This window comes from Emys orbicularis, chromosome 2 (genome assembly GCF_028017835.1).
Source record: "Emys orbicularis isolate rEmyOrb1 chromosome 2, rEmyOrb1.hap1, whole genome shotgun sequence".
Lineage (NCBI taxonomy): Eukaryota > Metazoa > Chordata > Testudines > Emydidae > Emys > Emys orbicularis.
In genome coordinates, this window is record NC_088684.1 from 207,851,759 (window position 1) to 207,995,937 (window position 144,179).

Below are 144,179 nucleotides of genomic sequence, written 5' to 3' on the forward strand. Positions count from 1 at the left end.
CCTGTGTGACCCAAGAACTGCCTGCCTCCCTTCCCACCCCCAGCCCCTGTGTGATTGGGGTTGCTGCTCACCCAGGAACTGCCTGCCTCCCTTCCATGTGAGGCTGGGGTCGTTTCCCCTCTGAGCCCTGCCTGCAACTCCCTCCCCCGTGCAAAGCTGGGATTACTGCTCGCCTGAGCCCTGCCTGCAGCCCCCTGTGCAAGGCTGGGACAGCTGCTCACTCAAGCCCTTCCTACCACCCCCTCCCCCCCCCAAGTGAAGTTGGGGGTCACAGCTGGCCCAGGCCCTGCCTGCAGCTTCCAGCGTGAGGGTGGGGTCACTGCTTGTCTGTGCCCTTCCTGCCGTGCCCCCTGTGAGGCTGGGGGCGCAGCTTGCCTAAGCCAGTCCAATCCCCCTCTCCCCTGCGCGAGGCTGGGGTCACTGCTTGCCTGAGCCCTGCCTGCAAACCCCCCCCCCCAAAGTGAGGTTGGAGGTTGCTGATCATCCAAACCCAGCTTGTCCCCACTTCCCCCCCCCCCCCCCCCCCGTGAACCTGGAGTGGCAATAGATTTTGTGTCTAGATCAAAGCCCTGTGTACTCCACAGCAAACTGGACCAGAATGCTGAGGCAGTGGCCCTGGATCCTGCAGCCTTCTTGGGTTCTGCAGGTTCTTTTGCAGTGGTTTCAGTTATATTATTTTAAAATTAGGTTTCTATGAATTAAATATGAAAATGACTAATACAATCAGTACGATACTCACTGTGTTATATATTTTGGTACTCAATTCAATCTACATTATATGCTGTCCACACATTGTCATTGTGCTGCAGATTTCTAGAGCGATGATAGATACATCCATCATAGAAGTTGTCAGGGGGAAGATGGAGGTTTTAGTGGTTGATAGGGAAAGTGTGCGAGGCAGTTTGGGGTTGAGGATTAATGTTAGCTAGATGCTTCACTCAAATGACCAGCAGTTATACAGTTAATACCTTTCCAAGTTATTTTCTCAGGCTGGGTGAATGTACAGGAAGACAGTGCAACATCAGTTTACTTGGTTCATGTTTCCAAGATTTTCTTCACAACTATGAGGGCTCAACTGTTTTTTGAAATGACAGCTTACAATCTGGCGTCTAATACTGTGCCAAAGGATAGAATTTACTACAGGCCTTTTGCCTATGACCACAGAACAGCACAATACATGGCACCCTCATCGAGATAACCCCTTAAAATGGTTTCCTTTCAGGACAGTCCATGCACTGCAAAAATATATAGAATGCCCTGCTGCAAATGACAGCTGTTTCATTCTGTTTTTGTAAAGCCTTAGATGCTTTAAAGTGTTTGTTGTAGGAAGAAGTCACAACTATTTTTTTTAAAAAGTCCACAGTTGTCAGTCTTCCTTCAATCTCTTCATTCTGCTATGTCATTACTGAAAATTTTGGACCGATTTCTTCAGCTGGCAAAAGAAAAATAAGTCTTAGTCCTTAAGTAACTAAAAACTAGTAATCAACTAACAACTAGTTTCTAAATAACTAAACAGTCTTAGTCTTTAAATATCTGGTATAAAGGAACACAATACTTTAAATGAAATCGTTAATTGCTTGTTTGGTTCTGTAAGCCAGGGGCTTCATTCTTGGAAGTGATTCCGTGATTCTGCTTTACCACTATAAATCAGGGATAACTCCTGTGTGTAAAACTGGTATGAGAGTAGGGTTGCCTACTTTCTAATCGCATAAAACCGAACACCCTTGTCCCGACCTGGCTCCGCATGGCTCCCGGAAGCGGCGACATGTCCCTCTGAACGCCCCTTCTCTGAGTCCCCACCCCCTGCTCACTCCATCCCTCCTCCCTCTGTCACTTGCTCTCCCCCACACTCACTCACTCGCTCATTTTTACTGGGCTGGGGTATAGGGTTGGGGTACAGGAGGAGGTGAAAGCTCTGGCTGGGGGGTGCAGGCACTGGGATGGGGCCAGAAATGAGGGGTTCAGGGTACAGGAGAGGGCTCTGGGCTGGGACAGGGCATTGGAGTGTGTGTGGGGGGTGAGGTCCCCAGCTGGGGGTGTGGATGAGGGGCTTGGGGTGCAGGAGGGGTGCATGCTGCCACCGTGCACTGGCGCCGCCCCTGCAGCTCCCATTGGCTGCAGTTCCCAGCCAATGGGAGCTGAGGAGCTGGCACATAGGGTAGGGGCAGTGCATGAAGCCTCCCTGGCTGCCCCTGCGCTTTGGAGCCAGAGGGACATGTCGCCGCTTCCGGGAGCCATGCGGAGCCAGGTCGGGAGCCTGCCAACTGGACTTTTAATGGCCCGGTCAGTGTCCGAAAACCGGACACCTGGCAACCCTAAAAGTGAGAAGAATGAAATCCACTGATTTTACTGAGGCTTACATGAAGGTAATGCAGAATTTGGCTCTAGCTATTTGCTTAAGAGAAGGTCCAGCCCTAAAGATTTGGGTCCATATTCTTAAGTGGAAAAGTGAAAGACCATGGCCCATCTGACTTTTTAGCTAGACCACTTTCTAGTTAATCTCTTTTACTAAGTTTTTGTATCTTGAACAATAAAGAAAAAAATCTGTTTCTTATTGATGGTGAAACTGTAAAAGCAGATCAGTCAAAAAGGTGAGCATTTTCACTTTTACACAAAACCGGTGAAACCCTAAATTCACTAATTTATTTGGGCATAAGCTTTTGTGGGTAAAAAACCACTTCTTCAGATGCATCATAATGCTTATGCCCAAAGAAATCAGTTAGTCTTTAAGGTGCCACCGGACTCCTCGTTGTTTTTGTGGATACAGACTAACACGGCTACCCCTCTGATACCTAAATTCATTCCTTTGGCTGTCCATGTAAACTAGTTGAAGTTGTTTTGCAGGCTAATGCTACTTGTTCATTTCACACAGTTTGGTATAGATCTCAACCAGGGCCGGCTCTGGCTTTTTTGCCGCCCCAGGCAAAAAAGCCTCCGCCCGCCCCCCCCCGCGAGGGGGGGGGGTGGCGAGCCCCAGCAGGGGCTCCGCTCTCCCGCCGGGGGGAGGGCGGCCGGAGCCCCGGGGCGAGGGTGGCGAGCCCCGGCGGGGGCTCCGCTCTCCCCCCGGCGGCCGGGGGCAGGGGGCCGGGGGGGAGGGCGGCGAGCCCCGGCGGGGGCTCCGCTCTCCCCCCGGCGGCCGGGGGGAGGGCGGCCGGAGGGGAGGGAGGAGGGCCCGGCGGGGGCTCGGCTCTCCCCCCCCCCCCCCCGGCGACCAGAGCGCCGGGGGCAGGGGGGCGAGCCCCGGCGGGGGCAGGGCGGCGAGCCCCGGCGGGGGCTCGGCTCTCCCCCCGGCGGCCAGAGCGCCGGGGGCAGGGCGGCGAGAGGGCGGCGAGCCCCGGCGGGGGCTCGGCTCTCCCCCCCCCCGGTGGCCAGAGCGCCGGGGGCAGGGCGGCGAGCCCCGGCGGGGGCTCGGCTCTCCCCCCGGCGGCCAGAGCGCCGGGGGCAGGGCGGTGAGCCCCGGCGGGGGCTCGGCTCTCCCCCCGGCGGCCAGAGCGCCGGGGGCAGGGCGGGAGGGGGGGGGAGGGCGGCCAGAGCGCCGGGGGGAGGGCGGCGAGCCCGGGGGGAGGGCGCCGGGGGGGGAGGGCGGCCAGAGCGCCGGGGGGAGGGCGGCGAGCCCGGCTGTGGCCCCGCTCTCCCCGGCGGCCCGAGCGCCGCGCCGCGCCGCCCCCCTCCAGGTGCCGCCCCAAGCACCAGCTTGGTTGCCTGGTGCCTGGAGCCGGCCCTGATCTCAACCAATCACACTCGGAGTTCTAGACTGACAAGGCATTGCTGATACCACCAGCCACATAATAATACTGCCCTCATTACCATGAGTAACCGCTGCAGTTAATTTTGAGAATGCTACCCCACCCTTTGTCTGCCCTATCTATTTAGATTGGAAGGTATTTAGAGCAGAAACTATAGCTTGGTAGGTGTATGTATAACACCTAGCACAAAGGGGCCCTTGGTTGGGCCTCTAGCCACTACTGTAATAAAAACAATAGTAATCTTGTGTCAGCATGTTCTGACATTGGAATACGCAAGCAACCAGAATAAAATGAATTCTTACACTCTGTAGAAAAGCCTTAAAGTCATTTTTTGGCTGGGGAGGACCTTTTATTTCCTTTTTACTGGTGTGGAGTTCCTGTGGGTCTAGCTCCGCTGTTGCCATAGCAGGAAACTGTATCTCTGGTGTTCCTGGCATTGAGGCTGATGGGAATGTTTCACTTCTGCTCAGGCGCCTTGGAACTACCGTTTCTGAGCACCCAGCTCTAGGATGTGTAGTGTCAGCGGCATCTGGAGCAACTTGTTTATTCTGGACATTTCTTTCTTCCCTCCAATCAGGGAGTCCAAGCTCTGAAAACAGATGGGATTGTTCTCCTAGTAATTGGTCCAGCTGTGGCAGAGAAAATAGGGAAGACATGCATATTGTAGTAATAAAAAATTATAAAAGGTATCAGACAGTGATACACAGGAGAGGTTATGAAGCATGCCCACTTCTTATTGTTGGTCAAAAAAACAAAGTATAATTTGGCAGCTGATATGCTGCCGTGAAAAGAATTCAGTAATAAATTTCAATCCCATTTTCACGTTTCAGTAACATAAATTTCAATCCCATTTTACTGTGATTGACTGACACAGTTGCCTTAGGCCTGGTCTACACTAGGGGGGGGATCGACCTAAGATACACAACTTCAGCTACGAGAATAGCGTAGCTGAAGTCGATGTATCTTAGTTCGACTTACCTCCCGTCCTCACGGGATTGACTGCCGCTGCTCCCCCGTCGACTCCGCTTCCGCCTCTCACCGCGGTGGGGTTCCGGAGTTGACGGCAGAGCGATCCCCAATAGATCGATCACTACCCGCCGATCTGGCGGGTAGTGAAGACGTACCCTAAGTACAACCCCCCAAGCAGACCTCTGTGGATGTGTGCGGCAGCCCTGGATTGAAAAGGGTGTATTGTAACAATTTGTGGCCCAGATTCACCAGTGCACCATGCACTGTGTGTCATGCAGGCACTGCAAAATGAATGGCTTCAATCTGGAAATGGCTAATGAAGAATTCCTGTGGTGGAGGAGAAAGCTGGTGGAGATGTTGGGGCAGGCACAGAGTGCTGCTTTGTCAATTCAACTGTTCTTCCTCAGCTACTGTAAGTGACACTAAAACCAGGCAGAGCAGCCCTGGGGAGATACAACTCTGGTGGCCATCTCCCTACTCTGCACCAAATGAAGATGGGGCTTCCTTCTTCCCTGTCCCCAATTTGAGTTGTGTTTTAGGGCTTATCCACACAGGGGAAAATGACAAGCACAACTATAACACAATAAGTAAGCCGCTACAGCTATGCTGGAGTTACTCCCCATGGGAACACTAGTCCAGCACAAAAGTGACTTTATCAGAGTAAATATTCCAAAATAAAGTCACTTTTATCATTACTGAGCTCTAGCAATGCCAGTTAATTTCCCTGCATAGATAAGTACTTAGGGAGGCAACATAGGCTAGGAAGGAAGGATAGTTCAGTGGTTAGGGCATTAACTAGTGACTTGGGAAAACAAAGTTCAGTCCCCAGGTCTGTCAGAGACTTCTTGTGTTACCTTGGGCAAATCACTTAAGATGAGATTCACAAAGGTATTTAAGTGCCTAACTCCCATTGAAATCAATGGGCATTAGATGCTGAATACCTTTGTGAATTCTACCCCTAATCTCTCTGTGCCTCAGTTTCCCATAGGGTCAATAGATTGGTGTAGGAAGGGAACTGGTAGTGGGGAATTCCCAGATGAAGCTCAGCATCATCCATGCCTGAAAAGCTATTGGACTATGTGGCCTGAGCCAAGTGTTAGACAGGGAACGCTGGTGCGGAAACTGCCAGGATCTTGGAAAAGGTCTGAACTTATTCAAGGCGTGGTGCCAAAGAAGGAGGTGCTGGGGATTGTGAGGGTGTGTGGGGCTTGAAAAGAAATGGGAAGTAAACCCAGAGCTCCAATGGTCTCTACCCAGGCCAGGCATTGAATGAAAGAATGGCATTGGCTATCTTGGGGCCTTTGTCCATTATACCCCAAGGGAATAAATATGTGCTTCTAGTGGCTGACTGTTTTTCAAAGTGTGCAGAAACATATCCCCTTCCTGATCAGAAAGCTCCGACAGTAGCATTTGTCAAGAGGTTTGTGTGCTACCATAGACACATGCCTCAGCCCCTGCATGCTGATCAGGGAAGAAATGTTGAATTCCCTTTGTTCGAAGAGGTGTGTGACCTTTGGGAGATCCAAAAAACCTGCACTACACCTTATCACCCCTAATCTGATAGGTTAGTTCCATGATTCAACCACGTGTGTGTTGGTATGCTGCCCTCTCTGATTCAAAACAATCAAAGAGAGTGATATGAGCTTGTCCCCTACATTAGGATGGCCTAGTGGAGCACTGTCCAGTCATCTACAGGATATACACCCTATATGGTGTTATTTGGTGGAAGATCTGCCTGCCTGTTGAATGCATATCTGGGGTACATGTTTTGGAAGAGTTAGAACATTAGCATACTGGGTCAAACCAATGGTTCACCTAGCCCTATATCCGGTCTCCAACAGAGGCCACTACCAGAGGTTCAGGGGAAGTGTACACAACAGGACAATTTTGGAGAAATCCAGCAGGCTTCCCCTCCGGGTTTTTGACAGTCAGAGGTTTGGAGTCACCTCAAGTATGGGGTTGCAGCCCCAACCATCTTTGGCTAATAGCCATTGATGGACTTATCCTCCATTACCTATCTAGTTCTTTTTTAAACCCAGTTATACTTTTGGCCATCACAACATCCTATGGCAATGAGTTCCACAGGCTAATTGTGCATTTCCTCTTGTTTGTATTATATCTGCTGCCTATTAATTTTATCAGGTGACCCCTGGTTTTTGTATTGTGGGAAATACAATATTCTCTATTCACTTTTTCCACACCATTCATGATTGTATTGACTTTTTTATCATATCCCCCCCCCCCCATGCCCTTAGTCATCTCTTTTCTAAGCTGAACAGCCCTGATCTTTTTAGTCTCTCCTTGTATGGAAGCTGTTCCATATCCTTGAACATCTTTGTTGCCCTTCTCTAAATCTTTTCCAGTTCCTCTATATCCTTTTTTGAGATGGGGAGACCAGAGCTGAGCACAGTATTCAGGGTGTGGGAGCACCATGGATTTATATAGGGGGATTATGATACTCTCTGTCTTATTTTCTCTCTCTTTCCTAATCGTTCCTAACATGGTTAGCCTTTTTGACTGCTGTTGCACATTGAGCTGAAGTTTTAGGAGAAAACAAGTTTAGCAATCCATCCAGCTATGTCACACAGGTAGCAGGATACTTGAGTTCTGTGAGTCAAGCTGCTAAGAGGAATCAGGCTACGGCCACACAAAGACGGAAAGAATACTATGATGTCTGGGTCACCAGAGAGGTGTATGAGCTAAGCGAGTCAGTGTGGGTATGAGACCAGGAAGGGGCAGGGTCCAAAATTATGCAGAAAGCTTAATGGTCCCTTTTACAGGCATCAGGAAATTGTCTGGGGTGCTACGTGGATAAACTTTTGTTGCAGATTGCAACCAGTTGAAGCCCTCTGTGAATTGAGGGCAGGGACATTGAGCCCACACAGGAGCCCTCGGTGACCACCCAACCTCAGGCAAAATACTCTCAGGAGTGCTGTATTGCAGCTCCCCTGCAGTTCCTACATACAAGGAATGTTCCTGTGTCAGAAAGCCTAGAGTGAAGATGGGGATCATGAGCAAACACTTGAGGTGGTGTCAGGGTAGGGCTCAGCAGGGGGCCATTCCGAAGACTCACCCCTGCCACCAGTCTCAGCAGGGCCGGCTCCAGGCACCAGCCTGGCAAGCAGGTGCTTGGGGCGGCCACGGCGGAGAGGGGTGGCACGTCCAGGTATTCGGCGGCAATTCGGCGGACGGTCCCTCACTCCCGCTGGGAGCAAAGGACCTCCCGCCGAATTGCCGCCGCAGATCGCGATCGCGGCTTTTTTTTTTTTGGCTGCTTGGGGCGGCCAAAACCCTGGAGCCGGCCCTGAGTCTCAGAATCCCAGGGCAGACTGCAGCAGGTGCACAGACTGGCTTAAGGACTATTTGAAGTAGCTTCAGCAGGATGCGGAGGCACATCATCTTAGAAGGTGGGCGTGCAGGGTAATGTAATAAGCCAGCAGATGGCACCTAAATGTGAACAGCTACGTTATGGGAGTCAACGGCCTAGAGGTGCAAGAAACTGGAGGATTCCATGACTGTGGGGAGGAGCTGGAGGGACTTGCCATCCTGACAGTAGCATGTGTTTTGGGGGTGGGGGAGAGAGTTCTGTGGGAGGAAGAAGGACTGTGTTGCCCTGGGCGCGGTGTGAATGAGCCCAAGAACAGGACTGTCAGAGACGGCTAGACTGGGACGGCGATGAGCACTGGGGACTTAGGGTCGCACGTATCCTGAGGGCAAGGGAAGGCTGAGTAGCCATGGAGCAGCAAATCCCACCAGGACAGAGGCCCAGACTGAGCAGCCACTTCTCCCGGCCTAATTAAATGGTCTCAGAACTCCGTGTGCACTTGGGTGTTTTTGTGGCAGGGGTTTCCAGATCCAGGTCTGTGCCTGACCTGAAGAGAAACAGGTGCAGACATGCTACCTTCAGACATCTACCAGATCCTGTGTCCAGCATAGAGAAGGGGGTGGGTGGGTTGGTACAATGCTTTATAGCAGCAACTGTTGCTTAATGGGGATGACAATTATACTTAATGGGGATACCCTTCAAATAATTTAGGAGCACTTAAATCTTTTTGGGGTTTTAATCTCATGCTGGCTCTAGTTACTGCTCAAACAACAGCTTTCAGTCGCTCCATAGCTACGATACGTTTTCTGTGTACATCAACTGTTTCACTACTGACTGCTCCTGGCCGTTGTTTTACTTCTTTCATATTAACTGCAGACAATGGGTATCCAAGCCAGGTGAATCCTTACTGCACCTACCAGCCATGTTAATTTTTACAGGCTCTTATCAGCCTTCAGTAATTGAAAATTTCTGCACTGTGAAGTTAGTATCAAATTGGTTGTTTTGTGCGTACGCTTACATGACTGTAAGTCATGCAGCAATTCTATAACTACAGTGGTTGATTTGGAGGAAAGTTGATGACATTTTTGGTTATAAAATCACAAATGGCAAGAAACAAGTGATCAGTTGGAGATCTGACAAAATATAAAGTTCTCTCTTTCCAAAGAGAAAACTTTTGCTTTGCATCTGACAGCAGTTTATTAATAAAATACCTACTGGATTTAACATTTTTTAGATTTTGAAAGAGCAACAGTGTGGCCAACACCACTAGTGATGTTGAGTGTATCCAGGGTCTGGTTTTCAGAAGGTTGGACCTCAGAATTTTCTGAAAATCAAAGCCCGTTAAGGAGTCATAAACTGGGCACCTAAAAACTGAAGCACCTGGAATCACTAGTCCCTTTTTGAAAATCTTGGCCCAAGGTTGTACCAGATGACACAATTTAACCTTGTTGGTTTGGTCACATGTTCAACTGACAGCAAATGCATGTGGAATCCACAAACGGCAACCACTAACTGTGACATTGCACCAGTAAAGGCAATAGGATAAAGAGTCTTTAAACTAGATTCCTTTTTCCTATGTTTCACAAGAATAGCTGCTTATACAACGTACCATCAGAATTCCCTCCCTAGCCTGGCGAGATCGATCATTCAGCTGGAATTCCAGTTCAGAAACCTCACGACGAACAGCTTGACGTAAGACCTGCAGTTGTCTTTTTTCCTCCCTGTAGTAGACAACAGAAGAAAAACAATCAGGTGAATAGTGATGCTCTGCAAAGCATCCATTTCTCATTCATGCCATTAATGCGGTGTTGTTTCAGACATAGCACCACAAAACATTCTACAGTCTAAATAATAACCTAACAGTACTAGCATCAGTTAGTTCCTTTACTGCATTGCACTATGCAGGCCACAGAACTCTGAATAAACTGAATTCATGTGTGTGTCACACACCCAACTGTATAGTCCTCCCTTTTTCTTTTAACCTTTCCCTATATTAATTCATAAGGAATAACCATTCAGTCATACAAAAATAGTCCTGGGCACTAGTTCTCACTGCAGACAACCCAACTAAACAGATTTGGAGCCAGCCATTTTGAGTTATGACATTACAAAAAAACAAAAACAAAACAACCGAACAAAAAAAGACATACCTTCCCCCCCTCCACACTTCAAAGTGCTCTTCATTCAAAAATGTCTTGTTTGATTAACTGCTACCTTTCCTCAAACTACCCTCCTCTGCCAAGGGACTGCACATGAAAAATTTCATCCAGAAACAAGTTTTATTAGAAGGAAAGACTTATTTTTTAAAATTAGGTGTATAATGGAGACTGTTTTACAATCTTGATGATGGTGTTACTGCTATGATTCTAATACAGTGCTTCCTTTGGTTATGGCCCAATCTGTATAATGCCCTCATCATCAAACCCCACCTTCCCCCCAGAAACCCCCACCTATGTTCATCTGGAAAGCTGAGGACAAAATAAATGAGATCTATTGCAAATTATGCCTGTATTTCCATAGTATTTTAAGTCATTTAAAACTAAAATAGACCATATTTTTAATTCTAATGTTTCTGAACATTGAAATTAATGGAGACAAGTCATACTTTTCTATGGACACAATTACATAAAAAGTCCTTTTCACTTGCAGGGTGGGCACACGACATGCACAATACCCATGATGGCACCTTCATGATTGGGGATGTCATACTCATGAGGAATCCCAGCCATTGAGTCTGAGAAGTATCAAAGAGAGTGTTGGCACATATTATAAATTCCTTATGTACACCTAATCTTAATGCAGCATAAACTGTTTATAACATACACTGCCATGATCAAGTTTAGAAAATATTGGTTGGATAAAAGGATAGTAATAAAGTGATGAACAACTGAATGCTGACTTCTGTGTTATACGGTAAAAATGTTAAGTCTGAGTGTTGGCACATACAGCAAGATGCTCTGCACACGCAGTCAGGGTCCAAAATGTTGCTTTTTTAATGACCATAATATGTGTATTTCTGTAGTGATATAATTACCTTCCTTCATCTGACATAGCACTGGAAAAAAGATCATGTTGCTCTACCAGGTGCTGCTCGATCTCATCTAGCTTCTCCCGGAAACTCTGGCAAGAACTCTTCATAGCTTCTATTTCATGGATTGTGCACTACGAAGAAGAACAAGAAGAGTGACTATTTCATTACTTTCCTTTTAATATTTGTTATACTGACAGCTCAGGAGGCAGCAGTCCTATTCTCATCAATAGAACAGGTACATCATAAGCAGGCTTGTCAGACATTAGTAGGTACAAGCTTCCAGATGACTTCTGAAGAATATAAATGTCGTATTTAGTTATCAGCTCTTCTTTCTTAAGTCACATAGGCCTCCCCTGAAGTCAATGGAAATTTTGCCCTTGTCTTCAAGGGAGACAGGATTTTGCCCATAGTTTTGACACAATGGGTCAAATTCTGAGCTTAGTTACACTTAAGTAAATCGTTAGCATTGAATAGAGTTGCCCTGGATTATCATCAGCATCACTGAATGAAGAAGTTTGCTCCATGTGTCTGATTTGAAAGACAGGTTGAGCACTGTACCTCTAGAACCATCATCACATTTTCTTGACCCACCATTTGTAGACGTTAACGTTTAGCTGACTTTTACATTACTAGTGGAGGCAAAAGGATTAGTAAACTTGAAAAAGAGGATCAGATATTGATAAGAATAAAAATAGCAACTGCAATTGCACTAGCTAGGATAAAATTTCAAAGGCTATACAATTCTTTTGGGATTCGAGCTGGCACTATGACATATATAGTTCAGTTCTCTCTGTGCCAAAAAGTCTGCAAACATCACAATTCCCACAGATCTGTTCATTTGCTCAAAACTATTCAAATAATGTGTTATACAAATATATTTCAGCCTATAGATTGCTCATCAACTGTCCTTGGCAAATATTGCTTTGAGTATCCATTATTAACTATTTGAAATTTGAGCTGTTTTCACAGGACACAAGATTTCTGTCCCCAGACTGGATGAGTGTAAGTCTTGGAATCAGGTTTCCAGGACAAATTCAAAGTTTGCTTTTTGCAGAGTTTGCAATATTTGTTCATAAGTCAATGTTTTGGGGAACATTCCTGACAGTAACATTGCTTGATAGAATATACAAACACGGCCAAAGCACATTTATTTATAAAGGATATAAACTCTCCTACTTCATGGCAAAAAAGTCAATCACTAACTGACAGGAGTTAGAAAGAAATTTCTATGGGCAGGTTATTCCCTAATCGTCCACTCCAGGTTCTCTCTTGCACAAGGTATTGGTTTGAATGAACTGTCTTTCTCTAATATGGCAATTCATATGTTTGTATTCTTGAACATTCAAATAAATATTTGGAAATAATGTCTGCAGTGTTTCATGTCTACTGTGGTCATTGATTGGTATTGAGAAGTAATTTCCCCGTAGCATAGTATTTCTCTGGGGACTTTACATTTTCCCATTAAGACTCTAGCATGGGCCTCAGTTAGAAACGGGATTCTAGACGAATTGTTTAGATCAGTTATACATTTGAATAAATAATCAATGGATCACTGGCCTGTTCTGCTTTGGAGGTTCCTGCACATCAAGATGTTATAGAACGGTCTAGCCACAAGGGTAAAGCTTGTCTGTGCATGAGACAGAGCTTTCTCAAGGGCTGGTTCAAGGTTGTGGAACCAACTCCCATGGGATCTCCGAACTACCTCAAACCTCACAATTTTCCATGCCAAGATCAAGGTGTATTTCTCCTACCTGGATTTTGCTAATATAAAGACATAGCATGTCATATGTTAAAAATGTAATTTCCCCCTCTAGGGAGAGGATGAGAGAAAGAAATAAAGAAAGAACCAGACATGAAAAATGTTGGTCATGTCCCCTAATTCACTGCTGGAGATCACTCAAGTACCTTAGTGATGGATATGGTATAAGAACATGAATAGACTAGAATGATATGACCACTTTGGAAAACCTAACCAAAACAATTTTTTTAAAGTTGTGTTAATCAGCAACTGAGCCTCCAAAAGGTATGGAAATAAAGTGTTTCTGTTGGGAAATAATTTCCTTGTACAGGAAAATGTCATACCCAGATGAATAAAATATAAACATGCAAATTCAATATAATCTGATGGCTATTTGCTCTTTCAGTGTTTTAACACTGACTTCTGTCAAGAACAATGTTGCAGTTAATATAGATTTTGATTACTTTCAGGATTTTCTCTTGTTCTAGCAAATGTTTGATGCTTAAATCCCTTGACAGGCTGGACTAAAGATTATGGACCAAATCCTGTCATGTGGAATAAAGCCTACATACACAGGATTTTCTCCATATGAAGAAGTGAGGAGCAGAATCTTCAACCTTGTGCAGTGGAGCAATACCCACAATTCTAAGACACAGGATGTAGCAGCAGATGCAACCTGCTGCTGCTCTCCCTTTAACTCCCCAAGATTTTAGGCCAGTAAAGCCTCAGACCCACTGACTACACACCAGCATACCAAATGCTTTCCAATTTAGATGGGCATGGAGTTCCACTGTACATAAAACTAGGAATGTTTTCTGACCCCCCTACATGGGCTTTCCTACACGTCCCTTACACCCAACACACAATCACAGCTTTCCCAGTTGTTTGGGTCCTTCTGTGATGCAGGGGCTGGATTTCACATGATTAACCCCAGACAAGTGCCAGATTTAACACATCTTTGCTTAAACAACAGAGCTTGAACAATAGTGTAGTGTGCAGTCAATGCCTGCAGTATCCTCAGTCTCAGATTACTGAAAAAGCATCACTGTTAATCCTTCACCACCATCAGACGAGTGATAAAATAAGTTGGACAATGTAAATTCAGCTGTAATGTACTAAAACACTGACATCTTGTGGCAATTGAGAGACATCTCTCAAAATTCATAGCACTTCAGCAAATAGTTTAAAGAAAAGCCCCCATAGCATTGATATAGTCAATAACATGAAATTCATCAGTTTCACTTCATAGGGGTTAATCTAACTGTTTTCTGCACTTTGACCCACTTGTGTTTACAACAGTCCCAAGTTTCACTTTGAGTTTCAGGTTCAAAGAAAGAAAGGAAGAAACTCATTTGAAACCATCAAGTTTCCATAGTTTCAACACAAAATCAGGAGAAACACTCACATTCCTCATGGTGCAGAAATATCCATTGGCCCAGCTTTTCTCAGAAGCATTGTGAGCTTTCCGACAATCCTAGCAGGGCCTGTTTATGGGGGCGTAGGGCAAAATCTGAAATGGAGGCCCCCCAACCCTTCTAAAAAGCCTGACAATCACCCCTTGGCACATGAGCCCCTACACCCAGCCCTCTCCCAGGAGCCTCAGCCCTCCAGGGAGCTCTCCTGCCATCCCCCCCAGGAGCCCCTGCCTCCCCAGCCCACTCCTTATCTTACTCCTCCCTGCTGGTGAGACTTGCCTGTTGGGTCCATCCTGCTTCCCAGCCAGTCCTCACTGCTGAGAGAGCCACCATGGTTTTGGTAGCCAGCTGATGAACACCTGGCATGTGGCACATTGCATGCAGGGTCCAGTTCACCTATAGTGGCACTGCAAGCCTGTGTACCAGATCTCAGCAACACTCACTCAATTTTGTCCCAGCTGTCCCCCACCCTCTGTCATGACCAAGGGGCGGCTGGGCCAAACCTGAGCGGTGCTGCAACCCTGAGTGCCAGGTTGCAATGTTTACCTACAGTTTACCCCAGCTGCTCTGCATCATATTGTTCCATGGATTTGGGGTGCCTCTCAAACAAGTGAGGCCCTCCATCCCCCGGGTGACCCTGAATCCTCAGTTTTGAGTTTGTAACAAAGTCAAAACCTGGTGACTTTTTGTAGTTTCAGTTCTTGTTGCAAACATGTCACATGGTTCCGACAGCAAACACAGCTTTAGGTTGGCTAAGGGTATGTCTACACAATTAAACACCTGCAGCTGACCATGTCAGCTGACTTGGGCTCGTGGGGCTCAGGCTATCCGGCTGTTTAATTATAGTATAGACATTTAGACTCGGGCTCTGGGACCCTGTGAGTCAGCTGACCTGGGTCAGCCACGGGTGTTTAATTGTAGTGTAGATATATCCTAAAATGTTCCCTATTCTACCTGGGTCAGATTTTCTGAGATACTGGGCACTCCCCATCCACTGACTTCAATCAGAGTTTTGGCTGCTCAGCCCTTCTGAAAATCAGGGGTATACGGTATCAGATCAATTTTATTGAAATCATTGAGTCTATTCATGGGATGATTGGGTCATATGTGATTTCATTCTTATTTACTAAGTATATAGCAGCATGTATATATACCAAAAGGAGGGCATTCTGCAGCTTCAGACATAAAGTGGTTAAGCTGTATAAGTTCACAGAAAACCATAAAGTTTCCCTTTGGTTTCAAACACTGGCTGACCTTGTATTACTACATAAATTTGCAAAAAGAACAGGAGTACTTGTGGCACCTTAGAGACTAACAAATTTATTAGAGCATAAGCTTTCGTGGGCTACAGCCCACTTCTTCGGATGCATATAGAATGGAACATATATTGAGGAGATATATATACACACATACAGAGAGCATGAACAGGTGGGAGTTGTCTTACCAACTCTGAGAGGCCAATTAAGTAAGGCCTCTCAGAGTTGGTAAGACAACTCCCACCTGTTCATGCTCTCTGTATGTGTGTATATATATATCTCCTCAATATATGTTCCATTCTATATGCATCCGAAGAAGTGGGCTGTAGCCCACGAAAGCTTATGCTCTAATAAATTTGTTAGTCTCTAAGGTGCCACAAGTACTCCTGTTCTTTTTGCGGATACAGACTAACACGGCTGCTACTCTGAAACCTACATAAATTTGACTTGTTTTTCTACAAACCTTTCCCTCCCTTTAGCCATTTCTAATTTTTTTTTTTTGCCATGAATAAGGGCCCTGATAAAATAAAGATACAGGGCCAAAGTGAGGTGAGTCTGAACTAGTGTAACTTATGGCATCTGCTGGCCCCTTCAGTGTGGAAATCACAACTACTTAGGCTCTTTTTTGGGACTCAAACTCACTTGGCCAAATGCAGAGTGGTGCATAAGAGGGTACAATTTACATATTGATAGGTAGGTGTGAGTTTAAGCAAGGCTGAGTGGGTTTGAGAGCGTGTAAGGCCGTTTTTGTACTGGTATAACTATTTCATTTAGGGGTGTGACTTTTTTTTTTTTTTTAACTGAAACAGTTATGCTGGTACAGCTCCTAGTGTGGATGCAGTTATATTGATATAAAACTGCCTTGTACCAGTGCAGTTTATTCCCTTGCCTGGTTGGGAATAAAGCTATATCAGTATAAGCACTGTATAACTGCAGCCATATTGGGGAGGGGGAGGTTGTACTGCTTTATATATACTGGTGTAGTTTAAAGCAATACAACTTTTTATGTAGAGAAGCCCTAAGGGAATCCAGATTGGTAGAATTTATACACTGAAGAGAATGGAAGAAGCAGCAAGTAACAGCAGCTCATTCTCACCTCTGAATTTGACCTGTATAAACCTTAGTCCTCCAGCTCATCTTGGTCAGTTGTTAACCTAGCAGGTACCATTTAAACACTCTCAGCATTAAGAGACGTAGTCTAACACAACCTAATTTGAGTCAAAGTATATTTCTGACATTCCTCCAATTTGTCCAGGACGGACTGTCCCTTCTTCCTATCTGTTTCCTAAACTACATTCCTGACACTTTCTCTGCAACACTGAACAGCGCTTGAGTGGATCTTGAAAAAACTAACACCCCAGGAGTTTACTCTCAATGCGCCAGATTCTATGTATTATTTCAGCAAGAAACATACTTACTGGAGAAATACTCCTCACTGCTGTATCCTGCAGGAGCTCTAACGTTTTCAAAAGCTGTAACTCTACGGTGCTGTGATTTGAACAACAGGCCCTAAGATGTTCGGAGGAAGCAGTGAAGGGAAAGGCCCACTGAAAGCAGCAATGATGGCAGCAGACACAATGACAGCTGTGACCGCACTGGGCAGACTGGGCACCCAATGTTTCATGGTAGGATGATCTGTATTTCCCATGAAGCCCAGTGTCTAGGGAGACTGATTTTGTGAGATGACCACGTCTACAGAATGGAGGGAGAAGATTTGGGTCAGGCCACCGATTTCTTGTTTTTATTCCAATTGTGTCAGTTTGAATCGAAGCTTCTCTTGTCTCCTTTAGACTTTCCTTCAAAATACCCAGTTCTGAAGTAATTACTGGCTCACCCTCAGAGCATTGGGACCCTATGGATTTAATTTCTAAAGACTGGCCTTTGCCAAGGCCTTCACTCAGGGAAACTTTTTGCACAGTGGACACCAGCCTTGAAGACATCTGAACAGTAACAGACTTGCAGGGATTAGTGTGTATTTCAGCGTTTTGGACAGAATCATTCTTCTCCATTTTGTTGGCTTCTGATATTTTACCCAAACAGCAAGTCTCTGTGCTTTCCTGGGAACTAAATTCAGATCTGCAGTAAGCAGAAAAATTAGCCACTTGTAAAGAACTGCTTGAAATAACCTTGCTTTCATTTTGTACTTGTGAGACCTGCCATTGGGTCTCTGGTGTCCCTGTTTCACAAGAGCGGCTTATACTGTGTATATCAATGTCTGGTTTGCAAAACTGCTGACCACTTGTGGCCTTGGTGACTGGAACCAGGGTATCAACTTTACTGAAAATCTCCTTATCACATTGCTTTCCTTTTACATGTCCTGTAATACCTTCCTGGATATTTTCCTTAAGTACTTTCCCAGCATCCTCCTCAGTCAAAGGTCCCTCTCTTGCCTCTTGTTTGGCATAGCCTCCACTGCCAGTGAAGTCAATGGGAGTTGTGCCATTCTCTTCAGCGTGAGATGGAGCTGGAGTTTTGGGTACTGAACCAAAGTATAAATGACAGTCAGGTTCTGGGGTGACAATATCTCTCACATCCTGATTACCAGCCTGAAAACATGGAGTTTGCTGTTGTATGCAGCTCTCCTCTTTCTCCAATTGCCCTCTTCCAATTTTAATCTCCTGCTTATTCGCATTGTACACCATTTCTTTGACAAAACCCTCTGATTGATCACTGAAGACTTGATGTAGACCATCTTCCACAGTTAGTGAGAGGGCGGTCTCTTCCCTGTGGTCCTTGTGTTCTCTATCTGGACTAGACACCCTTGGAATGTTCTTGCAATCTGCAGTGGAGGTGTTAGCAACAGGGCCCTTTGGCTTTTGATGAAAATCCTGGTGTGACACAGCGAGAGCTGTTCTATGTGGCAGAGCTACTTTTCGGTCATGGGTATCACAGCTGAGGTTCAGGTGTCCTGGAAAAGGTGGATTCTGCAAGGAAAATGAGAGGACACTAAGAATATAATATTGCAAAGCCATGGACTAGTTTGATGAGATGGATAATGGGACTTTATCTTGAAGAATTTTTAAATACAAAAGGAACTCTTTTGTTTGGTACGTGGTTAAGGGCCGATTGTGGTCAGTTGGTCCCTGGGTGGTCAGGAGAGCAGAATGAGGTTTCTCCTCCTAAATGTTGTACCAATTTCACACAAAAGCCTTGTTTTCACTGGGGAAAAAAAGGTGTGTTCATAATTCAAGTTAACATTCTTGTGAAAACAAGGTGATCTGTAGTTTTCATATGAGTTAGCAGGCTGAGCAAAAGACTAGACACTTCATTGTGAAGACAAGACCAACAGGGCCAATCAAATTTTCAACCCTTGCCCCTCACACCTACGGAGGTCTGCACTATATGGGCCTGATTCACAGCTCATTGACGTAAATAAAAAGACTTTTGTTGACTTCACTGAGCTTTGGCGCAGGGAGTAATGTCACTTTCCACCCGCTATTTTGAATTCTCATTAGAAGTTCTAGTTACATCTTACTGCAAGTCTTTGAATATAGGGGATTTGGAAACCTCAAATTGTGCTACTGCCTAGATAACATTATGCTGAGAGATGCTAATGGCTGCCATTAAGGAGCTTTTTGATCCAAAAACAAACTTGTTAAAGACAGGTGTGCCAAGCACTCATTTTCAGGCTCAGTGGCTCCTTTATCTGCAAGCAATGGAGGCTACTGTTCAGTGCACTAGGCCACATGGCAGGTCAGAACTAAGTTGTATGGACAGTGGGTCTTCCTTGGATACAAACAGAGGAGCTAGAATATTGATTGCAGCTGAGTGTAGGCTGGAGGCAGAAAGCAAGAGAAGCTGTTGCAAATGTGGCCCTAAGGGGATGCAGAGAGACAGAGCTTCATGGGCTATGAGCTTGATGGAGATTCACATTGAGCTATTTCTGAGCGAGCAGATGGCCTGCTGTTTCTACTGTGTTCAGGGAAGACTTTCTGTAGATCTTTTGTAAATAAACTAGATTACACCAAAGAATATACCTGACTCACATCATCTCTTCCCAACAGATACAACCCAGCAAAGCCCTAAATGTTGGCTGACCACTTGAGCCAAAGTGGCAACAATACAATACAGTAAGATAGGATATAAGTAGCCAAAGTGGAATAGTTCTACAAGGTATAATTTTGGACCTTGCATAGTATTCCACTGGGGTAGAAAGGTTTTTTTTGCCTATGAAAATCTCCCTTTTTTCCCCACAGGGAATCTCAGGGAAATTCCATCCCCCTGTATTGCTTTTAACCTGATAACTTTTGGGTATTAGTTTTGCTCAAACTTTTCATTAATCTCATTGAAGAATATCAGCAGCTCTTTACTTGTAAAGGTAAGGGCTCCGGTGGTTCCTCCAGAAATCCACTGCTGTCAGACTGGCAGCTGTTTGTTCTTGTCACCAGCACTTCTGCAGGGAGAAAAGTAGGGGAGAGAAGAAAGAGATTCAAACAGCAAGCCAGGATAAAAATCAGTAAATGCTTCCCACTAGATCCTACAGTGGGTGGACTTTAAATGTTCGTCCCTGTGCTAAGTATATTCCTGGTCCTAGGGTTATTGCTCCGAATCCGATTATATATCTACAACTAGAATGAACTACAAAGTGAGCCCAGCGTAGCTGTAAATACCAGGGCAGGCATCAATTTAACAACAGGTATAATCACCACCTGTAAGTTCCATTTTACATATGTGTAAAACAAATGTCATCATCTGAACACTCGACATAAACCAATGTAAATAGTCAATAAACCACTTGTCCTATTGCTTTGTTATTTCACTTGCTAAAATTGTTGACTTTTGACTGTCTCAAATGTGAAATTGCAGAACTACTAACTGTAGTCTGTAACCTATCATTTAAATCAGCTTCTGTATCAGATGACTGGAGGATAGCTAATGTGACACCAATTTTTAAACAGGGCTCCAGAGGTGATCCTGGCAATTACAGGCCTGTAAGACTGACTTTAGTACTGGGCAAACTGGTTGAAACTATAATAAAGAACAATATTGTCAGACATATAGATGAACATAATTTGTTGAGGAAGAATCAACATGATTTTAGTAAAGGGAAATCATGCCTCACCAATCTACTAGAATTCTTTGAGGGGGTCAACAAGCAGGTGGACCAAGGGGATCCAGTGGATATAGTGTACTTAGATTTTCAGAAAGCCTTTGACAAGGTCCCTCACCAAAGGCTCTTATGCAAAGTAAGCTGCCACAGGATAAGAGGGAAGGTGCTCTCATGGATTGGTAACTGGTTAAGATAGGAAACAAAGGGAAGGTATAAATGGTCAGTTTTCAGAGTGGAGAGAGATAAATACTGGTGCCCCCCAGGGGTCTGTTCTGGGACCAGTCCATATTCATAAATGATCTGGAAAAAGGGGTAAACAGTGAGATAACAAAATTTGCAGATGATACAAAATTACTAAAGATAGTTAAGACCCAGGCAGACTGCGAAGAGCTACAAAAGGATCTCTCAAAACTGGGTGACTGGGCAACAAAATGGCAGATGAAATTTAATGTTGATCGATGTAAAGTAATGCACATTGAAAAGCATAATCCCAACTATACATATAAAATGATGGGGTCTAAATTAGCTGTTACCACTCAAGAAAGAGATCTTGGAGTCATTGTGGATAGTTCTCTGAAAACATCCACTCAATATGCAGCGGCAGTCAAAAAAGCGAACAGAATGCTGGGAATAATTAAGAAAGGGATAGATAATAGGATAGAAAATATCATGTTGCCTCTATATAAATCCGTGGTACACCCACATCTTGAATACTGTGTGCAGATATGATCGCCCCATCTCAAAAAAGATATATTGGAATTGGAAAAGGTTCAGAAAAGGGCAACAAAAATTTTTAGGGGTATGGAACGGCTTCCGTATGAGGAGAGATTAATAAGACTGGGACTTTTCAGCTTGGAAAAGAGACGGCTAAGGGGAGATGATTGAGGTCTATAAAATCATGACTGGTATAGAGAAAGTAGATAAGGAAGTGTTGTTTACTACTTCTCAAAACACAAAAACTAGGGGTCAGCAACTGAAATTAATCGGCAGAAGGTTTAAAACAAATAAAAGGAAGTATTTTTTTACACAACGCACAGTCAACCTGTGGAACTCCTTGCCAGAGGATGTTGTGAAGGCCAAAACCGTAACAGGGTTCAAAAAAGAACTAGATAAATTCATGGAGGATAGGTCCATCAAAGGCTATTAGCCAGGATGGGCAGGAATGGTGTCCCTAGCCTCTGTTTGCCAGAAGCTGGGAATGAGTGAAAGGGGACGGATCACTTGATGATTACCTGTTCTGTTAATTCCCTCTGGGACACCTGGCACTGGCCACTGTCGGAAGACAGGATACTGGGCTAGATGGACCCTTGGTCTGACCCAGTAGGGTCATTCTTATGTTCTTATTCTTAGGTCAAAGTAGGATTGCATGCCAAGGCAGAATGGGGTTCCCAGGAGTGGAGTCATTCTGGACTTACTCCAGGCAACAATTTGGCTCCAGCCCAGCCTCCCAACAGCTACATAATCCTCCCTTCTGTCTAACACACCACTTCCCACAACCTGTGGAAATCAACCATTTTCATCCCATTGCATGTGAAGCTAGTTACCTAAGGGTTAATTCACTGTCCCAAAAGACAGGACAAGAACAATCAATAGACATTTGTGTGCATTAAGAAACATAAAAAGCAGAAACACAAAAGGATGCTTTTACCCAATAGCCTACAATGAAATGTGTTACATATATTCCATTTTGACGCTTGAATTAATAAAGGGTGGAAAACATTTGTAAATGAAGGCAATTGTAAAATCAAGACCAGACCATTGGTTAAATATTACAAATTCATAAACTGTAGTATTGTCAATGTGCTTGTCACCAGCACATAAACTGTCAATTCAGCAATTGTTGCCTCATTTTTTATGGGAATTGTCGGCTTGTATCCTGCAAATCAATAATTTGCATCAAGATTGCTCCAAAATTTCTGTTTTATGCGTGGTCTCAAAATCACAGTTCAATTTCTCCCATGAGAAAAATATTCCACCACATCTCTAAACTTTTATTTCAAGGTGTTTCAATTACCCTTTGCACCTTAGCCAGCTGCTGCTGACAATGTATCCTGCTGTCCTACATCCATTCACATTTATCAATAAAGAAACAAAAGCAGAGCATAATTTTTAAATGTAGTAATTTTTCCGTTGTTGTATTCCCAATCTGCATTAGACTCAAACTGATGTCCTATATGAGAAAGATTCCACATCTCAGATAGGGTCAGTCTACTGTAAGTTTGGAAATTCACACTGCTGTTAGAAGAATGTATTAGTTCGTGTTACCTGTATTTGTTTGGGAGTGGTGGTGATTAAGATGTTTATTCTTCTGCTGTTGCATGTGGGTTTTATAGGCAACTCATTGCTATTGGGAGTTACATGGAGGAATCTTCTGAAAATTAATAGAAGACTAGACCTTTTAGCCCCCCCCCCCCCGCCATCTACCAAGTTTGTTGTAACCATGTCATCACACTCTTGTATGACCCAATTTCCAACAGATTGCATTGAGTTGCATCCACACAGCACTTTTCCACAACACAGCCATCAAATACTCAATCATGTTTGCACATCACCACTTACTATGCTACTTACCCTTGTTTGTATCCATGAAAAATCTAAAAGTCCCTGAAAGGCATGCACACAAAATGAACCAGCCAGATGTGAAGCATCTTAATGCACAAGAGGAGGATAGAAGATTGGTTGAGCTGTCTACAGATCAAAGTACAGCATTACAACCTAGCTACAGAAAGACAACGATGTGCCTCCCTAGACTGTAGGCAAGGGTTACACATGCCTAGCTGCCATGATTTTCAACAATGTATTAACTATGTTGGATGTGGAGACAGAGCCAACCACGTCACTAAGTGGTTACAAACTGTAATATAGACAAAGTATTAATGTCCATTTTGTGTTCAGATTCCGTCTTCTACTGTTTTGTAGTTTATTTAAATAAAAACTCTTTAGGACTGTGGTTTGAAAGCACCCATGGCTTGTTTAGGACAGAATGGGCACGGGGAGGAAAGAACTGCATGTTCAGGTAAGGTTACATCAAATCACTGAAGTGACAATGACATACTTATTGCAGAAGTTCTATAAGTAAAGACAGAAAATTTTGAAAAGATGAGACTTTCTCTCTTGTCGGTCAGCTTCTCAGGTTTTTTCTTTGCTTTTATTCAGGCCAATATCTCTTTTTCTTCAGTGAGAGTCTGCCTATGACAAGACTACGTAAAATCTGAATATGAAACTCAGGGTACGGGCTCAAGGTGAGGACGGACTTTTTTCCAAACCATTTTAACTTACACATCGTGCATTTGGGAGAACTGGGACGCATTACTGTTTTGGGGAAGAGGGATTGCTTTGCAGTCTGTGGGCTTGGTAAAAGGTGAAAAAAGTTAGAATCATAGAACCATAGGGCTAGAAGGGACTGCAAGGGTCACCTCAGCCAAGATGCAGGATTTGTTGTGTCTAAAAACCATTCAAGACAGATAACTATACAGCCTCCTTTTGAAAACTTCCAGTGAAGGAACTTCCATGACTTCCCTAGGTGGTCTGTTCCATTGTCCTACTGTTCTTACAGTTTTTCCTTAGATTTAATCTAAATTTGTTGTGCCGTAGTTTGAACCCATTGCCTCTTGTACCACCCTCTGTGGCAAGAGAACAAACTTTTCTCCATCTTTCTTATGGCAGCCTTTCAGGTATTTGAAGACTGCTATCATGTCCCCCCTCAATCTCCTCTTTTCCAAACTAAACATACCCAGTTCCTTCAGCCTTTGCTCGCATGGCTGCATTCCATCCCTTTAATCATCTTTGTCACTCACCTCTGGATCCTTTCCTGTTTCTCTACATCCTTTCTATACCTTGGTGACCAAAATTTGACACAATACTCCTGCTCAGGCCTAACCAGTATCGAGTAGAGTGGTACTATCACCTCCCGTGACTTGCAGGCTATGCTTCTGTTAATGTAACCTAAAATTGCATTTGCTTTAAGTAGCTATTATGAGGTAGCTGACTCCATGTGAAACATCACTTAGCACTTACTGTAGACATAGTTTAACACCTTTACACTTGAGTGAGCAGTTGGAGGGCATCCACCCTTTGGTCCCTGTACTGTGGGTCAACTCTAGGCGTATGCACCACTTCAATTCCACTTCAACCTTCAAAACAGGGCTGATAAGTGAGCCCTCAGTTGAGGATATGCCTTATGCTGGCTCTCTGCACAGCAGTGGATTTTACTTCCTATGAACACTGTGGTAACTAACTTTCTTGCCAATGATAACTGTAAAAGTATTTAGTGGCTACCACTGTAAGCAAGCTGTTAGCGTTTCAATAAATTCTCCTTTATCATATATAATAATGCTGGCCTACACTAGGACACTGACACTTTGATAGCCCCTTAAATCAGAATTACTCAGTACACCAGGTTTCTCTCAAGCATACAGATTGAGTATTCAAGATAGTTTGGCCCACTCCACATTAGCAGCTAAACTTTCTCAACAATGGTTGAAGGTCACCCAAAGGGCACAAGTTGTTGCTGGCAATGGTCATTCTCCTAGGGCTGGGCTACACTAAAGCTGTAAGTTGACCTAAGTTATGCTACTTCAGTTAGATAAGTTACGTAACTGAAGTCAACGTAACTTAGGTCGATTTACACTGGTGTCAACACCGCACTGTGTTGATGGCACATGCTCTCCCGCCGACTTATCTGTACTCTAGCTCCCTGCGGAGCATAAGGTGTCAATAAGAGAGTGCTCTGCCATCGACTTAGCTTGTCTTCACCAGACCCATTAAAATCGACACCGCTGCATCAGTTGCAGCAGTGGCGATTTAGGCATAAGTATAGACAAGCCCCTAGTGTACAGAGACTCCCAAACCTGCAGAGATTTTCAGCATGTATGCAGAGCTTAAAGGGGAGCTAAAGTGTGTTTCGAAGAGGAGCTCGAGAGGAGACCTTTTCTGAGTTATGAATTAACAATTACAACTCAGAGAATTGTGCAGAGAACACATCTGGCCATGGTAGAAAGGGGAACTCTGAAAATTTCCCCCAAAGATGCTAGAAAGCCTTGGCTCTTAGCCTTGCTGTGATAGCTCAGATTAGGATGGTTTTGCTCTTAAATCCCATTTCTGTTCTGCAAGAGTTGTAAATAAAAGTAGATTAGGATAATTTATTAATCCTGTGACTGCTCCACACCTATTTAGTCTCCCATAAGAAAGACTGCTTTCCAGGTCCCAAAGCTCATTAACCACTCAGAGCTACTTTATCAGTTTAATTCAGTCCAATAGTTTCATAAAGAGACTTAATCTCCCCATTTTGGGGGGTGCAGTGGATACAGTACTTTCCAAATTCAGCAATCTCCAGCACATAAGGTTAGGGCAAACAGACTGTTTGAAATTATTGTGTCTGTATGTTTACTCCTAATGGAGGAGTACTGTTTTGTGGTTAAAATACACGACCGGGCTCCAGTTCTGAGTTCAGCTGCAAGTTCTGTCACTGGTTCTCTGTTGACCTTATGCAAGACACTTAACCTCTTTGTGACCTGGTTTCTAATCTGAAAAACCGAGTGAATATTTAACGTACCTCAAACGGATGTTGTGTTTAATAATGCAAATAATGCTGGGTGAATGCAGCAAAAAAGTATCCAGTACTATTCACATGAATTTTAAAATAAATTCGCTTAGGCCATGATCACACCTCGTTTGTCTTTCATGAGCATTTGAATACTTAAGATTTATTGGCACAAATATTCATAATTTTCAAAGCTGGATGAATGGGTATTTGAAGAAATTGAATTTTAAATTCACACGTGTAAAAATGCACATCAAAGTGCTCACCTGCTCATCCAGTCACAAAAGAGAAACAATATGAGGTGACTTATCTGCCCAACAACAAGTAAGCAATGTGGCTCAAATTGTAAATGTGTGATAAACCCACACAGAGTACATTTTTCTAAAAAATATCCAGCACATATATTTGAATAATAAATATATTCCGAGAAACAGAGATCATGGATATTTTGTAAGGGGGGAAAAAAGGCTGAAGGAGTCATTCTGAATTATTCACTCAGCTGTATTTGTAAGGCACTTTGCAGTCTTTCACACAAAACTCTCAAGGTCTTTGCATAATTATAAATCATGACTTTCTCCTCCTTTAGGCCCGATTCAGCAGGATACTTAAGCATATGCCTAACTCTAAGCAGTGAGTAGTCCCAGTGCAACTATGGTAAGCTACCACTGTGATGAGAGTCAGGTCTCCTGCAGCTATTACATGGTGGTGGTGGATCTTGAATGGAAACATTTGATTACAGATTGGATGTTCTCGTTTCTAAAAATGTATATATAAAAAACCAAACAAGCATGAAAACAAATTAGAGTGACTTGTAAAAAATCAGAGCTCAGGTTTTAAATTGACTTTTGGTGCCTAACTTAGGCACTTAAATCCATATATAGGTCACTTTTATTAAGAAGCCTATCTTCAAAGGTGCCAAATATCAAAACTCTAACAGAAGAAATTGGGCATAGACACTGACTCCATGGGTGCTCTGGGGCTGGAGCACCCACGGGGAAAAATGGTGGGTGCTGAGCACCCACTGGCAGCCCCCTGATCAGCTCCCCCCCCACCCCCAGCGCCTCCCGCCTGCCACGATCAGCTGTTTTGCGGCGTTCAGGAGGCTCTGGGGGGAGGGTGAGGGGGTAGGAGCAAGAACATGGCGCGCTCGGGGGAGGGGGATGGAACTGGGTGGGAAGAGGTGGGGCAGGGGTGGAGAGGGGGTGGGGAGAGGTGGGGCGGGGTGGGGCCTTGGGGGATGGGGTGGAGTGGGGGTGGGGCCTAGGGGTTGAGCACCCTCTAGCACTTTGGAAAATCAGCACCTGCCTGCTGTGCTTGGGGCAGCAAAAAAGCTAGAGCCGCTCCTGTCCACTGGCAACTGTTAGAGGATGTGTTAGAAGTATGCGCAGAGCAACAAACGCATTTGGAAAGAGGGTGGTCATCTTATTTGTGCACATATATTCCACAACAGCCTTTGGAGTTGATCCTGCTGAAATGTATCTCGAAAGGGCTTTCAATTCATCACCTAAATCACTCGCATCAATATTGCGCATGTCATCATGTGTCAACACTGTCTCTAGTGCCCTGCATTGCTGGAGTAGGTCTTCTTCAGGTGTAGTGAGGAGTTTTGGAATATCATACAACATCCCAAATATACTGCTGTGCTCCTTGAGCTGCATGAAATGTTCTTCAACTGACTGTATTGCACAATCTAGCACTTGGTTAAAGAATTCAACTTTGAATTGTTGTTTGGGGTCTCTTATGGGATTATCCCGTGCCTCGTAATCAAAATGTCTTCTTCTTTGGTGACTCTTGTATTCTTGAATGGGTGGGAAAATAGCTTCAGTGTGAAGTTCCTCTGCCAACTTCTGTGCACTCTTCAGAAAGTTTTGAAATCCCTCATCTGACCAGTAAGACTGTAGGTATGACTTTGCTTTGTCCAGTTGTTCCATTGCTCCACATATAACAAGGTCAGCACCTTGGAGTCTCTTGCTTACAACATTTATTTCAAACAATATGTCATGCCACAACACTAAGCCACACAGAAATTTGAAGTTATGTATGTTTCTGGTGATTCCATTTCCCTCTGCCACTGTTCTCCCATGAACAGTTCCTGTCATAGCATTATCCTCCATAATGGCAACTATGGCATCATGTATCTTCCCAATTTGACGTTTGATAGGCTTTATCGCCTCCACTCGACTTTCCCATCGTGTGGCACTCAGTGGTTTCAGTGTCAGAGAGGATGTTCCCAGATGTTGCTTCAAAATTTGCCATCGATGAGTTGATGCAGAGAAAAATACATAGATGCTTTGAATTACATTAAAAAATTCAGCAGCCTCACTAGAAACTGATGCTGCATCACTGACCACCGACTTCAATGAATGAGAACTGCATGGGACAAAAACAGCTTGAGGGTTTAACTCTTGGATCGGTGTCTGCACTCCTCTGTTCTTTCCTCTCTTGTTGGCACCATTATCGTAGCCCTGACCTCTTATGTCAGCCAGGGCCAGCTCCAGGCACCAGCGCAGCAAGCAGGTGCTTGGGGCGGCCAGGGGGAAGGGGTGGCACGTCCGGCTCTTCAGCGGCGGGTCCCTCGGTCCCTCTCGGAGGGAAGGACCTGCCGCCGAAGTGCTGCCGAAGAAGAAAGCGGCGCGGTGGAGCTGCCGCCGATCGCGATCGCAGCTTTCCCCCCCCCCCCGCCGCTTGTGGTGGCAAAAACCCTGGAGCAGGCCCTGATGTCAGCTATAGCAATTCCCATATCTTCCAGCTTTTTAAGAAGCATATTTGTCATACCAGCTCCTGTAGTATCATCAATGTCAATAAATTCTGGAAAATGCTCTCTGACAGTCACTATTGTAGGGACATTTTCACTAGGTTCTGTTGTTGTTACAAAACGCACCATTAAAAAGTCATTTGTTCCATATGGCTGATGTCAGGTGTGCAGTCCAGAATAACAGAGTAATATCTTGCTGACTTCAGGTCTGCCACAATCTTTTGTTTGACTTTTGTTGCCAGTAATTGTATGATCTTATTTTGAATTGTTTTTCCAAGGTAGTGGTGTGTGTACATTTCTTGGGTGGTGACTCTTCTTAGATGCTCCTGGAGTACAGCATCAAACTCAGCCATCAGCTCCACAATTTTAAGGAAGTTTCCACTGTTTGGCACATACAGCTGATCTGAAGTGCCACGCAGGGCTAGGTTTTGGGTAGCAAGCATTCTCACAATGGCAATGAGCCTTTTCAGAACATTTTGCCAGTAAAGAGATTCTGATGCAATCTTCTCTTGATGCTGATCATCTATGGTGGCCTTTAACCTTAGTCTCATCTCAAGCTCTTTCCACCTATGGAATGCTCTCTGGTGATTTGTTGCCTTCTCATAGCATGCCAGATTTCTAGCCAGATTTTTCCAGTCCTTTGTTCCTGTAGAACCCAATGTGGCTGGAACATTAGAGGGAAGAGTTTGCAACAAACACAGTATGCAGTATTCTGGATTTTTGAGTACATAAGCCATGGCCTCTCCACTTTGTCACCATTGGGGATTTCATGCCAGTAATGTGTTGGATGGAAACTTCTATTTTAATTGGCTTTGGCGAACATGAAGTTTTTCACTTGCTGTGGCCCATGCAGTACAAAGAAGTCCCTCAGGCTACTGCTCAAGTAGGTCCACAGTCCTGGATCATCTAGACTTAAGGAACTAAACTCAGCAGCAGCTGTTTCTTGCGCCTCCACCACACTCTTCTCTGCTCTATACTTTTCTTCAGGAATGTGCATGGTTACATCCATTTGAGATGGAGATATGGATGCTGCAGTAGCTGCCAGGTCACCTGCACTCTGACTAACTGGAAGATCAGGCTTCTCCTCACCACTCACATCCTCACTGGGGCCGGAAGGCTCATCGTGAACATTTATGTCTATGTATCTCAGGAGCGCTCCTTCCTGCTTAGATAGAAAAGCTTCTTTTGCTTTCTTTCTTTTTCTGAATGCTGCCCCAGAGGGGCGTTTTCTTCTTTCACTCATGACTACTGTTCTGTACCAGCTATAGTGGCTCTCAACACTCAATTGAAGGGGACAAATAAGCAGGCTGGTAGCAGGGCCTGAGTGAGGGAAGATATCAGCGTCTTAAGGGCCTAACTGGCTCCTACTACTTCAGTTGACTGCCTGTTCTCCTCAAGCGGGTTCAGGGAAGCAGCAGGAAACAGGAAGCTCCCTGAGAAGCTGGTGTTAATCAGTCCAGGCTCCTGGGGGTGCTAGAGAGGAACATAAGAGGCTCCTCCTCTCTCTCCCTGCAGCTCCTGCTGCTTTCGGTTATTCCCTCTCACCTTTTCTCCTGCCTGCCTGTTATGCCTCTTGTGCCCTCCTTCCTCCAGCACAACACTCCACCATCTCTGTGCATCTAGAGCAGAGAGAATACATATGCACCAGCAGCAGACACAATTTTCTACACAGTCTGGAACCTGAGGCGGTCACCTCAGTTCGCCTCATGGTAAGGCCAGCCCTGCAGGTATGTGACCAAAATGTCTTGCGCTAACCTGTGCTGCACATCTGCAGGGCAGCTCCACATCACTGCCAAAATTGGGGAGTGCAAAACTGCCACAATTGCACATTCTGCCTTTATTCTAAAGGGCTGTTTTTCAGCTGTTCTGATTACCAATATCCATGCCATGCACACTTAGTATCACTGAAATACAAAACAGCATGTTTATGATTCAAATATATTTTCTGAAGCATTTAAAAACTTTATTTTCCCCACTGCAGAAGTAAAAATGTACAGGTCAGATGGTGCTAGCAAATCTTTGTTTATATTTACTTTTTAAATAGAAACAATATGAGGCCCAATTCTACAACCCTCTCTCATGTTTATAGTCTGTCGCCTTCTAGGAATGCCCATTTCAATGGAATTTCTCATTGGAGTAAGGGCTGCCCAACTAGGCGCATCGCCATATGACTAGACCTGACAAACAGAACAACATGCAGCAGCATAGGAGAATGATCACCAGGTGGCAGCAGCAGACAAACCATAACTTCAATTTTCAGTGCTGGAATAAACTACAGTTTTCATTAATGCCCTCCCACTGATCTTTGTTTTAAACAAAACTATAGTAGAAGTTAGAAAAATCTTCTTATCTGAAACCCACATTATAGGAAACTGGGTTATGTGCCCCACGATGCATTAGTTATATCTTATTCAAAATGCAGGTTAGCTAAATAAATTCCATGTCCTCTGTTCCATTTGGATTAAGTGAGATTCTTGTTTAAATTAGCATACACAGTATTACAGAATCATAGGGTTAGAAGGGACCACAAGGGTCATCTAGTCTAACTCCCTGCCAAGATGCAGGATTTGTTGTGTCTAAAAATCATCCAAGTCAGATGGCTGTCCAGTCTCCTTCTGAAAACCTCCAGTGAAGGAGCTTCCACTCCCTAGGCAGTCTGTTCCATTGTCCTACTATTTTTACAGTTAGGAAGTTTTTCCCGAGATTTAATCTAAATCTGCTATGCTGTAGTTGTCTCTTGTCCTTCCCTTTGTGGCAAGAGAGAACAACTTTTCTCCATCTTTTTTATGGCAGCCTTTCAAATATTTGAAGACTGCTAACATGTCCCCCCTCAATTTCCTCTTTTCCAAACTACCCAGTTCCTTCAGCCTTTGCTCACATGGTTTGCAATCCATCCCTTTTATCATCTTTGTCACTTGCTTCTGTATCCTTCCCATTATCTCTACATCCTTTCTATGCATTGGTGACCAAAACTGGACACAGTACTCCAGCTGAGGCATAAGCAGCTCTGGACAGAGCAGTACTGTCACCTCCTGTGACTTGCAGCTATGCCTCTGTTAATGCAACTTAAAATTGCATTTGCTTTTTTTGCAACAGCATTGCACTGTTAACTCATGTTGAAGTTGTGATCCACCACATATTACCGGTAACATACAAAATCCTGTACCAAACACAATTATTATTATTATTTATTTGCATTTTGGTAATGCGTAGGAGCCCTAGTCATAGGCAAGAACCCCGTTGAGCTAGGGGCTGTACAAACACAGAGCAAAGAGACAGTTCCTGCCCCCAGAGAGCTTATAACAAGAACAGAAAACTTCAAGGCACCCAGGGTCCCCAGAGATGTTGCTGTATAATTATTCTACTTTTACCAAAGAAGAACCCTCTTACCCTCCTTCTCAAATAGTCTGGCCTGTTTTTCTTTCTGTAATCACAGATAACACTGATACATCTAAGATGTGATGTACATTTTCAGTTATATGGTGCCTATATTGTAGATAATTGTGCAATTCTCTCCTGTTTTCTGCCTCCCACTGTACATGCTATTATTTATTATCACATGTTTTTATAAGGCACGCATCACTGTGGTATAGGGGCACGCTTCACATAACTTGAAAAGGAACAAAATGTATTTAGTTATTTTGATTTAAAAGTGATTATCCCAGGCTCTAAGCATTTCATAAGATTAAATCACGCAGAATAAAAATAAATGTATAAAACATCCTCTAAACTAGCCATGTAACAACCACAGAATAACTAGCACATCACCATAGCCCTCAGCCTTCAACCTATTCCCACCCAAAACACCTGAGAAATTAGGCGCTTGGCATCATGTTCCTCATGAGCCCTATGCTTTAGAAAATAGTGAAGAGCACATGCTTTCATAGCTCACATTTAGTAGAAAGCCTTGGTGAGGAGCAGAACCGGGTGAAAAATTTCTCTAGAACAACTTTTAAAATGAAGAAAATTCTGTTTTCTATAAAAAACAAATGAACGTATTCCTTTGTGTGTTTTCCAACCCCCCTAGAATTGGAGAAGAAAATTTTAGATGAAAATGGAAAAAATGTTGTTTAATTAAAAATTTTGATGGGGGAAAAATATTTCTCAACAATCTCTAGTGAACAAAATGTTGCAACTTACTAGAAAGGCCAGAACTGAGTTCTGCAAACTTCAGAGGTGGGGGTTCTTTACTGAGAATGCCTCATCTTTGGCTCCAGCAGCCACACCCTAAAGGCAATTGGGTCAGAGTGAGAGCGAGAGAGTATTGTCTTTAAGGTATCAGGGGTTGGGGTCATTTTAGGTGTGATGATGCTGCCCAACACTTTGAATTTCACACATTTTCACTGGGAATAATCCAGGGCACAGGTGTGATATGCTCTGACAACCAATCTCACTCAGAGGGTAGGCAGCTGCTTTCTGCACTAGTCAGAGCTTCTGAGTGGCTTTCTTGCTTAGTCATAAACAGACTGCATTGGCAAGTCTAGAAATAATGAAGGTGTGAATGAGCAATGTGAGATCTGCCTTTTAGAGGAAAGGGCATAATATTTTAGTCAGTGATGCATGATCAGAATTATTTCTAGCCATTGATACAATTTGGGAGTCTAAGAGAAGTGATTAATCTAGCTAAACCCTGAGATTACAGCCCACTTTGGCAATGGTCTTTTATCCTCCTTCAATTGATGGAACAGCTTCAGACTTTGCCAGGTCCTCCCAGTATTTTTCCTTGCCAGCCAGCATCACCTCCATCTTATTAGTGATTGAGCTTCAGCCAATTGGCTTTAATCCATCTTCCAATCCCTGCCAAACTTCAGGAGAGCCTGGTGATGGCTATGTCTGGTTCTGATGAAAATGAGATGTAGAGCTAAGTGTCATCAGCATACAGATGACATTGCAGATATTATTTCACAATCTCCCCAAGTGGCAACTGCATAGAGACATGAATAAAAAGAAATGACAGGACTGAACTCCTGTGGGATTCAACAGCCGAGTGCCCTGATGAAGGAGGAGGAGTCACTCAGCACCATCCTATAGAATCACCCCAAATAGAATGAAAATTCCCCCCTTCCCTGCCAGGTCCAGTAACACTCTCTGCTAAATGGTATCAAAAACCTCTGAAAGGTCAGCATGGATGTCTTGACGTGAAGTTCATCAGCCAATGCTATTAGCTCTGTTTCCATGCTATAGTCCAGCCAGAAGCCTGACTAGAAGGGGATTTAAGGACTTCAGGATATCAGATTTTGGATTAGACCCATCATGGCCTTCTCAGTGATCTCAGCCAGAAAGAAAAGGCTCAGGACATGAATGGGGCTCATAGGCATTACCACTGTACAGATAAGTAACAATATTGGTGTCCATTTTTTTAAGTATGTTTGACCACAATTTGTTTGCAACTTCCCTGCAGCTTTCCCTCTCTGAGGGAGGGATTAGGTCCAAATCACAATAGCTTACAATAGCTTAAAAACCTCTAACTAGAATACTGCATAAGACTCATTTGGAGGGTGACACAGCATAGTAAATCCTTGTTCCTTGACCCAGTATCCACTTTGACCTTAGCTCCACAGAGGTTGTTCTGAATCTGTTGGGACTTCTCTGTGAAGAACTTAAGTTCCTCAGAGCAGAAAGAAGCCACCCAGAAGAGTTCCACTGTTCAGCATTTCCACAGCGGTCATCACAGATGACAGGAAAGCCCACCTATCTCCCACAACAGCTATAGCAAAGTAACAGTAGTATAGAAAATATTTGGGACCAAGTCACCCCGTTACGCCATACTTACGCAGATATAATTCCACTGAAGTTAAGGGAATTACACCAATGTAAAACCCATGTAGCAGAGTGGAAAATCAGCCCCCTTTAGGTCACAGGCAACGAGATCCATCACTGGATTTCCACCAGCAATGCTCTAATTTCCCTCTCTCTCACCCCATTTGTTGGAGGTCATTATTACACTAAGGTGACCTGTCAGGACTGTTCAGAAAGTGGGGACAATTAAGGACTACAGTGTAAATGGTTACAGTGTGACAGTTCTAGTGGTAACCAGGACAGTGAATTACCTTGCTACCCCCTTCCGCTGGCGAGAAGGAATCTTTCTTATGGTAGCTGGCTCTATGTTGTTACTATTTTGCTAAACATTAAAAATGATGAGAGGCAACAGGAATATCCTGATGCTAGAAGAAACATGGAAATAAATGTGGATTCCTTTCCCGTACTCGTGGTGGCATGGAGCAATCAATGCCATGCACGTTACAATGAAGAATAAACAGGATTCACACTGTTGGAACGCAGTCAATTAAGAAAAATACTGATTGCATTCTGGAAATATTCCCATGGTGCCACACTGTATGTGGAGTTGGTGGGTAGGAGGAGTGAAGGTGTGATAATTAAAAGAATTGCTACTTGATAAGTCACAGGAGCTAATGTGTTAGCTTAGCATGCTGGGAAGCTAGAATGTTCCCAGCTGCTGCGAAGACGGAGTATAGTTTGATCCCTGGCACCATTAGTTGGGACAAGATGAATCACGAATGCTCTAATAGTGAGTTTCCATGTCACAGTGTGCCAGATGGAGGTGGTTACTTCTCTGATTGATTGCCTCTTGGGCTACAAAGAGGTTTTCCAGCAGGCTAATGCCTTTATGTTGGCACACAACCTTCAGGGATCAGCAGGTCCTTCTTTGGTCAATACCACATTGGAATCCTTGCATAGCAATAGTGTGGCTCCCCTAATGGGGAAAGGCATTGAGGAGTAAAGAAGAAAGAAGTGGGAGTGAATGAATACAATATTGTACAAAAATAAACCTCAGTTCCCTTGCATCCATAATAGACGTTGTTGCAAATGAATCTTCAGACACGTGCTGAGTTAACGGGCATGAACAACACCGAAACATCCTTTAGTTAAACCCAATACTTTACAAAGGCTAATTGAAAACGGAAAGAACGATGGGGGGTAGAGAGAGAGAGAACAGCTCTATTGTCAAGTATCGAATATGAAATCCCTGCAACAGATGAGTTTACATGCAAGCCTGCACCTCATCAGGACAAAGATACAGTGGAGTTATTTCCCTCAGAACACAACAGCACCAGTCCCTTGCACTGCCCAGCCAGCTTTCTCAACTGTGAGCTTTAGAATATAAACAGCCAATAAGTAAGAGCAATAACTATAGCTTCCTGCTGGGAGCTAACTCTGCCTGTCATGCATTTGCTGGGTCCTAATACAGGACAGTGAATAAAGCTTCATTACAGAACAATGGAGTTAGCTGCCAGAGCCTACAGATTTGAATAAACAACAAATAAGCAACATCTGCTCCAGCATATGTGTATGGTTAAAAAAAAAAGGCACAAAATAAAAGAATTTGTAAATGCCAAAAGCAACACTAAACTGCCAGTGCTACTGTAGAGCGAATTTTTAATTGCACATGCATACAGGCAGGCTGTGGGTATTAGTCTCACATATGTCTGGTTGCTGCCAACCTGGGAGTATAGATGAATTTAATTAAATAAGGATTATCCCTTCTCCCCAGTACAATTACTTATTTATAACAATGATAAAATTGCCTAATAAAAAATTGTATTTTTTTTTTTTAAAAACAGAGCTAGAAAACACTGTTTTCCTTGTAAGTCATTCAGGGATGTTTGGGGGTTTGAGTGTCTTTTAAAATTAAGTCTCAGCATTCTGCCAGAAGAGAAAAGAAGAAGAAAAAAAGCCTTATCATAAAGCCTGCTGCATTTAAACAGCCAAAATCTACATTATGGAGAAATATAAAGAAGGCGCGCAGCAGACAGGGAATTGGCTTTCATGGGGAGTGTAGAAAATTAAGCAATTGGACTAAAATTGAGGCCAGGCTACAGAACCAAGGGAAAAGTCCATTTAGGGCAAGTACTTCAATAAGTCACCCATTTCTAATATGCTCCATTTATGCAAAATACTCTGTTGCTAGTTAGCCCTACTTCTTCAGCACCTAGCACTACATCCAGAGGTAATGGAGTGGAACAGCTTCCATTCCATCCCTATTTTCAGATGCTTGTAACTTACGTTTCTTACAATAGATCCTGCTGGCCAACTGAGAAAGAGGTCCCATTGTGCTAGTTACTGTACAAACACAGTAACAGACAGTCCCTGCCCCCAAAGAGATTACAGTCTACATTAGCATTCACTTTTGGGGCTAATGTTTTCCATAATTAGGTTCCTATTTGGAAAAGCACTTCAGCATGTGGCTTTAACCATGTGCTTAAGTCTATCCCTGTCCTGGAATGCACTTAAGGACATACTTAACTTTAAATACATGTTTAAGTTCATCACTATTCAATTTAAGTTAAGCATATACTTAAGTGCTTTGCTGAATTGGGGCCTTAAGGTTAGATCCACAAAGGGGACTTAGATTCAGTGGTACAATGTTCTAGGTACTTTGCCCCCAGTGGAATCCACAGTTCCGAGTTAGGTACCTAAATACATTAGAGGATCTGGCCCTACATTGTCTTCTTTGAAATTAAGACAAGTATCAATAATACCATAACAACAGAGAAAAACCAGAATTTAAATCACATGCTGAAATAACATTTTGGAACTACACCTTGTGTCACAGACATTAGTACAGGTGTAGGCAACCTATGGCACGTGTGCTGAAGGCGGCACACGAGCTGATTTTCAGTGGCACTCACACTGCCTGGGTCCTGGCCACCGGTCTGGGGGGGCTCTACATTTTAATTTAATTTTAAATGAAGCTTCTTAAACATTTTAAAAACCTTATTTACTTTACATACAACAATAGTTTAGTTATATATTATAGACTTATAGAAAGAGACCTTCTAAAAATGTTAAAATGTATTACTGGCACGCGAAACCTTAAATTAGAGTGAATAAATGAAGACTCTGCACACTGCTTCTGAAAGGTTGCCGACTCCTGCTTAGTATAATACTTGTACTATTTACTTATATGATATTGGTTGGCCATTTAACTGGATGACAAAGCACTGCTGTCAGTATAGGCAAAGTAATCACATTCTACATACTGTACCATGAAATCTCGACTAAGACTATGCTTATTTCTGTGTTTTAGGCCAGAATGCAGGGTACCTGTACCATGAAATCTCGACTAAGACCATGCTTATTTCTGTGTTTTAGGCCAGAATGCAGGGTACCTAGTGAGAACAGTATAATTATGTGATCTGCAGAAATTAATACTACAGTAATTCACTGGAGCTGGACAAATAGTAGGAAACTATGAAGGATACTATGAAGGAAACTATTCCCATCTATTTGTGAGCATTTTAGCAAATCCTGAATTGGTTTGGCTGTGGTCACTCTCTGTGAATACTTGTGCAAATGAGGTTTTCTTTGCACAAATGTTGGGGAATGACTATTCTTTGTGTGAATACCAGTATGACGATTATTTGTGCATTGGTGTGGGAGCATGTCTCTATTTATAAAGATTCAGTTGTCATTCAGGAAGCAGAAACAAAACAATACCATGTAACTGAGGTGATTAATACACCATGAATAGCAAACAGGAGGACCTTATCCAAAGCCCAGTGAAGTCAATGGGAGTATGTCTACACTGCAATAAAAACACCCGTTGCTGGCCTGTGTCAGCTGACTAGGGCTCACAGGCCTTGGCCTGCGGGGTTGTTTAATTAGCGGTTAGACATTTAGGCTCAGGCTGGCCATTGGAGAGTCCCAGAGTCCAGGCTCCATCCTGAACCTGAATGTCTACACTGCAATTTTTTAGCCCCACAAGCTCTGGTCAGCTGACACGGGCCATTGCGGGTGTTTTATTGCAGTGTCGGCATACCCTTGAGAGTCTTTCCATTAATATCAATGGGCTTTGGATCAGGCCCATCGTGAACAGCCAAAGACAGGACCAAAACAAACAATCCGTAAGCTGAAATACACCCACATACAGTGTTTATTGAACGATTACGTATAACTAACACACCATTCAAACAAAAACCTGCTCACAGATCATTTGGAAACAGAAAGAAAGAAAGGCTGTCGGATATATTATTCACTGCAAATAGTTTGATCAGCTCTAGCATTTACTAAGTGAAGCTTATGCACTTGGGGTGAACTCCTGGCCTCACTGCAGTCAACGAGACTTGTGCTATTGACTACACTGCCACCAAGATGTCACCCTTGGAGATGTCAACTCTTGGGTAAATCAATGGGATGTACAGATGATTTGCATCTATGGATATCAGGCCACTTATTTATGTGACTAAATATGGATTTACATTTAAATCATCAATATCATTCTATTACGATATGGTAAGGCCCACCAGGATTTCTCCCTTTATTCCTTGCTGTCTGTTCCTTGCCACTCTCAAGCTCAATAATGACTCTCCCTTGCTCTGGAGTTTGTCACTGCTGCTTTAAATACAACTAGAGGGAGGAACCCTGCTAGACATTCCCTGTTCTGGAGGCTGAACAGCCTGCTTCTCCAATACTTCCCATCCATCTCTCTAGCAGGAAAAACTCAGGACTCAAACTCAGGAACTCCCACAGGATGTCAAGACACACTTCCACTTTACGTCGGTCCAGCAGTTTGTGCTTTAACCCTTTAAGCACTTAACACAGGCCCCAGCCTGGCAATGAGTTGTGTATGAGCAGACCTCTAGGCACACACACACACAGCCCCTTTGACTTGGTGTGCATACTTGCAAGTCACATTATTTTATTACGTGGAATGCTCATTTGGTTGGCACATTTATAGTTGTGCATCCAAACTGCATAGATGGTAGGAACAGCTAGAGAATGCATTCTGCAAGAGATGAGAAATTAGAAAAAATACACAGCAAAATTAATTTCTTTTTAAAGCTACATTTTTTCTTAATACCTACCTGAAGTGCTGTCATGAAGATTTCCCCCTGGAGTTTCATCCTCAAAGCTCTGGATCTGAGACAGAAAAATAACAAACAAAAGCAAAACCAGCTTATTTATTATTACAAGTGTATTTCCCCTTTTAGAATTAAGAATTTCCAACTGAAATATTGTTAAGTCTTCTTTTGGTGGCTCTTGTTTTTATTACTGTTTAGTATTTTAAGCCAGGATCTAGTCCTGGTCACCCTCCAACTCCCATATTTAACTGTCAATGCACAAAGGCCCCCTACACCTATACTATACATTCAAGCTCTTGCCACTGAACTGGCTCCAACAAATGCCCCTCAGAAAATGTGCCTTTATTAGCATAAATCAGACTATGGGGCGCAATTCTTGCAATGAGGTGTAAGGAAGGGCAGGATTTTGCTCAGAGAATGTATTTAGAGAAGCACCCAAACCTCCCGTATAGGGATTGGTGCCTCCATTGTGCTAGATGCTCTTCAAAACGTATGCGGCTAGTTCGGCCCTTTTAATCCACTGTGCTGAACCACACCGCCTCAGAGAGGTACAATAGTGTTTCATGTGTTTCTCTCCAAGCTGGGATGGGGGAGGACAGCACCATGACCCCAGCCTTGCAGTCAGGGCTTAGCATTTTTCTTAGCCACTGTAGGACATATAGGTAAATGTAGGCTGGGACAAAAATCTTGTAGCAAAAGAAAAACTTGAAACAGGATTCGGATGAACGAGCCTCCTCTCCATGGATCCAGAATCCCACCTCCCCAAGATGACCCTTGAAAGTGGAAACCTTCCTTAATCTGCTGCCATCTTCTACGGAGGAGGCATGCCATCTCTCTCTCTCAAATTCCAAATGTCTGTAGTGGGTTGCTGGCTGTTTCCTCTCCCCATTTCCTTGGTTCTTCAGGGAGACCCTAATTGTTGGCCTCCTTCCCCTATCCTTAGTCTTTGGGTGGCTGGAAAGATAAGCCTGCTCCTCTGTGCATCCTATTAGAATTGCCAGTATGGGGCAGTAGCCTTTCTGGACCTCTTTCTGCAGCAATGGGACCAGACACACTCCAGCTGATCCCACTGTTGCAACTGCACACTGTTCTTATATAAGACTAGGATTGACAAACATTCCAGGTTATGCTGCACCACACTGACCCTGATCTGCTTCCCATTGCTCCTAAAATGTATTGACAGCAGAACATCAGGGACTAGAGCCATGCCATGGAATGTGGATCAGAGGACAAGCTATTGCTTTGAATGAGCTTGTTTTTAGGACACAGAGCTTAAGGAACAACTGCTGGAAAGCACGTTGGCATTTTATACTACAGTACTTGTTGACACCATTGATTTTTTTTGTGAAACATCTGTGCCAAATTTTTTGACAGTAGTTTTAACCTAAATTGAAAATCTTAAACAGTCTATAACACACAGAGAAAGGGGTCTGGCTTCTCTCCCTGGTGCGGGGATATGATGTTTGAAAACATTATACTTTAGCTCTCATCCTGGACCAGAGAAGCCAGATCTACACTTGTATTTACCATCTGTACATGCACATTGTCCTTATACAGTACACTGAAATCTGCCTTACCTCTTCCATTTCAAATGAATCTGGAGGCTTGCCCTTTAGACCAGACACCCTTCTGAGTGTGTGGGTCAAGAGCAAATTGGACTCTTTCCTTGGTCTGTCTTTGACAGCCATCTCCGATGCAGAAGGAAGCTGGGGCTGCTTTATAGGTATATATGAATAAACCTGAGATTTCCCGGTTGGAGCCTGTGGCAGCTGTGATAATGTCAGTGCATCATGCTCAGTGGAAGAATGTTCCTCTGTCAGACCCACCAAGGTATTATTTTCAGAAAAGCCTGTCCTGATTGCTGTGCGCCGGTCCATCTCAGCATAGGTGGGAGACTGTTCTTCTCTATCCTTGAATGACTCTGAATTTCCAGAAGCCCGAGCGCTCCTTTGCAGTATTGTTGCCTGTCTAGAAGCTTTTCTCAGAAGATGACCTAGCCTTCTCCGCTTGGCTCGTGTGGCCTCGGCTTTGTTCCTCTCAATGTCCGTCATGCTCTTTTCTTCCCCATTACTCTCCTCTGATTTCTGTTCCTGGGTGTTAACACCATTCAGCAAAGAGGAGAAGGCACTAGTCACATGATCCAAGACTTCCAGTTGTCGAAAACGCCCTTGAGTTTGATGGAAAGGGATGAAAAGACCCATTGTTAAAACAGAAAAGAATAATGTGGTCATGACCTAAACTAACGCTATCAGGTTACACACAGTTGTCAAGGTGGTTCAGCCTTTCCCCTCTGCTTTTCTTCAGAGAGGCTGGGAATTCTTCAAATAACAGGCTGCTTTGGGAAATGCATGCTAGGGCTTCTCCAGATCCCTTTATTATGGATTCTTTTTTATCCATATTTTAAAGGCCAAATTTTGAAGAGTGGTTTCCAAAGTTCTGCAACCAAAATTTGCAGGGCGTACAGAGAGAGATGCATGAATATGGCTTTGGGAGCCTAACTTGAGACTCAAAGATTCAGCAAAGAATTTAAACGTGCTTAAACTGAACTTTAAAGAGCGTGTTTCTGAGCTACACTATGGGCCCTATACTCCATGCTGGCAGTTAACATGGACTTAAAAGGCCCTTAGTGTAAATGAGAATCACTCCCTAAATGTTTTGTTGAAAAGGGATGGATTTAGGTGCTTAAAGATAAACATGTGCTTAAGTGCTTTGCTAAATTGGGGCCATGCATGTTACATGTATGTGAATTAAGATGAATTGTATATTTGAAACAATTGACTACCTTCTGGAGCATAATTAATTTTAAAACTTTTCACTGTTAATGAACACATTAAGGGCCTGATCCAAAGTTCACTGAAGTCAACCAGTCTTTCCATTGACTTCAAATGGGTTTAGGATCAGGGTTATAATTGCTTGATTGTGCAACTCTTAAATCAGGTAGTACTTATAGAAACAGTTTCATTGAGTTCATTGGATCTACTTGTGTTAATACTACTCAGCATAAGTAAGCACTGCAGAATCAAGCCTCAAGTTCTCAAATACCATAAGCCAGATCTGATTCCAGTATTAAGACTGAATAGCGATTTGTACTATGAGTCACCCCACTGAGCTCAATTGGTCCACTCAGAGTACGGTGCTACTCACTGTGAATAAAGGTATCAGATCAGTTCTCAAATATTTACAGTTGGCTGTCATCCAAGACTTCTGTACATGTATAAACCCTTTAGCTGGTAGTGATTAAGTACTGTAATTTATTTCAATAAATAGTTCACTGTATTAACCAATACAACCCCTAAAGGCTCTGTTCTTGTTTTCAGAGCAACAGAAAACAAGCAGTGCATTGTCCTCCACAGACACAGCAGAATGCACACACAGAAGTTTCATACGGTTCCCACAGCTTGTTAAGCTTATTAAGTCTCTGTAATTTGCTGGCGAATATTATTCCACAGCATAACAGCTGAAGGGAAATGTTTTAATTTTTCATCTGTTTTACAAAAAAAAAAAAAATAATAATAACCAAAGAATTTTGGAGTTTTCCATTATTGTAAAATGTTGTCAGGTTATTGATAAAAGGAGCTACAACACATCTGCCTGTATATTGTGCCCCAAACCCTTCCTGAGGCAATGAAAATGTCAAAAGGGCTCCTGATTCCTTGAGAAATTCACTAAGGAGAATAGATGGCAAAGTTCTAACGTTCTTGGCTTCCGGTTCTCCTAGTGAGCAGCCAAATGTATTGCATATATTCTGCGTGCAGACTGTTCACTGATGATTAGACAACAAGGGGATATTTAACATGGATCTGAGCTGGGCCTGTGCATGGGGACCAGTATCATGACATATAATTCCTGACTGTTACCATTTCTCTCTAAGACTCATGTTTTTCCAAACACTGCCTGATTTTTAACTTCAGAGGAGGATTTTGCCATCCCAAAGTCTTTTTAAGGACGATGACAAAGCTCTCACTAGCTCTGGTTAAGAACTAGTAATTGGATCTACCAGTAAACAGAGTACAGAGTGGTATTTTGTGATATAAAGGTTTTATTGGCATGAGTTTGGGATGATGGTATGAGTCATTCATGGCTTTGCATATCAATGATGCCATCACATATTCCCCGAATAAAACATATATCCTCAGTATTGTACATTGTTAGGCTGTTAACCGTGTCAGGATGTAAAAATACCAACTTCTAATCTCCTCTGAATTATTAGTGACAGAATGGTCTAACGTTTCTAATTTAAATCAGAACCACGTTTTATAGTTTGATATAGATTGCAAAAGCAAAACAACATGTCAAAAACGACCTCAGTTTCTGACAGCTAATGAATGAATCAAATGATGAGGAAAAAGAGAAGCAAACAATAATTCACTAATTGTGAATGTAATCAATGCACAATCTAATCCATCCCTTGTGTAACTGCACCGATTTCAACCAAGTCACTTGAGGAACTACATCAGGCTAACATTGCTTCATTGCTTGATCCTCCCATGCAGGCCGCCCCATTGATTTCAGTGGGATCGCTCCCAGGAGTAATGTTTAAACATGTGAGTAAGATGAGCAGGTCTGAATTTAGCCCACATTACTTACAGAGCTTTTAGCTCTTTTCCTAAATACTAAGGACCCAACTCTGCCAATCCTTACTCACTCAAGTAATCCTTGCCCATGCATGCAATCCCACTGAAGACAATTAGACTACTCATGTGAATCAGGGCCTATTCACATTATAGCTGTGAGATCCGGATAACAGTACAGTTATCCTCACAGCCATTTACAACACAGCTGAAATCTGTAATATAGATGAGACTAAGTCAGGGGTAGTCATTAGGCGGACTGCGGGCCAAATCCAGACCACCAGATGCTTTTTGAATTAACCCCGAAATCTTTTTATTTACTACTTATCATTATTGTTATTGTTTTCTTATTATTTTCTCTGGAGCCTGGACCTTGACTATACCTTGACCAAGAAATGTAGACCTTGACAAAAAAATAATGGACTACCCCTGCCTTAAGGAATAGAGATGAGACACCAGAATTTGCAGTTGTGTTGTAATTGTCTCAGGATAATAATGTTGCAAACAAGCCCACTGACTCAGTTATATTGCATGTGTAATTTGGGCAGTGTCTAAGAATTTGTAAGGTCGGGTCTTAAATAGCTGAGAGGGAAAAAAAACACATTTTAGTTTATCTTTACCTAAGTCCCAAGGTAAATTGTCTAGAAGACTGTGCTATAAGGATTTCGAATCTCATAAGTGGCCATCACGGAAATGAATAAGGGGCCTTTGGCGTTTTTAGTGGTGACTGGAAATTTTCCAACAAAATGTTTTTTAAATGGAACATGCGGTTTCTGCAAAAATATTTCCATTAAAAAAAAATTAAGCAAAATCTAAATTTTTCTTTACCCTTTTGAAAATCAAAATGAAATATTTAATTTTGGTTCATGTCATCTTGGTTTGTCGAACTGAAATGCTTCATTTCAGATCAGCTCTACAATGATGCACTGCAGTCTCCCCTGATTGAACTGCTATGATGGATCATGGGAGTCATAAGACAACAGTATATCTGAGAGATGTAGTCTGGCTGGGGACTCCAGCCCATAAAAAAGAATGGGTGCATGAGGCACCCAAACTACAACTCCCATGAGGCACCACGGAAGCTCAGGAGGACACAGATGAGTGTTAAAATGAAAGGAAATTTTTTAGATTTGTGAATGTTGAAATGTTTTCTTTGGATCAAATTAGGCCTGTTGATTAATGGCAATTAACTCACGCAATTAACTCAAAAAAAGTAATCGCGATTAAAAACATTAATTGTCATTAATCACAGTTTTAATCACAATGTTAAACAATAGAATACCAACTGAAATGTATTAAATATTTTGGATGTTTTTCTACATTTTCATATATATTGTATTCTGTGTTGTAATTGAAATCCAAGTGTATATTATTTTTATTACAAATATTTGCACTGCAAAAATGATAAACAAAAGAAATAGTATTTTTCAATTCACCTCATACAAGTATTGTAGTGCAATCTCTTTATCGTGAAAGTGCAACTTACAAATGTAGCTTTTTTTGTTACATAACTGCACTCAAAACCAAAACAATGTAAAACTTCAGAGCCTACAAGTCTACTCAATCCTACTTCTTGTTCAGCCAATTGCTAAAACAAACAAGTTAGTTTACATTTACAGGAGATAAAGGTTTAAGAATCTGAACTGCGTTCCAAAATATGAGAGGGATGAGGTATGGAGCATGCTTTCAGAAGTCTTAGAAAAACAACACTCCAATGCAGAAACTACAGAACCTGAACCATCAAAAAAGAAAATCAACCTTCTGCTGGTGGCATCTGACTCAGATAATGAAAGTGAACATGCGTCGGTCCGCATCATCAGTATGGACGCATGTCCCCTGGAATGGTGGTTGAAGCATGAAGGGACATATGAATCTTTAGTGCATTTGGCACATAAATATCTTGCAATGCTGGCTACAACAGTGCCGCGAGAATGCCTGTTCTCACTTTCAGGTGACATCGTAAACAAGAAGCGGGCAGCATTACCTCCTGCAAATGTAAACAAACTTGTTTGTCTGAACAATTGGCTGAACAAGAGGTAGGACTGAGTGGACTTGCAGGCTCTAAAATTTTACATTGTTTTATTTTTGAATGCAGGTATTTTTGTACATAATTCTACATTTATAAGTTCAACTTTCGTGATAAAGAGATTGCACTACAAGACTTGTATTAGGTGAATTGAAAAATACTATTTCTTTTGTTTTTTTACAGTGCAAATATTTGTAATAAAAATAACTATAAAGTGAGCACTGTAGACTTTGTATTCTGTGTTGTAATTGAAATCAATATATTTGAAAATGTAGAAAACATCCAATATTTTAAAAATAAATGGTATTCTATTATTGTTTAACAGTGCGATTAATCGCACGATTAATCACGATTAATTTTTTTAATTGCTTGACAGCCCTCGATCAAATATGTTGAAATGAAATGTTTTGACCTTTCTGAATCCTAATTTTTTGAACTTTCCATCTCACAAAAAAATATTGACATTAACAAATTTTGGTGTATTGTGATTTTCCCTGGGACAGAAATTCTAATATTTGAACAGCTCTAGGAATTTAAAACAAAACAGAAACTGATGATGGATCTTAACACATATGCCCTCCTTCTCTTTAAGCAACCTTTCCTCTGTTCCAGTGAGTCACACAATAAATATATTGCACTCTGGATTTTATAGTCAAAATATTAAACTATCTTTCAGGGATAGTTAGAAGAGCTTCAGAAATGCAGTATTTAACATATGCAGAATATGATACAGAATAACTTGGGGAACCTCCAGATTGATGATCCATGAGTACAAACTATAAAGTTTCTCAAATCAGACATGCACAGAGAATCAAAAAGGAGGAAGAGGAAAACAGACGGGAAATGGAGGGAGTGAGAAAGGAGAGAAATTCGACTGACACGTTTTTCTTCTTCTAAAGACTTGTGTTTTCTGGCTATTCATTCCCAGTAAAGTCCTTTCCCATCTGAGGATGACTTGAACTAGCTAGGTTTTCTAAAGAGTTCAGCTCCTATTTAGACACCACAATAAGTAGCTAGATTTTCAAAACAACTCAGCATTTTTGGTGCTTAGCTCTTATAAAAATCTGGCCATCTGTGTCACAATGGGAGCTGCTGAGCTATTCTGAAAAATCAGAGCTGAAACCTTGGCTCCATTGAAGTGAATGGGAGTTTGGCCATTGATTTAGATGGAGCCAGGATTTCACCTCTGGCTTTTATTTAGATGCCCAAAGGATTGCTGAGCTCTTGAAAATCTGGCTCAGTGACTATACAGAAAAATCAATTACTACCAATCAAACAGAAGCATCAACAAATAATAACCAACTGAGCAGCAAATGCATTTGAAAAGGTCAGATCAGCAATTAAACTGATCTAGAAACCCAGGAAAATAATAAATCTAACTTTACTGTGGAAGCCAAACCCACAGTTTGTTCTCCCACCAACAGGGAAACCCAAATAGAAAAGACTTCACTGGGAAATTAATAACTGGGAGATTTAAAAAAAACCAACAAACCCTAGAGAGACCACTCTGCCTAGTCAGACAGACAAATCTCTTCCTCCTCTGTCATCCACTCCTTTTCTCTCTTCCAAGCTAGAACTTAATCCTTTGCTCTTTCGTTCTGATCTCTTTTCCTCTTCTCCTTCACACTTTCACTTTTCTTCTCCTCCTTTAATCTGCCCTTCCTCCTCACTCACTCCTTTCACTCTCATTGATTTTCTTCTTTCCCTCTCCTCTCCTCCATCTGGGGAGTTCTCTTGCTCACACACCAATCTTGTTGATGTGTGGGTTTGCTGTAAACATTTAGATGGGCACACGGGTCTATGAAACATTTTCTGTAAGGGTAGACATTTCGGTTGCATTTCTCATTCGATAATGTACGGCTTACTTGATGAAGTTTCTGAATAGAAAGGCAGCCAACATGTATGAGCTCCTGCCGCAATGAGCATCTCATGAGCAAACTGAAGTTCTTGAGGTCATCTGGCTATCATTGTGCAGCAGACAGGAGTGGAAGTTGTGCAAGAATAAGAATTGCAGACTTGGGAAGTGTAGTCCAGATTTTAAAAAAAATGGAAGGGGTATCTGAGCAACAGGAGGAGGAAGGGAATAGTGTGATCAGTTGTGTGTAGCATATGTACTGAATAAAGTTGGTAGAAAAAAGGAGGGCAGTGTGAAAAAAATCCCCCTTTCCTTTGAAAAAATCAAAATCTGTAATTTCAAAATTTGAAAAATGTCAACCAGTTCTAATGTTGAGCCTGAAGAACAGATCCTCACTGCTCTGCTAGTGGCAGGGTGTAGTGCTGGGAGGGTGTTGGAAGAAGATGGATTGCAGTATCTTGACACCACAGAGCATTCCTAATTGCATGAGAAAGGGCAGCAAGACAAGAATGAGTTAAGATAAGTGACGTAGTGAAGTGATCTATCTACCTCTGGTATTTATGGGGCACAAAACACCAGTTACTTGAATTATACTAAGAAACATGGGTCCAGATTTTGGTAGCTTTACTCATGGTAGATACTTTAACACTTCTTCATATGTAACTCCATTGGCTTCAGTGGGACTATTATCCGAGTTATGTAGTCTTCAGCATAAATATGGGGGAATTTGTATTAGAAATTGGAACATAGAGATTACAAGGTGTGCTCATAATCCTAAAATCCTGTCTATACTAAAGAGTAATTGATTGTAAGGTCAGAAGGGAACATTATGATCATCTAGTCTGAATTCCTGCAAAAGACAAGCCTGTGAATTTCATCAAGTAATTTCTGCATCAAGACCATAACTTCAATTTGAGCTAGAACATATTTTTTAGAAAGACCCTTCAATCTTCATTTAAAGACTTCAAAATACCACATCGGTAGGTAGATTGTTGAAATCTTCTCTTCCACATCTCATCTTCCACATATGTACCTTTAGACTGTGATCAAACCACCTCTTAACCTGGTCTTTGATTAGTTACATGGATTGATCTTCTTAAGTTTCTCACTCTAAACCAGGTTTTCCAGTCCTCAAATTATTCTTATTGCTCTTTTCTGAATCCTTTCACATTTTCAATATCCTTGGAAGATAGAACAACACTAGGTGCAAATATGTTAAAACACTGATTGTCCAAATATGTGTCTCCCAGACCTATGCTTAAAAACAAAGAATCTCTAACATGGCTTTATCATGGTTCTCCTTTGGTGTAAAGAACTTGTCTGTGAAGTGCACGGTGTATTGTTGATTCTATATAAGTAATAAATGCAATTTAAAAAATAACAGCCCAGATAGCAAATTTTAACATAGTTGTAGATGATATTACATCTTAGGGCCTGTTTACCCTATAAAAACAGTTACGTTAGAAGACCTGGTTAGATACATTTAAAAAATCATAATTGTATTAACCATTTCAGGAAGAAGTTATGCTGTAAGTTTGCAGAACTGTGTTTATGTCCCCCGAATATGGTCCCAGGTCTCATTAATTTTCCCTCTCAAGGTCCTCTCCCTACCTCCACAACCCCCACTTTATTTGCTGTTGTTGCATCTCTGACGAACACTTACCATATAAATTGGGATTCTCAATGTCCATACGCTGCTTTTGAGCTTCCAGAAAGACTCGGATGTTGATTCCTTTTGCTACTGAAGCATTACTGATGAATCGAGAAGGGATTTTAGTGCAAATGTCAGGTTCTTCTGTTCCAAACCCCAAATCCAGCAGAATCTCAACTGGATCCTTTTCCCAGAGCTCCAACCATTCAGTGATGCTGTGGATAAAACAAAGACAATTCATATCACTGTCCTGACATTACCCTTCTTTTTGTTTAGTTATTACATGGTTTTGCCTTTGCTCAGAAATTCTATTTCCTTCCTCCATCTCACTCTCCCCACACTACTCCATTAGTGGTAGTTATATTCTTACAGTTCAGAGGCACATGATTTTTTCTCCCAGGGATGCATTAGACTGGAAAGATAAGGCGGATCTAGAGTACTCAGCAAGAGGAACATATGTAGAAGTTGATATTCCTATAGATTGAAATCCTCTTTCTATCCTTGATAGAATAGATAAGACAAATGCTACAGCAATTCAGCCTTCCTCACATTGCCTTACAAACATGCCTCAATTCTCACCTCTGATGTCAATGGAAAGCTTTGTATCAGGTGCCTACTAATCAGTGGAGGGCCATTTTGTTCTGATTGAAGTGAATGAGAGAACTCCCATTAACTTCAATGGGAACAGGATTGGGTGCCATGTATCTTTATTCTTTACACTCCATTTATTGGGTTTTTAATCCTCATATATTTGTCAGTCTCTAAACGGGACTAATCCCTACCGCTTTGGATTGAAAATATCTGGAAACTACTAACCTTTTCGGTGCACTAGGAAGAGAATGGGACGAGTTGAAACTGTTCCATCTTGACATAACAGGAGTTTCTGAAAACTGACGCAGAGATCTACAGGAGTTGGAAAAAGTAACAATGAAGTGTGTTTACTCTTGGGGTCCTTTGGGATGTCATTATGATTTTTTTCCAGAGTAAACATTTGCATTTTGTCTTAGTTTATAATGATACATAATATCAAGGCCGTAGAAGAAGAGCATGTATGATACTATGGCAATACACTTATTCTCAAGAACAGTATGTTACAGTAGGTGTTAGAATGTAGGTGTTAGGTACCAGTAAATGCTAATTATAAAGGTGGCAGAATGTCTCGCTTTTGACAGATGGTGAATCTTTGGGGAACCTTTAGGGAGCACAGTTTCTCTAGCCACCTACTTCTAAAGGATATAATTGCTGTTAACAAAGTTTCAGATAGAATAGGCTCACTAAGTAGCAACAGCAGAAACTACATTTCAAATTACATCTCAATTCTTTACATAGTTAAGGTTTCTGACTGTATTTGTAACGAATAATCTGGATAATAATGCTTGTTTTTAAGGAGCTATTCATTGTAGAATGAACATTCTGTAATCTGGTAGTCTTTTTCTAAGGCACAAATTTAATGCTTCTGTAATAGATGGACTTCGTTTTACTCACATGTACCTAAGGTGATTAGGTTCATTAATATAGTTATGGATGAAAAGTTGGTCCATTCTCTATCCTTCCAAGCTGCCCCACAAGATACAGCTTAAACAAGATTTAAATTTTGCTTATGTCTTGTACTAACGTACTAATGTTAAAAAAACCAAAACAACTACACCTCTACCCCGATATAACGCTGTCCTCAGGAGCAAAAAATCTTACCGTGTTATAGGTGAAACTGTGTTATATCGAACTTGCTTTGATCCGCCGTAGTGCGCAGCCCCTCCCCCTCCCAGAGCACTGCTTTACCGCGTTATATGCGAATTCGTGTTATATTGGATCACGTTATATCGGGGTAGAGGTGTATCTACAGAAAAAACTTTGTGGTTTCTTTGAAAATATTAAATATAAAATTCCTTCCTTTATATCTAATATAGCCATGCATTGTCTGAAACCTACCTCATATAGCTTTGCACAGTCATTTGCACCATTCCTGGGTTAGCCAAGGAAACTGCAAATAAGAAAATACATTTATATTTGTACTCCTAATACCTCTCAGGACAGAAATGTTGTCAAACTAGAACAAACGTAAGTTTTATTTTATTGCATGACCATGTTATTTTAGCAAAAGCAGCAAATATGTGAAAACTTTAACTTCATTGTCACACAGATGTGAGATAGGACCCCACAGAGCATGTTAGCCACTGATGATCAACCTACCTAAGCACTGAATTGGGTTCAGTGGTAAGGAAAATAGATAACATAAGAACAGCCATACTGGATCAGACCAAATGTCCATCTAGCCCAGGATACTGTCTTCCAGCAGTGGCCAATGCCAGGTGATTCAGAGGGAATGAACAGAACAGGTAATCACCAAGTGATCCATCCCCTGTTGCCCATTCCCAACTTCTGGCAAACAGAGGCTAGGGACACCATCCCTGCCCATGCTGGCTAATAGTCATTGATGGACCTATTCTCCATGAACTTATCTAGTTCTTTTTTAAACCCTGTTATAGTCTTAGCCTTCACAACATCCTCTGGCAAAGAGTTCCACAGGTTGACTGTTGAGATGTTTTTGGATGTGGTGCACCACTAACAGTATATACCAAACTCCTTATATTTATGTGGAACAATTCTTAAATGAGTTTCCTTTTTTGTTGTAAAGATTCTGATCCCCAAGCTTTGTTGAAGTTTTGATTTTCACCTGAATCAGGAGGACTAAATTTTCATAGGGATAAGAGTATCCACACAGGGGGCTATACTAGCATAACTATATCTATTTAAATTCACACTTTATCTTATACTGGTATAACTTTCCAGTGTAGACAATCTCGTAACATCAGATCCAATGCCCAGTGAAGTCAATGGAAGTCTTTCCATTGACTCTACTAGGTTTTGGATCAAATCTGTAATGTGTTTGGGGAGGAGCTAAAACAGTCACAGAGCAGCTGAAATAGTTTTTGTTAGAGAAATAGTCTGGCTATGAACTGGAAGTATTGAACACTGGTTACTGGAGTTCCAGGGTGCTACAGTTAGAAGTTATAAGCTACACTTTGTTTATACCATCTAATAACCTTGCTCACTACTGTAAATAAGTGAGATTAGGATACAGTGTGCTGTGTCAGTATAACTCATTGCTCCTCCCAACAATGAAATAACACACTCATGGATTCGAAATCTTCCTTGCTGCTTGGAAGTTGGGGCAGAATATTTTCCTGTGGTTAACAATAGATGTCGTTCTGTGGCACATGCCAATATCTTTCTACCTCTTTTCTTGAGATTTAAATATTTGCTTTCTATTAACAAAGCTTTGTCTACAAAGAAAGGAAAAAGCATCCTCATGTTCTCTACTGGATTACTTTCCTGCTCATAAATCCTAACACAAATTCTTGTGGTTTACTCGCTGCAAAGATAACCAACAAAATTATGAACAAAAAGGATGTTGGCATTCTGTAATTGCTATGGCAACATAAACCAGAACCTCTAATAGCAAACTCTGTGCTCCATTTGCACAAGAATCTGCTACTTGTCTCATGACACAACGTATACTCTTTTCCGGTTTCATGCAATCAAAAGCTGGAGATGCACTATAAAAATGCTGGGTGCCTGTCAAAGGCAAAAGAAAAAAAAATGTGGGAAGTTATTAGAACTCTTCCTTGATAGGGCTTGCCAATTTTTCCTTCTAAAAGAACTTGATGCCCTGCCAACAGAAATTTAACATTATAGTAAACTCCTCAATAGTGTGTGTTACTGGGATTGAAACAAACACATGCACCATCAATGTAAAAATACAGCACTGTGGAAGCTGCTGCTGCGTGTTAATTTGAAATGGTCGTAGCTTTCAGTGTTTTGAGTAGCCATGGAACATAACTAGTCTGTCAGCAATAGGCTTAGACACAACATAGAACCATTTATCTTTGCATCTGAGGGTACCTGCTGAGTAGACTTTCATCCATAGGTGAGCTCTCCACTTCCCTTTCCTTCTTGAGCCTTAATCAGAAGATCTCCAAACCGGCAGAGTGGGATTGTAAGGGGATATATAGAAAGAGAACCTACAAATTCTCAAACTAAGAGGCCATAAGGTAGTGTGATGGTACAGTAGGTACGCTTTCTGATCTCTAAAAATGCATTTATTCTAGACTCTGAAAACATTTCATCTGATTACTGAGCTGGAATATACTTTTGGGAAAATAATGCCCTTTAGAAATCAGTCAGAAAAAGCTTATGACAACAACACAAAACTAAAAGATTTTTCTAAGCCGACAACAGTGCTAATCGGTGCTGTGTTCACAGGCAAAGATGTACTTACATATGTGCAGTAAAGAATACATTTTGCAGGGTTAAATGTAGTATCTAATACTTGAAAGGGACTAGGACACTTTAGCAGCACAGAAGATGCTGGATATTAAGAGAAGATAAGAGGAAATTTCATTTTGAAGTTCTATACCTCTTAATTTTGAGCAAATAGGAAGTTGAGAATACCATGTTAGAATCTGAGCAGCATTATTAAGCAGTTATTTGGATCCACAGCAGGTACTCAAGATTTGAAAGCTTTGGTGGACTTACATATCTGAAAGGGAACAAGGGGTTGGATTTTTTGGCTCCCCTTCATGTTCCCCCGTCACTGACATAACCCAGAGATCTATTACCCTCAGTTAACAAGTACATTAGGAGAAATGTCACAATCAAAGCAAGAATTAAAGCAGATCAAATCAAACACCACAAAAACTCGGTGGGCCAGATTGTCCACTGGTAGAAATCTGCATAGGTATCTCCATTGACTTGAGTGGAGATACACAAGTTTACATCCACTGAGGATCTGGAGATTAAAGAGGTCTCTGCTGAGTACTAGTTTGGGAGTCTTCTGATTGAGACTCCAGAGGGAGAAGGAACAGAGAGTTTACCTATGGATGAAAGGCTCTACACAGCAGATGCAAAGACAAATGGAGAGCTGTGCCTTTTAGTATTGTACAAATGAACAATTCTTCAGAGGAACAAGACAAATGGTGAAACGTTTACTGATTATTTATTAATCATGGATGTGCTATCTGATGCAGAATATCTACCATTACTGACTAAAGTTAATCCTTTGCCCAGAGAGGCAGATGTCCCAGATTTTTTATGGTTTTACCTGCTTTTTCTCTGTCTTGTTGTAAATCTTCACTTGTAGATAAACTGTAAATATAAGATGTGTTTTTTAAAAAGAAGGAATTAAATCGCCATTAAAAGCATGATACTCAGCTGATCCTACCCTGGAGGTCCATCAGTACTACCCATCTGCATTGTTGCACTGCTTTAAAGATTCAAAGGCCAGTGTTTAAGTGGTTACTTCTTATGCAGGGAATTATGACCCATCTGAGGGAAGGGAGCAGAAGGAGACTCCACCGATTGGAAGGCAAAAGATGCACTGTCCTAGGGATGGGGGTTCCACGACCACCACTCCCAAGAGGAGGAGGAGGGTGGTGGTGGTCGGAGACTCCCTCCTCAGGGGGACTGAGTCATCTATCTACCGCCCCGACTGGGAAAACCGAGAGGTCTGCTGCTTGCCAGGAGCTAGGATACACGATGTGACGGAGAGACTGCCGAGACTCATCAAGCCCTCGGATCACTACCCCTTCCTGCTTCTCCATGTGGGCACCAATGATACTGCCAAGAATGACCTTGAGCGGATCACTGCAGACTACGTGGCTCTGGGAAGAAGGATAAAGGAGTTTGAGGCGCAAGTGGTGTTCTTGTCCATCCTCCCCGTGCAAGGAAAAGGCCTGGGTAGAGACCGTGGAAGTCAACGAATGGCTACGCAGGTGGTGTCGGAGAGAAGGCTTTGGATTCTTTGACCATGGGATGGTGTTCCGAGAAGGAGGAGTGCTAGGCAGAGACGGGCTCCACCTAACGAAGAGAGGGAAGAGCATCTTTGCCAGCAGGCTGGCTAATCTAGTGAGGAGGGCTTTAAACTAGGTTCACCGGGGGAAGGAGACCAAAGCCCTGAGGTAAGTGGGGAAATGGGATCCTGGGAGGAAGCAAGAGCAGGAGAGCGCAAGAGGGGAGGACTCCTGTCTCATACTGAGAAAGAGGGACGATCGATGAGTTATCTTAAGTGCCTATACACAAATGCAAGAAGCCTGGGAAACAAGCAGGGAGAACTGGAAGTCCTGGCACAGTCAGGGAACTATGATGCGACTGGAATAACAGAGACTTGGTGGGATAACTCACATGACTTGAGTACTGTCATGGATGGATATAAACTGTTCAGGAAGGACAGGCAGGGCAGAAAAGGTGGGGGAGTTGCGTTGTATGTAAGAGAGGAGTATGACTGCTCAGAGCTCTGGTATGAAACTGCAGAAAAACCTGAGAGTCTCTGGATAAAGTTGAGAAGTGTGAGCAACAAGGGTGATGTCGTGGTCGGAGTCTGCTATAGACCACCAGACCAGGGGATGAGGTGGACGAGGCTTTCTTCTGGCAACTAGCAGAAATTGCTAGATCGCAGGCCCTGTTTCTCATGGGAGACTTTAATCATCCTGATATCTGCTGGGAGAGCAATACAGCGGTGCACAGACAATCCAGGAAGTTTTTGGAAAGTGTAGGGGACAATTTCCTGGTGCAAGTGCTGGAGGAACCAACTAGGGGCAGAGCTTTTCTTGACCTGCTGCTCACAAACAGGGAAGAATTAGTAGGGGAAGCAAAAGTGGATGGGAACTTGGGAGGCAGTGACCATGAGATGGTCGAGTTCAGGATCCTGACACAAGGAAGAAAGGAGAGCAGCAGAATACGGACCCTGGACTTCAGAAAAGCAGACTTTGACTCCCTCAGGGAACAGATGGGCAGGATCCCCTGGGAGAATAACATGAAGGGCAAAGAGGTCCAGGAGAGCTGACTGTATTTTAAAGAATCCTTATTGCGGTTGCAGGAACAAACCATCCCGATGTGTAGAAAGAATAGTAAATATGGCAGGCGACCAGCTTGGCTAAACAGTGAAATCCTTGCTGATCTTAAACGCAAAAAAGAAGCTTACAAGAAGTGGAAGATTGGACAAATGACCAGGGAGGAGTATAAAAATATTGCTCAGGCATGCAGGAGTGAAATCAGGAAGGCCAAATCACACTTGGAGTTGCAGCTAGCAAGAGATGTTAAGAGTAACAAGAAGGGTTTCTTCAGGTATGTTAGCAACAAGAAGAAAGTCAAGGAAAGTGTGGGCCCCTTACTGAATGAGGGAGGCAACCTAGTGACCGAGGATGTGGAAAAAGCTAATGTACTCAATAATTTTTTTGCCTCTGTCTTCACGAACAAGGTCAGCTCCCAGACTGCTGCACTGGGCAACACAGTATGGGGAGAAGGTGACCAGCCCTCTGTGGAGAAAGAAGTGGTTCGGGACTATTTAGAAAAACTGGATGTGCACAAGTCCATGGGGCCGGATGCGCTGCATCCGAGGGTGCTAAAGGAGTTGGCGGATAAGATTGCAGAGCCATTAGCCATTATTTTTGAAAACTCATGGTGATCGGGGGAGGTCCCGGATGACTGGAAAAAGGCTAATGTAGTGCCCATCTTTAAAAAAGGGAAGGAGGAGGATCCGGGGAACTACAGGCCAGTCAGCCTCACCTCAGTCCCTGGAAAAATCATGGAGCAGGTCCTCAAGGAATCAATTATGAAACACTTAGAGGAGAGGAAAGTGATCAGGAACAGTCAGCATGGATTCACCAAGGGGAAGTCGTGTCTGACTAACCTAATTGCCTTCTATGATGAGATAACTGGCTCTGTGGATGAGGGGAAAGCAGTGGATGTGTTATTCCTTGACTTTAGCAAAGCTTTTGATACGGTCTCCCACAGTATTCTTGCCGCCATGTTAAAGAAGTATGGGCTGGATGAATGGACTGTAAGGTGGATAGAAAGCTGGCTAGATCGTCGGGCTCAATGGGTAGTGATCAATGGCTCCATGTCTAGTTGGCAGCCGGTTTCAAGCGGAGTGCCCCAAGGGTCGGTCCTGGGGCCGGTTTTGTTTAATATTTTTATTAATGATCTGGAGGATGGTGTGGACTGCACTCTCAGCAAGTTTGCAGATGACACTAAACTGTGAGGCGTGGTAGATACACTAGAGGGTAGGGATCAGATACAGAGGGACCTAGACAAATTAGAGGATTGGGCCAAAAGAAACCTGATGAGGTTCAACAAAGACCAGTGCAGAGTCCTGCACTTAGGACGGAAGAATCCTATGCACTGCTACAGACTAGGGAACGAACGGCTAGGTAGCAGTTCAGCAGAAAAGGACCTAGGGGTCACAGTGGACGAGAAGCTGGATATGAGTCAACAGTGTGCTCTTGTTGCCAAGAAGGCTAACGGCATTTTGGTCTGTATAAGTAGGGGCATTGCCAGCAGATCGAGGAATGTGATCGTTCCCCTTTATTCAACATTGGTGAGGCCTCATCTGGAGTACTGTGTCCAGTTTTGGGCCCCACACTACAAGAAGGATGTGGAAAAATTGGAAAGAGTCCAGCGGAGGGCAACAAAAATGATTAGGGGTCTGGAGCACATGACTTATGAGGAGAGGCTGAGGGAACTGGGATTGTTTAGTCTCCAGAAGAGAAGAATGAGGGGGGATTTGATAGCTGCTTTCAACTACCTGAGGGGGGGTTCCAAAGAGGATGGAGCTCGGCTGTTCTCAGTGATGGCAGATGACAGAACAAGGAGCAATGGTCTCAAGTTGCAGTGGGGGAGGTCTAGGTTGGATATTAGGAAACACTATTTCACTAGGAGGGTGGTGAAGCACTGGAATGTGTTACCTAGGGAGGTGGTGGAGTCTCCTTCCTTGGAGGTTTTTAAGGCCCGGCTTGACAAAGCCCTGGCTGGGATGATTTAGTTGGGAATTGGTCCTGCTTTGAGCAGGGGGTTGGACTAGATGACCTCCTGAGGTCCCTTCCAACCCTGATATTCTATGATTCTATGATTCATTAAATAGATATGGTAGGGGGATGCAGTTTCATAGAAAAGTACAGCACTAGGCATTCAATGTATATTAGAGCTGCCATGTATGTATGGTGGTGAGGAAAATGTTCCCTGTGCCCAACTTAATTTCTACTAGTACATGCCCCCTCCCCCACTCCCCAACATTCAGAGACCTTAATTAAGCACTAAGGGTCCAATCTTGCAGTCCTTGCTACAGGCAAAGCCTCTGTTTATGTCCCTGAAAATTTTGCCTAAGTAAAGCTTGCAGTTTATGGCCCTAAATCTATCAAGGACTAAAATTATGGCTTCCCCTGTGCACATGGACTAGTGAGGGAAGAGGTTGAACAAAGCCTTACCCTTTTTAGTGCACCCACACTGGAGGCAGCCATAATCTGGTTCCCACTAGATCCAATATGTGTGGTGGGGTGGTCACTAGCTTGCAATACTGTACTAAATGACCAAGTGGGGCATGGCTGGGTGGGACAGGTTGGGTGGCACAGGCCATGGTGATGGTCCTGCCCACGCTAAGCCTAGAAGGTGCTGGCATGCTTCCTACATCCTTTTATACTCATCACCATGCCTCCAGACACTGTTCCTAAGGCTGTGCCATTCCTTCTCCCTGGTGCAATTCTGCCTATGAAGAGGCAGAATGTAGTTCTAGCTACTGAAATACCGTATCCACAGTGCTATAGGCTACAACTGAGCAAAATTCAGAATTTATGTCCCATGGGAAATTCCAATATTTGTTTTCATCACAAATTGGATCAAACAGCAAAACCTTATGGAATAAAATATTCTGAAAAATGTTGATTTGGAAATGTTGAAACATTTCACTTTGCCATTTTCTGTAGAAACAAAACATTTCAACAGCCCCGAAACTGAAGTCTGATGCCTCTATTCTTTTCTATAAATCAAACTCCCTCAGCAGAGAACATCTCCCATGATCCACCCAAATCACATGACTCCCATGATGCATCACACAGTTTGGTCAGAGGGTTATCCATACTGCATTATTGAAGGTGTAGCCCCCTAAACCATATGAGAGAATGGGAAAGTGCACTACAACTCCCATGAGGCAATGCACCATAATAGGGAAACATAGTTTAATGTTGAATTGATTCAAAACAAAACATTTTGAACACACCTAAAAATCAGATATTTAGTTTTGATTTTTCCAATGGAAAATTAAAAATTTTCAGCAAAATTTCAATTTTCCTGCAGAAAATTTCAATTTTTCAGAAACTGCATTGTCTGTCAGAAAATCATCCCAATGGAAAATTCCTGGCCAGCTCTACTGTTGCTATCACTAAGTGCACAGGCATAATTCGAGGATGCAGGAAATACTTATTCAATAACATGACCAAAACTTACAAGAACCCAGAATCCAGCCAGTGGCGAATATTTTCTTCTTTAGAATCTTCTAAAAATAACAATAAAAAAAAGATATAGGGTCATTGGCTACAGTTGCTGATTGGTTTATAGCCCTTTACCATATGACTGAACTGCTTCATTTCCCAGTGCCATTAATCCCAGAATTTGCAAAAGCTATCCAGGGAAAGACTGCCAGTAATTTCATTTCAATAACTTGAGTTCTTTCTAAATGAAGTTCCATTGTGCTAGGCACTATACAAAAACATAGTAAGAGACAGTCCCTGCCCCCAAAATGGTACAATCTAAATGGAGAAGATGAATAAAAGGTAGGAGAAAGGAAGGATTATTATACCTATTTTACATATGGGGAAACTGAGGCACGGAGAGACAATTATTTAATTGCTAAAAATGCTACAATGAAAATCTGATATGTATTAATGCTTTTTTTTTTTTTTTTTTGCTTCTTGATGTTCAGATAAATCATCAGTTTAAAAAATAGCCTAGCTGTCACTACTGAGTCTTTAATTAATTAGGGGATTAGGATTAAAGTTCATTGGAAGAGTATTCCCTGGAAGTTTGTGCGCTGTCAAATGTTAGACACTGCATTCACCAAAATATAAATAAGAGATGGTCAGAAAAATACAACAAAAATAAAATTTTAACAAAACCAGAAATTGGGGTGTGGATTTGTCACTCCCCTGAGAAACATAGTTAAATTGACCTAATTTCCTAGTGTAGACCAGGCCTAAATCAGTTTAAAGCCTATTCAGTGCAACATGAATGTAAAGAAGGCCTAGGTTTGTTTTGCATCTTTTCCCACTGTGCAGGCACACTAACAGATCAGGGCCTAAAATGGAAACAACAACAAAAACAAAAAACAAACAAACAAACAAAACCCAACCCCAAAACAACACACACAGATTCAAAGAAACTCATGTTTAATACATCTTACAAATCCTGGTTGTTTCACAATATATCAACCTATAGACAGAGCTCATCCTTTAGCTCAAGTGGGAGAGGCCTGCATTTCCGCAGTGTAAGGTTTGGGGTTAACAAAATAGTTTTAAAATAGTAGATAAAACACTGATACCTCTTTTAGTCAATAAACATCAACCAACCAAAAAATACTCTGAAACAAATCAGCCTTAAAAAGTAAAAGGAGAAGTGCCAGGGACTACATGACTCCCACTATGGACTTTGCTATTCCTCTCAGTTTTACATGGAAGGGGCTCAAATCCTATGGTGATAGCTGACAGTATAAAACCTTAAAATAACTAGAAATGAAATATAGAATAGAGAAGGGATAAGACTGGGGATCGATCTAATGGGAGCAACTGGCAAATATAGCAGTCAGGCAAACTCAACAAAAATAAAAGGACTGCTTTTATTGTACATTCATATACTCCCCACTTAAGGCTCTTTGGTACTAAAAAACTGTGTGACATTCTTGTTTATAACTTGTATCACCAGAGTTATTAGGAGATAATGCAATAGTATTAATGCTTATTACTGTGTAATTGTTTCCACTGGAGTTTGCATATTGTGTACCATGGAATTATTGTAAAATGACATGATTATCTCAAGGTAGCCATGTGACTATAAGCCTGATCTTACTTCTAGTGCAGTGTGTGCCTTAGTACTCATGTCATTAGTGCAGTCACTACAATGCAAGAAAAATGCCATTATCCTCTGTCATAATAGGCTTTTAAGAATCCAGTAATGCCATTCCCAGGTCTCACCAAGCTGTGAAAGAGGAAGAGGGTTGTCTACTACAGTTGGAGTCAGAGAATCTTCATCCAGGTGAGTCCATGATGCTTTGGCAAATAACAGGATATCCCTCTTGTTCATTTCAAAGGTACTGCTGGTCCCATGACAGTAAGACTCTGAAGCCATCCCAGGGTGCAAGTTTGTGAGCTAAGAAAACAGATACAAAGAAAATCATGTTTAATACATTTAACAAATCCTGGCTGTTTTACACTATAGCAACCTATAGACAGAGCTCATCCTTTAGCTCAAGTGGGAGAGGCCTGCATTTCAGCAGTGAATTTAAGGCACTGGACTGGAATTCAGGATACCTGGGTTCAATGCCTGATTCTACCATAGACTTCCTGTATGAACTTGGGCAAGTCACTTCACCTCTCTGCGTCTCAGCTCCCTGTCTGTAATGTGGATATGTTTGAATTGGAAGGTTTTTGGGGCAGGGACTGTTTCTTACTATGTGTTTGTACAGTGTCCTGTACCATGTGTCCCTGGTCTCAGGTGGTCCTGTAGGGTGCTACTGTAATACAAATTTAAAATATCTTTGCAATGGGCATTGCAGGCACATCTTACTCTCTACCAAGCTTAGCATAGTTCAGCTGTTAACCTTCCACATTTCAGTCCAGCAAATCACCCATTAAGTCTGCAGTAAAAAAAAAAAAGTGGCCCTGACTCAACCTTCCAAGTCCTGCTGTTCAATCTGCCCACAGCGCTCCAATGCAGCAACGTTCTAACAAAGATCACTGTAGTCATGAATCACATTTTCAACAAGATTGTTTTTTCAGTGTGTGTGTGTGATGACAGATGGAGGCCAGACTGCATCAAAGATTTTAAGAGAGGAGAGAGGATTAAGCCCCGTAAGAGCAGTTTTTAAGAGCTTTTTTTATCATAAGAGACAGAGAGAAAAGGAGAGGAAGGGGAACATTGGTTAGGTTGTCTCTCCCATTTTTTAAATTAATCTGGAGATTTTTTTTCTTTGTCAATGACAACACTGGCTTGAGAAAGGCACAGTTTAGCAGGCATTGGGAAAGTCTCCCCTCCTTGCTTTGCTAAGGCACTTCATTTCTATCCACAGTCTCCCCCAGGAAATCCAATCTCTTCTCGTGCAGAGAATCTGCCCAGCAAGTGGCATAATAGCCAACAGTGGGGCAGTTTAGTGACACTTATAGTTTCAAAGCCTAAAGATCCCTTTCAAAGTTTGTTCTGTTAGAACTACACATAATAAGCCTGGAACTGAATGTAACTGAAAAGGCAGGAGCCTACCCAGCAAAGTGTCTGTAACTAGGGTGTAAAAAAATCTCTCTGTTGTCTGTCTTTTGTGGATGCTTTCAAGGTAAATGAACTGGGATTCTTAACATCCTTTGAAACCACTTTTTTTTGTTGGCTGAAGCTCATTCATGGAACATGGGCTTACATGACCTGGTCTACCCATTGAGTTCTTTCCTTTTCAAGGTGACTTGGGCACTTCCGAAAGAACTAGAGAGTGAAGTCCTCTATTTATGCAGAGAACAGGCCTAGTACAGACAGTGCCAGCGTGAGCTTCCTCATGCTGTGCTGCCAGTGTGCTCCTACCTTTTCTTGGAGGGAGTCTAGTCCATTCAGACTCCTTTTGTCCAGATTATGGCAGGCAATGGAGAGGGACATAGTGTGGGGGAAGGGAATGGAGAGAGGGAAGAAGAGAACAAAGGAAGCATTTCTCCCACACACTCACACCTTGTGCACAGTCCCAGTCCTGGCACTCTGCGAGGGAAGTAAATTAAACATTCCTAACAGCAAAAAACATTTGGCTCTGTTTCCAAGTGAAGATAATCTGGGGTAATCACACTGGGTACAGAGTGACCTCCCTCTCTCTCTACTTGGAAACATAGCAGTGTCCGGGGGGATACATGTGAGGTCTTCTCTATGTGAGCAGTTTTGGCCAACACATTGCAGGAAGACAAGGGTGAAGGACAGAGCTATGTATGCCTTTCCATCTCTGCTTACCTGCTAGGCAGGGGAAGAGGCGGAGGCAGAGAAGTGGGCATGCAGTGCCCCCTTAGCCCTATGCCTACAGGCCCAACCTCCATAGAGGCTGTGCCAGCGTATAAGGCAGGGAGATCTAACTTCTCCTTACACTCATGCAAGGCTACACAGCCTGCCTCGCTATTGAGCCCATAGTGAAGATATGGGACTACAGGAACTACTGCCTGCAAGGAAGTGGAATCTTATGCTTGTCAGGAAAAAAAATGCTGTGAAAAATGCTTGGAAAGTAGGACACACAAAGGATGTAAATCCACACCTTTTACAATGTGGAGAGGAGATCTCCTTTTTCTCACCATTTTCAGCAGAAACAGAAGGTGAGATGCTGTGACACGGAATGTCTGAGGATGAAGGACAAAAATTCAGATATAGCTTAGTTCAATGTGCCTATTTTCAAGTTTTGTATCTGGGGGCCTGATTCTCCTGCACCTTGTGTTGTCCTTTTTACCTGGGCAAAATGGGTGTAAAATACTACCAAATCCAAACTGGAGTATATTGTACCCATTTCCCCCTGGTGTAAATGACTACACAAGGTGCAGGGCAATAGAGAATCAAGCCTTATATCTGGAGATGTATATAGGTAACTCCCATTAACCTTAATTATTCTTAGCAACATTAACTTCTTTTCCATGGATAGTGAGTCATAGAATGAGTCATAGAATATCAGGGTTGGAAGGGACCTCAGGAGGTCATCTAGTCCAACCCCCTGCTCAAAGCAGGACCAATCCCCAGACAGATTTTTACCCCAGTTCCCTAAATGGCCCTCTCAAGGATTGAACTCACAACTCAAGAGCTCCTTTTGATTTCATATTAATTATAAAACATAATGATTAATCTGATAAGATACATCTTTTCAGACAAGAGTGTCCTCTTAATCACAGTTTGGGTGCCAGAGCCACTCATCATCTGTGTGTTTTAATTTAATTGATCTCCAGAAGTAAATTTAGCTCTGCAAATCTGTCGATGAAATGAATGACTGGCTAGTTTCCATGTTCTGTGTGTTTTGTTCATTTGATAAACACATTGGGAACATCTTGGAGGCTCTATTCACAAGGAAGGCAACAAGGTAGAAGTTAAAGACTCTTGTGAATGAGCTATGTACACAGGTTCTTAACTACACAAAGTAAATAAACAAACAAATAAATACATCTGAAATAAGATGTAGACAATTTATGGCAAGTTTTCAGGATGATCAGTCTCAGTTAAAGTTGCCAGCACTTAGCAACCCCATTCTCCTTGCCACTGACAATATTTAAATTATTATTTCACAAAAACAAGTTACTCTGGAACGCCTTTCATCACACCACATTCATCATGGTGTGCGATACGTACACGTTAACAAACATTTAAAGGAATTAGATAAATACTTGCCAGGTATGAAAACTAGAAATTAGTTGACAGAAACTAATTATTAATGTAAAGATCTCCAAATGGAAAAGTAATGTGCCGGAAGGGTCAGTCTCTGGAATGGATATCATTTAATGTTTTTATTAACCATCCAGAGAAAGGATAGAATTCAACAGTCATCAAATCAACTGATAACAGTAAAATGGAGAGGTTTGCATAAAACACAGCAGGACAGAAACAAACTACAGGACAAGAGCAACACAGTGGCTTGCACATAATGAAAATCAGTACTGATAAATGTAAAGCTAAGCTCCTAGGAAAGTGACATACATCACACAGATACAGATTAGAAGACAGCAGCAAGTCACAGACACTCCAGTTCAGCTAAGCACTTAAGGACAGGCTTAACTTTAAACACATTAGTAATTCCATCTCCATTCAGCAAAGCACTCGAGCATGTTCTTGGGGCCAGAATGATTTATGCATTATAAGAGCAAACTAAGCATACTGTTGCAATCCAACACCATTGTGGAAAAAGCCAATGCTATTTTCAGACATATGTGTTGGGATCGCACAACAAGTTATGTATATCCTGGGATGTGTAAGTGGAATACTATATATAGTTCTAAACTGATCACCTGCATTTAGGAAGGATTAAAAAAAAAAAGAGAAACCCCCACACAAAGATGGCCTTTGCTATTATTACTTTGAAAGTATTTATAGAATAGAATCACGGTCATCATCCTGAGTCTTCTCTCTTCTCTATATACCAATATATAGCTCCATTAGGTGAATGGAGCACAATATACATAACCTAGTAAAAAAAGAAAGAAGACACAGGATGCACAACGTCCGGAGTAGAAGGGGAGCGACATAGGTTGTAGCATGCACTTTCCTCTACCAAAGCCCTGCCAGCTCCAGGGAGATGAGCACCAGCAGTGACCAGTCCCAGGAGGGTGGGGGGTAAAAAAAGATTTCTTGCACCCTCTTTCCCCTCCCACCCCAGGCACCTGTGCAGAACTGGTCACAATCTAGCCCTAGAGACGGGATCACACTGGAATCTCAAATTCAAGCCTCCCTCTGCCAAATTTGAATTGGAAGAGGGTTTCACCTTCAAATTTCTGGATTTGAACCCACGATTACAGTTTTGGTTCATATCTAAAACTGGAAGGGATTCATTTTCTGGAACCTGTTCCCTGTTTGGAGGTGGACCAAGATGGTGGAAATCTTGTGACAACAGCCAACCTACATACACAGTGGAACAATTTTAGAAGGAGAGGCTAAGGGAGCCCCACATCAGAATATCCCTGAGGGGTGGCAGATCCTTGTTCCAATCCAGTCTCTCCCTCTGGCAGAAGGGGTATTTGAATCTGGGATCTCCCACATCCCATGTGAGTACCCTAACCACTGGGCTAAAAGTTATGAGGGACGACTCCTCCTTGTTTCCCCCAACCTCCAGGCCATTTTGTGTACGCTCGCCTTCAGGGGCCTGATCCAGTAGGTGAGCTCAGAGCACAGTGATCAGGTCTGTCCCACAAGTGAGTTAGGCATAGGAACACCTATCTTCTCCCAGTTTGTGCATCACTCTGGGATTTAGGTATCTGGATACCTGGTGTGGTCTGCAGTGCACACGCTCAGAGGCAGAAAAGTAGGTGTCTAAGGACTGTTTACTACAAAAATTTAGGCTCAGTGATTTTAGATGCCTACAAGATTCAGGGGCAGCTGAGCAGGGGCTATGAGATTCCCAGTGAGGGCCTGATTCTGTGATTTAGGCACCTAAAGCGGCAGTTAGGTAATATGTCTTTTTGTGAACCTAGCCCTCTGTGCCTCGATTTCCCCATGTATACTAAACTATTTTACAGAGACACTGTGAGGCTAAATTAATTGTTTGTTAAGCGTATTGCAATCCCTATGTGACGCTGCTGTAGAAGTGTAAAATATATACTGGGGACTAAAATAATAATAATAATAATATGAAATAATTCCATGGTATGAAATAGAAAACTTTTTAAAAATACAGCAGTTACTCAAAATGGAAAAAAAGTTCAAATAATGCCTTATTTTTATCATGATTTTGTAGATAAAAATCTGCTGTGAATTACAGGTCACAGTGAAGTCAATGGCAAAACTTCCATTGACTTCAGTAGGGCCAGGATTTCACTCCTGTTCTTATTAAAGTAGAAGTACTAGTGCAATGTAAGACAATTAATGCAGCTCTTTGTGAATGAATTCTGTGACGGAAGCTGAATCATATCATAATGTTAAATTTTAATCATAATGATTTAGCTCTTAATTGAGAAAACGAAGCATAGCAGATGATAAGAACCAACAGCACCCTCCCTCCCCAAAATTTTCCATTTGAAACACAATGTAAAACTGTACAGAGAGAAATCGTTGAATTTTAAACCTCTTTAATATTGTCACAAAAGGGAAAGTTTGAAAATTTAGCACAGAGCTCATCACTCGTGAAACTTGATACAACCTGTTAACTAGAACAACTTATACAAAAGCAACCTCCTCAAAGGTCTAGCAATTCATTCCATTTGACCAGATTCCATTGCCTTCATTAATAACATTTCTTGGTCAAACAAGTACAAGCTACAAGGCTGGGAAAAAGCTAAAGAAATCAAGGCTACAGTTCTTTTAACTGGAACGTAAACCAGAAAAATAAAAACAAAACAGCATTTTTTCCATTACATGGGAAGAACAGAAGGCATTTTGTAGTATAATAAAAACAGTTAGCTGCGATCTAACCTGTATTGCTTGCTCCAGCTGTTAATAAAATGGAATTGGTGTCTGGGTGCATCTACATCTGTGCTGTGCTACTCCCTCAAAGACTGAAAAACCAAGACACAGGAACTTGTGCTCATGGGTTGGCTCTCCAGCCCCCATTAAACTAAAAAACAAAACAAACAAACAAACAAACAAAACAAAACCAACACGAAGGGCCAAGAAAGGCTGTTTGCCAACAAGTGGTGTTTGAGTTGACAGTTAAGATGGATGATTGTTTGCTTATCCTCCCTGCCAAAGGAAAGTAGGAACAATGTCTAATCTAGGTTCTAATGATGAGAAGACTTAAAAAAAAAAAAAAATCACAGAGTGAAGGGGGGTGTGAGAGAGAACTGAGACAAATAGAAAAAGTAGAAACTGCTTTATTTGCCTTTATTTTTAAGAAATGTATTCCTGTCTCTTTAACACAGTGTGACCCTTTGGCATATGCACAAGGGGAAGGATTACACTTTACTAAGGAAGTAATGCAAACTTGTCTTCATTTGGTTACCATGGATATGGTTCTCTTTGATACAAACCCTCCCATTTGCATTGCAAACAATCACAAGCAATGAAGGACACAGAACTTGATATTCAGGATGCAGAGCACCTGAACGTCCATGTAAAAGCTCACAAGTAACAAAAGCCAGACCTGTAGACCTGCATTGGTACTTAGAATACAAAAGTTGAAATAAAGGATTTAGGTTTCAGATTCTTAAGTAACGGGTACATTTGATCGTGCTTGAGACTCTGTAACCAGCAAATGACATTTCTACTGATATCTAGTTTTGAATTGTAGTTTCAGGTTGTTGTTTTTTCCCAATTTAGTAGCTACTTGGCACCAAGTTATATAAATCATTTGATATTTTCAAAGTACTAGATTTCTACCAATACTGGAATGGAAATGAAAGTGGCAAAGTTGTATTTTTATTTTTATTATTGTTATTTGTTATTGGTATTAACATCATGCCTAGGAGCCCTAGAGACAGACCAAGACCCCAGTGTGCAAGATGCTGTACGAGCTAAAAGAATAAATGCAAAATCCCTTAAACAGAGCTACAGGGATCCAATCTGAATGCATAGTAGCAAATAGCAAAGTGAAAAACTGTGTCATTTGCCCCAAAAAGGAACGGCACATAATTGATTACTAGTAATTCTGTTTATCAACTAAAATGTAGCCATCATTATAGTCATTAAGTCCAGCACATCATTTTTATTCCATGTGATACCAGATACAAATGGTCCAATCCTGCTCCCATTGATGTAAATAGCCAAATTCCGATAGATTTCAGAAGGAGCAGAACTGGGTCCCAAATTTGTCAGTCCATGTCAGTTATTACAAGAACCTATTAAGGGTTTCTCATTTCAAAGGATCTGATACAGTTTTAAAAGGAATTTTATACAGACATTTGGCTAAAAATGCTGTTTAGTCACTTGGGGTTGGATCGTGCCGTCTTTGCACTGGGAACACAGCAGTCAGATCACCCCAAAGGAAGCAGAAAGTGAGGGGGCCTCCCTGAGTTCCCCCAATGTATAGGGGAGCACACAAACTGTTGCATCACTAATAGCTGCAGCATGATCTCCTTTGCATGGCCAGCCAGCTTTGCCAATGTAGGGTGACCAGATGTTCTGATTTTATAGGGACAGTCCCGATTTTTGGGTCTTTTTCTTATATAGGCTCCTATTACCCCCCACCCCGTGTCCTGATTTTTCACACTTGCTGTCTGGTCACCTAAATGTAGGTGGAGCAAGGAGGGCAGAGCCATGGCTGCCTAATCTCCACCCCTTCCCTGCACCATTTGAGGTACTGTCTTCCCCCAGAGGAGTAAATTAGGGCTGCAATTCTGCCCAAGCCTTACATGTGCCATGCAAGGCAGAGGAGGCGCCTCCCTCCCTCTCAGATACACCATTGGAGCCACAGAAGAGCTGTGCAGAATCTAGCCCTGGGAAAAGAACAGCTGATTCAGAATGTAAAGCAAGACTATATCACAATTATTTACTCCTGAGGGCATTCTGCACCAAAAAGTTAAAAATTCTGCACCAAAAAAAAATAAAAATTCTGTGCACAATATTTTAAAATTCTGCAAATTTTAGTTGTCAAATAAATGTGGAGGCTCCAGCATGGCATTGGGGAGCACAGGCCACTGACTGCACAGAGGTTGGAGATCACTGTGCAGCTCTCCCCTGGCACACGGACTCAGCGGTGAGGCTGCACCCAACCCTGACACAATACAAGGACTGGGCCTGTCCCAGAAACACCCCAGAGCCCTGCCCCTCTATGCCAGGTGCACCAAGTGTGGGCAGGCAGGCTCAGCAAGGCAGGGTCCAAGTGTGGGTGAATCCAGGTGTGAATTGAGAGGGTTCTGTGTGGGGCAATCTGGGTGTGGGCAGCTCAGTGGGGGATCTGGGTATGGGGGGATCTGGATGAACAGGGGCTCATTCGGGGGTTCTGGGTGCAACGGTAATGGGACTCTGCAGGGGGGTCCAGGCGAAGGTGGTTGGGGCTCAGCTAGGGGGGTCTGGGTATCGGTGGGATAGAGCTCAGCAGGAGGGTCTGGGTGTGGGGGGGTCCAGATGAGGGAGTGGTGCTTAGCGGGGTGGGGATCCAGGTGCAGCTGGTTGGGACTTGGTGGGGGTGGGATCTGGGTGGCTCATCAGGGTAGTCCAGGTGCATGGGGAATGGGGCTCATGGACAAGTACTGAGTGTGAGGGCATGAGGCTCGGTGTGAGGGTCTGTGTATGAGTGGTCTGGATGCACGGGGTTGGGTGGATGGGGGAGCAGCACCCTGCAGAAAGATCCCTCCCCCTGCAGCTGAGGAGTTATGGATGCAGGAAGCTTCCTGAAGTTGGGGGAGAAATCTGGGGGTGGGTCTGACCTGGCCCCAGATGCCGTGCAGGGGAAGAGGGAGTCCCTTCCTCCCCAGCCCAGCTGGGACTAGCAGCTGAGCCCAGTGCAGGGTAGGAGTCATCGGCCAGGTCTTCCCCAGTCCCGTTCCCTGCCCCACAGTGATTTACCTCTCCGCCTGCTGCCCTGGGCACCCGAAACATACGGCTGGGGAGGGTCGCATGACCGCTATTGTGGCTTCCCTTTGCTTCCCCATCAGAAAGTCATTTTTCTGTGGGGAAGCAAAGAAATCTGCAGGGGACATAAATTCTGTGCATGCGCAGTGGCGCAGAATTCCCCGCAGGAATAACAATTTAGGACAGATAAGGAGGACTGTTGTGTACATGTGAAACTCCTGGGGAGATTCAGGGAGGTAAAATGTAATTACCAGACTTGGAAATTGACCAGGACACGAGGCATAGACATCCTGACTTGAATAAAATGTGTCATTGGATCTTCAGTGAGCAGAAGAGGTCAGGATTCCAGTTTGATGAATATGCCAAGAGAGAATAGAACCCCTAATTCCATGCTAGGACATTAATTCCATACTGACTTGGGGCAGAGTGCCACTTACTGTATGGTGTTCTGTCTGGGAAGCTGAGCCCTCAAACACACAGTCCCCAGTACCACAACTGAATCCAGATCACCACTATCTGCATCAACTGAGTTTTCTCATCCAGCCCAGCAGGTCTGCTGAGATTTGACATGGAAAAAGCTAGAGAGGGGAGAGGAGAGAATTGCTTGGTATATAAAGAGTGGGTCTGATTCTCCGCTCACAGGAACCAGTTTTACACTAGTGTAGCTCCAGTGACTTCCGGGGATTTGCTCCCTGTTTATATTGGTGCAAGTGAGAGGAGACTCAGACCCAATATGTTTCTTCCTCCTCCCCATCCAGATATGTTTTGCTTTTCATTTTCTTCTAAACCTGGGAGCTGGCACCATGCCTAGCCCAGCATGTGTTTTTAAAACTATATTTGCAGAAAGCTAAAGTCAACTGCTATTGTATTACTGAGAAAATACGGCAAGAAAATAAGGAGCAGGAAGCTTTCCGAAAGGGTTGGGGTTTTATTGTTTGTTTTTTAGCTGACCTCTTACTTTACATTGTGGGCCCAGTTCTCAGATGTGAGCATCTACCTGGTTGCTGAAACATTCACTTTAGGGCCTGATCCAGTGAGGTGTTGAATGTCCCTCATGAGATGCTGAGTGCCATTTTCAAGAGGTGCTTGGCACCTTACAGGACCAAGACTTTCAGATACCCCAGTGCCCATTTTAGGCACCTCCCACAGCCTTAGTGATAACTCCCCCTCAGTAGGACTTTCCCTCTGCCAGGCCCTTAGGTGAGCACACAGTGTGGGGAAGAATGGGGGAAGGAATGGGCCCAAAGACCCTTCCTCCACCCTTGCGTGGCCTGACTAAAGCACAATTAGACACTGCATTCAGGGTAGTTACCCTGTTGCTACTCTTCCAAGGCACACAGCACTGCAAAGAAGACATGGCCCTCCTTTCCCTTCACACTGGCCCATAAATCAGGACAAGACAGCAGAGGAAGGCAGGCTGGACTCTATAAAGGGGTACAGCAGCAGAACAAGAGCTCCCCCTGCCTACGAAGGAGTTCCCTATTGCACAATGCTTCCCCGTTCTCCCCCAATGCAGTGCAGCAGAGCTTCCACCCCCAATGCACAGCTGGGTCTAGCAGGCATGTCTAGTCCAGTGTTTTTAGCATTCCAGGTATTCCCTCTAGCAAGGACAGGGAAGTATAGCAAATACTGAGGTAAACTTTTCAATATAGTGCAGGCAAAATTGGCAAGTGTTGACTATCGTCTGCAAAGGCAGAACCTGGCCCTCTAACATAGGTGCTTGAAAATTTATTGGGCTCATACTTTCAACTTTTCAGTTCCATTACTCCTGTCCCACAAGCAGAGTCCTTTCCTTCCTCCCCATTTTCCATTGCTATGCAATTAATCTTGAAATGCTCCCGCAGGCATCTTTTTTTTTTTTTTTTTTTTTTAAAATGGCAAATTTACCAGATGGTAGCACAAACTTTTAAAACTCTAGTAGCATGGCAAATTAGTTAAATGAAATAGTCACTCTGAGTGAATAATCCATTGAGAGAGGTTTCAGAGTGGCAGCCGTGTTAGTCTGTATCCGCAAAAAGAACAGGAGTACTTGTGGCACCTTAGAGACTAACAAATTTATTAGAGCATAAGCTTTCGTGGGCTACAACCCACTTAAATGTTTGGTTGTTTTTAATTCTGTTAGTCCTGCAGAGGCATCACTTCTATGGGAAAGGCTGTATTCTATCAGAGGGGTAGCCGTGTTAGTCTGGATCTGTAAAAAGCGACAAAGAGTCCTGTGGCACCTTATAGACTAACAGACGTATTGGAGCATAAGCTTTAATATTTAATAAAAAGCTTATGCTCCAATACTTCTGTTCGTCTATAAGGTGCCACAGGACTCTTTGTCACTGTATTCTAGTCTCTCTGAAATCGATGCACTTGCTAAATTCTACATGCAGAGAGCCATGTTCCCAACTGGTATAAATCACTGTAGTTTCATTGACTTCATTGGAGCTAAACACATTTACACCAGCTGAAGATTTGGCCTGTTATTTTTATTTTTAGTGCTGCCAGAGTCAGAAAGAACCCAATTTGACTCTCAGAGCCCAAGCTAAATTCACAGAACTGAAAAATAAAATGTAATCCAGTAAGTACAGTGAGAAACGTAGAACCCTGCAATGTCATTTTTATAGGGCTGCTTTTCAAAGTAGAACTTAATTTTAAAATATTTTTGCACTCATTAATATTTATAATAATAAACTTTTGGAAAGTATTCTATTTCCTTGCCAACGTCTATTCCCACTGCCCCATTGCATGCAAACACTGGCTTATATCTCCAGTACAAAATCAGCATTGGCTATGTGAATATAACTATTTTTGATTGGTGTCCAAAATGAATAAGGCAGGAAATGTACGCTCAGTTTCTGCCATCCTTACTCATATTGGGCCTGATTCTGATCATCTTACTCATGCACCCCAGTCCACAAGCAGCTCCACTGGCTTCAATGAGAGTATGTGGAACAAGATACTTTTCAGTCTAAGTAAGGCTATCAGAATTCAGATAAGGCTATCTGAATAAGGACTAATTATTTAGTCCTTGGACTAATCCCCTACTCCATGTGAGTAAGAGTGGCAGAATCAGATGTTAAATACTACAGTTATGTGGTAGATTTGTTCTCGTGAATATTTAACGAGCACCTTCCCTCTTCCCCCTCAGGGGTCAAACTTCTGCTCATCTTACACATGCAAAAGTCCTTTTGAGTTTAAGTGAGGAAGTAGATAGGATTTTTCCCTAAATCATTCCCAGATTATCTGAGAGACTACAGGCCTGATCCAAAGCCTATTGAAGTCAATGGAAAGCTGCCCATTGCTGTACATTTCACTGCATCAGGCCCCACATGTGCTAATGACTCTATAGAACTCTGCTGTCTGTGAATTTATATTGCAAATTCTTAGGGCAAGGATTTTATTCTGTTTTGATATGTATAGTCTAATCAACTTTGCTTACATCTTCCATATTATGGGCATCCCTCACTCAGTCAAATGTCCATTGATGTCAGTGAGAATTTGCTTGAGTGAGGACTGAATGGAAACTGAGAAAAAAATAGTACAATAGACCGGTTTGATTTAGGATTTGACCTGATATATAAAAAAGGAATAATGCATTGCTGGAGAGTCAAAAAATCTGTGTGTTTGATTACTAGCACCACGAGTTAATCACTAGGTGATGCAGTTTTCTCAGTCAAAGAGATCGGAGATAGAAACAACAATAAACAATTTCCAATAGACACAACTAATTGACAGCATATGAGATCACTAGTGAGTCAGTCTTTCCCATCACTAGTGAGTTGGTTGCACCATTAGATGCATAACACACTTTAGTGTACAAAGGATTTGGTCCTTCAAAAAGTATTTTCCTTGGCATCACCTTCAGGGCCGGCTCCAGCATTTCTGCCACCCCAAGCAAAAAAAAAAAAAAAAAAAAAAAAGCTGCGATTGGCGGCGGCAGTTCAGCGGCAGGTCCTTCGCTCCTAGAGGGAGTGAGGGACCTGCCGCCCCCGAACTGCCGCAGTGCCGCCCCAAGCACCTGCTTGTTAAGCTGGTGCCTGGAGCCGGCCCTGATCACCTTTCTGCCAGCTGTGGGATATCTATGATATATTTGTAAGACAAACATGGCTTTAATAAAGGTTAGGGGAAAGTAGTAAAACATTACTGCGAGGCTCACTCATTTTTATAGTCCTACACCAGAAAGTTATAATAGTTAAATAATATATATATATATATATATATATATATATATATATATATACATATACACACACACACAGAGAGAGAGAGAGAGAGAAATAGCCTTACCTATGTAAGTATGAAATCCAGAAACCACTTTCTAAAGCTCATCCAGAAGCAGAAAACTAACAGATAAAGCTGTCCAGTAGAATTTCCCATTTTAGCTCAACAGCTTTCACTCTTTAAAAATCTTTGACACAGCTTTAACAGTTCCTAATGGAAGAAAGGAGAAAGGACAAATATTTGCCTAATCTATGTTGACATTTTCATAATCCCCACCCATTCATTCTAAAGAGAAACCTGTTTTTCAGATACACCTTATCTGCTCCTACTGTCACACAAGTGTTCTCAGGAAGGGATGGTGTGTTCAGTGAGCTAACTAAACTGTTGAACATGCAAACTAGAGGGGGGGGGGAGAAACTGTTGTGACCTATCAATCCCTGTTCAGAATTGTCTTGAGCAGGGGGGCAGATTGAAAACAAGGAGGAATAAAGCAGGAGGTGTGCCCAGAGGCTGACTTCTGTGAGCGTGTTCTCTCAGGTGATGATGACAAGATTTTGTATAAAAGCACTGGAGTAAAAGGAAGGAAAAAGTAAAAATTGGTTTTGCAGATTTTTTAAAATCCATTCTTATATCCAGCTAGACTCTGGCAGTATCTTGCAGTGAATCTACCTCTTGGCCTTTTGGCTAAGATCAAATATAGTACCCCTTTATTATCCAATACATCCTTTGACTGGGTCTATCCTGCACATGTGGGAGGGGGAGCAGTTTAGTACACCTTTTCCACCTGTAATTTCAGTTACACTATAATCATTTATGTAGCATGTGATTATTATAAAGTATAAGAGAGGACATATTTTATACCCCCAGACAAAGCTGTGTCAAGATGGAGTTAAGTTTGATGCCATTATCAATAGTTTAGGGTAAAATACAATTACAGGGATGTTGCAATTATCTTTCCCCTCTTTTCCTCTCCCTCCAACCACAAAAATATCCAGAGTTAAGGTTAAACTTTAAAGAAACCCAGACATATTGAGCAATGGCATGGTTAGCATTTCCATTAACACTGCCCTCTTATGACACCATGCAATAACCATATGATTACTATTAAGGCATTGTAGAGTTTGTGGTCCCAAATTACATTAAACGGATTTTTAAAGGCCCATTAGGGTATTGTTGTTTTCTCTCCCTTCCTGGTCAGCAAAGTTTAAATTGTTAGGATGACCTAACTGTGCGTAAGTAAGGCCCTACTTAATTTGCGATGTTGCAGAAATTGCGGTTTCCACCGCAATTTTGACAGAGGGGGCCCCCACTCTCAGCCCCATGCAGCCGACAGTGGAAAATCACGGAAAAGTAATAATGGACTTTATTATCACAAATAATAAGGTTCATTATTACGTTTCTACAATTTTCCATGGCTTGTCCGCAACTCAGCCGCAATTTTTTGACAATCATCCCACAATTCAAGTAGGGCCTTCTGCATAACGTATTTACATGTCTATAAAGTTTATGGCTGAAAAACTTAATTTAAAATATGATTTTATTATACTTAACTCCTCAAGGAAAATCAGGATATTTATAGTATCAAGATCTTATAACCACCCTTGGCAGTATGATGACACACACACTATCTTGTCACGTATGCCCAAGAGTTTGTCTTTGAAAAATCAACACCATCTCCTAGAGGCACAAAGCTCTGTATACTCCCAAAAAGACAGTAACCTCCTGGGGAACTGTCAGCCAAGCGCTGGAGAGAGTTCATCGAGGGACAAAAAATCCTGATGCCTTCATGACACATGTAAATTACACACGGCTCTCTCAAACATCAATCAGAAGAACAAACAAGACTTTTAAAACAAACAGGCAAGCTCACAAAAACAGACCCAGCCCTTGAAAATAACAACAAAGCCAAAGCATTCAAAGCTGCTCTCATCAGACTTAAAAAAAACAAACAGCCAGACCAACGACAAAACCAGAGCACACAAACCTACTCTCAGTAATACAATATTATAAAATACATATGTGTGAACAGATATGCCATTCAAGGGCGGGGCACTACCTGCCCATCACCCATACAACCTTACACCAGGAATTTAATTGGTTCTAGTGCGGGGGATGGGAGGTTACAGGGCTCCTTACCATATAACCCACAATGCGGGGTAGGCTCTCCTCAGTCTACTCCCCAAGACTCAGCTCTCTTTGAGTCCTAGCGCACGCACGTGCACACACACACACACACACACGGGACAGAGGGTACAGCAGAGCAGGGATCTCAGCCCACGTGGGCCCAAGGTCTGACCTCAGCCAGCAAAGGCCACATAAGCACAATGCCCATCACCAAAATCCCAGGTCTTTTATCTCTTGGAACCATTCATTTTATTTTCTTAACCGCAGAAGAAACCAGCCGTGAGTTGTGACGTGTAAGCAACACAACCCCAGTGCCTCAGTTAGGCACCATGCACAGTTCTCCTTAGCCCACTGCGGCTTGCTGATGCTGCGAGAAAGGCAAAAAACTCCCTGCTCCTCTGCCAATTTTGCCTCTAGGAGAAAAAATTTCTTCCTGATCCTGTGTAGCAGGGTGGTAACCCTGCTCTGGTCCAGAGGGGGCTGTGGCTGGAGAAAGCAGCTTTTAGGCTGAGCTGATTGGGGGAAGTGGCTGCAGCTGGGGCCATGCCCCAAACAGACTCAGCTGGCCCTATAAAGGCCAGGGCAGCCAGATGCTCACCAGTCTCTCTCTGAGTGCAGAGAGAGAAGGGCCTGGCTGCAGCAAGCTAGAGATCGTGTACCTGAGTGGAGCAGGGCTGGGGACAGGCTGAAGAGCTCCAGCCTGGATAGCCCCAGGCTGCGGCCTAGCAGAAGGCCAAGAGGTACTAGGGGTTGCAGAGGGCAGCCCAGGGCTAGGCCAAGGCAGCAGGTCCAAACATTCCTTGCCAGTGATGAGTGGCCTATACTGCAGTCTGCCCCAGGGAGCAGAGGCTAGTTGGTGACTGTCAGTGGCCTAGTGCTGAGGCAAGGTGGGGATAGTGGGTGGGGGTTCCCCTGGGAGGGGAAACCTAGTGTGTGGGTACTGCCAGGGGGCAGCAGCCAGAGCAAGGGGCACCAGGGTCCTGGGAGGGACACGGGAGCTGAGAAGGACAGGTGGATCACTGGCCTGCAGAGGGTGCTCCAGAGGCTGGAGAGCTGATTCCCTGAAGCAACCAGTAGGGGGCGCCGCAGGGGTGAGTCCGGACCTTCTTACACCCCCTAAACAGGCCATCGGCTCCACAGCCTCTGCCAGGTGGGGCTCTCATTCCTAGTTCAGGTGGGTAGGGTGTGCTGCTGGAACGGAGCCAAAAGAGGCTCCATATGGCCCTGGCACTGGGCTAAATCCTGGGAGCTGGGGAATGCTGGCCAACCAGCACCCCTCTCCCCCAGTTAGCCAATGGGCGCCAGAGACTCCCATGGGAGGAGCTACCTATTGTCTCTTGGCAAGCGTCTCCCTCCCTTGCTATGGGGACTGTCCCCCTGCCCCTTTCACCACCAGCCCCATCAATTTCCCCCACCTGCTGATGTGGGTGGGAGGCATTTCTAAACCTGGCTCTGCTGCTGATTCCCTCTGTGGGCTTGGCAATCACTTTACTTCTCCGTGTCTCCATTTCACCACCTGTAAAAATAGAGTCTATAATACTTTACTTATCTTAAAAGGGTGATTTGAGGATTGGTTTGTTAATGTATTTGTAGCACTTGAAAGTGGCAATACATTATGTAAATTGTTACCTGTACCCCCCTTAAACTCAAGTCTTGTTTGTGGTGAGGCATTTTCTCCGCAATCAGAGGCCGAAAGCCCTGTGCACAATGCACCTGTGAGAAGCCACTCCGTAGGCCAGCCTTTCTGACCCAGACTCCTGCCTCTCTTCCTTTTCTACTTCATCTTAAAGGCTGAAGGTTGTTGCAACCTCTCCAGGATGGTCCGTGTGAAATTCCCAAATCACACACTAAGGCTCAAGGGTCTAATTAAAAACACTATGAAGAACAACAAGAGAAGAAGATTAGATGCAAACAAAAGAGCCTAGTCTGACAGTTTGTAAAAGCTTATGCAGATAGGTTCACCTTAAGTCTAGTTACAATGAATTTTGGGGAGGGGGGACACATAAAAGGTGCTTTTGTTGGGAATAATTTATCCTTTTCCCCTCTCTGACTCCCAGTCTTTCAAAGTATATCCCTTTGACCCTTTTCCTCAAGTAGCAGTTCACAAACACAGCCTCTGGTTTTGGAGGTTCTAAGTTCCACTGCCTCTCCAATTCCAGCTCCTGTCTGTCACGACTTTTGTGTTTCATAATCCCGTTATCCTCCTAAGCCTCTAAAATGGCCAGGATGAGTTCACCAAGTGAATTGTAGTGTTATGGTACAGGCAATCTCACCCTCAGGGTGGTATGCACAGGGAGGATTTAGGAGCTGCAATGCGAAGTGTTCCTGTGCCTAATTTTTAGATGCCCTGCCACTCACTGGAATTCACAACCAAGTTAGGTGCCCAGGCCCCTATACAATGCATGGGGAGAGTTGGCAGCAGGCTGAGCAAGGAAGCCTCTAAACTAGCGAGTAAGCGATACTAAGGACAGAGGTGTGGCCCAAGCTCTCACCCCCAAAGGAAATTAGATGTGAACACCCAGCTGCCAAAATTTAGGTTCCTTGGGGACTTTAACAGTAGAAACTTATGTGCCCAGGCACTTTAGGTGCCTACGGGGTTAAGTGGCAGCTGAGCTGGGGTTTTGTAAATGTGGTGGACTTCGGTGCCTAAAGTGGTAGCTAGGCGTCTAAGTCCCTTCATGAACCCATCCTTCGTGTTGTAGTAAAGTGATTAAATGAAAAATTCAAATTAAACCAGTGGCCACCAATAAACCAGCTTCTTCTCAGCAACTGTCTAATCCAGTCAGACGATGGGCTTAATTGCCATTTACAGTGCCAGAGTGGTGGAATGGAGCTTATTGTACATGACAATTAGGCCCTAAATTGTTGTGAAGCAATTTATGTGTCTGTTACATCCATTTGTAAGAACATTTTCCAAAGGGAGTCGACAGGCCTGCTGAAAACAAAGGAGCAGGTGACTATGAAGGAGAGAGGGGTAAAGCTCACAAAGATATAACGCTGTTGGAATCCTATAAAGATCTGACTTTCAATCTCTGCTCCCTTTTAGCCATACGAGAAAAGCATGAACAAGTACGCTGCTGAACCCTCTGCATTGTTTTTCACTGCAACACATCTAAGGCTTAGCCCCCTAGACCTGCTCATTAAGGATTTCAACTGTAGTGATCACTGAACAAAAACGAGGTCTCATCAGTTCCATCTTGAAACTCTAGAAAGGGACAGACAAATGGTATCTAGGACTCTTTAAACAGAGCCCATGCCATCGCTGACTCGCACATGGATTCGGCTGAGTGGGTGAGGTTAAAGTTAGGACGAGCCCCTCAATTAGGGCATGTTAAGTTCAGTTCTGTTATTATCCTTATTGTAAAAGCGAAGGGTAACATTTTATTACCCCTGCACTCAAAACTGAAGTGAATTTTAACCCAAAACACTGGCAAAGCAGGTTTGTCTGCTGATTACCTAGGTAGGTGTCACTAGACAAACTGTCTGCTCCCAAAGTCTTTCCTCCCAGTTTATCAATAGATGGCCAGGAGAGCTCATTCAGACTCTAGCTTACAGTAATAATGATGCAAATGCAGAGGGGACAACAGCTGGATGAGTGAGGGAAAAGGGTAGACTAGGACAAGCATTCTGGGGAGACTGGGATTGGAGGGGGAGAAAGGGAGGAGAATGGGACAGGTTGGGTCACAAGATTTGAGCTGTGAGGAAGAGGAGGCCAGGACTGCTTGGACAAGGAGACTGGGAAAGGTTGGGTAATGAGATTGGGATTTAGAGCTGGGTGGGGGACTGGGACCCAGTTGGCTGCCAGGGGCATGGGAGGAACTGAGGGAGCTGGAAGAAGGGAATGGCTGACTAGGAGACAGGGATGAGGAAATCAGTGGTCGGGACCGGGGAAGAGAGATGAGGCAGGAGGGGAGACAGATCTGACAAGGAGCTGCTTCCAGGGGGAGAACTGGAAGTAGATGGGCAAAAAGACTTGGGCAAGAAGGCACTGAATGAGGCAGGGGCATGTGAAACAAGTAGTATGTGATCATGTAATTAAAGACTATCGTAATGGATACACATGGGCAGGTGCTAAATTAAGGTGGCACAGGCATTTGGCATGCTTGACTTTGCAATCTCAATGTTCTTTTAACATTGTTTTATAAATATGTTACACACACAAAACTAACTAGACATATGACAAATCCATGTATAGTCTTCCAGTGGATGCCATTATGGATAAGAGATATTTATGGCCATTATGGGGAGGGAGCCAGGAATAAAGAGACAGAATTTAAAGCCATCAAACCCCAATCAATTCCCAGTAAACTCAGTCTATCCGACCTCTGCCACTCCTACCCACCAGCAATAAGTAGTCTCCCAGCTAGTGACCAAAACCGGAAAAAAGCCAGGTGGAATTACATTGCATCCTAAAGATTGCCAGACATGGGCTTTGATTAGAAGCAAAAGGGAATGAATTCCAGCGTGGAGAATCCTCTGCCACCCAAAGCCAGAAATCCAACCCTCGAGACGACAGATGTACACAACACACAACTACAGCAATGTGTGCACTTGTGCTGCAAAATCTCTTTCATATCAGCCTCACCATATCATCAATGACATGGGCAAACATTTAGGGACAATGGACACGATCCTGCTCACATTGACACAATGGTGCATGATCATACTAAACTCCGGGTGATACTCCCGGTTCCCTTAGGCTCCTCTCAAAACAGCTACCCCCTTCCCCGCCCAGTGCCCACCTGTCAATCTTACTTTACACAAGTTGGACAGAGTCTCATACTTGTACCTGAACAAGTGCATTGGAAAGTATAAACATTTCCAGCAAATATACTTAATAGCAGTGTTCTTGCCAACCATTGCAGCCTCCTTTCTTCATTATGGTTACAAGGAAATCTTTGTGTAAATGGAAACAAAACCACAAAGGAATGAAATCCCCCCTCCCCGACATACATTCTTTCCCTCTTCTCAAAGTAAGGTTTAAGTGGGATTAAGTGGTGCCTAGCCCATCTGCTGGCACTCTGCACAGCAGTGAATTTCACCCCAGGAGCACACAACTCCAACAGAGGTGTTTCGCACAAGCTAGGGAAGAGTTTTTGTGGGAGCCCCATGTTAAAATACTGGCAGCACAGCGGGTGCAATAACAGTTCATGCCCACTCACATTGAAGTCAATGAGAGTTTTGTTGTTGATATGACCATGAGAAAGATCAGTAGATATGGTGTTCCCTTAAACATGCAGGGCCAAATTCTGCTCTCTTACACTGGGTGCACTGAGGTAACTGAGGACAGGATTTAGGCTCTGATTCAGCAGACCACACAGTTAACATTTTTGACAAAATGTTTCCCGCCGCCCCTCATAGGAACTGAAACATCTCCCAGCAACATACTGGTTTCACACACAACTTTCATTTTCAAGGTTTCTCAAATCCAGGATGGAATTTCTGATCAAAACAGGAGAGGGAACCCACCCAACTAGCCGACAGCCTGGGGGCTGAGGCACTCACATACAATGTGGGAGACCCAGGTTCAAGTTCCTGCTCCAAATCAGGTAGAGCAAGGGCTTGCACCTGGGTGCTCCACCTCCTGCCATGGTGCCCTAGCCACCAGACTAGTGGCTATTTGGGGTGGGTGGGGCTTTCTCTGTTTTTTCACAAAAGTTTCTAAAGGTTTCAGTTTTCTTCCAATGCAGAATGAAAAGACATTTCAAAAATCTTCAGATTTTTCTCAACACAGAATTCTTGTTTTCTGGCTAGCCCTCGTGCTTAAGTATTTTGCTGGCTAGAGCTAGACCTAAGCTCGTGCTTAAAATTAAGCATGAATTGGGGCTTTAGTCTGAGAATCAGCCTGTTAAATTTTCTTGAACAACATATTTCAAGTAAAACAAACTTCCTCCCTCCTCCCTTTCAAAAATGCAAATAGGCTGGTTGCTGCATAAAGAATTTAAGGACACATACACCTTCTATACAAATAATAAATGAAAGTCCCATTGATGATGTATGGCTTTCAAGCAAAACTGTTCCTGACAGAGCTATTTCTGGAACACTATGCAAAAAACAAGAGAACATTTTTCAACTAGGCAGTCATTAATAAGGAAGGGATTTGAGAACGTGTGTGCATGTAGGCACGTTTGTGTGACTGTGCGGAAATTTACGTGGTACTGTTGAAGCTGTATTTCTCCTGTGTCCTGAATGACTTTAGCCGGAAAATGGTGATGAACGTAATTCAGAAGGGTAATATTTTACTCTTGCCACCTATGTCACAAAGAATTCTTTGTGAATCCTCTGTTCCTTCCTCCTTCCCCCCATCTCTGTTATATAGAACACAGTCTCATGACCCAGGCAAAAGAAAGAAAAAACAAATATACAGACAATGAGCCCAATCCCATTAAAGAGCACTAGATAGAGCTGGTGAGAAAATTTTCAAAGAAACTTTTTTCAATCAGAAAACAGTGGCATTTTTTAAAGGAAAATGTCAATTTCAACATTTTTCAATTAATTTTTTTTTTTTTCAGATAGAAATTTTTCATTTTGATATAATAGGCTCTCTCCCCACTGTTACTATTCTCTAACTGGCAAAAGTTGGTAAATAGGCAGAAAGTATGGAAAAGTAACTTTTCCCCCCACCACTTTCTGCCTGTTTCCTGACTTCTGTTCCTTGGAAAAGAGTGGCAAAATGTGCAGATCCTGCTAAGTGTTGGAAGTGAAGTAACACTTTCAACATGGGCAGAAGTTAAGGATCTACAAGAACACATGAGAAAGTGGAGGAAAGTCTACCTTCTTCACACCTTTTTACTGTTTAAAAGAAATGCAAATAAGTAGACGGGTATTCCCCCCTTTTTGCCTTTTCTTCCTTTTTTCCTTTCAATAGGGGGGGAAAAAAAACACAGAAAGGGGGGGGGACTCTAATTTTAAAAAACTGGGGCGGGGGTTAGAAAAATCAAAAGAGAACACTTGTAGTTGAAATAAAATTAAAAAAGTATTTCATTTAGGGATGGGGATTTGCAATGAAAGAAAATGTACCTTTTGCTTCAAAAGTCACAACAGCAATTCATAATTTTTCAATCCCAACATTTCAGACCCCCCTTCCCCCCGTAAATTTGCTGGATTTCCCTCTCCCCCCACTTTCCAACCAGTTCTAGGTGCCAGATTTTCAAAGGTAGGCACCTATCTGCATCTTCAGACATCTAAATATCTTTGAAAATCTGACCCTAGCTCTATTCCCAGCTCTGCCATTGACACACTTGTGTAACAGTCTTCCTGTGCCACAGTTAAGCTTGGTCTCTACACACAGTTTTGTGTTGGTATAACTATTTCACTTAGGGGTGTGATGTTTTTCATCAAACTAGGTATACTAGTTCAACCCATAACGTGGATACAATTATGTTGGTGTAAACAGGTGCCTTCCCATTGCATCCCTTCATGGCCTAGGCTGGCTTCACACGAACTCTGCCTCCGTTTCCCACTGAGGTTTTAAAAACAACCCCACTTACACCCAAAATTTCTAAAATTTCCCCCTCTCCAGGGTCTAATTTATTAAACAGCATCTGGCTCCCCAAAGAGCCCCAAATGCCCTCCCCCCTCAGGTTCAGGCTTTCACAGCCCTCCTTCTAGGGACTGTACTTTTCTCCTTAAGTTCAGGGCTTTCACAGACCTCCTTCTTGAAATTTGTGTTCCTCAGTCCTGGTCTCCATGGCCTGTAGACTCTCCCCAGCAAACTCAGGGGTTGCAGAGCTCCCCTTCCCAGGATGGTGTGCTTTGCTTTCAAGTCTCAGCCTCTGAACATTCCCCCCTAAAGTTCAGGTTTTTCACAGCCATCCTTCCTGGTGCTGTGTCCTGGCTGAGTTCTTCTTCCTAGCTAGCTTCAGCAGCTTCCCCTTCAGCCATTCTCTGTAGCTGGGCTTGGACAGTCTTTTGAATTCTCCCACCCAATCATCTAATCAGGCTCTTAATGCTTCCCAGGTGGGTCTGATAACCCCCCAAATCTGTCCATACTGGTTGGGAGAGAGGGGAGCCTTGCCCTGCCCATTGTACCAGGCTCCAGATCCTAGGCCCTTAAAGGAACAATGGTCTGGCATGGCCGCATACCTTCCCTCTGCCAGCCACTGACTGCTCCCTGGGACCATCTTCTTCCCTCCTAATTACTGCTTCAATTATTTTGTGCCTGTCCTCTGCCTCCCTGGACCCATGGAACAGGATAACTCACCTCTTTCACTACCCCTTTGGCCTTAAAGGGCCAGTACCCTGTTATAACCAGTATGAAGGCATATCAGTACAGCTATTTTCCCAAATTTACAGCAATCAATTGTAACAATATAAACACTGCACCTACATTCAGGGGATTGTACTGCTGGAACTATACTGGTATAGTTAAAATGGTACAACTTTCTAGTGTAGACAAAGCCTACTATGTGAAGCAGCTGCAATTGTAATGCAAGGATGTGAAGGTGACTCAGACTATGTCACTTAAGGCAGTGTGTAGAGTACATACACTGCACACTCCCAGTAGTGTAGACAGCGAGGTACAGCTTAGGAGGGTAAAGACACACGGAAATCGTAGAATATGCACCCTACATGGCTCTCTACTGGTGAGTAGGCCGTATGGTCCAGTACATCATACCAGTAAGCTATTTATAGCCGGTACGACGTACTGGAAAGACACAGGAGGAGCAGAATGTGGGGCAGCTGGACAGCCGCACGCCAGCAGCTCCTCCAGCGTGGCTGTACTGCCTCCAGCCCTTCCACCCGGCTGCGTGCCTGCGTCTCCTGTCCGGGGCCTGTCCTCCCACCGGAGGACAGGGCTGGAGGCGGTACAGCCACGCCGGAGGAGCTGCCGGCATGGGGTCGCCCAGCTGCCCCATGTTATGCTCCTTTTGCCGCTGTGGCTCCCAGGAGAGCTCTGCGGTTCAGGGCTCTCCCAGAAACTGCAGCAGCAAAAGGAGCAGAACACCCCGCCGGCAGCTCCTCTGGCACAACTTTACTGCCCCGCTCCAGCCTGTCCTCCAGCAGGACTTCTGTACAGACCCCAGACAGGACTCAGGAGACGCAGCTGCGTGGCGGGATTGGGGGTGGCACAGCCGCACCGGAGGAGCTGCCAGCGCCAGGGCCGGCTCTACCTTTTTTGCTGCCCCAAGTGGCGAAGCAAAGGAAGAAAAGAAAAAAAAAAGTGGCCGCAGCAGTGCCGCCAAAGAAGAAAAAATGAAAAAGCTGCTGCCGGACTGCTGCCGAGGAAGAAGAAATGAAAAAGCTGCCGCTGAACTGCCGCAGAAGAAGGGGGGGGGGGGAAGTCGGAGTGCCGTCCCAAGAACGGATGCGGTGCCGCCCTTTCAGATTTGCTGCCCCAGGCACCTGCTTCCTTGGCTGGTGCCTAGAGCCGACTCTGGCCAGCGCGGGGCTCGGTTGCCAATGTGTCTGAAAAAAATATTCTCTGCTGTCAGAGGGAGCTGGTTTGAAGCTCTTCTGCTGGCAATTCCCAAAGCAGGTGTGACTGCAAACTGGCTGTTGTTCCAGAGAGCAAGCCCTCCTCTTCTCTTAGCAGCCCACACAGCAGCTGTGCCGTGTCCACCCACTGGGAGCGCGGCCCCTCCCCCCAGTAATATAGGATGGATCATGGGGAGGGAAGGTGGACAGCGCAGGGCCCCGGGCTGGGGGTGGGGCAGGGGTCATGTGAAAAGTCATGTGGGGGGGGTCACGTGCCCCCCCCCCCCCTTAGCTGGTGCAGCGTGCCGGTACGAAATGAATTCTACTTGCACCATTGCTCTCTGCATGCCCATGGGGTGCCTCCCATGTCTACACTGCTATTTTCAGCAGTATAGCGTCCTGCTGCTGGAGCCTTTCCCCATTTCAGGGAAAGACTCCGGCAGTGGGGACAGGCTCTGGCAACTCCATGCTGCCAGAGTCTCCCATGCCAAAGCCTTTCACTGCCGTGAGGATACAGCCTGCTTCTCAATGCAGCTTGTAGCTATACATATCCTACATCCTGCTACCAGTGTAGGCAAGGCCTCAAGGCCATCCACCATTTTGGAAGGCAAGTTCTGGACTGCAGGGGGCAGAACAGACAGTGCTGGCTACCGATTATAGCAGCCTCTGGTTGCTGTGTTCTCTAGCGTTTAAATAAAAATAATTTCAATGGTAAATACAAATGCTCTGTGAGAACCACCATACAGTTACTTCACCTGTATAATGGGAGAATAATACCTGCTGTACTTCATAGGGAGTTGTAAGGCTTACTTAGTGTGTGTAAAGAGTTATGAGATCCTCAGAGGAAAGGCATCATGTGAGTGCCACTGTTATTCATTATGATTATATATGTTAATAAAGGAGCTGTCTTTTGTTCCTTTCAGATGAAAGCTTTAAACCTGAGGCCCTGTCTGCTCTGCTTGGGGACTAAAGATCATGTGACACTTTTTGTAAGAATAAAGTTTTGCCTGGTATCGTTGGTCAACATTTTCTATTCTTCCATCATTATGATATGTGCTGTGCTTTGGGTGATTGCCACCCTCCATCCAAAGGTGGCTGCATTTTATTATTTTCAATTTAAGGGCCCTTTAGATTCCAAAATGGTGTAAAGTGGATTAAGTATAAATAAGAATCAGGCTCTAAGACTAGAAAATGTGTTGTGGTACTGTGGAATGAAGTGCGCTATAAATTAGTAAATGTAATATAATATTATTTCATATGAAATTCATCCACTATATAGACAGTGTTACACTGATTATATTCTAACATAGCTGATCTAACTGGGCCAAAATCATCCTTGATCTAAATCCAGTGATACCAGTGCTTATTAATTATACACATAAATTAACATGCATGTGAGAGGTTATCACTGGAGTGGGAGTCATTGTTGCAGGATTTTGTTGAAAAGCTGGGATGTAATCAGCTATTTTAAAAAATTGATAAAAATATCATGAGTCAGTCTTGGACATCAGTTACAAATCAGTCTGTGTTCCAAGTGTTCTCTTTAATAACCTCCTGATTTGACTTTCGAGCAGTCAAGTTTTATCTCACACCTATTCTATCCTGTACATTTTTGGTACTAAGGACAGTTGATAGTCTACAATTTTCTGCCTCTAAAATATTCAAGCACATCATAATGGAAATATACTAAAAAAACATACACAATACATTTTGAGGCAAATATTCATGAGAAGATTTTCATGTGATTTGATACTTTATCAATTGAACAGATATGCAAAATTCCACCAGCAGAGGTCATTTTGGCCCAAGAATGAGTTAAGTAGTTTCGTGAAAGGCCTGCTTTTATCTAAGGAAACATCTTGATACACTGTTTGAATGATTTGACTATTCCATACCAAAGATAATAGCCCTGGGATGGGTGAAGAAGAATGCTAAAAAAGGGTTACTAAACTATACTTGTCTGGTCAAACAAATTCAATATGTGCTGTGAAGTATCAACAATATTCCATTGTTTATGTTGTTAGTGCATATGGCATAGTTTAGTTGTTAAGCAACCGGGACAGTCTGAATATTTGTGCTGAGAAGTTACAGTTCTCTTAAGCAAATTTGTCCATACGATAGTAAAGCATCTTATAAATCTCAGTATAAATGCAATGGTTAAATGGGATCCATCTGTGTCCCCTCTTTCCCTGGATGTTTCCAGCACCATTGTCTGCGAGTCCCTTCATAGAGGGCCAAATCCTGGCTTCCATTACATCACCTAAGTTGTGTGGGTGTCACTGATGACAGCGTTTGGCACATATACTGTATGCCTGCAGACACACAGACATAAATGTTCTTTCTCAGAAATATATTCTATTCATCCCAAGATGCCTCTGTGCAATTGATAGATACTTAGATTTATGGGAGGTTTTTCTTTACCTATTAGCTTTAGAAAAGGTGAGAATGTACATTTAAAAGGGAATCAGATATGAAAAATCCAGAAAGGACTGTAAAGTGCAGTTGCTGGATGAAGTTGGGGAAGTATAAGCAGCTGACTATAAGAAAAAAAATAGAGAAAAGCTATAGAGCCCAATAATATAGCACAAACTCATTTATCCAAACTGGATGTTGGGAGCATCAAAACTACTTGGATAAACAGAAGCTTGGGTCATAAGGGAGACGGGTAATGATTGACTCTTATAATATCACTTTGGGACACATAGATGCATTTAGGATCACAGGGAGTTTTGATTATTCAGGTTGTAGTATATAAAAATGTACTGTGCCATGATGATGTCTAAAGAGGTCTACTTTCCCCTCCCATATTTCCATTATTACAAACATCCTCAGAAGTTTGCACTGCCTAACCAAACATACCTTTATCCTCTGTATTATTATTTGTATTGTGGTAGTGCTTAGGAGTCCCTCTCACAGATCAGGACCTCACTGTGCTAGGCCCTGTACAAACACTGAATAGAAAGATGGGCCCTGCCCCAAAGAGCTTACATTCAATGGTCAACATTCAATTACACTGGTCTACAATTTTTGAGAAGTCGTCTGCTTCAGAGATAAAATGTGCTATTAATTATGTATTTTGATGTGCTGAATTCAAATATGACAATTAAAACAACGGATTGGTTACTGTTTCTAAGATATTTAAGTTTTTACATTTTATGTCTATGTATATTGTGTAGATAGTAGAGTTTTAATCATAAATTGTAAACCTAGGTCTTTTCATGTGTTTATGGTTGCTTTACATGATAATATTTCACCTGTTCTGTTTATGTAACACTTTAAAAATCAGCAAAAGGGTTATATAAATAAAATTTATTATGAAACAAAAGGCAAAAAACTATTATGTACATAGTTTAGTCCTATTCAGTGTCTACTCGGCACTTCTTGGCTCGTCTCTTGTATTCATTAAATGGAGCATCTCTTGTCACTGTCCAGCAATAGTCTGCAAGCATTGATGGGCTCCATTTGCCCTGATAGCGTTTCTCCATTGTTGCAATGTCCTGGTGAAATCACTCGCCGTGCTTGTCGCTCACTGCTCCGCAGTGCGGTGGAAAAAAATCTAGATGAGAGTGCAAAAAATATATCTTTAGTGACATGTTGCAACCAAGGCTTTTGTATGCCTTGAGGAGGTTTTCCACCAACAACCTATAGTTGTCTGCCTTGTTGTTTCCGAGAAAATTTATTGCCACTAACTGGAAGGCTTTCCATGCCGTCTTTTCCTTGTCACGCAGTGCATGGTCAAATGCATCATCTCGAAGAAGTTCACGAATCTGAGGACCAACAAAGACACCTTCCTTTATCTTAGCTTCACTTAACCTTGGAAATTTTCCATGGAGGTACTTGAAAGCTGCTTGTGTTTTGTCAATGGCCTTGACAAAGTTCTTCATCAGACCCAGCTTGATGTGTAAGGGTGGTAACAAAATCTTCCTTGATTCAACAAGTGGTGGATGCTGAACACTTTTCCTCCCAGGCTCCAATGACTGTTGGAGTGGCCAATCTTTCTTGATGTAGTGGGAATCTCTTGCACGACTATCCCAGTCGCAGAGAAAACAGCAGTACTTTGTGTATCCAGTCTGCAGACCAAGCAAGAGAGCAACAACCTTCAAATCGCCACAAAGCTGCCACTGATGTTGGTCATAGTTTATGCACCTCAAAAGCTGTTTCATGTTGTCATAGGTTTCCTTCATATGGACTGCATGACCAACTGGAATTGATGGCAAAACATTGCCATTATGCAGTAAAACAGCTTTAAGACTAGTCTTCGATGAATCAATGAACAGTCTCCACTCATCTGGATCGTGAACGATGTTGAGGGCTGCCATCACACCATCGATGTTGTTGCAGGCTACAAGATCACCTTCCATGAAGAAGACTGGGACAAGATCCTTTTGATGGTCACGGAACATGGAAACCCTAACATCACCTGCCAGGAGATTCCACTGCTGTAGTCGGGAGCCCAACAGCTCTGCCTTACTCTTGGGTAGTTCCAAATCCCTGACAAGGTCATTCAGTTCACCTTGTGTTATGAGGTGGGGTTCAGAGGAGGAGGATAGGAGAAAATGTGGGTCCTGTGACATTGATGGTTCAGGACCAGAAATTTCATCCTCTTCCTCTTCCTTGTCTGACTCAAGCGAGAATGATTCTGGTGCATCAGGAACCGGCAGTCCTTCTCTGTGGGGTACTGGGCGTATAGCTGATAGAATGTTTGGATAATGCACAGTCCACTTTTTCTTCTTTGACACACCTTTCCCAACTGGAGGCACCATGCAGAAGTAACAATTGCTGGTATGATCTGTTGGCTCTCTCCAAATCATTGGCACTGCAAAAGGCATAGATTTCCTTTTCCTGTTCAACCACTGGCGAAGATTTGTTGCACAAGTGTTGCAGCATATGTGTGGGGCCCACTTCTTGTCCTGATCTCCAATTTTGCAGCCAAAATAAAGGTGATAGGCTTTCTTAACCATAGTGGTTATACTGCGCTTTTGTGATGCAAAAGTCACTTCACCACAAACATAGCAGAAGATATCTGCACTGTTCACACAAGTACGAGGCATCTCTGCTCACTTTGGCTAAACAGAAATGTGTCCCTTTGCAAAATCAAACATTGACAAATAAGAGAGCACGACACAGTATGATTTCTAGAGCTGATATAGGGCAATTTGTTCAGCAGAGTGATGTAAGCTTCGTTATGATTGCATCATCCATGACTTCTAGGAATAACATGATGCAATTCATATCATGTTTGACGCAATACCAGCTTCAGATTGCATCATTCATTGTTTTGCCTAAAAAGCAAGTACTGTCCAAACCCAGTCATAGATTTATTCATAGATCCAGTCAAAGATGTATTTTAGTCATTTCTGGTTTAAATTGAGATCCCTTCCCTTTATAACTCACTTATCCTCCGCCATTCCCAAGTCAAGGGTCGTATATACTGACCCAATAGCATATCTTGAAAACTAGAGCCAATCAACAATTTTAAGCATCATTTTCGTTCTCAGTGACCCAGAATTAGTATAGTTTGACTACATTTATTTCAGAAGCATTTTGGCTGTAGAGCAGTGTAATCACTGAACAGCAATGAAAATTGTGGGCATAATTACTCTCATACCATGATGACCATTTACTTTTTATGACAAGGTCTCTCTGCAGAATTAATTATCAGCTTTGGGGAAATATGGGTAGCTTTTTATAGTTTGATAATTTATCAGCCTCTCTCCCACATTCCTTTGCTGGCTGGCTGCTCTAAAAGCACACAGTCAACAAGAGAGCAGCGAACAGAAATATTTTCAAGAGCAGATGGGATGTACCTTCAAAAACCAGGATTGTCCCAGTGCAACTGGGACATCTGGCAATCCTAAAAAAAAAAAAACCTAGATGAAATAAAAATTATGAGATGGAGGAGCAGAAAAATATGTCTTTGCCTTGATTAGCAGGCAATGTAATTAATCTCTTTCAATTCCCTTTTCAGTCCTTGGACTAAAATGAGGAGAAATAGGGACCTTATTGCTTTACCAAGCATTAATTATCATATAGTAATTTCAAAGCAATAAGAGTTTTAAAACTTAGAAGAAGGCATAATTCATTTATTTTTTCTTCCAAACATTTACTGTAAAGTGTCTGCCACCGTTTTAAGAAATAAAAACAACACCTTTATATCCAGAGCCCATGTAGTCTTTCCATGGATTTCAATCCACTTTGGATCAGGCTTATATGGAACAAACAAAAATACATGGCTGTTCAGAGAGAGATTGTAAAATAGCACTAGCTGCTCCTTAGTTAAACATGAAACTGGCATCGCATTCTGAGACTGATTTTCAACTGGCCCAAATCCAGCCCTCAGAAATTTCATATGCCACATCTCACCCCAGGGTAGTCCTTTTTTCTGGGAAATTTACAAAAATATAGAAAGGGAGTTTTTAAGTTGTAAAACACACAAATCAGTCACTCCAAGTCATTCATACTCCACTGACGCATCACACAATGGGAATTTCTAGAACTCTGATGTAATTGAATGTGTCCTTGGACTTTAATAATTTTGAAATATTTATTATACATATAGGATGCAATGTATACATGTAACAATCTACATCCATTATGTTTGTACAATGTTTAGCACAGTGGGGCTCTAATCCTGATTGGAGTGCTATCATAACACTGCTCTACAGCCAAAATGCTTCTGAAATAAATGTAGTCAAACTTTACTAATTCTGGGTCACTGAGAACGAAAATGATGCTTAAAATTGTTGATTGGCTCTAGTTTTCAAGATATGCTATTGGGTCAGTATATACGACCCTTGACTTGGGAATGGCGGAGGATAAGTGAGTTATAAAGGGAAGGGATCTCAATTTAAACCAGAAATGACTAAAATACATCTTTGACTGGATCTATGAATAAATCTATGACTGGGTTTGGACAGTACTTGCTTTTTAGGCAAAACAATGAATGATGCAATCTGAAGCTGGTATTGCGTCAAACATGATATGAATTGCATCATGTTATTCCTAGAAGTCATGGATGATGCAATCATAACGAAGCTTACATCACTCTGCTGAACAAATTGCCCTATATCAGCTCTAGAAATCATACTGTGTCGTGCTCTCTTATTTGTCAATGTTTGATTTTGCAAAGGGACACATTTCTGTTTAGCCAAAGTGAGCAGAGATGCCTCGTACTTGTGTGAACAGTGCAGATATCTTCTGCTATGTTTGTGGTGAAGTGACTTTTGCATCACAAAAGCGCAGTATAACCACTATGGTTAAGAAAGCCTATCACCTTTATTTTGGCTGCAAAATTGGAGATCAGGACAAGAAGTGGGCCCCACACATATGCTGCAACACTTGTGCAACAAATCTTCGCCAGTGGTTGAACAGGAAAAGGAAATCTATGCCTTTTGCAGTGCCAATGATTTGGAGAGAGCCAACAGATCATACCAGCAATTGTTACTTCTGCATGGTGCCTCCAGTTGGGAAAGGTGTGTCAAAGAAGAAAAAGTGGACTGTGCATTATCCAAACATTCTATCAGCTATACGCCCAGTACCCCACAGAGAAGGACTGCCGGTTCCTGATGCACCAGAATCATTCTCGCTTGAGTCAGACAAGGAAGAGGAAGAGGATGAAATTTCTGGTCCTGAACCATCAATGTCACAGGACCCACATTTTCTCCTATCCTCCTCCTCTGAACCCCACCTCATAACACAAGGTGAACTGAATGACCTTGTCAGGGATTTGGAACTACCCAAGAGTAAGGCAGAGCTGTTGGGCTCCCGACTACAGCAGTGGAATCTCCTGGCAGGTGATGTTAGGGTTTCCATGTTCCGTGACCATCAAAAGGATCTTGTCCCAGTCTTCTTCATGGAAGGTGATCTTGTAGCCTGCAACAACATCGATGGTGTGATGGCAGCCCTCAACATCGTTCACGATCCAGATAAGTGGAGACTGTTCATTGATTCATCGAAGATGAGTCTTAAAGCTGTTTTACTGCATAATGGCAATGTTTTGCCATCAATTCCAGTTGGTCATGCAGTCCATATGAAGGAAACCTATGACAACATGAAACAACTTTTGAGGTGCATAAACTATGACCAACATCAGTGGCAGCTTTGTGGCGATTTGAAGGTTGTTGCTCTCTTGCTTGGTCTGCAGACTGGATACACAAAGTACTGCTGTTTTCTCTGCGAATGGGATAGTCGTGCAAGAGATTCCCACTACATCAAGAAAGATTGGCCACTCCAACAGTCATTGGAGCCTGGGAGGAAAAGTGTTCAGCATCCACCACTTGTTGAATCAAGGAAGATTTTGTAACCACCCTTACACATCAAGCTGGGTCTGATGAAGAACTTTGTCAAGGCCATTGACAAAACACAAGCAGCTTTCAAGTACCTACGTGGAAAATTTCCAAGGTTAAGTGAAGCTAAGATAAAGGAAGGTGTCTTTGTTGGACCTCAGATTCGTGAACTTCTTCGAGATGATGCATTTGACCATGCACTGCGTGGCAAGGAAAAGGCGGCATGGAAAGCCTTCCAGTTAGTGGCAATAAATTTTCTCGGAAACAACAAGGCAGACAACTACAGGTTGTTTGGTGGAAAACCTCCTCAAGGCATACAAAAGCCTTGGTTGCAACATGTCACTAAAGATACATTTTTTGCACTCTCATCTAGATTTTTTTCCACCGAACTGCGGAGCAGTGAGCGACGAGCACGGCGAGCGATTTCACCAGGACATTGCAACAATGGAGAAACGCTATCAGGGCAAATGGAGCCCATCAATGCTTGCAGACTATTGCTGGATAGTGACAAGAGATGCTCCATTTAATGAATACAAGAGACAAGCCAAGAAGCGCCGAGTAGACACTGAATAGGACTAAACTATGTACATAATAGTTTTTTGCCTTTTGTTTCATAATAAATTTTATTTATATAACCCTTTTGCTGATTTTTATAGTGTTACATAAACAGGACAGGTGAAATATTATCATGTAAAGCAACCATAAACACATGAAAAGACCTAGGTTTACAATTTATGATTAAAACTCTACTATCTACACAATATACATAGACATAAAATGTAAAAACTTAAATATCTTAGAAACAGTAGCCAATCCGTTGTTTTAATTGTCATATTTGAATTCAGCACATCAAAATACATAATAAATAGCACATTTTATCTCTGAAGGAGACGACTTCTCAAAAATTGTAGACCAGTGTTACCTCTTACACGTGCACGTTTCCAAAGGGGGCTGGTAAATTTGCTCTTGCTATAGTGCATGGGTACCAATCTGTGCATGCAACATCTGCATTTGCCCAAGCAAATCACTGTCTGATTACCTGATCTGAATACATGTTTACTTGTGCAAAGGCAGGTTTGGCACACCTAATTTTTCAAGTATAAATTTAGAAGACACTTTTGAACATTGTATCTGTAAGAAGAACAGTTTTGCCTTTGTCACATGTACAGAGAGTGGACAAGATCCTCTGCTAAAATGGGAACACTTTTTGCTGAACCACTGGCAAAATTTGGCCCAAAAACCTGAGCAATCATCTCCACGCAGGGCAAATCCTCTGATAACCGGAGGGGAAGGCTGGAGGAAAGTGGGGGTGGCTGGGATGCTCCTACACTGCAATTTCAGTTCATTGAGCTGCTTCATGTCAGGGTTGCTAACTCTTGTGATATTCTGATGAATCTTGTGATATGTGGTATTTTTCTTAAAGCCCCAGCACATGTAGTCACATGAATATGTGAGAAACAAAGCTTTTATTTAAAAAAGAAAGTTTCTAATCTTCATGGTTGCAGAGAAAAGCTAGGAAAATAGACCCCTCTACGCTCAAAATCTAGAAATTATATAAAAAGAACCCAACTTTGTTATTTTTAAACCAGTCTTGTGAGTTTTTTGGGGCCAGATTTACGATTTTTGAATCCTTGGGGTTGGCAATATCATCTTGTAGGCTAGGGAACTGGCCCTACACAGAGCATCCTCAGGGTTGGGGAGTGCAAAGGTGAGCTTTATCTCACTTCTGCCTCTGCCCCCCACACCTGCCCTGTGCGGAATTCAGGATCCAGCCCACTCACTCCTATACAAGGGAGTGCATGGCTTTCTCAGTAACTGGCTCTTGGCTCTGTCACTTACTCTCTACCCACTAGGATTAACAATATTGTATTTAAAAAATAAGGGACTTTTTTCTTAGCACCCCCTGTCCCACCACTCCTCCCAATATTATTATAATTATTATCATTAACACATAAAATAATAATAATAATCCACACTCACCTACATTCACTAGGGGCATTTCTTGATGCTTTCTGCAGCACTCAGCAACTCCAGACTTTGCTGTACAGAGATGAAAAAATAAGGGACATCTCTTGCACTAAGGGACTGTTGGCAACCCAGCTACCTGCCTACACACCCTTGGTCTGACAGAAGCTGAGTTTGCTGACCTTTAGGGCCTGTTGTAAACACTCTCTTTCCCCAGACTGTCTCTGATGCGGTAGGCCTGGGGTGGGAAGGTTCCGGGTTGTGTAAGTTGGGGAATGTTTCTCTTTGTCAGCCGTATCAATGTAGGTTTTTTCATAACAGTGTGTTTTGATAATTGAATAGAATGGAATGTTCGTGTGTGTAGAGTTTGGAGGTTGCTACACCTACATAAATGAAGTACACGAGTAAACAAATATGAAACACAGCAGTTTTCACATATTATACCAAACTTCATAGCTGCATGTGGCCATTCTGAGCTTGTTCTACTGAAGGCTTAACAAGGAAATAGATTTCATTTGTGGAATTTTGTAGAGGACAAAAATGCGTGTTGTAGCTGTGAGGTAAGGTAATGTCTAGTAAGAGAGTCACTTTCATTGCAAACTATTCTCCAATGTCAGGCTTTCAGTGGTGGAATGGGGGAAAAAAAGGTACCCAAGCTGCGTATGCAAAATATGCATTCATGCATCCAATATTTATGTGGGGGAGATATGCAGCTGAGTGCACAAAATAAGTAATGGTTCCTGTTTGTATGTACAGTAACTCATTCGATCCATTCCACTGCATACTGTGCCTGCCTGCACCCACATGTGCAGTTTTAGATTCTAGGTAGATTGAAAGACCATCAGAGGAGAAACATTGTCTTTGTTCCTGTAAATCATCTACAGTTGCACATTTTGGATGCTGCATAGGTAATAATAAAATTTTGCCTGTTTTTGAAAAACCCCTCAACGCTGTGTGCTAGTGACACTCATAGCTTCCTCTAGCAATGCTAGCAATAGCCGCACTGATTCTGCCCCATAGGACCCTCAGGGACTCTTTCTGAAGGGTACAGAATCCCAGTGCATCTTTAGTTCTCAACATACACTGGGGTTTTTTTTTTTTTTAATTCTACATTTGTTCTTAGCAGAATTTAAAAGACGTGAACTAGGGTTAAAATTGCATTAGTGTAATCAGAAGAGCAGACAATGGAGCTGCACAAACAAAACTTGTTGCCCTATTTCATTTCTCATTACTTCTTACACTGAATTTGTGCTTTCTGTTAACATGCGTTTCTGTATAGTTTTGCTAGGAAAGTCATCTTCGCTTAGCAAATAGGCCCAGTTTCATCTTTCAATAACTTATTTCTCCACAAACATAGACCCAGACACATGTTTGTAACAAAACTGAAGCAAACTCTAAATTTTGAGTAGTATCATCTGCCATTGCTCCAGCTCAGAAAACCACATACAACTGGGCTTAAGTTCATCCCTATTCATGACAGCATTTAAGCACATGGTTAACTTTAAGTAGGGTGACCACATGTCCCAATTTTATAGGGACAGTCCCGATTTTTGGGTCTTTGTCTTATATAGGCTCCTATTACCTCCCACCCCCTGTCCCGATTTTTCACATTTGCTGTCTGGTCACCCTAACTTTAAGACTTGTGCTTAGATTTGGGATTGAAGCATGTGCTTAAGTACTGTCCTGAACAGAGATTCTTTCCCAAATCAGGGCAATTGTCATTATCTGGCCTACCTTTGATGCACAGAAACCATGCATAGAGTAACTACAAATTCACTCTAGAGAACAAAGATGATAAATTCAATATCCCATTAGTCTCAAGACAAATGTACATATCATTAAACATCACCGCAGTAGTGTACATCACATAAAAAGGATAAAATATGATCAAGGATACAAAGACAGTTCTGCCTCCATAATGCATTAATTCTAAGTAGTCATGGGAAAGCCAGTTCTGCTAAAATAAGAAATGGCTCAAATTTTCACCCAAAACTTGAACCAAATCTGAAAATGTACCTTCTAGGAAGCGCAAAAGATTTGGTTAATTTTTTTTTTCTGTTTTTGTTTTCATTATTTGCAGCACTTTCTGGCCGTGGCCAAGACTGGAAGGGCCAGCACTGACATGCATGCAAAAACCAACTCTTGTAGTGTTTCTGACTAAGCAAGAAACATGAAATACCAGAAACATTATCAAACTCCTCTGTGATAAGTACTGTACAGGACACTACTATAAATTCCTATAAGCTTTATTGTGCTTGAAGGCACAGTTGCATATGTTTCCCACAAGCTGAAAAGGAAGAAAGAGGAAGAAAGAGACAGATACATGATTTCTATTTTTAAATACCAAAGAGATGATGAGATATTACAGTGATGGGACCCTTCCAAGTAAAGTGGATAAGGTGGATAATGTGGGGGATGCTTCTCTTCCTGGATCCTACAGGAATTCTGGGAGGTACTGTGCTTGAAGCAAAATAGAAGAGAGTGTCTGATGCACCTGCTTTGAAGAGGATGCAATATCTGCTCCTCTCTGCACCCACCTAGTTCAACTGGCTGCACTATAGAGTGAAGTGAGTAAAGAGACAGGATAGGGCATCATGGCCCTGGTCTCTCACTGCCTTATCCTGTCCAGTCTGAAGACACTAGTGGCTAGCTGTGTCACTCACCTCCTCTAATTCTTGCACTCAGCGAAGCACAAGGAACACACTGAGAGGGGAAAGATCCTTGTGCGCTCTCCTCTGCCTTGCTCGCTGTCACCGTTCCTGGGTTAATTGCACTTCAGCCCCTCCTGGTCTCTTTGCGTGCACCCCCTTTCGGGCCTCAGACTGTCACTTCTCTGTCACACACATGATTCTCCCAATTCTGCAGTGCCGGGTGCTAACTTTGATTAGCTCATCAGACCGGACTTGCGTTCAGTACCTGCAGTTCTGTCCCCTCCGGGAGCAGTGACCAGTGGTGAACACAGCAACGAAACAGCCTTCTTACAGTAATGTATGATTTATTTAGAGCAAAGACATTTAAGAGAAAATAGGTCTTAAAACAACAAAACAGACGATATGCATGTCTAGTGTGCAAGGCATCTATCCATCTTCCACAGGTGGATCCTGATAGGTCTAAGCTTACTACAGGCATCCTAAGAAGACTGCTAAGATCTGTATTTCTTTCTTTAACTCAAAACCATTCCCCCTTTCTGCCCCCCCCGTTCAGGGGGTCATCTCTAAAAGTTGCTCAGTCTTTTTGATCACCTCCATTTTCAGAGAACAAGTCACTGTGTACAGCCCTTTGACCTCTAGGCTCCCAACCTCAGCAAAACAATGATGTGCCTTCAGGTTGGAGACTGGAAGTAAGCCATTTTCTAGTAATTGTCCTCCAAGTGTTTGTTGGGAGATTGCTTATCTAGATTCATTGCATTGCTTTCCTGCTTGTTCTCTCCCCTCACCCACCGCCCCCATTAAGCTAGATCAATACATCCATACAGAAAAGTCTAATGACTCAGTACAAATATACAGTAACTCTACCTCACTGATGAGGTCACATACAATAGTCATAAAATTATTATAGATCAGAATTCTGAGATTATGACATAGCAGCTGCACATCTACCACATACATCATTGGAAGATGGGGCACAATCCTGACCTAAGTATAGAAGACATCCTGTGTGATGAGTGATAGACACAACGCAAGAGGCTTGGAGAATCAGTACAGTTCTGAAAAGCATCCCGAAATCTGGAAGCTGAGCTAAACTTATACATACAAACCTATTTGCTCTAGAAATTGGGCCAGAAATCATGATACCTGAAAGGTAAACTAGGAAGTTTGCATTACATAGGTACTAAGTTTTATATATAATCTTCTATATCTCAGGTACTTATATGGCCTCCATTGCCACAGTATCTGAACACTTTTCAGTCTTTAATGTATTTCTCCTCACAACACCCCTGTGAGGCAAGGAAATACCATTGTCCCCCTTTTACAAATAGGCAACTGAAGCAACAAAGAAGCTAAAATGACTTGCCCAAGGTCCAACAGGAAGTCCATGCTGGAGCAGAGAATTGAAGCTGGGTTTCTCCAGTTCTAAGCTACTGCCAGAACCACTAGGTCATACTTCCTCCCCCTCTGAATAGTAGCGAATCTATCCAGATATGCAAGATGTACAGGGCCAAATTCTCAAAATGTGGCCATCCCACTTTGCAAGCACAATTTTACATAGTATGGGCCTGAACCTGCAAGGTGTTGCATACCCTGAACTCCCATTGACCTGGAGTTGAGAGTGCTCAGTACCTTACAGGAACAGCTGGCTCTTAGCATGACTGAGCTCGGTCACTGGTGCCCACACACAATAGAATTATATTCACCAAACATCACGTGCATGTTCAAACAAAGTGAATTTGACTACAAGTGAGTTTTACTCAGGTACACTCCAGCAGTGATACGGGCAAGTGAGGATGTGCAAACATAGTGCGTGCTTCTGAATTCAACACACAATGCTGGACATGCAATGTAAATATTTTTCCCTAGTGGTATTGCCAATATTTGAACTATTGTGCTTTTGTTCACTGGCGATTCTAAATATAAAATATAAGTAAATAAAACAAAGAATTATGCTGACATAGAGGAACACAACCCTGCTATTCCTGAAGAGAAGAAATATTTCTCTGCCACCGTTTCTTGATTCCTTGTTGCAGTTCTTTTCATTTTCTTTACTTTGAAATTGAGGTCAGATTGGATGGTCCCTCACAATGGTCCCTTCTGGCATTAAATTCTGTGAAATTGGAGCAGGCCTGGGTCACCTTTTTTTATTTGTTTTTTTTTTTACTCTGGATGTTTTTTTCTCTACCTGGTCAGATTTTCAATTGTATCCTTCATGCCAAGGGGAACACAAATAAATTAATTACTGCCGACTACAATGTAGTCAGTAACACCCAAAAGTACTCAGCACACTGGATGACATTTAAATCAACATGGAGAGAACCTTTGGGAGCTTGAGGGTTGCAAGCCTCTTTGGATATTTTGCAGGTAGACAGAACTAGTTCTAGGCCTGGGCTCCATTTGAAATTTAGGTCGACATAAACCAAAAAACCTTTAACCAAAAAAGTTGAATTTTTATTCTATTTTATTTTTACATAAAAAGCTGCATTTTTCACTGGTTTCCTGCCTTCCCTGGGAAAAAAACAGAACATTTCAACCAAAATGATCATCTTCGTTTTGGCAAAAACCCACGTTTTGTCAAAAAACAGTTTCAATGGAAATGTTTTGACCAGATCTAATTTAGATATTAAAATTAACTTTATTTTCCATGCTTCCACCTTTTCAGTTCTCAATTATGCCACAGAATTTTGTGCTGACAAAGAATAACTGAGGCTAGGTCTACGCTAAGAGCAAGTTGCCCATCTAGCCATATCAGTGTATTATACCAACAAAGCATTCCTACTGTGGACACGGCTTTTTCTCACTTTGCTGGCATAGCTTATTCTAGTCCTCCTGAGCAAAATAAGCTATCCCAATAAAAACACAGTTTTACCAGTAAAGCTGTAGCTATATTGGGGGCTTTCCCTGCAGAGCTATATCGGTCACAAATCACACCTCAGCACACCCCTGACTGATATGGCTATGCCAGCAAAAGTCTGTAGTGTAGACCTGGCCTGAACCATAGAAGCTGTTGGGGGACGTTTATGGTTTTGGTCACTGGGTAGTGGATAGATGGAGCTTTTGTCACCATGGAAGGCATAAAAAGGAGTTCCTAATAGTAGGAATAAGCACATTAGCTGGATGTTTGTGCTCAAATGATCAGCAGTGAAATAGGGACAGGTGTAGATATTTAGGCTACTTCTACGCTATGTGCTAGGGGTGTGATTCTCTTGCTTACGGTACTCATACTGGTGCTAGCTTGATGAGAACTAGTGAGGCCTTAAAAAGTAATGTAGCCACAATAGCACGGGCAGTGGCCTGAACCCAGGGGTGAAAGTAAGTCCAGTGACTTACCAGTACGCTGGGGCCAGCTCTGGCCCCTGGAAGGGGCGGGGCCTAGGGCGGAAGGGGTGGGGCTGAGGGAGTTAGAGCCAGCCCACCCTGTAAGGTAAGTGCCCTTCGCCACCGGGGTAGCAGCAGCAGCCCAGGGCTCCCGGGGCTATTTATAGGGCCCGGGGCTCCCCTGCTTCTACCGCCCCGGCCCTGTAAATAGCCACGGGAACCCTGGGGAAGTGGCGGAGCTACCACAGCTATTTAAAGGACCAGGGCAGCAGAGGCAGCTGGAGCTCTAGGCCCTTTAAATAGCCCCTGGAGCCCCCCTGCTACCCCTGGGCTCTGGGGGCTATTTAAAGGGCCCGGGGCTCCCCTGCTTCTACCGCCCCGGCTCTTTAAATAGCCGCCGGAGCCCTGGAGTAGTGGCGGTGGGGCTCCGGTGGCTATTTAAAGGGCCGGGGCGGTAGAAACAGCGGGCGCCCCGGACTTTTTAAATAGCCCCCAGAGCCCTGCAGCCCTACCCCAGGGCTCCAGCAGTGGGGCTCTGGTGGCAATTGAAAGGGTCTGGGGCTCCAGCCCCTGCTGGGAGCCCCAGGCCCTTTAAATTGCCCCCTGGGGAAGCTGGGCCGCCCCAGTACGGCAAACCGGCTCTTGCCAGTACGCTGTACCGGGGCGTACCGGCTTACTTTCACCTCTGCCTGAACCCCATGGGTACGTACTTGGCATGCTTGCTGCCTGTGCTATCATGGCTGCACTACTATTTATATTTACACTAGCTCTCATCAAGCTAGCACAGGTATGAGTAGGCAAGCTGGGAATCACATCCCTAGCTCGTAGTGTAGATGTAGCCTTAGTGTGTAATATTTCAGTTTCAGAGTTAAAACCCTATTAGATGAATGGGGCCATTCTCAGAGCTGCTATTTCAGTCTGTCTACAGATTCATGAAGACGGCACTGCATTAATTTACACTTGCTTTACACTTCGAAGGTTTTTTTCCACAACCATGTAGGTTACACTCAGCCCTGGTCTACACTGCGGGGGGTGGGGGGAAATCGATCTAAGTTACGCAACTTCAGCAGACATACTTAGATCGACTTATCGTGGTGTCTTCACCACGGTGAGTCGACTGCTGCCGCTCCTGCTCTACCTTTTTTGCCGCCCCAAGCGGCGAAGCAAAGAAAAAAGAAGCGGCCGCAGCAGTGCCACCGAAAAAGAAAAAAACGAAAAAGCTGCCGCCGAACTGCCGCCGAAGAAGAAAAGAAAAAATCGGAGTGCCGCCCCAAGAACGGACGGGGTGCCACCCCTTCAGATTTGCTGCCCCAGGCACCTGCTTCCTTAGCTGGTGCCTAGAGACGGCCCTGGCCGCTCCCCCGTCGACTCTGCCTGCGCCTCTCGTGGTGGTGAAGAACAGGAGTCGACAGGAGAGCGCTTGAGGGCCGATTTATCGCGTCTAGACTAGACGTGATAAATCGACCCCGCTGGATCGATCGCTGCTCGCCGATCCAGCGGGTAGTGTAGACATACCCTCAGTTTACAAGTTGACATGGATACTGTGGCTGTGGAACACACAGGAGTATATCTACACAGCAGCTGGGAAGCATCACTCCCAGCTGGGGTAGACATGCATGCGCTAGCTCTGCTCAAGCCAGCATACTAAAATTATCTGTGTAGCCAGGGCTACATGAGTGGGGCTCAGGCTAGCCATCCAAGTACAATGCACATTTTAGGTGGCTAGCCTGAGCTGCCACCTGTGCTGCTGAGGCCACATTGCTATTTTTAGATGCTAGCTTGAACAGAGTTCGCATGTGAACCTCTACCTGAGCTGGTGTGTAGACACATCCACAGAGACTTGGCTAAAGCCTGTAGTAGGTTTAAAGGATAGAACCGCCCCCAAATGTTCAAATAGCCCTACCCGGTGCATTTCCTTTTTTCCTTTTTCTTTTTTCATTAGAATTTCTCGCTCTTCCTCTCTGCCCCTCTTTTGAATAGTCTCCCCTCAGCAGAGTGCTACTTCAGTAACATTCAAGTCAAGGTTTTGAAGCATGAAACCAAATTTAGACATGATATAAATGGGTAGCATGCTATTGACATTGATGGGACTGCATCTGTTTATGCCAGGTTTTAAATTTGTCAAACAATGTTAAAGTGAGTTCAAAATTGCTTTCCCCACCCCTAATTTAACTGCAAAGGTATTTGTGTTCTGCTTACTTTCCTTTTTCTTCAATTATTAATTTGAAAAAGAATCTTCTTGTCATAGCTGCCACGTTTTGCACAGCTCCAGGTGTGACAATTTATGCAAATCATTTAATGAGTTAATTTAAATATTCGCAAATGTGGAAATTAGCTGATTAAATCATTTGCATCTGGCTGTAAACTTCAACTTATGGTCAGTACAGCCTTCCCAAGCAATGGGGGAGATCAGACACTGAGTGGCACATCACTTGGCAGCTATAAGGCTGGAGCCAAGATTGTGAGCCCTCTCACCTTCTGTTCTCACTGGGGTTGGAGGCATCCCCTGGCTGCTGCTGCTGCTTCTTCCCCCTGAGATCCAGCAGGGAGAGCAGCCAGAGGCAAGGCAGACATGTGGCCAGGCTGCCTGAAGCCAAGCTTCACAGCAGCATCTAGCAGCCACAGTTGGAACTGCAGTTCCTGCCTGCCGTTCTGCCAATGGCAAGAGATTCAGGTTGAGCTGCAAGCAGACATGACAGGGCTGCCCCATTTGTGAATGTCATGCCGCAGACATGACACCTGGGCAACCCTGTTGTTTTTCCTTTTCATCAAGAACAAATCAACTGTTTTCTCAAGGACAGCAATGACTTGAGGTTTCCCTACTCCTTGCGGTAGAAAGATTAAGTGTGTAGTGAACTGTCATTGCTTCGTGCTGATCCATGTTGCATCTGCAATTCCAAGATTTTTGTGCTAGCCTCTGACCTTTCATTAGTCATCTAAATCAGACCATGTTAAAATCCCTAGCACAACATCTGCTACGTTCTTCTCCAACTGCATTGACTGAAGGGTTCCCAGCAACTGCTACTTCCAGCTACACACCAGTTGTGCTGCTTCTTCTCAAAAGCAAGCTGCACTGCACAGCCTCTTCAAATGACAGCTAATCTATGGAGCAGCTGCAGATATGCACAGTGAAATCACTGCAGTGTAGCCCACCAACGTTTAAAGAAACAGGGGTTACAAAACCAGGTAAACCAAAAATAGATATTTCCAGAGAAAGCAAACTCTTCAAGTTACCTAGGGCAGGTTTCCTTTAAAAAAAAATAGTTTAATTACCTTGTTTCATATGGAAATGTTGTATGAACAGTATTCTGGATGTGGCACTCAGGTGGTTAAATCTGCACAATTTGCTTTTTGAAGCTTGGAATCTGCTGACTTTATTTCAAAGCAATCAAAAGTATCTAATTTGCATTCACATTCACATTAGTGGACCATATGTTACTCCTGTTTAAAAGCTATATGCTGCATTCATTATGAAATACTTGGCTTCCTTTCTTCATCCTTTTACTTTGAAAGCATTGTGATAACATTGCAACACTTATATGTGGGTTAGTCTCAAATACACAAGGTTGTTTTTGTGATTCAGTCTTTTTCAAAGACTTCTATGAGTGAGAGGTTTTAGTTTTGTTTACAGCATTATGACAACTTGCAAATCAGTGAAATAATTCACTATCAAGCCATTTGATATGACAATGTATTATTCCTCATATCTAAAGTTTCATTAAAATATCAGCTTTTCAGTCTGTCTCTGCCAGCGGCGGCTCCAGGCACCAGCGCTCCAAGCGTGTGCCTGGGGCGGCAAGCTGCGGGGGGGCAGCCTGCCGGTTGCTGTGAGGGTGGCTGGCAGGCGGCTTTCGGCAGCATGCCTGCGGGAGGTCCACCGGTCCCGCGGATTTGGCGGCAATTCGGCGGTGGGTACGCCGAAGCCGCGGGACCGGCGAACCTCCCGCAGGCAAGCTGCCGAAGGCGGCCTGCCTGCCGTGCTTGGGGCAGCAAAAAAGCTAGAGCCGTCCCTGGTCTCTGCACAAGATTTCAGATCACACACAGTCATGATGTGCGTATCCTTAAGAATTCAAGGTGTCGTTCATTTAATTGAGTGAGGTTTTAGGAAATGGCAAATCTAGAGTTTGGTTATGTTATTACTAGTAGCATTATAATAGTGCATAGAGCATCCAGCAGAGATTGAGTTCCCACATTGTGCTATGCAATGTACAAACACACAGTAAGAGACAGTCCCTATCTCATAGAATTTACATTCTAAATGGACAAGAGAGAGAGAGACAAAGGGCAGAAGAGAAGGAGCATTGTCCCTACACTACAGGTGAGGAACAGAGGCACAGACAGATCAAGTGACTTGCCCAAGGTCACACAAGAAGTCTGTGGCAGAGCCAGGAACTAAACCAAGGTCTTCCAAGTCCTAGTTCAGTAACTTAACCACAAGACTGCCATCCTCTTATCTGATTCATTTTCCCCTCATATTTCACCACTTCATTAATACTTGCTATAGTGTACACTCTGCTACTGCTGCAGGGTATAGTCTTCACAGTGTCATTACCATAAATTGTGAAGAATAAAGGTAGTTTAGTACTCTGACGAAATATTGCATGTATAATACCAATAGTTTGGAATTATGATCATATTTCCCACTGTAGTTAACAGAGCCATGGTTCCTATTGGAGATTGATTTTGACTCACATACCCCCAAACTTTCTGAACAGAACTGCTTTCCCACTTGCAGCTTCACAGTTGGTTTTTAACACTTGGAAAAATCCTTTAACTTCTTCAGATTATATCTCAAAAGAACCTTGATATGAAACCTTCATCTTTGTTTTCTGCATTAGTCATCAATGAGCAGTACACACAGAGTTATTGTTAACAAAAGGGGTGAACATTTTTTGAGTCAGATGCAAACATTTGAACCTGTGGGGGCTTCATGAAGGTCCTAGAGACTATAAACCCGAAGAGATGTCTTCCAGGATATATAAGTAACAAAAGTGCATCTGCAGAACCTAACCATTCTGAAACATATAGCTCAGGTAAGAAAGCTAGACAACTTCCTTTGAAACCCAAAGTTGATACTGTCTAACCATGTGGAACTTAGAATATAGTAGGTTTCATTTTTTTTAAATTGTTGATTGGGTCTCTCAATATATTGACAAGGCGGGTTCAACAAGAGATTTGTTTGTAATAATGGACTTAAATGTACAAAAAGAGAATTTCAAATAGATACTAGAACTGAGTGCATCCTAACCGCAGCAGGCATATACAACACAATTAGTGTCCATCTGCTATTAAAATATAAACTAAGCTTCTTTCATATAGCAGACAGTAAATGAACCCATGTGACAAAAGATTCATTGGCCTCTCTGCATAAGGCCAAATGCCACTCAGTAAAGTTTGAAACAGTAGAACAGTTAGATCCATGTGTGCTTGAGTTGAAAAATGGTCAGCAAATGCAAATGATCAAACATGTATAACTTCTTGTGTATAACTTCTCCTCAGGGCCGGCTCTAGGTTTTTTGCTGCCCCAAGCAAAAGAATTTTGGGCTGCCCCCCCCCAGCCCTGGGCTGGCCCTCTCTCTCTCTCTCTCTGCACCCTCCTGCCGCCCCAGCCCTGGGTCACTGGTAACTCGCTCCCAGGGCGGGTCATTCAGCAGGAATTTTGGATGTGTACAGAACACAGACAGGTTTGGTTCCCATATGGTTACAGAACTGCAGTAAAGTGGAACAATTTTCAGCTTGTGTGATTGAAGGATATCTGGATGCATATTATAAGACTGTCCTACATAAATGAGGAAAAGTTGAGGTGCCTTTATTATTCTTTTGTTCCATTCTTTGTTTCTATGGGGAATTTGCCAATGCAATATCACGCTCTTTCTTTTAAACAAATAAAACTAAAACTTTAAAAAAAAAAAAAACAATGGCTGTTGAAAATAGCAATTCCAGTCCTAATAACCACTGGGAAGCATTTCTTGCTCAATTTATTCTACTTTTTCTACAGCAAGTTACAGTGGATCAGTATATTTGATTTGGGAGAAATGAAGTAACAGCTGCCCAAATTGAGCTTGAGCACTCCTGAATTTTGCGGGTGTTCAAATCTGGAAGGCAGGTGCTAGATTCCCTTTCTGAATATTAGCTAAATCTGGAAAAGAAAAGTCAATTTCGGCTTCCATGGCTCAGAAATGGAAATCCTCCTATGTGGCTGGTACTGAATCTAAAGCTGCCCAGTCTAGTAGAGCCTCCCCTCCCTTACTTTTCATTTTAAATTCTAGTGGGATCCACGTACCTGCCTTGCTAGGCTTCAGATAGAGAGGTGCACTGTCCATTTAGTCCACCCAATTCTTTCTTTGGGGGAGAGTCCAGGGCTGGGGCGCCAGGGGGTGCAGGTGGGGGCCAGGGCTGGGGCAGCAGGAGGTGCGGGTGCGGGGGGGGGGGGGGAAGAGCCCAGGGCTGGGGCGGCAGGAGGTGCAGGTGGGGGCCAGAGCTGGGGCGGCAGGGGGTGTGGGCAGGGGAGAGTCTAGGGCTGGGGCAACACGGGGGTGCAGGGGGGGGAGAGCCCAGGGCTGGGGCAGCAGGAGGTGCGGGTGGGGGGAGAGCCCAGGGCTGGGGCGGCAGGGAGGTGCGGGGGGGAGCCCAGGGCTGGGGTGTGGGGCGGCAAAAAACCTAGAGCTGGCCCTATCCCTACCATTCACAGCAAGCTGCAGCATGAGGTTTCAGTTCCACACTCCTTCCCCCTCCCTTTCCTGTTAATTGCGGCCGAGGGAATGCTGGGAAATGTAGTTCTTTCCCTGCTCCAAGGCTGGCTCTATAGGCAGGGAGCAAACCAAGGAACTACAGCTCCCAGGGCCCCCTGTTGGTTCTCAGCTCCCAGGCTGAATTCTTGTGCCCCTGCAAATTTGCGGCCCCAAGCAACTGCTTGCTTTGCTGGTGCCTAGAGCCGGCCCTGCTTCTCCTAAGTGCCTCCTGTGGGCTGGGTGTGGTGCTGCAATCTTTTTTCTCCTGGAACCCCTGTAGGTTGTCAACCTCATTAGGCAGGTCTTTTGTGGCTCAGTCCTCTGACCAAGTCACATAGCTAAATGGATAAACCCCTTCAGGGGTAGCAAAAGTCCAACAGAACTATCTGCCCTCACCAGGGTCTTCAGCCCCGTCTCTGGGCCCTTTAAACCCTGCTCTTTGCTTGGGCTTCTAAATAAGTCTTATCCCCTTCTTGGTGCTTGGGCCTCTTTGCAGTGGCCAGTGGGGGGAACCTGGGCCTGCTACATCAGGTCCCAATCCAGGGACCCTACCAAGAGCAGCCACATACCACTGCCTCCAGTTCGCTGCTGCTATTCCCTGGGCCTTTTCTCACCTAGCCTCTTTCTCTTCACCCTGACCTCAGGGCTGAAGTTCTCAGATCCTCTTCCTCCTCACTGACTGCAAATACCATCTGGACGCATCTTCTGGTTCTCTCTAGAGCTCCTGTGCCCAACAGGAAGTTAGTTAGCTTGCTCCCTCCGTCCTCTGGTCTCAGTCAGGAACTGACCTGCTTAGACCCTACAGTTCATTTTATCTAAGCCTGATGAGCTCTGGTTGGCTGCTTCTATGCAGCCTCTCTAGCCAGCCCTGGAGGACCCACCTTCACTACTCCTTTCATGGGGTAGGGTGTGGTAGGATCGCAGGGCCTCCAGAAGGGGGCTTTGAAGGGCCAGGTACATCCTATTACACTTGTCCACAGAGCAGGATGAAAAATATATTCTTAATGAATTTATGAGATGTTTAGCAGACAGGAATGCATTAAGGATATACATCACAGTGATATGGATTTGCAAAATACAGGCACTGTACAAAATCTCATTAGCAATAAGAAATAAAGTAAAAGCTGAACTTGATCAGATGGTAAAATCAGGTGCTATTAAGATACTACTAACTGACTTGGTTAACAGTATGGCCACCATGAAAAACACAAAAACTCATGAAAGATTTGTATAGTTCTAAAAAGTAGGGCTGTCAAGCGATTAAAAAAATTAATTGCACAATTAATCACACTGTTAAACAATAATAGAACACAATTTATATAAATATTTTTGGATTTTTTCTACATTTTCAAATATATTGATTTCAGTTACAACACAGAATTCAAAATGTACTTTAGATTTATTTTTTATTACAAATATTAGCACTGTAAAAAAACAAAAGAAATAGTATTTTTCAATTCCCCCATTACAAGTACTGTAATGCAATCTCTTTATCATGAAAGTTGAACTTACAAATGTAGAATTATATACAAAAAAATCTGCATTCAAAAATAAAACAATGTAAAACTTTAGAGCCTACAAGTCCATTCAGTCCTACTTCATGTTCAGCCAATTGCTCAGACAAACAAGTGAGAATAGGGGTTTGGATGGCACCGGCATTGTAAGATATTTATGTTCCAGATGTGCTAAAGATTCATATGTCCCTTCATGCTTCAGCCATCATTCCAGAGGACACGCGTCCATGATGATGATGGGCTCTGCTCGATAATGATCCAAAACAGCGTGGACCGACGCATGTTCATTTTCATCATCTGAGTCAGACGCCACCAGCAGAAGATTAATTTTCTTTTTTGTTGTTTCAGGTTCTGTAGTTTCCGCATCGGAGTGTTGCTCTTTTAAGACATCTGAAAGCATGCGCCACACCTCATCCCTCTCAGATATTGGAAGGCACTTCAGATTCTTAAACCTTGGGTTGAGTGCTGTATCTATCTTTAGAAATCTCACATTGGTACCTTCTTTGCGTTTTGTGAACTCTGCAGTGAAAAGTGTTCTTAAAATGAACAACATGTTCTGGGTCATCATCCGAGACTGCTATAACATGAAATATATGGCAGAATGTGAGTAAAACATAGCAGGAGACATACAATTCTCTCCCCAAGGAGTTCAGTCACAAATTTAATTAACGCATTATTTTTTTAATGAGCATCATCAGCATGAAAGCATGTCCTCTGGAATGGTGGCCGAAGCATGAAGGGGCATATGAATGTTTAGCATATCTGGCACGTAAATACCTTGTAATGCCAGCTACAAACGTCCCAAGTGAACGTCTGTTCTCACTTTCAGGTGACATTGTAAATAGGAAGCAGGCAGCATTATCTCCCATAAATGTAAACAAACTTGTTTGTCTTAGCGGTTGGCTGAACAAGAAGTAGGACTGAGTGGACTTGTAGGCAGACATGCCAAAACTGCAAAAAAAAAACCTGAGAAATTGGGCTTGTTTTGGTTTAATTGGCTTGTGAGTTGCTTGTTGGCTAGTTTTCGACTTGTAGCTCATTGCTTGTTTCGCTTGTAGCTTGTTGCTTCTTTTTCTTGATTGGCTCCCGGCAAGCAGGGGCAAGGGGGGGCAAGCAGGGGCAAGGGGCAAGAAGGAGCAACGGGGGGGAGAGATTCAGGAGTGCACAGCGGGCCCATCACAGTCCCAGACTGCACGCAGGGGGGATCTAGTCACATTGAGTGTTCGGATTCTTAGGGATTGGCTTGTTTTGGCCTTGTTTTGAAATGGGATTAGCTTGATTTTTGGCTTATTGTGAAAGTCGGGGTGCTTATTTACCGTGTGAAAGTTGGCAACTGTGCTTATAGGCTCTAAAGTTTTACATTATTTTGTTTTTGAGTGCAGTTATGTAACAAAAAAAAATCTATGTTTGTAAATTGCACTTTCACGACAAAGAGATTGCACTACGGTACTTGTATGAGGTGAATTGAAAAATACTATTTCTTTTGTCTATCATTTTTACAGTGCAAATATAAAAATAATAAAAATAATAATATAAAGTGAGCACTGTACTCTTTGTATTTTGTGTTGTAACTAAAGTCAATATATTTTAAAATGTAGAAAAACATTCAAAAATATTTAATAAATTTCAACTGAGATTCTATTGTTTAACAGTGCAATTAATCGCAATTAATTTTTTAATCGTGATTAATTTTTTTGAGTTAATCATGTGAGTTAACTGTGATTAATCAACAGCCCTACTAAAAAGAGTTGAATAAGGCCATCAATCATGGGCATTACCCCATAGAACAGCTGAGGAGCTCAAGTCCAGACTTCAAAATATAAGAGTATTTTCAATTTTTGTTTCAATCTAGGACATGGGATGATCTGCCCTGATACAAGAAAATGCACCACACTGCAGTTTGGCTCCCACTTTATCAGACACATTTTAAGCAACTCCCCTTTTTCATAGATTCAGAATCTGAGGTGGTGCCCCAATGCATTGTGTCTGCAAGATACTAACCACCTCAGAGCATATGCTTACAATGGACTGACTAAAACAGAACAGAATGATGCTCAGATTGCAAAAGGAATGCTCGCACTTGTTTCTGTGGGGAGCAGATTAGTAAATATGTTTATGGGCAGAAGCTGGTCAAGGCAGAAATCACCCATAAACTGTTGGAAGCCACCGTACAGAAACCATTATGCAGAGCACCACCTACACGCCAGAAAATAATAATGAAATTGCAAAAGTACTCGTTAAATGTGAGATACAAGCATAATAAGAAACTTCATATAGCGGACATGCTTTCATGAGTTCCTGTAAGTAGTGAGAGCAAGGAGCTATACAAAGAACAGCTGGAAGTAAATATGATGCAAGAACTACTCATTTCCAGCACAAAATTTGGCAAGCTCAAGTGAGAAATGCAAAATTATTCAAACTTACTATGTCTTGAGAGCACAATTCTAGATAGATGGCCAGCAGAAAAAGTCCAGACATCTCAAGCATGAAAATAGGTTGGTACTATTGAGGAGATATGTTACAAATGACAGGTTCTGGAAAAAGGACATCATGTCATAACACCACACAGCATGAGTTAGGAAAGTCTACAAATTATCTCCTGTGCTGCCCATCTGGATAAAGAGAAATTTAAAACATTAACCAGAGCTGACCTATTCTGACTAGGCATGAATTCTGCAATCTCAGATAAATTACTCAAGGTGTGAAATCTAATAAATACAGCAAGAAGAGTGCAAAACCACCACTGAAGCCACATGACATTCCTGATCATTCTCGGTCCAAGCTTGGTGGATAGCTATTTGAATTAAATGGGAAAGGGTAGCTCTTGTTGATGGACTGCTTCTCCAAATTCTTGTAAATTGAGCTCTTGCACAACGCTGTTACAATGTAATAACACATTTAAATTGCAGTTGCCTTACTAGGGGATTCCTAGTGTGGTAACAACAGAGAAGAGTCCACAATTCACAAGTGACTTCTTGCAGTGATTCTCTTTGATACATCAGTTCAGACACATTATGTCAAGTCCTATGTATAGTCAAATGGGTCAGCAAAAAGTCAATGCAAACAGCAAACAACTTGATTTTTAAAAAAGTCCCAGAGGATTCAAGGTATCTATCATAACTGTGCTTTATTCTGAAAATCAGTTCAGAAATTTTGGGCAGACAGCCAAAACCTGAATGCCAAAAATCAAACAAACTTCTTAAGCCAAGGACTATTAACCCTGAAGTAGTTACAGAAGAGCAATATGGCAGGAAACTAGAACAGAAGCACAGCAAGAAAGTCAAACAGTTACTCTCACTGCAAGTGGGAGAGAGGAGTGGATTTCAACAAGAAAGAGGATGATAACCTGGCAAGATAACAACTATGCCACCCATAGCAGGTTACACGTGACCACCACTCAGGGTCGATTCTTTAGGGCCCAAAAAGGATGACACTGGTGCTTTGTTTCCAGAATGTTATTCACTGTGCTTGTTCACTGACAGAAGTAAAATTTGGACCATCTTGAAAGAATTTTCATCTAGAAGGTTAGGGTCAGATCCTTGGTAGGTACAAATCAGTGTAGCTCCATTGAGGGCAAGATTGTCTCCTCAGCTAGTATAAATTGGTGTAGCTCCATTAAGATAATGATTCTATGCTAATTTACACCAGCTGAGGATCTGGCCCATAATGGCTAGACACTATGGAATTCTAGGGGGTTTGGATAGGTGTACAAGAAACCTGATAATGCTTCAGCAAAATTACGACAGTTAGGGTTATACTCTTCCTTTAACACATGCCTGTAACTCCTGTCAGAAAAGAAAATATAACCCTAAGTGTGAAAAAAATCTCAACCAGGAAGTCAAGACCTTCTGTATGCCTCTCTGTGTGCACATGGTGTTATGCAGTTGTTACCTTAGCCAAAGGCAATGTCAACATACAGGGGAAAGAAATGAGTACTTAGGCTAAGGGAGCCACACACACAAAAAGGACTTTTCAAAGACAAATATAATGGGAAATAAGAGTAAAAGTATGCAAATAAATATGTAAATTAGTCTTCAGTGACTATGAAGCCCTTCATGAACCCAAATTCCAACGTTGCCCTTGTGTAGGAATTAGAATATTCCTGCTATGGATAGGAAAGCCAATTCAGATCAAATGAAACTCACATATACCTTTACTGAAAACTAAAACAGCACTTTTCATGAGGCTTGAGAAAGTTCAGATAACTACTTCTTTTTGTGTGCCCCTACATTTCCTAGTTTCAGATCTCACGGTACTTCCAGCCTGGAAGAAAGGAGGATTAGAAATCACATTAAAAAGCATTGTGACTTGGGGTGAAGGGGAGATTTAAGTGGCTACATCGGCTCTCTGTCACCTGGGGAGTCCCAATCTGGTGTTTAAAGTAGTCTTCTGTCCCCTTTTGCCTCTAGAGTGGGGCCAAAGCAGGGGTCAGGATCAGACTCTTGGCAGAAGGTATAGTTTTGATAAGTTAGGGCTTTCGCTGGCTGAGTCCCTTCAGAGGCTCAATAAAGATGCTTTTCACAATGTGACTGCACTATCAAAGGTGCTACTCTGTGCTGTTCTATCAGTGCACTTCGCAGAAATTTAATTTCACTACAATACCATTAACATCTGGAGCTGTCCTCAGAAACATTTCAAGAAAGACTATCAAGTGGGCCCCTCCATTTAATTCCATGCTAAAGTTTTGAGTTTCCCCATTTGATCACATACCCCCGTGTGTCAGATTTGAACAGCTGCAAGTGAGGATATCAGATGGCCAATCATCTTAAGCGCTGCCTGGAATCTCGCTTTGCAGTTGGTTTGATTGGCTTATGGGAAGTAGTGTTACCTGGGGTTATCTGAACCCAAAGCTATGGTAACTAATCTCTGTTTTCCAGGCAATGTCAGGAAATAAATCAGTGGGCAACATAGAACCTCCGTCTGATAAGGATTGGTACACAAAAGAGTGCTTCCACTCAGAGATCCTTGTTTTTATTGAGTACCAAGCACACATCAAAATAGCAGTAGTCTAGTGCACCCCAGATAGATATAGTTACCCAAAGTCTGAGATGGTGTCGAGTGAGTCTGAAACAGGGTTCTGGTGGCCAGCCTTCATCTGGAGTTTGATGCCAGTCTCCTAGTTCGTAGAAATCCTCTCAAACTTCTCTCCCAAGCTTCTCTGAAGTACACACTCTCACTAAACTCTTTATCGTTTTTTCCAGACATAGGCACATAACTCATAATGGCCCCAAACAGGCTAACAATTTCCCTAGCAACAGCAAACAATAATTCATTATTTTACTTATCAGCAAAGCAACTTCAGCAAGAAACTTTTAATTACAGACACCAGTAAGAAACTTACAGAGACTCAAGGTCAGTTAGCCACACTGCCTTCCTTTCCCATGAATCTGTCACTTCACTGTATCTATCCTTGTTAGTAACACACAGTTACTAACTGTGCAGTTGTTTTTGTCTGCCTAAAAAGCAAGGACAAATTCTTTGGCTACGTGGTGTCCTCGCTTCCAGCTTATGGTAGCTAAGGACACAAGATGGCTGCAAGTTATGTCAAGTCCAATGCTCTCATAACAGTAGTAAGTGTGACAATGGGAGTTTTAGTGATTTTTAAAGGCCTAATTTTGCTCACACTGACATCACAATTTTGCAAGAGAAGTTGGACTAGACCTAAGATTTATTGTTCAAAGTGATTAGCCAGGTGCAACCTTCTCTCTCTCTCTCTCTCTCATTTCCTGTACTAGTATTTCATTGTAGCTTCACACTGCACCAGATTCTCCAATACCCTGCACTTTGTATCATTTAAACAAGTGCAAAGTGAGTGCAAAATGCTGCCATTTTGATTTAATTGTTTCATGCCACTTTGCCCTGGTCTAAGTGATTACACGAGGTGCAAAGCATTAGAGAAATCTGGTTTATTTAAAATGTTGAATGGGTGGTAAGATTATGCTCATCCACAGTCTGATGATGGTTCTTGTCTCCATATGAAGATAATATGTTTTTTTTAAAAAGAGCAATAATGTACATATGTATGTTTCACCACATGATGTCAGAATTTACCTACAATATGGAGAAATCAAATAGTTCTTCTTCCAAGGCCAGCTAAACACCAACATTAAATCAGCTTTGCATGCTTCCAACACCACCAGCTTTTACTGGTAATTTTGGTGCTAACTTGTCAGCCCTCTCAGTTGTTAGTGGGCAGGGCTGCCCAGAAGGGGGGGGCAATTTGCCCCAGGCCCTGCAGGGGCCCCCATGAGAATATAGTATTCTATAATATTGCAACTTTTTTTTTATGGAAGGGGCCCCCGAAATTGCTTTGCCCCCGGCCCCCTGAATCCTCTGGGCAGCCCTGTTAGTGGGAGATCCAGCATTTGCAGTTAAGCCCAAAAATAAGCCATGCCTTTGTTTAAAGCAGTGCCACCTCATTATAGTATAGCGGGTTAGGAAACAATGCTACACAAAACCGCTGAAATGAAACAGTGCTAGTTTTGTCTGACTCATGGCGTTTAATCTTTTGCAATATTAATAATAACGTAGACAATATGTGAGGAACAGTGTGATCATTCCAAAGAAATCTGTGCATAGACAGCATGAGTGGCAGATAAATATACTTGTCAACTTGTTTTCTAACTTTAAAGATGCTCATGCTCCAAGATGATGAACTCCTAAACTGACCACAGCTATTTGCATTTCTTTCTACTTTGACTTAACATAGGGAATTTCAAACAGAGGGATGGATGATGAACAAGATGCTTTCTCTCCTGTGTGGCTGCACAAGAGCCTCTGGTAATAACAGCCTCTGTGTTAGGTGGAGTGCAGGGCGCAGCTCCTTCTACATCCACCAGGAATCAGGCCTCCAACCAAGGGGATGGAGAGAGACTAGGGTCATTGCCCTGTAATGCCTCCCCCCACCTCAAATGCCATAGCCGATGCTTTTAGAACTGAGGAATGATCAATTGTTCATTGTTGTTTCAGGTGCCACATTTCTCTCTGACTCAGTACTAAACCCTGGGGCTTCCATCTTTTGGGTGAGCCATCAAATCAAGAATCCAGTCCCAGTGTAGTGACGAGTTTGTGTGTGCTGTTCAGTGTGTCCCCATTCCACCAGAACCGTGCAACTTGGCCATGTCAAGTCAGGTGCTGAAAGCCATTGAACAAAACGGTAAACCCTGTATATGATGGAAACACTGAACAAGGGGTGCTGGAACAATTTTTACAGTAGGGGTGCTAAAAATGGAAACCATGTCTTTGATTGTATTTACTGCCACACCCCCAGCACTCCTACTTCCAGCACCCCTGGAGTTAAATGTCTAACTCTTAGTATTCCTGACAGAAATTAATCATGGGTTAAAACTATGTGTGCTATTTAAAGCCCAGTGCTGCAGGCTCAGCCATGTGGGTTGACCCTTATACTACCCTAAGCAGTGACGTCATTGGTGCGCTATGTAAGTGCAGGGGACCACCTCAGTGAATAGTTTGCAGGATTGGGCCTAAGGTTGCAACACAATTGCCATCCATTCCCCTTGATTTATTTCTCAATGTTCTGGTTTTCCTTAAGGAAGATCATTTAAAACTATTTTAAAAATACCTGTTTAATGGTTAAAAAAGCATACAGGAAAGCCCTATAGAATTTAATAGGGATGCAACCAATTATGGTCCTATAGAAATTACAAATTTGTAGAATTTAACAGATACTGAGATCCTTTCTAGAGATTGCTAAACATCCTATTGAATTCTATTACATAACTCTGGCCCCAGCATTGTCTGAACCAGGTATACAGCTAATTAGCTATTGGCAGGCCCAATTACCTGCTTTGCATGGTTAATCAGGGTAAAATTTTACAGTTTTTATACATTTAATCTTCACAAAAATCCAGCATTTTACATTTTACCATACTTCCAAAGTATGTAAAGTATTACCATACTTCCTACTACCAAAGCTGTGATTATACAAATACAATATTGACTCACTCAGTCCTCTAGTCATAACTCAGACTTGACCAAACACAACCTTGACCACTCATATGTTGCACCGTTTCCCCCTAGCCGATAGGTCTATAGGTCTGCATGCCTGTCTGTAGATTGTGAGCTCCTCAGGATAAGGACCGTGCCACCTTTGCTCTTTAAAGAGTGCCTAGCACATTGTGGCACTAACACAAAAAAGTGCGATAGGCCGAAATTTTCAAAAGTGATTAATGTTTTAGGGTGCCCCGCTTTGAGACCCGTTAAAAGGGGCTGCTTTTCAGAAAGCACAAAGCCCCTACCCTCTGAAAATCCTGCTGTTGTAAGTTTTCTCCGTCTAGGCACCCAAAACTAGTCACTTTTGGAAAAGCAGGCCACAAACAAACTAATAATAAAGTTGACAAATGAACTCCCTCCCCCTCTGACTGATCTTTCACAATGCAATATTTCTTTCATTTTAGAAACCAGTATTCAAAGTGATAAACAAAGCTTAGTCTGCTTTCAGAGACCTCTGTACATTTCCATTTATTGCAGAGAAAAAAGAAATAAGAGGGTGTTTTAAACATTATATCTGACTAAAGTGATTTACAATCCAACACCTTCAGTCAAGTACAAAGATCTATGGCTTTTCACTAAAGTGAAATTTACCATCTCTGGAACCTGTGTACTGAGTTTGTGGACTATTTATTGTGATTCAGCCTTTAAAAAAAAGCCAATTAAGTCAAACTAAGCTGTTGTGCAATTGGCTTCTATAATTACTAGCATAATAGTTTATGGTTGGTTCAAGCAAACAGAGGATGACTGTTGTTGGTTGTTTTTTGTTTTGTTTTGTTTTTGCCAGAGTAGTAGTTTCTTTTTGTAGAAACAATTACCATGGCAGTGCTTTGCAGCAAAGAAAAACATAGCCTGCAGCCATCGCATATTTCATTTTCAGTCCAGCAGTTTTAGAGAGGTTTTTTTTGCTTTTCCAGCGAATGTACAATAAGAGGAAAATGACTGAAGGTGTCAAATAAAATGTGGGGTGTCATAAAGCAGGCATAGAGGCAAACTAGAGGCAGAATTGAGAGGAAGCGGCACTAGTCTGGACAGCTCCTTGTTTTCATGCATGTACATAAAGTGGTTATATGGATTAAGTACAGCGTTGTCACCTGAAAATAGGATGCCACTAATCTCCATTTACCCCAGTCACAGCTGCTATGTTATTTCCATGACTGACACAATGGTTTATGATTCTGTGATGCAAGACCCACAGGGTCAACCTGTCTCCGGCCCTAGCACGGGAAATGGTGCAAGCAGACTTCCCTGCATCCCACTTGCAAACCCAAGAAGGGCTAGCCACAGTCACAGTCTGAAGGGACTGAAGACCCCCCCTTAGAAGTGGTGCAGCTAAACACCACAATTTAGGTTAGCCCACAATTAGAGCTGAGCAAATAAATGACTTTTCATTTGGGTGGCCGAACTAACCTTCCCTCCCTCCCCCCCCCCAAATAACTGATTAGTTTTGAACCCAAACTGAATTTTTTTTGTTTTTCTTGCTGAAATGAAAAAAAATGTTCACGTGTTTTTAAACAAAATGTCTATTTTAATTAACATTTTCAAAACAAAATGTCAAAATGAACCGTTTTGACTGTTTGGGGGGAAAAAAGGTTCCTCATTTTTGTTTGGCCCAAACTGCCAAAGCTGACTCAAATTCACAAATAGTTTCTGAATTGTTTTGTCAAATTTACTATTCAACTGAAAAATGTCGCCCAACTCTGCCCACAGTAACTATGAAAGACACTCACAACACCAGTGTATCAGAAATTTCCATATATACAGCACAGCTAAGGTCAAAGCTAAATGTGGTGTTGTCCAGCGCTTCATTATGATTTAACTTTTATAGTATAGTAGTGCCTACAGCCCAGCCAGTTCAGGGCCCCATCATACTAGGGACAGTACAGACATAGTTAATGACAATGCCTGCCCCTATTTTTGTAAGCTTTCTTCATACACCTCTGCATATTCCATTGCATCTTGGTCTGCAATGCCAGTTTTATTTTAGCCCTAGACCTTTCCATTACAAAGACTTCAATTGTCATGCCAGGCTGAATGAAGGTTTTGTAATATTGGGCAAATGTTGAGAGATTAATGGTGATCAATGGACAGGAGGCGAGTATAAAACCACATCTTACATATGACTCAAATCAAATTTAAATTCTCCTATGGCAAGAAGCTAGTGCATTGTTAATAATAAATAACACGTAGATCAAAGAATATTTGTAGTACTTTACAAACATTAACTAATTAATCCTCACCATGTCCTCAGTGTTGGAGCTAAGATAGCTAAGCACAGTGACTGGTGCTAGAGAAAACCCTAAAATACATCAGATGGTAGATTATTATCCCCATTTTAAGGACGCTGAAAGTGAAATGTTAAGTAACTTCCACAAAGTGAGTTAGTGGCAGAGCCAGGACTGGAACCCAGGTTTGTTGTCTCCCAGGTCTATACGTAACCCTCTCAACTGATCTGCTCTCCAGCTGCTATGCTATATATAGATCCCTGCATCCAAATTCCAGCCAGGAAAAAGCATATCTGTAACCTCCAAATAGGTGCAGGGAGGCACTGCAAAATCAGAGTCAATGTCTGCCTATGTTGTAGCTCTGAGCAGTCCATTCATAGTGCACCTCACAGATTTTCCCTGCTAGGAGCATGAATGATCTGTGCAGAGGGCTGTACACAGAAATTGATGCCAAATCAGCAATGCCAAGTCATGGGGCATTTGAGTATACACATGCAGCCCATGCCCTCCCCAACCCCTAGGCTGTTGTGAAGGACCTGTAGAATGGTCCCTTCCTGAGTTTTGATGGGGGACAGGATTGATCATATAGCTTCTGCTCCACACTTCCACTGCTGGGCAGGGATCGGGGGGATTATCTGGCACGTACTTGTATGCAGCACCTGCCAGAATTCAGCCCTTAGGCATTAAAAGTTTAACTGAAAGATTATGTGGGGTGGTTTTTCACCCTGGTTTTTTTTAAAAGCTATTCTAAGGAATGGGTGACTCTAGATTTCATGCAAGGGAAGGAAAGAAGAGCAATAAGAAGTCCATTTTTTTCTCCTCGAATTAGAAACACAAATTTTCTTCCCCTCCCACTGATTCGCGGCTCAATATTCAGCAAAGATGATCACTGAAAGAGGAAAAGCAAATGAGCAGTGATGTTTCTTAGGATATGAAATACTTTACAATTAAATAAGGTGCTGTGGAGTATTGTGCTGATCATCCGTGATTGGTAGCTCTCTGCTAAGTTGCAAATGAAATCAGCACAGGACAGCATTCCAAATTACTCGTACAAGCTTTCCTTTATTATTTTTATTTGGTTATGCTCTGACTCTCATCCAGAATTGTACTTAATGCCCTCATCTGAAGTTGTTGAAATGGCACCCTATGGCATAGTGTGACAGTGAAAGGATATTGCCTTTGGAAGCTGCTAATGGTCCATGAAAAGAAAACAGCAGAAAACAGGAGAACAGTTGTTCCAAAATAATAAGAACAAAAATCTTTACATCTTTAGCTCATCATCTTCCCCGTTGTCAGAGGACTGAGAATGGGCAGAGCATGCTTTGAAGCTAGCAATGAGCTTCACATCCAGATGAGTTATCAGTCAAAGCTAGAAATAGCGTAAAGAATTAGTGCAGTTTATAAAACAAAATTATATATATAAATCTACTGTTTTCAACTTAAAGTCAGAATTTTACTGTACAATCACTGTCGAGGCAATGCATGCAAAGAAAAGGGAAAGATGGGTTAATACCATGGTACAGAAAATGCCTAGTGAAAATCCAATACGAGCTTTCCATTCAAATGTGGTCTTAAGTCACTGCTTTCAGGATACAATTATAGGCTGAGATATTGCAGTTCAGAGGTTCATGGATTCTAAGGCTAGAAGGAACCATTGTGATCATCTAGTCTGACCTGCTGTATAATCCAAGCCATAGAATTTCACCAAAATAATTCCTAGAGCATGTCTTCTAGAAAAACATCCAATCTTGATTTTAAAATGGTCAGTGATGGAGACTCTACCAGAATCCCTGGTAAGCTGTAAAAAATAGCCCTGGCAGCGTGCATAAGTTATGCCAGCCTCCTGAGGCTGTCCTATGGGCTGCAGCGCTGATGAAAATCCCTGCAACATTACACATTGCAACCCCACTCCCAACATGCCTCTCCCACCCCCAACCCCAGCCAGGGCTTGTGGGGAGTCATTGGAAGGCAGAATTGTGGCTGTCTTCCAAATTTTCTGTGCCAGAGGAATACTCCCCCAGCAGAAACCAGGTCTTTTAGGGCCTTTTTATGCTGCTCCAACCATTTCACTCAGTGTATAGAATATCCCAGATAGTGTGTGGTCCTTGGTAAACAATGAAGACAAAGCTAGAACATAAGCTGTGTGGAAGACTGTTTGTCCCTAACAGTTAGCTAGCTAGATTGTAAACTCTTCGAGGCTGGGATTATCTCTGTTACATGTTCGTACAACACCTAGCACAATAGGACCATGGCCTCTAGGTGCTACCATAATACAAATAAATATAAGAATAAATCTGTCATTACAGTGATGAGGGTCAGTGTCTCAAAGGCTCCCTAATTCTAGGGCCAGTTCTGTGCTTGCGCTGGCCTCAGCATAATTTACAGCAGTCTTCAGGTTGCTCTAAATTATGCCACCTGGCGATGGTTCCCAAGGAGCTGTCTACCAACCGGGGATCAGAGGAGCAGTAGAGCTCTGGACCGACCCTTTCTATCCCCAAGATGCCCCCTACAGCAGGTGGCTATACTAGCTCTCTGCCTCTGGGAAGATGTAACTAATTTCTTGCACTTTTGTGCCACCAGAGCTGTGCAATGGGAACAAGTCATAGTTAAGAATCTGGCTCTTAAGTTACCTTATGCTTGTCTAGATTCTGATTAACTTTGCCAAGAAATAAAGTGCTTAATTTTCCAATCTAACCATAACCTAATTGTAGATTACCATACATTTTTCCATTTTCCTCTCCTCCCCAAACAATATGATCAAATAAAATAATAACAATAATAATTAGAAGGAAAAAATATTGTCCTAGGAGACAGTCAGTTTTACTGTGTAGTGATTTCCCAACAGAAATTAATTCAACACAAATTTACATTCTACATTTTAAAGATGATATAAATAATTCATATTTTCATATCATGAGCACTCTGCATGTCTTACACCGGGGTACCTGTAATTTTTCAGTTTATCCATTTAAAAATTTCATTTGGTAGCTCATTATTATGTTTTTTTCTGCTTCTATTCCACTGTGGTAATTTAATAGTCTTCAATAAAATTATGTTCAATTAAAATGTATTCAGTTTTATCATTCCAAATCTTTTTAGCTTTTAATTTAAATTGCTGTAGGCTTCAATTTTACTTATGTACTATTGACACACCTTGTTCACTCACTCTGCTTGCCAAAATAAGGAAATACTAAAGAAGTAAAGCCTGTGAGCCAGATTCTGACCTCACTTAGCCAGTTCTACACGTCACTCCATGGACTTCTGTTGAATTACTCCTGGTTTACTCAGTAACCGGGATCAGAATCAGGCTTTTTGGCTTTATTACTTAACATCTATCCTTTTTCCATGTACAAGTGCTTAACTCATCTTCAGTAAAATCATAGTGCACAATTTTAGCACAAACAATAGCAGCATGTTATTTATGTTAGTCTGTTTTTTCCAAAAAAATATACATAAAAACAACGAGATTGTGGCTGGGCCTGGTTGTAAAATCCTTCCCAAACCAGCAGAAGACTTTTTGGTATGGAAAACAAACTTTTTTCTTTTTAAAAAGACAGCACAAAATAAAAGTCCCTTCATAAAGGTTCCTCAGTCTGCACATTCAAAACAAGGTTCATAACAAGAAATAAGTACACTTTTTTCTGTCTTTCTACAAGATATACTTTAGCTCAACCACAAGCTCTGAGCTAGGTGCAGGAATCCCTGGGTGAAATTCGATGGCCTGCATTATGCAAGAAATCAGACTAGATGATCATAATAGTCCCTTCTGGTCTTACAATTCATCAATCCGCTTACCAAAAGTGCATATGTTTAACCAATCTCTTTGGGAGCGATGAGTCGTCATTTTCCTAACAACAGCAGCCTTCCTAGGAGGCTGCCCTCTTTATGGCCCTGATCCAAAGCCCATTGAAGTCAGTGGAAATACTCAATTGACTTCAGTAGGCTTTGGATCAGACTCTAGGTGCAGCTGTGTTACGTCCTTCGTTCGAGCTCATGGAACTTCTCTAGTTGCCTCCCTTCTTTAGGAAAGCTGGGATATGGTATAATATGTCCATGAAGGTCTGTCTATGAGCCCCAAAGGGTACCTACTGTCCATCATGCAGATAACAATAAAGATGAGTAAAACATATATGTAGTGCCATATGATCGTTAATGACCACTAGTAGACAGGTCTTCTGTTTTCTCTCTCTTCTGCAAGATGGCAACCCCAGCAGAACAGTGATGCCATGCCAGGCTCAGTATAGACTCAGAAATAAGAGTTCCACCTCCTGAAACACCAGTGCTCCTTTGATTAGCTCCTAGGTGGAGATCACCTATTTTAGCATTGACCTACCCTGACTGCCTCTGCTTAGTTTGAAAAATGCAATGAGATCACAGATCACAAGGCTATCCATGAACAGTCATTAAATATACAACATAAAGACAACTTTTAATGCATGAACAAGGGACAAAATAAGGAAAGAGTCCCAAAGTATCTTCTAAATGAGGAAATAACATGAAAAGTCTACAGGAAACTTATAATTTTCTATTAAATTCCACAGGATTTTTTCATAGGGCATAGCAGAAGGATAGCAAATGCTATCCACAGCCCCAGCAGCAGAACTGGGAGGAAACACAGTGGTGAGAAATTCTTGGTGTTTCCAGAACAACATGTTAGACAGTGGCCTGATGGTAGGTGTCACGCTGTCTGGAGTGGCTCACAACTGTGTCACTCTCAGGGCAGACCATTAGAAAAAAAGGACAGACACCCCAAACTGGTGGTATGCTCTATAATTAGATTTCACCAAACCAGTAACAAATGTGAACTCCTAGATCACTATACCAGTCTTATCATGGAGTCACAGACAGTCCCCTGAGCCTCTCCAGTCTATCTTGCTACCTAGACAAACTTAACTATGTGATAAAAGGTTATTAAAAGTGAAAATCATGCCACATCAGGTGTCTCTGAGTCCGAAGGGACCAGTCACTTACCCCTCATCAACTGATACTCCAGATCTCATATCAAAGACAATGCTGGCAGCCAATTCTATAGTAAACTAACTATAGGCTTATTAGCTAAGAAAAAGAATGAGAGTTATTGAGAGGTTAAAGCAGGTAAAATATAATGTAGTAGACACTTGTTTGCAGCAACACCTTGTAAGAGCAACTGCCGCTTATGAGCAACATTTCCCCTGGGAACACTTTCCCTATCGTGAATTGTCCACTCGGTAACATCAGCATAACTGCCGCATAACAGTGACATTTGTGACTTTGTGACCAAGAAATCTCTCACTGAAAGAAAAAGTACAGACTATCCAAGACTGTCAAACTCTAGGGGCTACTCAAGTTGCACTCAAGTGGGAGTTGCACAGGTTGGCTGTATGCAGAACGTGGAAGCAGAAGGATAAGCTTTTGGCTAAATATGAAGATGGACAGTCGAATAGCTGCCTTAAGCACAGGCGCGAAGGAAAAGCCCCTGATATCGCCCAGACTCTCTTTATACAGTTCAAGGAGAAGAGGGTGCAGGGACCACTGCTTGCTGGACCCGCAATCAAGGAAAAAGCCCTTCAGCTTGCCGTTTCCCTTGGATTAAACGATTTTAAAGCAAGTGACGGTTGGTTTACCAGATGGGAGAAACGCTTCAATGTCGCTTACAAAAAAGAGCATGGCAAAACACAAACAGCAGACAAACCAGCAGCTGAGCAGTGGCAATGCGAAAAACTTCCTCACATTCTTAACAAGTTTTCCCTGGCTGACAGCTACAGTGCTGATGAAACAGGACTTTATCTGAAAGGGCTCTGTGACAGAGGACATGTAGGAGGGAAAAAATGAAAAGCTAGAAGGAGGAAAAGCTTCAAAGGGACAGGGTAACTGTGCTCATCTGTGCTAGCATGGATGGGAGTGACAAACCCCTGGTGTTCATGATTGGGAAGTCAAAATGACCCAGATGCTTTCTGAAGGATTTCAGTAACCTTCCCCTCAGTTATGTCAGTTCAGCGAATGCCTGGATGACAGGTGAGATTTTCATCACCTGGCTAAAAAAGTGGGATTGCCAGCTTCAGTAGCAGAGCCGTAAAATATGCCTCTTCCTGGATAACTGCTCCACACACCCTCAAGGACTGGTTCTGACCAGCTCAAATTCTTACCCCCTAATACTACATCTTTGATACTACTTATGGATCAAGGTGTGATTAAGAACATTAAGGGACATTACCAATCAAAAATCGCAAACTGGATTATTGTTGCTCTTGATGCGAACCCTGACACAGATGTTTAGATGCTCCTGAAAACTGTGAATTTGCTAGATTGCGTTCATCTTGTTGCCGAGGCCTGGCAAGAGGTAAAGCCGATAATAAATTCCAACTGTTTCAAGAAAGGCAAATTTGTTGTGCCAGAGGAAGGTGTGCAAGACAAGGATATTGAAGAATTTGAGGACCCCCTGAACGATGATCCATTTCTAGTTAACATAGAAAAAGAGGAGTTAATAGCTGCTGTGGATGAGGATTTGCTCACGTTTGGAGAGCTAACCGATGAGGAATTACTGAATGCTGCAGTTGCTGCAAGACCAGAGAAAGGAGCTTCCGTTGATGAAACATATCATAATCGAGAGGCTAATCAAGAGAGGGAGGATGATTTTGATGAAGTTTCACCTCTGACAAACTCAGAGCCGTTGAAGGCTTTGAACACACTTTGGCACTTTTCACTGCTAGAGGGACTTGGTGACAGGTTCTACGGGCCTCGCTGGGACATTGAATCCCAGCTTCAAAACAAAATTGTGACTGAGAAGAAGCAGAGCAAATGAACAGATTTCTTTCACCTGAAATGAGTGAGTTTATCTATTCTTAATTAATTTACATGTTGATACTGTATAAATAGAATACACTTTGACGTGGAAAAATACTTTAATTTAGGTTATTACAGTATTATTATTATTCATTTGCTTAGCAAACACCCTTACAGTGCATATAAAATATTACAGTTAAGTGCGTGTTCAAAAAATGTTTTCAAGTAAGAGAAGAGGTTGTGTTTGTTGTCATGGTTGATGTTTGTTCTTGAAATATAAAATATAAAACTTGATTCTTTTATAACGTTAACTCAGTTAAATACCGCTTTCTTGATACAAGATGGTAGTAGGCTACAAATGCAGAACAAAGCCCATGTTTAAAATGTACAGTAGGTATACTAATTTAATGCCGTAGCAATGATAATAAACATACATCGCAGTGTTACAATTATGGATTAGCATTGTTAGAATGAGACGTAGTTATTTTATGTATCAAAAAAAGCAGGCTGCCTTTGGCCAGACAACACTCCCTATAACAGCAACAGCTGCTTAGGAGCAATGTAGCAAAAGAACTATTGCTACTAACAAGTGTCAACTGTAACCAGTGAGTCAAAGTTTGCAAGTCCAAAATGATAGCAGAGATGTAGTAATCTGATAGTTTCCCAAAAGTTTTTGCCAGGGCTACCCAGAATAATTCTGGGGATCTCCATCTTCTCGTTCAGTTATTCTGCCCTGTTAGGATCCAAACAGTTGAGAGATAAAGGATCTTCCTTTGATTCAGTACTTATAGCTTCTTCTCCAGACAGCCATCTAAGTGTTTGTACCCACACAATGACCAATTGGTTTGAATTTAGCATTCTTCTTCATTTGCATTCAATGAGTTATTTAGTCAGGCATCAAGTATCAGGGGGTAGCCGTGTTCGTCCGTATTCACAAAAACAACAAGAAGTCCGGTGGCACCTTAAAGACTAACAGATTTATTTGGGCATAAGCTTTCATAGGTAAAAAACCACTTCTTCAGCTGCATCTGAAGAAAGAAGTAGTTTTTTACCCACGAAAGCTTATGCCCAAATAAATCTGTTAGTCTTTAAGGTGCCACCGGACTCCTTGTTGTTTTAGTCAGGCATGTACATAATGTAAATGCCTGTCATTAAATTATAATAGGAATAGATATGTGAAAACAATACAAGTAACATTCCATTAGTTTTCATGAAGTTCTGACACCTGACTACACTGTTACATTAACACACACTTTGATCTAGGGTTATTTAATTACCAGGCATGCATAATGTAAATGTAATGTAATAGTAAGCAACAGGTTATAGATAGGTGCAAACAATACAATTAACATCTCCTTTGATCTCCATTAACGCACACGTGAATTGGCCTACAGCTCTGGCCTGAGCTGGTCTGTCAGCATCACAGTAGGAAAAGAAATAGCTAATTCATGTGCTTTTTTTGCAGAGGTTGACTTAAAATACATGAATCATGGCGCTGGAGGTTCAGCAAGACTGCTAGGGTCAGATTTTCAGACGTGCTCAGCACCTCGCAGCTCCCAGGGTGATACTTCTGGCCAGATTCACAGAAGAGCTCAGCATGTTGGATTCTTTTCCCATTTGGAAAATCTGGACACTAATGTCACTTTCAGAGTTCTCTTTTCTGGCCTCCAAACACCACTAGATCTGCTGCAGCATTTGACAACCCATTCCTCATATGCAGCTGAGCAACGTCAGTGAGGCGAGATCCCAAGTTCTGCAAGGCCCTGTGAGAAGTCACGTCCAGGACTCTATCTGCTTCATGCTGAAGAAGGATGCTACCTTAACATCCTTTTACCATCTTATGTACCCCTTTGGTTTCTGGTCACCTCGAAATTGAAATCAAAATTAATGGAGATATCCCATCTCCTAGAACTGGAAGGGACCTTGAAAGGTCATTGAGTCCAGCCCCCTGCCTTCACTAGCAGGACCAAGTACTGATTTTGCCCCAGATCCCCAAGTGGCCCCCTCAAGGATTGAACTCACAACCCTGGGTTTAGCAGGCCAATGCTCAAACCACTGAGCTCTCCCTCCCTCCCCACACCAGACAGGGTGAAAACTAAAGGCTTGCTTTTGCAAGACGCTGAACACCCTGCTCTGATCCAGCAAAGCACATGCTTAACTTTCCCATTGAAATCAATGAAACTACTGATGCGCTTAAAATTAAGCACATGGAAAAGCACTTCACTGGACTGGGGCTACAGTGCTCAGCACATTGCAGGATCATGCCATAAGAATAGAGACAGTTACTCATCCAAACACTTTGGATAGAAAGGAGAAAGGACCCCACCACCTGTGCAAGGATGGAGGGGTGAGAACCTAAAGTCAGGTTTTCTTTTAGATTTATATAGCTTTGTATTGCACTCAGATACCACAGTGAACAGCAGGGCACAGAGAGAAAGGGTCAGAAAGGTCCACACGGGTCTCTTGGCACTGCAAAGGGCTGTTCTTGCATGTAAGTTCTGCACCATGTCAAGTGTACTCAAAACGTCAGGTCTAACTATCATATTTATATTAGTGGGATGGGGAAGAGATGTTACCAAAAGGAAAGGAAATGAGTCACAAACACAATTGATTAAAAAGTGTTCGATACATATATTGGCCCCGGTCCTACAATCTCTCTGCATGGAGTCTTCAATCTCTGAGTATCCTCAAATTAAATGGGCCTGATTCCCCTCTCACATCCATGTGTAAATCAGTAGTAATTCCATTGAACTCAATCAGTGTAAACCAATGAGAGGAAAATCAGGCCCAACAATGCCGTTATCATTTGCCAAAGAATTTGCCATAATTTTTACCCCACATGCCAGGATATCATTTGTAACCATCAATAACTCAGCCAGTTGTTGATTTCTTTTTGTCTCCATCAGCAACGATTCATTCACATCATGAACTAGCAACATTGCACGTTTAATATCAGAACCACTTCTGAGCCATGCAGTTAACCCAAAAATGATTTGAAGACCTTCACATGCCATTTCCCAAGTAACTCAAAAATAGGAAAAACAAAGTTTTGGAGTTTAAATTTCAAACACAAACGGTTGAAGTTAGGCTGAGATTTTGTGTGCCAAGTTTCAGCCTGAAGAGAATTTTTTTTGGCTACTCTATAAGCTCCAGAGAATAGAGGTTTATAATGGAAGCATCAAATCACACTTAACTACTGTATGGCAGAACAAGTGGCTCTGCTATAATACAATCACTCAATAAGATAATTTCTTATGTTAGCATTTTAATTAAAATAAAGAATACTTGCCTCCACCTTACACTGTACAATTCTCTCTTCAAATTACTTAGTCAGACAAAACATATAAACCAAACAAAAAACAGGCTCACAAATTCTAGCAGACTTGAAGGCATGACTCAGAATCTTTTCAAGAAATATGGCCAATAAAACCAGAGTTAATGATTCTATAAACATTTATTTCTACAAAATATTAACAACGGTCCCTAAAATGTTTCAGGGCAATAAAGGATAAATAATACCTATTATTAATATAAAGGTAAAAAATGTCATTTACTGCACATTTGCAGTACTATAATTAAATACATTATTACATGACATTCCAATAAGGATTAAGAGTGAACAGAGGCTGCAGATGTTTCCCTGTTGGGTTTTATCAGCAGCAACATGGTTGCAGATAGCCCAATTCTGAGCCCAGTGTGGACAGGGGCCTGTGGCTTTCTGTATTTATTTTTTGGATGAAGAATAAGACTTGTGCAGATTTTGCACTAGGCTTGGTGCTTTGATCAAAGCACTTTTCAATGGGCATGAAAGCTGCTGGAAATGTTTGCATCTAAGCTTTCATTTTAAACTAAATCAATGGGGTAAAACCCTGTCAATCCAGTCTTCCATCCCACTGTTTCTAGCCCAACAATTGGACACATGGATTTTCCCCTGTCCATGCCAAAGGATGACTTAGTGGCCTTCACAGTACCATCTTCCCCCCCACCCTTCACATTGCAGAAGCATCTTCATGCAATCCAGGTCAGTGCTGGGGAGTGGTTAGATATTGGGCCACTTGAAGCAGAGTGGGTAGGCCAGGGAGGAGGAGGTACATCAGCCCCTTTCTGGCCTTGCAGAAACTAGTAAAAGAAGAGACTACAGCTCCAGCCCTTAGTAATATGGTACCAGAGGAAGCATAGTGCCAGGGAGCACGGAAGGGGGGAGGGGTATGCTGAGAGCAAGAATTGGTGCAGGGGTATAGGAGTTCCACAAGGTTGACCTTATGTGAATCCCTTGGGATCTGTATATGGATTGCCAAATTTGGGGGTGAGTCCTCAGCCCTTTTCTATGGAGGGGTAAAAGTTAAAATTAAGAACTGGGACCTAAACAGGGCCTCAGATTTCACAACATGGTCTTTTGCATCACTTGTTTCTGATATAGTGTAACATGTCCACCTAGCAATATTATTGTCAGCTGGACTGTTCTGCAGTGTACAGTGAGAGAGAGAGCACATGTGCGCAAGCATAAGCAGTATTCTCAACTGACCTGTTCCGGAGTTTTCACATCTTACAATCATAGTTCCACTACCCTCAGATGTTTAACTATTTGTTAAACTTTTATCTGTACAATAAACACTAAAATGTGTTTCTCTTTTGTCCTGCTACTTGGTAGGAGGTCATTCCGACCAGCCCTAGTGGCTAAGTGCTACTACACACGCTGATGTCTTTGGAAACTGTAGACTCTATTTTACAGACAGTTTACATTTAAAAAGAGTATAAAGTACAAATCTCCATATCCAAACCTTGTTTAAGGCTTCCTCTTATTTGAATCTTGATCATGCCCCAAGGTGCGCATCACTTGTCCAGTAATTCCCGCAATTATCCACACTCCTGTGTATCCTAATGATGAGCCGGCAAATCGTCAAATGCTACAGTATGTAAGTGAGTCTGATTTCTTTCTGGTTGCTTTAGTAGTTCCCAGTGATTAGAGCTGGTCAGGTATTTTTTGACAACTTTTTTTTTTTTTTTTGGTCAGAAAATGCCAACTCATTGAAACTGAAACGCTTTGTAGGAAAGGGTCAGTTTCTATGAATTTTTCTTTTTGAAAAAGTTTGGCAGAAAAAAGTTTAAAAACAACCTGTAGTTTGGTTCAAAACAATTTTCTGGTTAGAAAGTTAAGCTTATTATAGTTAAAAAACAGTCAAAATCAAAATCAAGTGTTTCAAAATCATCAAAACAATAATTTTTAATTGACGCAAAATGAAGTTTTGTTGTTAGTTCATGAAAAAATGTCAATATTTTAACTCTTTGTCCCAATTTGAGACAGGAAAATTTGTTAAAATCTTGAAAAAAATTCCCAGGATGTGAAAACCATTTCCCACCCAGCTGTACCACTGATTATTTAATAACTGTGTTGATTAACACCTAGCAGCTCCAGTAAGGAATCACGGACTCCTTGTGCTGGTACAAGCACATAATAAAAAGGCAGTCTCTGTCCCGAAGAGCTGATAAATCTAAGTTAAATATTCCAATATGCTACCTCTTGTACTGTTGGTTAGTCTTAGTCCAAAATTTCAATTCGGTGCTTTTCGGAAGTGGTACTTAATGGTATCAGTATTTAAATTATTATTGATGGCTGTTGCAGATAGCCAGGTTTTCCCCTCATTATTTGGGAAATTAGAAACCATACATTTTATTAACATCAGCAACAAAATAATAGCTCGATTTGGTTTTTTTCAAAAAGCTAGAAAAATAATTTTAGGAGCTTCATCAGCATGGGACAGAAGTGAACAGAAGATACACAGAGAACAGAGCCTTTGAGGTCTGCAAGAAGTTTGCCACACTGGTTCTGTCTTCCTACTAATTCCTAGGCGACTAACTCACTTCAAGTTTATAATAAAAGGCCAACAACACACAAAGAATCAGACAGAAAGGATGTCCTGAGGTTTAGAAAACTGAAATATCTTTTATCTTTATTCCTAGTAATATGAAGCATGAGACATACACATCAACAAAAGGCAGCAGAAAAACAAAATACAACCCTCCCCAAAAAACAGTGTAATGGAAAACCCCAGAGATTAGTATCAGGAAGCAAAGAAAGATAACATAAAATTCCATAGGAAGGCACGACACATTCCAGATAGAGAGATAGATGGATCACACACACACACACCTGAGTTAGAGTTAATTATAATCCAGCAACAATACTAAGCCAGTAGAAGAACATTGCAAAACAATTCTAAAAACTGTACTAGCATCTAGCAAGAAAGAATAAAACTGGCTGTATACTTTCTCCTGAACAGCAAAGTAGGCCCTGTTACTGCAACTGATCCATGCATTTGACCCCTTGAGTTTTAATTGAACTTTCCAAGGGTCTCAGCGCAGGCACAAGTGGCCGCTTTCTCAGGTTTAACTTCAGGATCTGTGCCTTAGTCACTGACCCCTGTTCATTACCAGGGTCTTCCATATAGCACCAGGGAAGCGAAGAAGCATTTGGATATAATAGGAAAATGGTCATTTAAATCACATACCTTGGTAGGGCTCAGATTCAGGGACAGGAATAGACCTCAAGCTGTTTTAATTTGTTTTTTGAAACTTGACTAGATTTCAAGTTGACGATGGCCCTTTAACTGTTCCGACTTTATTCTGAAGGGCAATTTTATACCACTGGCTTGAGTATTCTAAAAGCGCATTTTGTTTAAAATAATCATCACAAACAACAGAGGAAAGGAATATCAGACTGCAGATCTCTTTAGAACTGTTATTGAATCACCACTATGCTGACAGAAGGTCCTTGATCACTTTCTTCAGAAACTTACCATACAAATATCCTGACATGGTCTGGCTTCTGTCAGGATGGCCGCAGGATGGTCTATAATAAAAATAATAATAATAATTAATGGAGATATCCCATCTCCTAGAACTGGAAGGGACCTTGAAAGGCCATCGAGTCCAGCCCCCTGCCTTCACTAGCAGGACCAAGTAGTGATTTTGCCCCAGATCCCCAAGTGGCCCCTTCGAGGATTGAACTCACAACCCTGGGTTTAGCAGGCCAATGCTCAAACCACTGAGCTATCCCTCCCCTTAGCAAGCCCCAATCCAGCCTCTCCTCACAACCCTACTCTGGTCCTACTCTAGCTCTGGGTGATAAGCCTTGTCATATCTGCCTCATTGCAGGATGGTTCCAGACTGCTTCAGCTTCATTAACCTTGGTTATAGAGAAAGAGATCAGAAACACAAGTTCCTCTTAAGGAAAGCGACTCATATGAAAGCTTCTCATTTGATCCTCCTGCATTTCTCCACAGGTTAGGGTAACCAACTCTAGCAAAATACATGTTCTTTCCAGAGGTAAATCAAACAAATATAACTAATTTATAAACTTTTAAAATTAGATCAACTAATACCATCAAAATATAGAAGCCATTCCTCCTGTGCCCTTCATATGCAAATCAGCAAACAGCCTGTTCAGTTCTCCCTATAGGTGGCACTAGTTTTATTAATAATTCAGTTAGTATTTCCCAAGAAAAATATCTTTTCACATTTTATTTTTGGGACCATCTATCTTTAGTTTCCTCTTGGCTTTCACTAGAGATATTAGACTAGAACTTCACATGCATTTAAAAATCATCCCACATCCAAATTCAACCTGTGCTCATCAACCAGAAGTTCTGCAAACACATTTTATTCATATCCACCAATTAGGATAATGGTGTTGGATATGAATGTTTTGGCATTATATGGCAATCCATCAACATGCCAAGGCTGCAGATTGCTCACAAATATCAAAGTTATCATGTTTGCGGGGAAAGGTCACATGGATAACACCGCATGGCATTTTCCACTATGCTCATTAGTCTCACCTCTGGTCCCAGAGAGCCAGCAAACCCACTAGACTCCCATGGGAGCATGCAAGAACCCCAAACCCAGCTATGGCCAAATCTTATGTGAACTCATAAGACAAAGAGGGGTGTCTGAACCAAAACCTGTTTGGACTTAAAGGCCTTTCCCCACCTTCCTTGCTTGCCTGTAATTTTGTGTTCCTTCATTTCCCTTCATTCAGTGTTTTAGTTTTTCTTTCTTGTTTTATGTTATTTCTGGCACCCAACAAATCTAAGAGTACACTTGTCCTGTGAATAAAAATGCATTCAGCAAAGCTGTGGTGTTTGCCACTCACTGGCCCTTAAGAGTCATGGATAAACAGCCACCCTACCCATGGAGCATTCAGGGAAGGATTTTACTTCAGGTAGACACAAATCTTTTCCAAGTGGCTAGGTGACCTGCACAAGCTGTACCATCCTTCAGGATGGTGCATTCTGCTCTCACCCAATGTGGTTCACCTGTTCCATGAGCAGGTGCAGAGAAGAGGTGGGGTGATGGCTCCGCCCCCTTAAAGGCACACTAAGGGAGCTGTCCCTTGCATATCTCTGATCTCCAAGACTGCCATTAGAACAGGAGCTACAGCCCACGAAAGCTTATGCTCAAATAAATTTGTTAGTCTCTAAGGTGCCACAAGTACTCCTGTTCTTTTTGCGGATACAGACTAACACGGCTGCTACTCTGAAGACTGCCATTGTGAGTGGCTGCTTAAGTGGAAGGTGGCTGCTTGGGCAGTCCCTCTCTGTGCACTTGGGTAAGGCCTGTTGCAATCTGGACCTATGTGTTTCTAACCCTCAAACTCATCTTACTTTTTATTGTGTGGTTTGGCACATGATACCCTGCCCTGGGTTCCCTCTTTTCCTTTGCCTTCTTTTTTCCTTTTGAGAGAGAGACAGTACACGCTGCCCTGATTACCTTCCTTTTTCTTACAAACAGGCAAAGAAACACTCCGCATACAAAAAGCTGCATTATAACATGCTAACATGCTTAGTGACTAAAGAATTACAATTCATTCTCATTGCACAGTATTCTTATCTTCTTTCCACTTGTTTTATCTCAATGATTAGTTATTGTGTAACTTACCGTCTTTTCCAACCTGTTTTAACATCTCAGCTTTGTAAAAACTATCTTTTGCACATGAATTAGTGTGAATCTTATTGTCGTATTTTCCCAACTTATTAAAAGGGCTGTACTTTACAAATGTAACTGCAGAGTGGATTTATTATTTAAACTCCTATCCTAGCCTTCAGATCTACTTAATATGTGTAAAGTGTTTAGTTTTCCAATGTAGTCCAGCTGCATCACTGGAATCAAACTTGTAATTGCCTCTTTGGGATTTAAACCCATTATAGTTGTGCTTTTATGTTCTCTTTTGTTTTGCTTGAATCACTTTTTCAGGTCTATGAAGTACAGCTGGCACAATAAAAGTTTGATCAATGCATAACCAACGCAGTGTATATTTCTTGCAGAAATATAAAACCCAGGTGAAAAATGTTAATCTCCGAAAATTAGTTTTGTCAGCTACTTATTCTTGGAATTTAAATGGTTTCAATCTTGAGATACATGGTTTGGCCTGGGGTTTTCCAGTCTGGGTTTCTCAATAGTTTCATGTTATATGTACATATGACACATTGAAATGAATGATTGCCTGATGTAAAGTTTCAATTACTAGGGCAGATTTTTCTTCTGCTCTCATTGTGATACTGGAGTAAGTTTATCGCGGTATCACAGAAGTTACAGATGCACAAGACCTATGAAATCAGCCTGTCCATTTCCCAGCCAATGCAAAATAATTCCCTATAACATATTTCTCTAGTTTATGAAGCATTGATGCTACATGGTCATCTTCACTTACACTGTAGGATCTGAAGGCCTCCAGGCTACTGTGATGGGAGGGAGGGGGGTGGGTCACTCACCTCCTGAGCACCTTCTAGCAGCTGGGCCTGGTGCCACAGTCCTCTTCTCATCCCTAGCTCCCCTTGCAGGCTGATCTTTAAGCCAGTCTCATGATGGCTGATGCATGATTTTTGAACACTTGGGGCTGGCAATACTGTAAACAATTTTAAAAAAGGCAATTTAGAGGTATGAATATCACTTAGACCTCAGAAGATACTGTTTTACCTAGAGGTTGGGTAAATGTTACAGATCAGAGATTTTACATACCATATCAGTGCTGCAGTTTCTAAACACAATTGGCCCTATCAGCAGACAACATAGGACACACAACCAGCCACAGACCAGGCCAACCTATTCAGGTAGAAGATCTGTCCTCACGACATTGCAAGTGGGTGCTATAAACAAGCTCTGGGGGTGGGGTCAGAGATCTTACATGAAGGGCTGTGTGATTTGACCAAGAACATGTAGGGGAACAGTTACTTATATCGAGAACTCTTTTGTAATTACAAATTTTATTCCATCTCTTTTTTCAATGCAATTTATTCAAAATTATTCACCACAATAATTTCTGTGAATAATTCTTGTCAAGTTCGTTTGTGAGCATTTCATTGTGGGTTATATGAAAGTCTTGCTGCTTTGATTGGATACATAGGACACCTGGCACGTGTCTCTTCTCTGTCTATATAACTAACTCTTCATTATGCTCACTATTGCATATTCAAAAATCAGTTTCTGTGGATAGTCTAGAATAGATGCTTAAAATCTACCAGTTTGCCAAAAACATTCCTGTTAGCAGAGGGGTGGGCAAACTTTTTGGCCCGCGGGCCACATCGGGGTTGCTCAACTGTATGGAGGGCCGGGTAGGGAAGGCTGTGCTTCCCCAAACAGCCTAGCCCCCGACCCCTATCCGCCCCCTCCCACTTCCCCGCCCTGCCCCCCTCAGAACCCCCGACCTATCCAACCCTCCCTGCTCCTTGTCCCCTGACCGCCCCCTCCTGGGACCCCCCGCCCCTAAATGCCCCCCCAGGACCCCACCCCCTATCCAACTGCCCCCTGCCCCCTGTCCCCTGACTGCCCCCCTGGCACCCTCTGCCCCTTATCCAATCCCCCTGCTCCCCGCCCCCTTACCATGCCGCTCAGAGCACCAGGACTGGCAGCCGCGCTGCCACGCAGTCTAGAGCAAAGGGGCAGGCCGGTGGCTCTCGCAGCCACATTGCCTGGCAGGAGCTCGCAGCCCTGCCGCCCAGAGCGCTGGCGGCATGACGAGCTGAGGCTGCAGGGGAGGGGGAACAGCAGGAGAGGGCCCGGGGGCTAGCCTCCCCTGCTGGGAGCTCAAGGGCCGGGCAGGACGGTCCTGTGGGCAGGATGTGGGCCGCAGTTTGCCCACCTCTGTATTAGTAACTTGTTTGCTACAGTATCTATTGAAAATGAATGCAAACACAATCCAAGCACAATTAGTATTCATGGGACTTTTTTTATTAGTTTATTCATTTCAGTGCAGTTCTAGTATACCTTACTCTCTGAAACGGGTGTATCAGCAACATGTTTCACAAGTGCAATATATCCCATATGGTTGCTAAAACAAACAATGTACACAATCCTCTTCAAGATCCTGGATCCAAAGTTCATTGAAGACAATGAAAAGACTCCCACTGACTTCACTGGGCTTTGGCTCAGGGCCCAGATGCACAGTCAAAAGGTTCAGTCTTCCTGTATTTGATAGTTCATTTTCAGCTAACTCAGGCCTGGTCTACACTGGGGGGAGATTGATTTAAGATAAGCAACTTCAGCTACGAGAATAGCGTAGCTGAAGTTGATGCATCTTAGATCGAATTAAAATTACTTACTTCCCGTCCTTGAGGCGCGGGATCAATGGCCGCGGCTCCCCCGTTGACTTTGCTTCCGCCTCTCACCGAGCTGGAATTCAGCAGTCGACCGGAGAGCGATCAGGGATCGAGTTATCGCGTCTACCCTACACGCAATAAAACGATCCCTGATAGATCTAGTGCTACCCGCCGATGCGGTGGGATGTGTAGCTCTACCCTCAGAGCTACAAATAGAAAATATGGGACCATGACAGCAGTCTTCAAATACTTGAAAGGCTGCCATAAAAACAATGGAGAAAAGTTGTTCTCTCTTATCACAGAAGGCAAGACAAGAAGCAATGGGTTCAAACTACAACATAGCAGATTTAGATTAAATCTCAGGACAAACTTCCTACCTATAAGAACAGTAGGACAATGGAACAGACCGCCTAGGGAGGTGGTGGAAACTCCTTCATGGGAGGCTTTCAAAAGGAGGCTGGATAGCCGTCTGTTTTGGATAATTTAGTGATACTCAGACCTCAGTGGTTCAGGAGCCAAATTAGCGATCAACATAACCCAAAAGAGCCACAGTTGTGTGAATTCATTGTTTCATTTACTATAGTACTATATATTCATATTTACACAGTATATACACAGTGACCAAGTATTATTATTTTATCAATTACAATTGGTTAGTAACATAGTAAAAGCTTCCTGATTGGTTAATAATTAAATCACACAGTATTATGTGCTGCAAAGAGCCACCTGCAGCTCACAAGCCTCAGTCTGAGTAGCACTGGTTTAGACACAAACAAATCCTGCATCTTGACGGGGGGTTAGACTAGATGACCCTTGTGGTTCCTTCTAACCCTACTATTCTAATTATGCGCTTTATTTTTACTCATAATACCAGTTTTCCCGTTTGCTCCAATGGGACTGCTCATGGGTGCAGCGCTTCTCACATGCATGTTTGTGCTCCATAAGAGTCAGGAATGTTTATGTGGATTTGTGACACCCATTGGATCCTCCTGTCCCCATATATTCTGGGGTTTTCACTTGTGACATGAATGAGATGGATAATTGCCTATAAATCTCACAAACATCTCTGCTCTTTCTTTGTGCCATCATTGTGTGTGGAATCCTCTTTCTAAGCTCTCCCTCAAATTCTCTCTGCATTAAAATCAGTCCAGAAGACCCACATCTGCTGTGATACCTACAAGAAACTAACCTGCTCATCATGTCAAGGTTGTGAGATACATTTTCTTAAATTGTTTTTATCAGGACATAGACAATTGTCACCCAATTTTTTACATATGTGTTATTGTCCTTTCCTCTGTCTCTTGTCTGTTCTGTCTTTATAGAATGTAAGGCTCTTCAGGGTAAGCACTAATTTTCAAAAGTGCCTCCTCAGTGACTGAGGAACCTAAGTGCCATTTTGAAAAATCACAGGCACTTTGAAAATCTTACCCTAAGGTATTTAGGCACCTAAAGATTCAGATAGGTACCTACTGGAATATTCAAAAATTCCTAGGCGCCTAATTCCCACTGCAAGTTAGGCACCTAGCTGCTTTTGAAGATCCTGCTAAATGCCTATCTGCATCCTTAGGTGTCAAAATTCCTTTTAAAAAAACCTGACCCTCGAGAGCCTAAATCTCAATGAAAGTCAATGGAACTTAAGCTCCTAAATGCCTACGTTACTTTTGAAAATGGGATTTAGGAGCCTAATTTACCGAGGCACTTTTGAAAACATTAGTCCATGTCTCCTTTTGCATTAGTACAATACCTAACATGTTATGGTTGTTACCAGAAACAAATAGTGAATATTAATTAATTACCTTGATGCTGCCAAGTATATTTCAAGGTAGGTTTGCAATATATGTAGAAATATTTGTCTCTAATATCATGGGCCTGCTTCTCCTTGCATAGATATTTACCCTTGTGAGTGTCAAACATTACCAAGTCAGAACGTTTGTATTTTCTACCCACTTTGTATTCTCATCGCACAAATGTAAAAGATTACACAAGCTGCAAGTCAGTGGAGAATCAGCCCTCCTGTGTCAGAGAACATAACAGAATAGAAAAGTGCTTAGACTGAACAAAATGTGAAATGGGACTGCAGCATTTGAAGATGCGTTACAAAACTCCCACCTTCCCTTTAAAGTAGGAGAAAGATACAGCTCAATCTCTCTCTAAAAATCCTTCTCACAGCTAGCACTTACTACCATACCACGACCTTGTTTGTCAAGTTGTAGTTCAAATCAAATGTTTACAACCATGTTCCATATCTCTGACCACGGAGATTATTATATGAAACACAGTATTAACACTAGAACTGCAAGCACCTCTATGATAATAGCTTGCTTCATTGGTGGACTCCTATGGAAGGTTTAACAAAGTACATTTTTGGAGCTGTCAGTGATGCTGGTTTGCGCCTTTAACACAAAATCTAAGTAGGGACACTGGATTGGTCTCTAAACTGTACTATTTTCAATTCTAAATGTACTTTGCATTTCACAGTACAATAATTATTCACTGTGAATATTTACAACTAGTCCCCACTACACAAATACACAAAGTAGGTACAATAGCTTAAAAATGTGTTAATTTATTTTATCAGCATGATCTAATGGTCCCCCAAGGCCTCTGAACACTTCCTTTGTCCTAGGAGGAGATGTGTATGCTGTATATTTTTTCAAACTTTCACTTTGTTTTTTCAATAAAGTGGTCATTTCTTTCATTAAACTCTACATTTTTATCCTCACAGCCTAGATTTTCACTTTGCAATCAGTAGAATGTGTGTTTCATTCATATGGAATGTAGGGGAAAAGATGTACTTATCCTAAAGGAAAATATAAATTCAACACTACTTGGCCTCACATCGCTTTTTTTGGTTCAGTTTTTTTTTTGGCTCATGAAAGAGGCCAGAATCGTAAGTACTGGAAGCTGAAGTTGTGTATTTAGCCACAGAAAAAGGTTCAAACAAGTTCAAGGCTCAAGCTTCAATACCTGTTTCCCCTGCATCACCAATGAGACTCATCCCAATCGAAAGTAGACACCTCCAACAGTGAGAAGGTAGTTCAGTCTCCATTCCCTATTCCCTTATTGTCCATTCCCATTCAATGTGAAGCATCTCTGCTGAAACAATCACCAGAGATGCCAATTAGTGCCAGTTGCAGTAATGATTTTTGTTATTTTGTCAGGTCCCCCATTTAGTGGAAACTATTGCATTTCACATTGGATGCCAAATAGCCATCAGATGGTTCTGTAACACCTGTTGACCAATCCCAATCTGGGTGTGATAAAAACAAGCAGCCCAATGGAGAAAAGTCTCTTTATCCCATTGCCAACATTCTCCCGAGCAATTCTTCTTTGCTGGACTGTCTTTGAATTTGAGTGCCTGGTGTCTTTTTCCTTCCTGAACCACTGTGATGTTTAGTGCTGTGATAGTGTAAAGGACCAGGGTACAGGTGGTCACCCTTGGGCTGGTGTCCACAAGTCAAGAATGGCCATGAGGTGGGTGTCAGTGAGTAGGGATTGAAATAATTTTAGAACCAGGATCAATAAGCAAGAGTCCAGATCAAAGTCAAGCCAGGGTTGGAGACCGGAGGTCAGAGGTAGTTACCAGGCTGGAATCAGGAGGCAAGAGTCAGGGTCAGAGTCAGGCTGGGGTCAGGCACCAGAGATCAAAAAGTAAGTTGCAGTCTGGAGTCACAGGAGTACAGAAGCCTGTGTGATTGCCCAAACATCTTCCTGGGGCACCCTCCAGGGTTAAATAGTGTGCATGGACCAATCAGAGGGTTGCTGGGTGCTGTCACTCAGGTCTGTTTGGGCAGCACTTCCTGTGGTGCCCAGTCACCACAGTGCTCCTTGGAGATGGCTCTGTGTGGCCGCCTGGTGGTGATGTGGTAACGTCAGCTGTCCCAGGCCCTGCAGACCTTTGTTCTAGTCCCCTGGATCCTTACATTATCTCCCACCACCATCTTCAGGGATGCCTTCCTCTGGGTTGGCACTGGGGCTGGTTGTCTGGATGGGCTTGATGAAACTTTTTACCAGTTCAGGGGCATGAACATGGGCAGCAGGTTCCCAGAAGTGACCTTCAGGATCATAGCCCTCCCAGTCAATGAGGTAGTACAGTCTCCCCCCCATAAGTAGAGTTGACGATAGCGTGGACTATATATTCCTCATGCCCTTGGATCTGGACTGGTGGGGCTGACTGCTGAAACCAAAAGGGAAAGGGATTCTCTGTGTAAGGCTTCAGAAAGGATCCATGGAAAACAGGATTATCTTAAGAGATCAAGGGAGCTGAAATTTGAAGGTGATGGGGGTGATTTGCTGATAAAACTGAAATGGTCTGAGGAACTGGTAATCTAGCTCGCAGGATTGCCTGTTCATATGGAGGTGTTTTGCCATGGTCCAGACCTTTTGGTCCACTCTGAGAGCTGGGCCTTCCTGGTGTTGACAGTCTGCATAA

The 144,179-nt window shown here is 42.6% G+C and overlaps 1 protein-coding gene across 1 annotated transcript; it reads right to left on the bottom strand.

Moving 5' to 3' along the window:
* Positions 1–1,402: 1,402 nt before the first annotated feature.
* Positions 1,403–61,936, bottom strand: ITPRID1 (ITPR interacting domain containing 1). Its single transcript, XM_065399122.1, has 14 exons — positions 61,768–61,936; positions 60,029–60,077; positions 54,855–54,898; positions 51,683–51,734; positions 50,570–50,656; positions 49,766–49,968; positions 41,228–41,817; positions 39,654–39,708; positions 19,791–19,873; positions 16,899–18,404; positions 11,075–11,202; positions 9,650–9,761; positions 4,049–4,375; positions 1,403–1,432 (listed from the first exon to the last, which is right to left on the bottom strand). Exons 1-14 carry the CDS (start codon positions 61,919–61,921, stop codon positions 1,403–1,405), a joined length of 3,420 nt encoding a protein of 1,139 aa, XP_065255194.1. The 5' UTR covers positions 61,922–61,936.
* Between the last annotated feature and the right edge of the window lie 82,243 nt (positions 61,937–144,179).

Bases quoted from the DNA above. Each gene is read 5' to 3' on its own strand.
- ITPRID1 (XM_065399122.1), bottom strand. From the start codon at position 61,921: ATGGCTTCAGAGTCTTACTGTCATGGGACCAGCAGTACCTTTGAAATG. The intron at 18,405-19,790 runs GTAAAGAGCTGC...TTTTCCTTGCAG, and splicing joins CGGAGCCCTTACCTTTACAA to AATCCACCTTTTCCAGGACA. The intron at 1,433-4,048 runs GTAAGAATTCAT...TTCTTTTGCCAG, and splicing joins TTAAGGCTTTTCTACAGAGT to CTGAAGAAATCGGTCCAAAA.